Genomic DNA, 144,179 nt, shown 5'->3' with positions numbered 1-144,179 from the left:
CTTTATGAAGGTGACGTTCTTCCTCTGGTTTTCTTTTCCAGAAAAAGGTGTAACCTCCATCTTGTTCCTTGAGCTGGCCTTCCCCTGCCTGCTGGATCTCGCTTAGGGTGACCATGTCGATGTCAAAGCTTCTAAGTTCACGGCCAACTATGGTGGTGCGGCATTCTGGCCTGTTGCTGTTTGAGTTGCCCAATGGGAGTCCTGACGTTTCAGGTCCCGAACTTCATGTTAACGGAGTGGAAGATGGCTGTGTGTGAGTTCTTTTAACGTGGGGCTGCATAGCTGAGCAAGGTCTTAGTCCAGTGGCAAGGGATCCAAGACGACTGGAGACCAGTCACTTCTGTATGAGCCTTATTGCCTAAGGCGAAATGTTGGCTGCAAGCTCGGTGCTGAGTCGCACCCTTGTTGGTAAGTGGTCCGAGGCTTGGTTGGGGGCAGGCATTAGGAAGTCAGTTGTCTGCTGGAGTTCCAAGTGGGAGGTCAGCAAGGAGTAGGAGGGTGAAAGAATCATAGCCAGGCCACCAGTGGGGAAGGGGAGGTCCAGCCATCGACGAGGAGAGACATATAGGCCCGCTGCTGGAGGGACGAAAACCCGCCGCTCGAGGGATGTAGGCCCGCTGCAGGAGGGGCCGGGTGATGTCGCGCTCGCCAGGTCAGAGGCACACCTGCTTGCTGGGCATCGTCGTGAGTAACCTGGTTTCAAATGGCTGAAAATGATGCTAATAAAACACACCAAACTATTTTCTATTTAGATTGGGGTACAGTATTCAATTGCTTAGTAAAACATTTTTAAAAGAAAATTATTCTTAAAGGTTCCTCCACGTTGTTTAAAAGTTTCTTCAGAACTTTTAAAAGTTTCTCCAGGAGTTTTAAAAAAGGTTTCCCAAGTTATTTAAAATTTTCTCCAGAGTTTTTAAAAGTTTCCCCAAGTTGTTTAAAAGTTTCTCTTGAAGTTTTAAAAGTTTTCCCAAGTTGATTAAACATTTAAAATGAAAGTCAGTAGTAAGCTACCTGCTTTCGTACTGTTCCATGGGTGCTGCCATCCCACTGCAGCAGCACAAAGGCCTGGCTAGACCACACCTGGAGCACTGCGGGGAAGTAGAGGCTCAGTCATTTCTGAAGGGGGCCCGAATGCCTGGAGGCCAAGTACAGTCCCAGGGTCAGAATCCCCATGTACAATCCCAGGGTTAGAATCCCTCTGTACATTCGCAGTGTTAGAATCCCCAGGTACAATGCCAGCGTTAGAATCCCCATGTACAGTCCCAGGGTTAGATTCCCCATGTACTCTCCCAGGGTTAGAATGCCCACATACTCGCCCAGGGATAAAATCCCCATGTACAGTCCCAGGGTTAGAATCCCCATTTACAGTGCCGAGGTTAGAATACCCATGTATGGTTCCGGGGTTAGAATCCCCATTTACTCTCCCAGTGTTCGAATGTCCAAGTACTCTCCCAGGGTTAGAATCCCCATGTGCAGTCCCAGGATTGGAATTCCAATGTACAGTCTCAGGTTTTGAGATTGAGGCCTTGAGTCTGAGTTGGGGAAAAATCATAGAAATATGATTCAATTTCTTTCCTAAACTATTTGAAATCAAATCAAATGAATTTTTGCAATTAACACATTACTTTCATGCCAAATGGGAAACAAGTGATGTGTGGGCTGTGCAGGAGTGTTTGCGCCCGGTTACACAGCATGTCCTGGCTCTCCACTCTAAATGCACTTCTTTAGGTTCACAGTCTCATTGACACATCCAACTGACTAGATGGACCTCGCCCTTTAAACCCCATCAGACAAATATCAGCAATTGATGTTTAATTTGCTAAACCTTTATAAAACACTGGTTAAGCCTCAGCTGGAGAATTGTGTTCAAGTTTGGGCTCCAAAGTTTCGTAATGATGGCAAGCTTTTAGAGAAGGTGCAGAAGGAATGGTGCCAGGGAGATGAGACTTCCGTGATGTAGAGAGCCTGGTGAAGTTTTCTCCAGAGAGCAGGAAATGGTAAAAGGAGATTTGATGGAGGTGTACAAAATTATGAACGATTTAGATAGAGTAAATATGGAGAAAGTGTTTCCAGTGGCATTAGGGTAGGTAACCAAAGGAGTCAGACTTCCGATGATTGGCAAAATAACGAGAGATGAGATGTGCGGTCATTTGTTACTCAGCGAATTGTTATGATCCAGATTGCACTGTCTGAAATGGTGGTGGAAGCAGATTGAATTGTAACTTTTAACAGGGAATTGGATAAATACTTGCTGGGAAAAATATATCTAGTAATGGGTAAAGAGCAGAGGAGTGAGACTCATTGAACAGCTCCACCAAAGAGCCGCTGCATGCCCTCCTGTGCCGTCCGCTCGGTGACAATGGCGGATGATCTCCGCCCTATCTCCATCAGCAGGGGGGCAACTTGGGTAGAGCTGGTCCCTGGAGAGCACGCCCCTGTGCGGAGAGGCTCCCGGGAACTGATTGGAGCGAGCACGGCAATAACATCACCAAGTGTGGCTCTCAGGCGCCAGGCAACACCGAGTGTGACTCTCAGTCCCGGGCAGCACCGAGTGTGGCTTCCAGGCCCCATGCACCAGGCCTCATGCATCACTGAGTGCGACTTTCAGACCCAGGTCAACACCGAGAGTGGCTCTCACGCCCCGGGCAACACCGATTGCGGCTCTCAGGTCCCGGGCAACACCGAGTCTGGCTCTCAGGTCCCGGGCAACACCGAATGCGGCTCTCAGCCAGCGTGTCAAAGCCTCCGGGCCCGGCACCAGCAAACCCCGGGGGCAGTGCCTCCCCCACACCACGAAAACAAATACTTGCGTTTATAGAGCATGTCCAGCAATTCCCAGCTGCTCCGTATCAGGGTGGGCACTGAATGCGGAAGTCACTCCCTGGCCTCCTGTACAGTATAGAATTAGGCAGTCCCTTGAATCGATGATGACCCACTTCCCCACCAAAACGTATGAGTTCACAGATGTTTTACGATGACACCTGATATTCCAGGTCCCGAACTACATATTAAAGTGTGGAAGAAGCTTGTGGGTGGATTATTTTAACGTGGGGAACCGTTGCACACCAGCCACCACACGGGCTAAACAGAGTGAGGTCTTGGTCCAGTGGCAAAGGTTAACCAAGACGACTGGAGACCAATCTCTGCTGCACAGACCTGGTGCACATATTTGTAATGCCCATAGATCGCATTGCGGTCTGGCCCATGCTGTCCCTGGACCCTTGCCGATTCCGGGCCCCGAACTCACACCTCTTGTGGCCCCAATCTCTCCGCCCCAAACTCTCATCTCTCGTGGGGCCCAATCTCTCCGCCCCGAACTCTCGCCTTTCGTGGGCCCCAATCTCTCCGCCCGAAGTCTCGCCTCTCATGGGGCCCAATGTCGCCACCCAGAACTCTCGCCGCTTGTGGGCGCCAATCTCTATGCCCTGAACTCTAGCCTCTCCTTGGCCCCAATCTCTCCTCCCCGAACTGTCGCCTCTCCTTGGCTCCAATCTCTCCTCCCCAAATTCTCGCCTCTCCTTGGCCCCAATCTCTCCATTCCGAACTCTTGTCTCTCCTTGGCCCCAATCTCTCAGCCCCGAACTCTCGCCTCTTGTAGGCCGCAATCTCTCAGGCCCGATCTCCCGGCGCTACTCCACCCCGACTTCACCACTCCTCTGCTGCTTGCCGCATCGCCTGCTGTACCTGGGCCGTTCCGATGGTCCTGCGCATGCTCCAATCGCTGACCTGGATTCCAGTACAAAGCAAAATCATTAAGGAAGAAATAAGCGGGATATCTAGACAGGAATAGTGCAATCAAGCAGACGCAGCATGTATTCATGAAGGGGAAATCATGTTTAACTAATTTACTGGAATTCTTTGAGGATATAACGAGCATGGTGGATAGAGGTGTACCGATGGATGTGGTGTATTTAGATTTCCAAAAGGCATTCGATAAGGTGCCACACAAAAGGTTACTGCACAAAATAGAGGTACGTGGCGTCAAAGGAAATGTATTAGAATGAATAGAGAATTGGCTGGCGAACAGAACGCAGAGAGTCGGGATAAATGGGTCCTTTGCGGGTTGGAAATCGGTGGTTAGTGGTGTGCCACAGGGATCGGTGCTGGGACCACAACTGTTTACAATATACATAGATGACCTGGAAGAGGGGACAGAGTGTAGTGTAACAATATTTGCAGATGACACTAAGATTAGTGGGAAAGCGGGTTGTGTAGAGAACTCAGAGAGGTTGCAAAGAGATTTGGATAGGTTAAGCGAATGGGCTAAGGTTTGGCAGATGGAATACAATGTCGGAAAGTGTGAGGTCATCCACCTTGGGAAAAAAAACAGCAAAGGGGAATATTATTTGAATGGGGAGAAATTACAACATGCTGAGGTGCAGAGGGTCCTGGGGGTCCTTGTGCATGAAACCTTGGTATGAATCCCAAAAAGTTAGTTTGCAGGTGCAGCAGGTAATCAGGAAGGCGAATGGAATGTTGGCCTTCATTGCGAGAGGGATGGAGTACAAAAGCAGGGAGGTCCTGTTGCAACTGTATAATGTATTGGTAAGGCTGCACCTGGAGTACTGCGTGCAGTTTGGTCACCTTACTTAAGGAAGGATATACTGGCTTTGAAGGGGGTACAGAAACGATTCACTAGGCTGATTCCGGAGATGAGGGTGTTACCTCAGGATGATAGATTGAGTAGACTGGGTCTTTACTCGTTGGAGTTCAGAATGATGAGGGGTGATCTTATAGAAACATTTAAAATCATGAAAGGGATAGACAAGATAGAGGCAGAGGGGTTGTTTCCACTGGTAGGGGAGACTAGAACTCGGGGGCAAGGCCTCAAAATACGGGGGAGCCAATTTAAAAACGAGTTGAGAAGGAATTTCTTCTCCCAGAGGGTTGTGAATCTATGGAATTCTCTGCCCAAGGAAGCAGTTGAGGCTAGCTCATTGAATGTATTCAAGTCACAGATTGATAGATTTTTAACCAATTATGGAATTAAGGGTTATGGGGAGAGGGTGGGTAAGTGGAGATGAGTCCACGGCCGGATCAGCCATGATCTTATTTAATGGCGGAGCAGGCTCGAGGGGCTAGATGGCCTACTCCTGTTCCTGATTCTTCTGTTCTTCTGTTCTTATGTTCTTATGTAAAATCTAGAATCTGAAGTCTACAAATCTCGGACAATTTAGAATAAATCGCCTCTCAACTATGCTGCAAATGTTAGAAAGACGCTTTGGATACCTGGCCTCCTGTGTGGGAATGTTTGTTGCATCTGTTTGAGCTGGAGTGGAGATGGAGGAGAAGCTGCTGGGTTTCACCCCCAGTATTTCTGGGCCCAGTGGGACCAACAATTCCCCATGTGGTGCTGTCAATGGAGGTGGGTTCCCTTTCCTGAAGGACATTGATAAACCAGTTGGGTTTTACCACAAACTGGCAGTTTTCATGGTTACTATTTCGAGTGCTGGCCCCACAAATTACCAAGTTCATTAAGCTGAATTTCTCAAAGAGCCTTTGTGTTTTTGTGGATTCTCTCTCATCCACCCTTTTTCATGACTGAAATTCACTTTTCAGGGTATTAAAATGGGAGGATTTATCGACCGGAGGCTCAAACCAAACATCACATTGACATCTGACGAAGTCACTCGATTCATCGGGAATGGATTATCATCCAGCAACTATGGATACAAAAATAACTGTTCATAGCGGGGAGAAAGTGTACACGTGCTCTGTGTGTGGACAAGGCTTCAGCCGATCATCCAACCTGGAGAGACACAAGCGCAGTCACACTGGGGAGAAACTGTGTAAATGTGGGGACTGTGGGAAACGTTTCAACTACCCGTCCCAGCTGGAAACACACCAGCGAGTTCACAGTGGGGAGAGGCCGTTCACGCGCTCCGAGTGTCAAGAGGGATTCACTCAGTCATCCAACCTGCTGATACATCAGTGAATTCACAGTGGGGAGAGGCCGTTCACCTGTTCCGATTGTGTGAGAAGGGATTCACTCAGTCATCCACCCTGCTGACACACCAGCGATTCACACTGGGGAGAGGCCGTTCAGCTGCTCTGAGTGTGGGAAAGGATTCAATGAGTCATCCAATCTGCTGGCACACGAGCGAATTCACACAGGGGAGAGGCCGTTCACCTGCTCTGAGTGCGGGAAGGGATTCATTCAGTCATCGCACCTGTTGAGGCACGAGCGAGCTCACACTGGGGAGAGGCCATTCACCTGCTCTGAGTGTGGGAAGGGATTCACTCGGTCATCCCACCTGTTGAGGCACCAGCGAGTTCACAAATGATTGTCGGGGTTGGATTATGCTGTTATTGCTGCTGTTAATCACAACCCGACTGAACCATGTTCATTCTGACAGTTGGGGTTTGTTTCCGCTGATGAAAACTCCTGTAACTGGACTGGAGTTTAATATTTGGGATGGAGACAGATAAATTAGTGTTGCTTTCAACACATTGCTGTATATTTTTCTCTTTCCCACGCGAGTGTTTAGCATCACCTGGCTGGAGCTCAGAGAGGACAAGCTGGGGGGAGGATCATATGGGGGAAGAACTTCAGCATGGACACAGCCCTTCAGGGTCATACTGAGAGGGGCAAATGGCACTTTGGTCTTTCTCATCTCTCTTCACTGACAGCAACCCGTGCTGGTTAATCTTGACAGTGTAAGGTGTGGATGTTATCCACCCAAGGGTGTTTAAAGAGATGGGACGGGTGCTCTGCCAGCCCCTTGCCCAGATCTCCAACAGCTCAGTAGAGTCATGGGTTGTTCCCTGAGATTGGAAGGTAGCACATGTAGTTCCCATTTTCCAAATTGGGCACAAGCCAGAGCTCGGGAACTGAAGGCCCATCAACGTGACCTCGATCACTGGGAAGGTACTTGAAGGGATCCTGAGAGATGCTGTTTTCCATCATGGGGAAAGTGAAGGGACCATTAGAGATACTGAACATGTATTCCGGAAAACAAGGTCATGTCTTACAAACTAGCTTGAGTTTGTAAAGAAGTTGTCAGGATGTGGATGGGGGAATCCGGTTGACATTGTCTACCTCAGGGTGTCAAACTCATTTTCTCGGGTGGGCCTGATCCAATATCCTGGCACTTGGCATGGGACACATTCAGCAAAAGCCATTAAAATAGGAATAAATGAAGATAAACGACATCGGAATTTGCATTTAGATTGTATTTACTGCCGCTGCTCCCAATGACTGGCACCTCTTAGCTTGAGCATTCATGAACTAACCCTGCTCAAACCATAAGCAGAAGGATATCGGTGCATGGTTCTGCCTCTGACCACAAGGCTGTGTCACTGCCACACACAGATACCGTTTCCTTGTTTCACATCTCAATACAAAGACCATCTGTTCACACATCCCCTTTCTGCACAATTGCAGCAGACATGAGCAAGGACGTGAGGCTTATTAAAATACACATTTCATTACAGCAATGGTTGCACTGGGAGAAATGTTCAGTTATTTTCCATTACAGGCAAAATGCCGGGCAAACCAGCAGCACACTGGCACCTGAACAGTGTCTCATCAGCCTACAGGCTTTTCTTAAATAGATTTGCTGCGTGGAAATAAACTTAAACTAGCTTTGCGGGCTTGATGCTCTATTCACACTTTGAAGGTGAGAGAGATGCTTTGGGTCACACAATAAATCAAGTAGCTGAAAGTGATTAACAGACTGGATTTTGTGTTTAGTGATCCCGGGCATGTTACCAATACCGGCAAAGATGAAGCCCATGGAATAAAAGGGACAGCGGATACTGTCTCACTGTGAGTGAGTCAGAATGAGAAGCTTTAACAACAACCCATGTTTCACAAAGGGAGACCTCACCAGACCAAAGGACATTGGGCGTTTAATGAGCTGTTTGTGTCACTGGGCTGCAGGAGGCTATTTTTGACAGAAGGAAAGCTGGTCACAGCAAACAAACAGTTTACCGGCCTGTCCAGGGCCCACTCTGACCCCCACCTTCTCTCTCTCACTGCTGCAGTAATTGCTCCTCTAACCTTTCCTCACTTGTCCCTCCCACACCCCTAATACACGGCCCGACACAATCTCTCTCGCCCTGCATCCTCACTCTGCTGGAATCCACCCCAGTCTCCCCATCTGTTCCTTGTTCTCTCCCTGGATCCTGAAACTACAGAACTCGCTGATCCCTCCTGAAGTCTACAGGCTCTAAAACTGAAGCTTGGTGGCCCTCAGTCCCCACTCCTTGATTTACCTCACCTTCTCTCCTCCTCTTTCCCCCTTGGTTGTGTTCCACACTCTGGGCCTTGGGTCTTCGCCGGGGATTCTCAGTATGAACAGGGGGATGTGTGTTGAGACAGGATATCTCAGCTCTCCTCCTCTTTCCCCCTTGGTTGTGTTCCACACTATGGGCCTTGTGCCTTTCCCGGGGATTCTCAGTATGAACAGGGGGATGTGTTTTGAGACAGGATGTCCCAGTTCTCCTCCTTTAGAGGCCCTGCTTTATGACATCATTGCAGTGCCTAACAACCAACCTCCCTGTGCTCTGATCATTTTGGTCTGCATTGAGCTCAGTGTTGTTACAGGAAGGGAAGCAGGAGCAGGATTTGACCCGTGTGAAGCCCATGATTAATAGGGAGAGGTACAGGATCAATTTATACCTTACTGAGTGCGAAATCTCATTGTCCCAGACACTCTTTGTCCCTCAGTATCTGTATCGGGGAGCGACCGATGGGTTCACTCTGTATCTAACCCACGCTGTGCCCGACTGGAGAGTGTTTGATGCTAGCACGAGGTGCTCAGCTCAATGATCACAATATTTAATCCAAAGACGATCAGATAAACCCATGAGCTTCACCCCTGGACACTGGTCCTGAAGGACAGGGAGTGTCTCTAATAATTTGGCTGGTATCCTTGATCAATTTTAAACACCTCACATCTCTTTTTAAAAATTCGTTCATGGGATGTGGGCGTCGCCTCTCATCTCTCATTCTTCTGTACGAGAGCGAATATAGGCCTAGTCTACTCAATCTCTCATAGGACAATCCCCCCATCCCAAAAATCAGTCTGGCGAGCATTCATTGCACTCCCTCTATAGCAAGTTTATCTTTCCTTACGTAAGGAGACCAAAACTGCACACAATACTCCAGGCGTGGTCTCACCAGTGCCCTTTATAATTGCAGTAAAATGTCTTTACTCTTATACTCAAATCTTTTTGTAATAAAGGCCAATATACGATTTGCTTTCTTAATTGATTGCGTGTAATCTTTTAGCAATTTGTGTACAAGAACACCCAGGTCCCTCTGAACACCAACATTTCCTAATCACTCACCATTTAAAATAAATACTCTGTCTTTCTATTTTTACTATCAGTGTCTAACTTAACATTCCTTCACATTATATTCCATTTACCATGTTCTTGCCCACTCACTGAGCCTGAGCCTGTTTCTATCCCTTTGAAACCTTTTTTCATCCTCCTCACACTTACATTCCCAACTAGCTTTGTAGCCTCAGCAAACTTCGATATATTACATTTGGTCCCCTCATCCAAATTATTGATATAGATTGTGAATAGCTGGGGCCCAAGCACCGATCCTTGCAGCACCCCACCAGTTACAGCCTGCCAACCCGAAAATGGCCCGTTTATTCCTACTCTGTTTTCTGACCGTTAACCAATCCTTGTTCATATATTACCCCTAATCTCACGAGCGATAATTTTGTTTAATAATCGCTTATGTGGCACCTCATTGAATGCCTTTTGTAAATCTAAATAAACCACATCACGTGGGTCGCCCTTGTCTATCCTGCGAGCGACAAACTCAAGAAATGCTAACAGATTTGTCATGTACAATTTCCCTCTCATAAATCCGTGTTCATTCTGCCCAATCCTGTTATTACTTACTACGTGCTTAATAAGAGATTTTAGCATTTTCACTGCTACTGATATCAGAACTACCAGTATTGCACGGGCTAGATACAGAGTAAATCTCACTCCATCCTGTCCCAAACACTATCAGGGTTGATACAGAATAAATCTCAGACTACAATATCGCAAATACTCCCAAGGCAGGTACAATATGGTTTAGATACAGCGTAAAGCTCCCTCTACACTTTGCCATTTACCAGTCCCAGGGCAGGTGCAGTACAGGTCAGACATGGAGTATATCTTCCTCAACCCTGCCACAAAAGATTCTCAGGGTAGGTACAGCACGGGTTAGATACAGAGAAAAGCTCACTCTGCCCTGTCCCATCAAACACTCCCAGGGCAGGTACAGCACGTCGTTAGATTCAGAGTAAAGCTCACTCTGCACTGTCCCATCAAACACTGCCAGTGGAGGTACAGCACATGTTTAGATACAGAGTAAAGCTCCCTCTACACTGTCCCATCAAACACTAGCAGGACAGGAACAGCAGCGTCAAATACGGAGTAGAACTCACTCTACACTGTACCCATCAAACACTCCCAGGACAGGTACAGCACAGGTTACACGGAGTACATCTCCTTCTACCCTGACCCAGCCATTCCGTTGCAGATACAGCATTTGTTACATATAAAGTAAATCTTCCTCTACACTGTTCGATCAAACACTCCCAGAGCAGGTACTGCATTGGTTATACACTAAGTAAAGCTCCCTCTACACTGTCGAAATAAACACTCCTAGGACAGCTACATCACAATGTAGATACAGTGTAATTCTCTCTCTAATCTCTCTGGAATTGTGCACAGTTTTGGTCGCCTTATCGAAGGAAGGATATATTTGCCTTGCTTAGAAAGAGAGTAAAGCTCCCTCAAACACTCTCCCAACAGACATTGCTAGGGCAGGTACAAAGCAGGTTAGATACAGAGTATATCTTCCTCAACCCTGCCCCAAGCATTCCAGAGCAGATACTGCATTGGTTAGATACATATTAGAGCTTCTTCTACACTGTCCCATCAAACACACCCAGGGCAGGTACAGCACGGGTTAGATACAGAGTAAAGCTCCCTCTATACTGTCGCGTCAAATACTCCCACAGCAAGTACAGCACGGGTTAGATATGGAGTAAAGTCCCCCCTAGACTCTCCCGTCCAATGTTATTGAATAGGGAGCAGGCTCCGGGGGCCGGGTGGCCCCCTCTTGCTCTTATTTCTCATGGTCTTATGTTCCCAGCATGCCCCGCAGGGGAGAATGTGCCGCACTCAGACTCCAGGAGCTCAGTGTGCCGGTGCTGGTCATGGCTTTGTTTGGAGTATGCGCGGTGCGTGGAATAGTGGAGGAGACACATTTCGGGCAGGCTCCACAGAAGTATCCTTTTCAGTGGGACGAAGGGGAATAATGGACCACCGGGGAGTAAGGGAGGCTTCATTAACAACCGGTACCCGCCGCAAGCCCGGAATAGTAACCAGAATATCGGCGATTGCTGCTTCGGGGCTTTTTGCAAATCACAGGCCCAGGCTAACAGCGGGCATCTTGGTGCAGGAAAGCAGATTCAGCGTTCCGCCATCTTGATTCAGTTAGTAGCACAGTGCAATGTGCGGCCATCTTGGTGCAGGTACAAAGTGAATGATATCAGTGTCTGGAACTGAACCCAGCCAGAGCAAGCAACTTCAGGGGAGGGGAACCAGTGATTGGAGAACTGAACCCAGCCACAGTCAACACATTCAGGGGAGGGGAACCAGTGAGTGTAGAACTGAACCCAGCCAGAGTCAGCACCTTTAGGGGAGGGGAAACAGTGAGTGTAGAACTGAACCCAGCCAGAGTCAGCACCTTTAGGAGAAGGAAGTGTACTTGTGAGTGTAGAACTGAACCCAGTCAGTGTCAGCACATTCTGGGAAGGAGAAGGAGGGGACCAGTGAGTGGAAACCTGAACCCAACCAAAATTGGTAGTGAAATCTGGGAGCGGATTAGAAACTGTCTCCAAACTTGTGTTGATTTGGATTTAAGCACAGCAGGTGGGCCAACGTGTGGACAGGGATTTATAGCTTTGGAAGGACAAGGGAGATAAGCAAGTTCCATGGAAACTAGATGAGTCTATCCTGAATTTCTGTCCTGTACTGACAGCGATGAGTTTTGTTATCCCCTTTTACAGCCTATTAGAAGGGGAGATTTTCAGACAGGAAACACAAACCAAACATCATGTCAAGATCTGACAGAGTCACTCGATGCATCAGGACCTGAATATCATCGGCCTTTCAAAGTGGAAGGAGAAATGTTTGTCTGTCTTGCCTGTGGGAAAAGATTTCAAACATCAGTTTGACTGGAAAGGCACCGAGACACACACTCCCTAGTGAGTGTTCCAGTGCACGGATTGTGGAAAGAGCTTTAACCAGTTACACAGCCTGAAGAAAACATCGCAGCATACAAAGCACCGAGAAACTGTAACCGTTTTGTGCACATGGGTTATGCTTCAACTGATCGAACAACCGTGGAGATTCACAAGGACACCCGCACCACGGAGAAACCGTGGAAATGTGCTGACTGTGGGCAGGGACTCAGATCGCCGTCAGAACTGGAAATTCATCGACGTAGTAACATTGGGAAGAGGCCATTCACTTGCTCTCTGTGTGCAAAGGGATTCACTGCATCATCCCACCAGTTGAAATACCAGCGAGTTCACACATGGGAGAACACTTTCACCTGCTCTGAGTGTGGGAAGCGATTCACTCGGTCATCCCACCTGCTGACACACCAGTGAGTTCACACTGGGGGGAGGCCATTCACCTGCTCTGAGTGTGGGAAGGGATTCACTCAGTCATCCGACTTGCTGACACACCAGCGAGGTCACACTGGGGAGAGGCTGTTTACCTGCTCAGAGTGTGGGAAGGGATTCAATCAGTCATCCACCCTGCTGACATACCAGCGAGTTCACAAGTGACTCAAGGGGTTAGAATCTGCTGTTATTGCTGCTGTTAATCACATCCCGACTGAACCATGTTCATTCTCACAGTTGGGGTTTGTTTCTGCTGATAATAACCCTGAAACTGGGCTGGACCTTAATATTCTGGATATATTGCTGATTGTGTTCTCGGGGCTGCAGTGTCCATTTAAAAACTCTGTGTGTTATCTTTCCCCTTAATTCACCAACTCTCAACAATAAAATTATGAACTTTTACTTTAATCCTACCTTGATCTTTAATACACAATCTACAATAATGTAAACGTTTGTACTGAATATAATCTCCAATTAGAAAGAGCTTGCTGACAATGCTTACTGACTTGCACATTACACACAGCGGCCCCTCCATTATCCACCAGAAAGAAGGGGAATGGGAATTGGTGGGGAATCAGTGTCCCCAAATGGTATCCCCCATCTGGTGCAGCAAAACCCCTGGCATGGGAATGGAGTCAAGTCCAAACCAAAACTGTGTGCAGTACTCCAGGTGTGGTCTTACCAACGCCCTGTACAGTTGTAGCAGGACTTCCCTACTTTTATACTCCATCCCCCTTGCAATAAAGGCGAGCATACCATTTGCTTTCCTGATTATTGCTCTACCTGCATGCTAACTTTTTGCATTTCATGTACAAGAACCCCCAGATCCCTCCGTACGACAAAATTTTTTAATCTTCCCCATTTAAATAATAATTAGCTTTTTTATTTGTACTACCAAAGGGGATAAACTGACATTTTAACATATTACAGTCCATCTGCCAGATTTTGCCCACTCACTGAGCCTGGCTATATCCTTTAGTAGATTATTTGCGTCCTACTCACAGCTTGCTTTCGCAACCCTCTTTGTATCATCAGCAAATTTGATTATGTTAAACTCGGTCCCTTCATCCAAATCATTAATATAAATTGTAAATAGTTGAGGCCCCAGCACTGATCCCTGTGGCACTTCACTAGTTACAGTTTGCCAACCTGAAAATGATCCATTTATCCCGAATCTCTGTTTTCTGTTAGTTTGCCAATCCTCCATCCACGGTGAAACATTACCCCCAACCCCATGAGCTCTTAGCTTGTGCAATAGCCTTTTGTGTAGCACCATATATAATGCTTTCTGGAAATCCAAATATACAACATCAACTGGTCTCCTTTATTCAATCCGCTCGTTACATCCTCAAACAACTCCAGGAAATTTGTCAACATGATTTCTCTTTCATAAAACCATGCTGACTCTGCTTGACTGCAATATGATTTTCTAAATGTCCTGCTACTTTTCCTTAATGATAGACTCCAATATTGTCCCACTGACAGATGGTAGGCTAACTGGTCTATAGGTTCCTGCTCTCTGTCTCACTCCTTTCTTAATTAGGGGTGTTACATTTGCGGTATTCCTGTCCACTGCGACCTCGCCAGAATTTAGGGAATTTTGTTAGATTACAACCGATGCACCCACTATCTCTGCAGCCACTTTTTTCAGACCCTAGAATGCATGTCATCAAGTCCAGGGGACTTGTCCGTCTTTAGTCCCATTAGTTTGATCAGTACTTGATCTCTAGTGACAGTGATTGCTCCCCCGCTCCCCTGCCCCCCGCAATAGCTCCTTGGTTATCAACTATTGGGAAGTTTTTTGTTGCCCTCTAACATGAAGACCGATTCAAAATTATTTTTTAAAGTCTCTGCCATTTCCGTGTTTCCCATTATTAATTCTCCAGTTTCATCTTCTAAGGGACCAACGTTGACTTCAGCTGCTCGATTCCGTTTTATATCCCTGTGGAAGCTCTTATTTTCTGTTTCCATATTCCTTGCTAATTTGCTCTCATCTGCTATCTTCACTGTCTTTATCATTTTTTTCGTCGTCCTTTGCTGTTTCTAAAAATTTCCCAATCCTCAGGCCTTCCACTGTCGCTCGCAACATTGTATGCCTTTTTTCAATTTGATACCATCCTTTACTTCCTTAGTTAGGCAGGGATGGTTCATCCTTCTCTTAGCATCTTTATTTCTCACTTGAATAAATCTTTGCTGAGAGTTATGAAATATCTCCTTAAATGTTTGCCATTGCATTTCTACAGTCTTACCATCTATCATATTTTCCCAGTCCACTTGTTGTCAGTGACAAGGGTTGGTTTATATCACATGGGAGGAACTTGGTGTCAGTGACTGAGGGTTTGGTTCAACATTCTTTGACATGAGCAAGGCCTTTGACAAGGTCAACCATGAGGCTTTATGGAGTGTACTCTGCTGTCCATATTCCCAATACAAGCCTCCTAAAGCAAGTGCTCCACTCGGAGTTTCGACACGGCAGGGACAGTGGGTGGGCGGGCCTTTAGGGTGTCTGTCAGTTTGATTGGACCACATGTTTGTGCCCAGGTCAGTGGCCCCTGAAAGGGAACCTTGTTGTTCTGGTGATTGTTGTCTGGTGAGTCTGGGCCATCCCAGGCTCACCTCATTGGGCCAGCCCGGCTCACACTATTGGGCCAGACCAGGCTCACCTATTGGGCCAGCCTGGGCACGCCCTATTAGGCCAGCCCGGCTCACACCATTGGGCCCGCCCAGCTCACCGTATTGGGCCACCAAGTCTCACACTATTGGGCCAGCCCGTCTCACCCTATTTGGCCAGCCCGGCTCACCTATTGGGCCAGCCTGGACTCACCTCTTGGGCCAGCCTGAGCACGCCCTATTAGGCCAGCCTGGCTCACACTATTGCGTCCGCCCGGCTCACACTATTGGACCAGCCCGGACTCACCTTTTGTGCCAGCCTGGGCTCACCCTATTGTGCCATCCCATCTCACCCTATTGTGCCAGCCCGGCTCACCTATTGGGCCAGCCTGGACTCACCTATTGGGCCAGCCTGGGCTCACCCTATTGGGCCAGCCCAGCTCACACAATTGGGCCAGGCCGGGCTCACCTATTGGGCCAGCCTGGGCACGCCCTATTAGGCCAGCCCGTCTCACCCTATTGGGCCAGCTCGGCTCACCTTTTGGGCCAGCCCGGGTCACACTATTGGGCCAGCATTAAAGACCCATTGTCCAGCGGAGAGAATCAGCAGCTCATTGATTTTATTCTCACTCTGCGCATAGTGGATGCAGAACTGAACCCAATCTTGTAAGCTGGAAATGCATAGTCACAGTCACACCGGGGAGAGGCCGTTCAGCTGCTCTGAGAGTGGGAATGGATTCACTCAGTCATCCCACCTGCTGACACACCAGCGACTTCACACCGGGGAAAGGCCGTTTTCCTGTTCTAAGTATGGGAAGGGATTCATACAGTCATCCCACCTGCTGAGATACCAGCGAGTTCACAAATGACTGCAGGGGTTGGATTCTATTATTTTTGCTGCTGGTAATCGCATCCTGATTGAATCATGTTTGTTGTATCAGTTGGGGTTTGTTTCTGTTGATATGAATAACCTATAACTGGGCTAGAGTTTAATATTTTCATGTTTCAAATAACACATTGTGTCGATATTTGACATCTCCAAGACAAGAGGGGACTAATTGATGTCCTTTTACTGACTGCACCATTTTAGGCCTTTTCTCCTTTCTAACTCTGGATTATTACAGTTCTCATACCATCGGTTACTCTCCGGGACAAGTTACCAGTCTGTTAATCACTTTCAGATACTGGAATTAGCGTGTGCCCCGCAGCATCTGTCTAACCTTCGATGTGTGAATGGAACACCCCGCCTGCAAACCTGGTTTCAATTTAAATTTGAATCCACTCAGCAAATGTATTTTTAAAAATATGTACATGTAAACTGATCAAATGAAATAATTGGCAAAGGTTTAGAGTCACCAAGATGAATAAGTAAACACATCACGGCCCAATAACCCAGCTCTATATTCACAGGAGAAAGTCTATTATCTATCTCCTCGAATGTCAGTTGGTGAGATGAGCGATTGAATCACTTTCCACGCACAACAGCATCCATTCCCACTGTCCCCACATTTAGTGTTGAGTCAGGTGGGTACACGAGTCTCACAGGCTGAACGATTGGTTGGAGGAGCATCCACACACAGAACATGTATCCTGTTTCTCCCCGCTGTGATTGGTGTTTTTACAAAGGCTAATGATAAGATGATCCTGATCAATCCGGCGAATCTGTCAAATCTTAACGCGATGTCTGGATTGCGTTTCCCAGTTGCAGATCCTAATACCCTGCAAATAAATGGTGGTTACAAACGTTGTTACTTTAAGTACAGGATATAAATTCAGAACAGACAATTCTAGAATCTATAGATCTTTCTGTCCCCTTCTGTCCCTCCTAAACTGTAAATTCCTTATTCTAGACATTTACTGTCTAAAATCAACTTTCATTTAATCGCTTGAGCTTTATTATCTCCAGGAAGTGCTGAATCTGGCTCGGTGCAATGCCACAGACATTAGTTAACCTCTAGTGCCTCAAGGTCAGTCGATTCAGTGAGTGCCAGCAGGATTTCCACTGTGAATGCCACAGCATGGTAACCTGTGAACTGCTGCCTTGGCTGAGCTCAACTAACAGCCCAGATCAAGGATCGAACTTGGGACCTTCCCAGTCAGTACTGCAGTGTTCTAACATTTGCGGGGGTGCGGGGGGGCGGGGGGGGGGGGGGTTGTTGAAGAAGGGTTGGAACAGAATATTTTGAAACAAATTTGACTCTACCTGTAAATGAAAGCTTCATCACAATGCACAATTCTGAATTCTTTCCAAAGTAGACAAGCAAGTGAAATGGATCATCAAAAACAGTGAGACATTTTTGAATGGCTCAAGTCACTGATATAGCTTTACAATCATTGCACAGTATAGAAGGGAATGACTGGTAATGGTAGCTCGGTTCGTAAAGTCCTCCGACACAATATAAACTGGACTGTCCCTTTAACTATAAAGAGGTAGCGAAAGGGGAATCCCTGTCCCTTTATGTATATATATCTATATATGTATATGTGCATGTATATATGCATGTATGTATATATGTGTGTGTGTCTACAAAGCACATCATTCTTAATATTTGCTAATCAATTGCACAGAGATAAATTATTACACGCACAGGCATCTTTCACCCTTCAACATGTAGTTCAGGATCCGGAATATTAGGTCCTTCATTGAAACACCTGTGAACTCATTCCTTTTTGGCGTGGAAGCAAATCATCCTCGTTTCGAGGGACTGGCTATGAAGATGACGATAATGGTGCAAGATTACCAAGAGGGTTGTTTTAAATGGAAGTAACTTGAAGGTGTTACCGACCTTGAACTTTGCTGGAACAAAAGAGAAGAACTCCAGTAATGTTCAGATCTTATATGCAGTAATGAATCTTGAATGCCACAGCATGGTAACAAAATTGAACTTAAGACTTTAAAAACAAATGCTTGGAATGAATGATTTGGCGTCATGTGTTATCTTCTACGACAGATCTCGAGGGGGAAGATAACAGACTTGCTGTAAACGCATTGCAGATAGCTTTTGTATTGTTAAATCACAAAGGCTGGACACAGGTTTTTGTGAAAATAAAATTGATGAGCTAAATAGATAGGAGTTTCTGCTCAAGCATTCGGGATGGGAAATCTAATTCAGATAAGCTAAGTTTGACCTCTGGAGGGAAGACCTCTCACAGAGCATTGATGTTTTTCCTTTTGTTTTTTTTTCTTGCAGAAGCAAGTGGAAGCGAGGGCGCAGGATGCAATATCGCAGCCAGCAAGGGCCAGATGAACGAGGGAAGGTGTGTGTGTCTCGAATGCTGGGGAAGCATCGCTGACTTACATAATTCCCGTTTAAGCAATGTCTCGATTTCAAAATGTTCATGCTTGTTATCAGATTCCTGCATGGCCTCGCTGCTCCCTATCTCTGTAATCTCCTCCACAGCCCCACAACCCCTGAGATATCTGCTCTCCTCTAATTCTGCCGTCTTGAGCATCCCTGATGATCATCGCCCAACCTTCTGTTGCCTTGGCCCCAAGCTCTAAAACTCGTTCCCTAAACCTCTCCGCCTCACATTCCTCCTTTAAGATGCTCCTTAAAACTCATGTCTTTGACCAAGCTTTAGGTCACCTGTCCTAATATCTGCTTATGTGGCTTGGTGTCAAGTTTTTTCACTTATAATACTCTGTAAAATTCTTGGGACGTTTTACACATTAAAGGCGTTATATAAATACAAGTTTAGTTTTTGTTTTTGCTGATACCCTTGATTTGACCTTTCACGGTATTTTATAGAACATGCAGCTCAGAAACAAGCCATTTGGCCGAACTGGTCCACGTCGGGGTTTAAATGCCACACGAACCTCCTCCCACCCTATTAACATACCCTCCTATTCCCCTACAGTGAGCAGTTCCACAGTCACTGGTTGCCTACCAGTGCCCATCCAAAGGGCCAATGTGTGAGGGTAGGCAGCGATTGTTGGCAGCCTATTCAACCTTGGGGGCATCATAGTCCCTTTGCAGACTTGGCCTTTGCTGCTGTGGTGAGTGGACAGTGACCAGTGGAAGGAGCCCAGGACAGTGAGGTTAACTGCAGTCTGCCCACCAGCAGCCCAGCCTGGGTCAGCTGACACCCCAACAGTGAGCAGCTGGAATGTGCACCCTCTCCTGGTCTGCACTGGGGAGCAAGGGAGGTCAAGGGTCAGCACAGAATGTCATCAACCTTGACCTCCAGCCTCTCTCCCTCAGGAGAATCAAGTTGCATTGACGTCATGATGTCATCACGTTCCAGCGCGCGTAACACTCGGCCCCCACTGTTCCGGCGATCTCAGTCACCATTGGGTGGAAGCTACTGTCAATCAGGTCGTGGGCTCTGGTCACATGCCCCTGGACCATGGGCTGCCCAACGGCTGGAGGCGGAGAGAAGATTCCGGAACGGGGAGGCGGCGGGCAGCTCAGGAGAGCCTGGACCTGGCGGGGGGGCTTTCTAAACACCCGGGTTAGGCCTCAGGCCACAAGCAAGAACCTGCAGCTCCGGCGTTTGCCCAGAGTTCGAGTGTGTCAGATGCTTCACGGAGGCGGTCGGAGATTGTAGGGGCGGGAAGGATGTGGATCTGCGTGTGGGCCGGGGAGCCGAACATACATTTGTTGTAGGCCTCAGGCTCCAATCACAGCCCACAGGCCCCGGCTATGTCCGGCGGTGGCAGGCCCGGCTTAGCGGGGTCACTGGCCACCGTCTAGCACAGGGCGGGGTCACAGCACATGCGCGACCACCTTGCCCAGGAACAATAAGTTGGCGGGCCTTCAAGATCCCAGTGCCCGCGAGATGGAGTAACCTGGGCATCACGCTTTTCATCACCTCACAACAATAACCTAGGCAACAGGCTCTTCATCCACTCACAAAAATAACCTAGGCAACAGGCTCTTCATCTCCTCACAACAGTAACCTGGGCAACAGGCTCTTCATCACCCTACAAAAGTAACGTGGGCAATAAGCGAGTCATCACCTCACAACACCATCCTGGGCAACAGTTACAACATTAGCCTCGATTTATATAGTGCCTTCAACGTAGTAAATCGTCCAAGGGCACTTCATAGGAACGTTATTGGAGAATAATTTGACACCGAAGCGTAGAAACATAGAAAGTAGGTGCAGGAGTAGGCCATTCGCCTCTTTGAGCCTGCAGCTCCATTTAATATGATCATGGCTGATCATGCAACTTCAGTACCCCATTCCTGCATTCTCTCCATATCCCTTGATCCCTTTAGCCACATCTCACTCCATTTTCAATATGTCCAACGAATATGATTCAAAACTTTCTGTGGTAGATAATTCCACAGGTTCACAACTCACTGGGAAAAAGGTTCTTCTCATCTCAGAAGAACATAAGAACATAAGAATTAGGAACAGAAGTAGGCCATCTAGCCCCTCGAGCCTGCTCCACCATTCAACAAGATCATGGCTGATCTGGCCATGGACTCAGCTCCACTTACCCGCTCGCTCCCCGTAACCCTTAATTCCCTTATTGGTTAAAGATCTATCTATCTGTGATTTGACTACATTCAATGAGCTAGCCTCAACTGCTTCCTTGGGCAGGGAATTTCACAGATTCACAACCCTCTGGGAGAAGAAATTCCCTCTCAACTCAGTTTTAAATTGTCTCCCCCGTATTTTGATGCTGTGCCCCCTAGTTTGAGTCTCCCCGACCAGTGGATACAACCTCTCTGCCTCGATCTTGTCTATCCGTTTCATTGTCTTAAATGTTTCTATAAGATCACACCTCATCCTTCTGAACTCCAACGAGTACAGACCCAGTCTACTCAATCTATCATCATAGGTTAACCCCCTCATCTCTGGAATCAGCCTAGTGAATCGTCTCTGTACCCCCTTCAAAGCTAGTATATCCTTCCTTAATTAAGGTGACCAAACCTGCTCGCAGTACTCCTGGTGCGGCCTCACCAATACCCTATACAGTGTGAGCAGGACCTCCCTGCTTTTGTACTCCATCCCTCTCGCAATGAAGGCCAACATTACATTCGCCTTCCTGATTACCTGCAGCACCTGCAAACTAACTTTTTGGGATTCATGCACGAGGACCCACAGGTCTCTCTGCACCGCAGCATGTTGTACTTTCTCCCCATTCAAATAATATTCCCTTTTATTGTTTTTTTTTCCAAGGTGGATGACCTCACACTTTCCGGCTTACCCCTTATCCTTATACTGTGTCCCCTGGTTATGGAATTCCCCAACATCGGGAACATTCTTCCTGCATCTAACCTGTCCAGTCCAGTCAGATTTTTATGTTTCTATGAGATCCCCTCATTCTTCTAAATTCCAGTGAGTATAAGCTGAGCCGATCCAATCTTTTCTCTTATGTCAGTCCTGCCATCCCGGGAATCCGTCTGGTGGACCTTCGCTGCACTCCGTCAATAGCAAAAACGTTTTTCCTCAGATTAGGAGACCAACGCTGCACACAATAGTCAAGATATGGTCTCACCAAGTCCCTGTACAACTGCAGTAAGACCTCACTGCTCCTATACTCAAATCCCCTCGCTATGAAGGCCAGCATACCATTTGCTTTCTTTACTGCCTACTTTGCCTGCATGCCTATCTTCAATGACTGATGAACCATGACACCCAGGTCTTTTTACACCTCCCCTTTTACTGATCTGTCACCATTCAGATAATAATCTGCCTTCCTGTTTTTGCTACCAAAGTGGATAGCCTTAAATTTATCCCCATTATACTTCATCTGACATGCATTTGTCCATTCACCGAACCTGCCACTGTCCCCCTGCAGCCTCTTAGCTTCCTTCTCGCAGCTCCAACTGCCACTCAGCTTAGTGTCATCTGCAAACTTGGAGATATTACATTCAATTACTTCGTCTAAACCATTAATGTATATTGTAAATAGCTGGGATACCCGCACTGAACCCTGTGACACCCCACTAGTCACTGCTTGCCATTTTAAAAAGGACTCGTTTATTCTGACTCTTTGCTTCCTGTCTGCCAACCAGTTCTCTATCCACGTCAATGCATTACCCCCAATACCATGTGCCTTAATTTTGGACACTAACCCCTTGTGTGGGACGTTGTCAAAAGCCTCTTGAAAGTCCAAATACATCACATCCACTGGTTCTCCCTTGTCCACTCGACGAGTTACATCTTCAAAAAACTCTCGAAGATTTGTCAAGCATGATTTTCCTTTCATAAATCCATACTGAATTGGATTCATCCTGTCACTGCTTTCCAAATGCGCTGCTATTACATCTTTAATAATTGATTCCAGCATTGTCTCCACCAACGATGTCAGGCTAACCATTCTATAATTCCCTGTTTTCTCGCTCCTTCCTTTTTTAAAAAGTGAGGTTACATTAACTCCCCTCCAATCATTAGGAACTGAACCAGAGTCAATGGAATATTGGAAAATGGCCACCAATGCATCAACATTTTCTAGGGCCACTTCCTTCAGTACTCTGGGATGCAGACTATCAGGCCGTGGGGACTTATCGGCCTTCAGTCCCTTCAATTCCCTAACACCATTTCCTGACTATTAAGGATTTCCCTCAGTTCCCCCTTCTCGCTAGACCCTCGGTTCCCTAGTATTTTCGTGAGGTTTTTCGTGTCTTCCTTCGTACAGACAGAACCATAGTATTTGTTCAGTTCGTCTGCCATTTCCTTGTTCCACTTTATGAAGTCACCTGATTCTGACTGCAAGGGATCTACATTAGTCTTCACTAATCTTTTTCTCTTCACGAATCTACAGAAGCTTTTACAGTCAGTTTGTATGTTCTCTGCAAGCTTACTCTCATACACTATTTCACCCCTCCTAATTAAACCCTTGATCCTCCTCTGCTGAATTCTAAATTTATCCCAGTCATGAGGTTTGCTGTTTTTTCTGGCCAATTTAGATGCATCTTCTTTGGATTTAACCCTATCCTTAATTTCCCTATCTAGCCACGGTAGAGCCACCTTCCCTGTTTTATTTTTACTCCAGACAGGGATGTACAATTGTTTAAGTTCATCTATGTGATATTTAAATGTCTGCCATTGCCTATCCACCGTCAACCCTTTAAGTATCATTTTCCAGTCGATCCCAGCACGTTCACGTCTCATACCGTCGAAGTTTCCTTTCATTAAGTTCAGGATCCTAGCCTCTAAATTAACTGTGTCACTCTCCATCTTAATAAAGAATTCTACCATATTATGGTCACTCTTCCCCAAGGGGCCCGGCACGACCAGATTGCTAATTAATCCTCTCTCGCTACACATCACCCAATCTAGGATGGCCTGCTCTCCAGTTGGTTCCTCGACATCTTGGTCTAGAAAGCCATCCCTTTTTCACTCTAGAGGATTTACTGTGATTGAAAGGCTGCATTAGAGGGAGCAGGTTGCGGCAGCGCGGTCCCGGCCTGCAAGACCATCAGCAGGCCGGGGCCATCAGAGGTAACGGCGTGGGGCGGTGGCATACCACTGCAGGTGGTCGACGGCTGTGAAGCCAGGTCGCTCATTGCAGTGCGAGCAGGCACAGCAGGAGGGGCCAAGGAGCTGAAAGAGATTGTAGAGGAAAGTGACCCGGGCCCAGGAGAGGCGTGAGTCTGGGGCCCAGAAGAGGCGAGTGCCCAGAGGCAGCATGGACCTGCTCACACTGCTATATGCGTGCACGCTAGGTCCGTGCAGCAGAGCAGGTCTCAAGTCGTCTGAGGTAATCATTGCCATTGGACCAAGACCTAGCTCTATCAAGCCTTTTGGTGGCTGGTGTGCAACGGCCATCACACATTAAAAACATCCAAGCACAGGCATCGTCCACCCTCCAAAGCGTAGTTCGGGATCTGGAATATTAGGTCCTTCATTGAAACACCTGTGAACTCAACACTTTTTGGCGCAGAAGCAAGTCATCCTCGCTTCGAGGGACTGCCTATGGTGATGATACACTCCAGGAAATCCTCCTCCACAGTATTGCTACCAGTTTGGTTAGCCCAATCAAATGATGGCTTAATGTCACCCATGATAACTTCTGTACCCTTATTGCACGTGTCCCTAATTTCCTGTTTGGTGCCATCACCAAACTCCCTACTACTGTTTGATTGTCTGCACACTACTCCCACTAATGTTTTCTGCCCTTTGGTGTTTCGCAGCTGTATCCATATAGATAAAACATCATCCACGCTAATATCCTTCCTTACTATTGCGTTAATCTCCTATTTAACCAGTAACGCTACCCCACCTCCTTTTCCTTCCTGTCTGTGCTTCCTGAATATTGATTACCCCTGGATGTTGAGTTCCCAGCCTAGGTTACCCTGGAGCCATGTCACCGTAATCCCAATTATCATATCCGTTAACAGCTACCTGCGCAGTCAATTCATCCACCTTATTACGAATGCTTCTCGCACTGAGAATCCGAGCATTCAGGCTTGTTTTTTTAACAGTCTTTGTCCTTTTAGAATCATGTTGTAGTGTGCCCTTTTGTAGGCCCTTTTTAATTTTTGCCCTTGATTTCTTTGCCCTCCATTCTTACATTTCTCCTTCCTACCTTTTGCTTCTGCCCCCTTTTTATTTCCCTCTGCCTCCCTGCACAGATTCCCATTACCCTGCATTTTAGTTTAAACCCTGCCCATTTAGAATCATAGATTTAAATCATAGAATCATAGAAATTTACAGCACGGAAGGAGGCCATTTCAGCCCACCATGTCCGTGCCAGCCGACACAGAGCTATGCAGCCTAATCCCACTCTCCAGCTCTTGGTCCATTGCCTTGTAGCTTATGGCACTTCAAGTGCACATCCAAGTACTTTTTAAATGTGCTGAGTGTTTCTGCTTCGACCATCCTTTCAGGCAGTGAGTTCCAGACCCCCACCAGCCTCTGGATGAAGACATTTCCCCTCAAATCCCCTCTAAACCTCCTACTTCCTAAAGGAGTTCTAGAGCTTTGGGCCTCGGCAGCAGAAGGCAGGACCACCGATGGTTACGTGATTATAATTACGGATCCTAAAGAGGGCAGAATTTGAGAAGCACAGATATATGGGGAGGGGATTGGGCTTTTGAGACTGAAGGATATTCCTGTGATAGGGAGGGACGAGGCCACGGAGAGATTTGTAAATAAGATGAGAATTTTGAAATTGATACGTTGCATACCAGGGAGCCAATGTAGGTCACATGGATGATGGGTGAACAGGACTTGGTGCGAGTTAGGACACGGGCTGCCGATTTTTGGATGAGCTCGGGTTTACTTAGTGTAGAACATGGGAGGCCAGCCAGGAGTGTGTTGGAATAGTCAAGTCGAGAGGTAATAAAGGCATTGTTGAGGGCTTCGGCAGCAGAGGAGCTGTGGCAGGGGTGGAGACGGACAATGTTATTGGGGTGGAAATAGGTGGATTTGTTTAAGGTGCGGATATGTGCTCGGAAGCTCATTTCAGGGTGAAAGTTTGCGAACAGTCTCGTTCAGCCTCGGCCAGATGCTAGAGACAGGGATGTAGTCAGTGACGAGTGAATGGAGTTTGTGATGGGGACAAAAGACAATGGCTTCAGTCTTCCCAATATTTAATTGGGGAAAATTTCTGCTCACCTGGTACTGGATGTTGTACAAGCAGTCTGACAATTTAGAGACTTGTGGAGGGGTCGAGAGAAGTGGTGGTGAGATACAGCTGGGCCTCGTTAGAATCATAGAATGGTTACAGCACAGAAGGAGGCCATTCGGCCTGTCGAACCCATGTCGGCTCTCTGCAAGAGCATTTCAGCTAGTCCCACTCACCTGCCTTTTCCCTGTAGCCCGAAAAATTTCTCTCCTTCAGATACATATCTAACTCCCTTTTGAAACCAGTGACTGAGTGAACCTCCACCATCCCTTCAGGCAGTGCATTCCAGATCCTAACCACTCGCTGTGTAAAAATGTTTTTTCTGATGTTGCCTGTGGTTGTTTTGCCAATCACCTTAAATCTGTGTCCTCTGATTCTCTAACCTTCCACCAATGGGAACAGTTTCCCTCTAACTACTCTGTCCAGACCCCTCATGATTTTCAACACCACGATCAAATCTTCTCTGCTCTAAGGAGAAAGCCCCAGCTTCTCCAGTTTATCCACGTTACTGAAGGCCCTCATCCCTGGAATCATTATCGTACATCTTTTCTACACTCTCTCTAAGCCCTTCACATCCTTCCTAAAGTGCGGTGCCCAGAATTGGACACACTACTCCAGTTGAGGCCGAATCAATGTTTTATACATGTTCATCTTAATTTCCACACTTTTGTAATCTATACCTCTATTCATGAAGCCCAAGCTCCCGTAAGTTTTTTTTAACTGCTTTCATAACCTGTCCTGCCACATTCAACGATCTGTGCACATAAACCGTTAGATCTCTCAGATGTATTCTCGACCTGACATCTGTCATGCGCGCTCTTTTTCGGCTTCACCTTACTCCCAGGCCGCATGTGATGTTCGCGGCCTAGAGAAGTCCATGGGCCATGTATATATTCAGTGTGAGAGGTTGCAGCCCCTGAATAGTTACCTGAAGGGGCTGCTCACCGACTCTTGGTCACACTTAAGCCCCGTGCTCCTAATCTTTGGCCGCCTGGTGCTGAGGGGGGTTGGTAAGACGGAGGATCTTCTCCTGGACCTGCTCTTGGGCCTGGCTCAAACAGCAACTTGTAGGTCCGGCGTGGGCGAGGCCCAGAGGAGGATCACTTTAGCTGCCTGCCTCTCTTCCACGGTCAAGAAAGGAGGGAGAGAGAAAACGGGTACTACAGAACAGTTAACCTGACATCAGTCCTTGGGAAAATGCTGGAATCCATTACTACAGAAGTGGTAACAGAGCTTTTAGAAAATCATGGTATGATTAGGCAGAGTCAACGTGAATTTATGAAAGGTAATCGTGTTTAATACAGTTATTAATTTTTTTGAGGATGTAACTAGCAGGGTGCATGAAGGAGAACCAGTGGATGTAATATTTTAGAATTTCCAAAAAGCATTTGATGTGCCACATGAAATGCAACTTAAGAGCTCATGGAGTTGTGGGTAATATATTAATATGGTTAGAGGATTGGTTAACGGATGGAAAACAGAGAGTAGCGATACACGGGTCATTTTCCAGTTGGGAGGCGGTGACTAGTGGGGTGCCAGCACTTTACCTGAACTATTTACAGTCTATATTAATGACCAAGTGCATTGTATACAGGATTGCTGACGATTCAAAGCCAGAAGGGAAAGTACGTTGTGAGGAGGACGCAAAGAGCTGCAGAGGGATATGGACAGGTTAAGTGAGTGGGCAGTAAGGTGGCAGATGGAGTATAATGTGGGGAAATGTGAGGTTATTCACTTTGTTAGCAAGAATAGAAAAACAGAATATTTTGTTAATGGTGAAAAACAAATAAATGTTAGTGTTCAAAGAGGTTTAGGTGTCCTTGCACAGGAAACTCAGAGAGCTGGCATGCAGGTCCAGCAAGCAATTAGGAAGGCATGTTGGCCTTGATTGCCATGTGGTTGGAGTACAAGAATTACAATGTTTTGCTACAATTGCAAAAGGCCTTGGTGAGACCACACCTGCAGTATAATGCACAGTTCTGGTCTCCTTAATCTGAGGGAGTGCAACAAAGGTTTGTCAGACTGATTAACGGGATGGGGGATTCTCCTAAGAGGAGAGATTGAGCAGAATGGGTCTATACTCTCAGGTGTTAATAAAATCAGGTGATTTCATTGAAACATATACAATTCTGAGGGGGATGAAAGGGTGGATGCTGAGAGGTTGTTTCCTCCGATTGGAAAGGCTGGAACTAGGAGGCATAGTCTCAGGATAAGGGGTAGGCCATATAAGACTGAGATGAGGAGGAATGTCCTCACTCAGAGATTTGCAAATATTTGGAATTCTCTACCCCAAAGGATTGTGAGTGCTGAGGTGTTAAATATAGTAAAGAATGAGACAGGTATAATTTTGGAATCTCGGGAAATCAAAAGATATAGAGAGAGGGCAAGAAAGTGGAGTTATGGTCAATGATCAACCATGATCTTATTAAATGACGGAACAGGCTCGAGGTGCTGTATGGCCTATTCCTGTGCCAAATTCTTGTGGTCTTTTGTGTTGTCGGTGCCCGGATGGCCCTGGAGCGAGAGCATGCATTGTGCACTGGTTCCTTAATGCCTTCCGCGACCAGTGGTACCTCAGGGTATGGAGGGTCTCATACACACTGGGAATTACATTCAGGTTTCATTGGGAAGGTTCCCTTTGCTTTTGTTGCTTATGTTGCCTTATTCTAGTTTGATTGGAACACATGTTTGTGGGAACGAGAGAGGAAAGAATATTCCATAGGAACTAGAATTGTCTGTTTTGATTTTCTATCCTGGACTTTTGTAAACTTCTTTTTCGCGTGTTAGAAGGGGAGGATTTACAGACAAGAAATTTAAACCAATCAAGATCTGACAGTCACTCGATTCATCAAGACCTGAATATCATCAGCCTTTGAATGTGGAAGAAGAAATGTTTGCCTGTTCTGTTCGTGGGAAAATATTTCAAACATCAGTGTGACTGGAAAATCACCGAGACATGCACACACACCTGAGTGAGAATGTTCCAGTGAAATGACTGTAGAAAAAGCTTTAATCTTTTATAGTGCCTGAAAAATATTCCACCATTCGCAGCGGGGAGTTCTACACTCACTGGTTCCCCTCCCCTGAAGGTACTGATTCTGGCTGGGTTCAGTTCTACACTCACTGGTACCCCTCCCCTGAAGATACTGGCTCTGACTGGGTTCAGCTGTACACTCACTGGTTCCCCTCCCCTGAAGGTACTGACTCTGGCTGGGTTCAGTTCTGCACTCGCTGGTTCCCCTTCCATAAAGCTGCTGAATCTGCCTGGATTAAGTTCTACACTCACTGATTTCCCTCCCCTGAAGTTACTGACTCTGCCTGGGTTCAGTTCAACACTCACTGGTTCCCCTCCCTCTTTGACCCTGAAGGTGCCGATACACTGTCTTTCACTATAAGCTTTTGCTCTGTAATTTTGGTGAGGTGCTCTCCTCAAATAATCACCAAAGTGCGGTTATTTACAGACTTTCCATGATTTACTTCCTGTCCTGGAGTTTGCTATGGGGCCGCTTTTTTGAGCTTCGGGCTGGAACGATGCAGGAGAAACCTGGAACTGGCGGCTGAGGGGAGAATAATGTTAGATACAGAGTAAAGCTCCATCTTCACTGCCCCAGCAAACACACCCAGGGTACGTACAGCACGGAGTTGCGTGCAGAGTAAAGCTCCCTCTACACTGTCCCATCAAACACTCCCAGGGCAGGTACAGCACGGGGTTAGATACGGAATAAAACTCCCTCTACAGTGTCCCATCAAACACTCCCAGGACACAAAAAGCACGGGCTTAGATACAGAGTAAAAATCAATCTGCACTGTCCCATCGGACATCCCAGGGCTGGTACAGCACGGGTTAGATACAGAGCAAAACTCCATATACACTGGCCCATGAAACACTAACCAGGGCAGGTACAGCACGCGTTAGATACAAAGCAAAGCTCCATCTACACTGCCCCAACAAACATTCCCTGGGTAGGTACAGCACGGGGTTAGATACAGAGTAAAGTTCCCTCTGCACTGTCCCATTAAACACTCACAGGAAAGGTACTGCGCGGGTTAGATACTGACACCAATCCCCACCTGTCTGATATAAACCAACCCCACAGTCACTGACACCAATTTCCTCCTGTCTGATATAAACCAACCTCACAGTCACTGACACCAACCCCCTCCTATTCGATATAAACTAACCCTATAGTCACTGACACCAATTTCCTCCTGTCTGATATAAATCAACCCCAGTCACTGACACCAATCTCCTCCTGTCTGATATAAACCCACCCCACTGTCACTGACACCAATCCCCTTCTATCTGATATAAACCTACCCCACAGTCACTGACACCAATCCCCTCCCGTCTGAAATAAACCAACCCCACATTCAGTGACACCAATACCCTCCTCTCTGATATAAATCAACCCCTCAGTCACTGACACCAATCCCCTCCTGTCTGATATATATACCAACCCCACAATCACTGACACCAATCCTCTCCTGTCTGATATAAACCAACTGCACAGTCACTGACACCAATCCCCTCCTGTCTGATACAAACCAACCCCACAGTCATTGACACCAATCCCCTCCTGTCTGATATAAACCAACCCCACAGTCACTGACACCAATCCCCTCCTGTCTGATATAAACCAACCCCATAGTCACTGACACCAATCTCCTCCTGTCTGATATAAACCAACCCCACAGTCACTGACACCAATCCCCTCCTGTCTGATATAAACTAGCCCCACGGTCACTGACATCAATCCCCTCCTGTCTGATATAAACGAGCCCCACACTCACTGACACCAATCGCCTCCTATCTCATATAAACCAACCCCACAGGCCCAGAAGGATTAAACTCAGCCCGTTACCTGGATTGGACTTGTCTCCAGAGCAGGAGTGCAGCAGCATAGAATGGCATTTGTGAGTTTAGTAAGTGGGTGAGTTTTAAGGGTTATTCTCTTTAAATCATTTGGAGGCTGGAGTAAATTGTTAGTGGCAATTGCCAGTAGCTTCTAAGTAAGTAGCAGTTTAATTTAAAAGGCAAACGTTAAATAGTTGGGAATCTTTCAGATTTAGACAGAGAAAAACAAGGTAACTGTCTAGTAGGAGGCAATTAGCAGTTAGTTAAAATCAGTTCTGTAAACGACTGACCAGTAGTGAGTCAACTGACCTAGATACAGTTTAAAAAGAGGCAGCTCGTACAGAGCACGGAGTGCAGTAGCATAGAGTGGCATTTATGAGTTTGGTAAGTGGGTGAGTTCGGGCAAGTTGGGGTGGCTGGTGCTGTTTTGTCTTATTTTTCCTACCAGTGCTGACACTAGAGCAGCTGACAAGCAGTGCGAGAGTAGCAGACGGAGGCCCAGAGTCAAGCCCAACCAGCTGCAGATATAGATAGAGGGGTGTGAAATCGAAAGGTGACGTCACAGCCTAGCTGGTAAGTGGTTGGCTGTTCGACTGGTAAGTATAACTCTCTTTTACACTAACTTTTAGATTGGTTTAATTGGCAGCGAACTACTAAGCAGCTGTTTAGTGTTTAAGTAAATTTTAGTAAGTAAATTAATTTAAGGGTTAAGTCATGGCAGGAGAGCTCGGACCCATGTCATGCTCCTCCTGTGCTATCTGGGAAATCAGGGACGCTTCCAGTGTCCCTGACTACTATGTGTGCAGGAAGTGTGTCCAGCTGCAGCTCCTGACAGACCACATGACGGCATTGGAGCTGCGGATGGACTCACTCTGGAGCATGCGCGATGCTGAGAATGTTGTGGATAGCACATTTAGTGAGTTGGTCACACCGCAGGTAAGGTTTAGGACAGATAGTGAATGGGTGACCAAGAGACAAGGCAACAGCAGGAAGGTAGTGCAGGAGTCCCCTGCGGTCATCTCCTCCAAAAAAAATATACCATGTTGGATAATGTTGGGGGAGATGACTTACCAGGGGAAGGCACCAGCAGCCAGGTTAATGGCAGCATGTGTGGCTCTGCTGCACAGAACGGCGGGAAAAAGAGTGGGAGAGCTAAAGTGATAGGGAACTCTATTGTAATGGGAATAGATAGGAGTTTCTGCGGCTGCAATCGAGACTCCAGGATGGTATGTTGCCTCCCTGGTGCAAGGGTCAAGGATGTCTCGGAGCGGCTGCAGAGCTTTCTGGAGAGGGAGGGTGAACACCAGTTGTCGTGGTTCATGTAGGTAGCAGCGCTATAGGTAAGAAGCAGGAAGAGCTCCTACAAGCTGAATTTAGGGAGCTAGGAGTTAAATTAAAAAGTAGGACCTCAAAGGTAGGAATCTCTGGATTGCTACCAGTGCCACGTGCTAATCAGAGTAGAGGGAGCAGGATAGTTATAATAAATACGTGTCTTGAGCAGTGGTGGAAGAGGGAGGGTTTCAAAATCCTGGGACATTGGAACCAGTTCTGGGGGAGGTGGGACCTGTACAAAAGGGACAGTCTGCACTTGGGCAGGACTGGAACTGATGTCCTAGGGGTAGCATTTGCTAATGCAATTCGGGAGTGTTTAAAATAATATGGAAGGCGAATGGGAATTTATGCAGTTAGACAGGGCGAAGTAATATGGAGCCAGAAACAGACGGTAGAAAGGTAAAAAGAAATAGTGGAAGGCCGAGTAAACAAAGGCAAGAAACAAAAAGGGCCACACGACATAATAATTCTAAAAGGACAAAGGGTGTTAAAAAAAACAAGCGTGAAGGCTTTGTGTTTTAATGCAAGGAGTATCCATAATAAGGTGAATGAATTAACTGTGCAAATAGACGTTAACGGATATTATGTGATTGGGATTACAGAGACGTGACTCCAGGATGATCAGGGCTGGGAACTCAACATCCAAGAGTATTCAACATTCAGGAAGGATAGAATAAAAGGAAAAGGAGGTGGGGTAGAATTGCTGGTAAAAGAGGAGATTAAAGCAATAGTTAGGAAGGACATTAGCTTGGATGATGTGGAATCTATATGGTTAGAGCTGCAGAACATCAAAGAGCAAAACATATTAGTGGGAGTTGTGTACAGACCTCCAAACAGTAGCAGTGATGTTGGGGATGGATTCAAACAGGAAATTAGGGGTGCATGCAATAAAGGTGCAGCAGTTATCAATGGTAACTTTAATATGCATATAGATTGGGCTAACCAAACTGGAAGCAATACGGTGGAGGAGGATTTCCGGGAGTGCATAAGGGATGGTTTTCTAGACCGGAATGTCGAGGAACCAACTATGGGGGAGGCCATCTTAGACTGGGTGTTGTGTAATGAGAGACGATTAATTAGCAATCTCGTTGTGCGAGGCCCTTTGAGAAAGAGTGACCAAAATATGGTGTAATTCTACATTAGGATGGAGAATGAAAGAGTTAATTCAGATACCATTGTCCAGAACTTAAAGAAGGGTAACTTTGAAGGTATGAGGGGTTAATTGGCGAGGCTAGATTGGCGAATGATACTTAAGGGGTTGACTGTGGATGGGCAATGGCAGACATTTCGAGACCGCATGGATGAACTGCAACAAATGTACATCCCTGTCTGGCGTAAGAATAAAAAAGGGAAGGTGGCTCAACCGTGGCTATCAAGGGAAATCAGGGATTGTATTAAAGCCAAACAAGTAGCACACAAATTGGCCAGAAATAGCAGTGAACCCGGGACTGGGAGAAATATAGAACTCAGCAGAGGAGGACAAAGGGTTTGCTTAGGGCAGGTAAAATAGAGTACGAGAGGAAGCTTGCAAGGAACATGAAGGCGGACTGCAAAAACGTCTTTAGATATGTAAAGAGAAAAAGGTTAGTAAAGACAAGCGTAGGTACCCTGCAGTCAGAATCAGGGGAAGTCATAACGGGGAACAAAGAAATGGCAGATCAATTGAACAAGTACTTTGGTTCACTAAGGAGAACACAAACAACCTTCCAGATATAAAAGGAGTCAGAGGGTCTATTAAGAAGGAGGGACTGAGGGAAATCTTTATTAGTCGAGAAATTGAGTTGGGGAAATTGATGGGATTGAAGGACGATAAATCCCCAGGACCTGATTGACTGCATCCCAGAGTATTTAAGGAGGTGGCCTTGGAAATAGCGGATGCATTGACAGTCATTTTCCAACATTCCATAGATTCTGGATCAGTTCCTATGGAATGGAGGGTAGCCAATGTAACCACACTTTTTAAAAAAGGAGAAAGAGAGAAAACAGGGAATTGTAGACCAGTCAGCCAGACATCGGTAGTGGGTAAAATGATGGACTCAATTGTTATGGATGTCATAGCAGCGCATTTGGAAAGAGGTGACATGATAGGTCCAAGTCAGCATGGATTTGTGAAAGGGAAATCCTGCTTGACAAATATTCTGGACATTTTTGAGGATGTTTCCAGTAGAGTGGACAAGGGAGAACGAGTTGATGTGGTGTATTTGGACTTTCAGAAGGCTTTCGACAAGGTCCCACGCAAGAGCAAAGTTAAAGCACACGGGATTGGGGGTAGTGTGCTGACGTGGATTGAGAACTGGTTGGCAGACAGGAAGCAAAGAGTAGGAGTAAATGGGTACTTTTCAGAATGGCAGTCAGTGACTTGTGGGATACCGCAAGGTTCTGTGCTGGGGCCCATCTGTTTACATTGTACATTAATGATTTAGACGAGGGGATTAAATGTAGTATCTCCAAATTTGCGGGTGATACTAAGTTGGGTGGCAATGTGAGCTGTGAGGAGGATGCTATGAGGCTGCAGAGCGACTTGGATAGGTTAGGTGTGTGGGCAAATGCATGGCAGATGAAGTATAATGTGCATAAATGTGAGATTATCCACTTTGGTGGTAAAAACAGAGAGACAAAATATTATCGGAATGGTGACAGATTAGGAATAGGGGCGGTGCAACGAGACCTGGGTGTCATGGTACATCAGTCATTGAAGGTTGGCATGCAGATACAGCAGGTGGTTAAGAAAGCAAATGGCATGTTGGCCTTCATAGCGAGGGGATTTGAGTACAGGGGCAGGAATGTGTTACTATAGTTGTACAGGGCCTTGGTGAGGCCACACCTGGAGTATTGTGTACAGTTTTGGTCTCCAAACGTGAGGAAGGACATTCTTGCTATTGAGGGAGTACAGCGAAGATTCACCAGACTGATTCCCGGGATGGCGGGACTGACATATCAAGAAAGACTGGATCAACTGGGCTTGTATTCACTGGAGTTCAGAAGAATGAGAGGGGATCTCATAGAAATGTTTAAAATTTTGACGGGTTTAAACAGGTTGGATGCAGGAAGAATGTTCAAAAATGTTGGGGAAGTCCAGAACCACGGGTCACAGTCTAAGGATAAGGGGTAAGCCATTTAGGACAGAGATGAGAAGAAAATTCTTCACCCAAAGAGTGGTGAACCTGTGCAATTCTCTACCACAGAAAGTTGTTGAGGCCAATTCACTAAATATAGTCAAAAATGAGTTAGATGTAGTCCTTACTACTTTGGGGATAAAGGTGTAAAGCGAGAAAACAGGAATGGGGTACTGAAGTTGCATGTTCAGCCATGAACTCATTGAATGGCGGTGCAGGCTCGAAGGTCCGAATGGCCTACTCCTGCACCTATTTTCTATGTTTCTATGTTTCTATTCCCCTGCCGAGGAGATTGCTGCACCAGACGGAGGGTCAACATTTGGGACATTGATTCTCCACCAATTCCCATTTCCCTTCTTTCTGGTGGATAATGGAGGGGCCGCTGTGTGTAATGTACAAGTCAGTAAGCATTGTCAGCAAGGACTCATCAGCACTTTCTAATTGGAGTTGTGCATCAGTGAAATCTTTCAGACACAATTATAGATTTTGGACCAAAGATCAATTTAGGATTGAAGGAAAAGTTTATAAATTTTATTGTAAACACATTTCTGAAGAGCATTCTGAGGAACAGTCATCAAACTGAAGCGTTAACACTGTTTCTCTCCAAAGATGCTGCCTGACCTGCTGAGATTATCAGCATTTTCTGTTTTTATTTCAGTTTCCAGGACAGAATAGTTCAGGACGTGACGTTCCAGGATTCTCACAGACAGAACACACAAAAACTTTTCCTTCCACATTCACAGGCCGACTATATTCAGGTCCTGATTAATCGAGTGACTCTTGACGCGATGTTGGTTCGAGTTCCCTGTCTCCAAATCCTCTCCTTCTAATGCCCTGTAAAAGGAGTTTTCAAAATACATCACTGTAAGGACAGGATAGAAATTCAGACCAGACAATTCTCGTTTCTATGGAACATTGATTCCTCTCTTATTCCCCCAAACCTGTAAATCCCCTCCCACACACTCTCCTTCCTCCCTGTGCTGAAATCCAAACCCATTGCACCATCTCCGACGTTTCTTTCCTGCACTCCCAGTTTTCTCCTTCTCTCTGCTTTGGATAGGTTCAGTTCTTCACCCGCTGTGTGCAGAGTGAGAATAAAATCAATGAGTCAATGATTTTATCTCCTGGTCACTGGTACCCGAAATCCCTGCCCACTCTTCGTTCCAGTTCCAAGATGGCCGCACTGCGAGGGGAACCAGTTGCTCTTTCCTGCACCAAGATGGCTGTCCGTAACGGGCCTGTCACCAATAAAAAGCCTCACGGGCGCCGTCGGATGGAACAGAGACCGGGCCGCTGGTTCACTTTCAGGCCTTGAGGCTGTTCTCCAACTTTATAAATCATGCGGTGCGGCCTACCCGCAGTTTATTAATCACCCGCTCCCGCCCACCCACACTATTATGCTTGTGTTTTATTGCCCGTGTTGCTCAAGATCCAAATCTGGAAACACAGAATGAGCAATTCAGATCTCATTGAAAGCTAAATGATTCTGAGGGGGGTTGACATGTTGGATGCTGAGAGGTTCTATCCCCTGGCTGGAGAGTCTACATCTAGAGCGCATAGTTTCTTGAAAAGATGTGGGCCATTTAAGACAGAGAAGAGGATGAATTTCATCACTCAGAGCGTTGTGAATCTTTGAAATTCTCAATCCAAAGGCCTGTGGATGTTGAGTTGTTGAGTATATTCAAGGCTGAGATAGATAGATGTTTGGACTGTAGGATAATCAAGGGATATGGGGATATTGCAGCAAAGTGGATTTGAGGTAGATGATCAACCATGATCTTATTGAATGGCAGAGCAGGCTCGAGGGGCCGTATGGCCTACTCCTATTCCTAATTCTCATGTTCTTATATAACTTCCCATTAAAACCTCCTCAGAATTGAGAATGCTAATTGTGTTCTTTGTCGCTTAACTCCGCCTGATCTCTTGGCTCTCTTATGGTTTGCTCTGAGAAACTCCTCTGGCTGACCGTCACTGGGAGAATGCAAGTTGTTGTGTGTGGAATTATATAATCATGTTTAAAAAAATGCTGGCGCCTGCAGTATAGGAATAGTGCAATCAAGCATACGCAACACGGATTCATGAAGGAGAAATCATGTTTAACTAATTTACTGGAATTCCTTGAGGATATAACGGGCATGGTGGATAGAGGTGTACCGATGGATGTGTTGTATTTAGATTTCCAAAAGGCATTCGATAAGTTGCCACACAAAAGGTTACTGCAGAAGATAGAGGCACGTGGAGTCAGAGGAAATGTATTAGCATGGATCGAGAAAGCAGAGAGTCGGGATAATTGGGTCCTTTTCGAGTTGGAAATCGATGGTTAGTGGTGTGCCACAGGGATCGGTGCTGGGACCACAGCTGTTTACAATATACATAGATGACCTGGAAGAGGGGACAGAGTGTAGTGTAACAAAATGTGCAGAAGACACAAAGATTAGTGGGAAAGCGAGTTGGGTAGAGGACACAGAGAGGCTGCAAAGAGACTTAGATAGGTTAAGCGAATGGGCTAAGGTTTTGCAGATGGAATATAATGTCGGAAAATGTGAGGTCATCCACCTTGGAAAAAAAACAGTAAAAACAGTAAAGGGAATATTATTTGAATGGGGAGAAATTACAACATGCTGCGGTGCAGAGGGACCTGGGCGTCCTTGTGCATGAAACTCTTTTTGGTTTTTTAAAAGTACACTAGCTCCTTCGAGCCAGAATTGAACAAGCGACCCAAGGATGACTTTGCTGAGTATTCCACTACAGTCCTCCGCTCTACCAACTGAGCTATTGAAGGGAAGCGGCTGGAGCGTGAACGCAGTCCCCCACTACCACAATTTTTGCAGTCGAGTATCCCGCATTTGGGGACATCGCAGGCGTCAGCACACCCGAAGTGCAATGGGCTAGCCTCATCCTGGGAAAACCACCTTCTTGATCATGGTTACTCCCCTGTGCATGAATCCCAAAAAGTTAGTTTGCAGGTGCAGCAGGTAATCAGGAAGGCAAATGGAATGTTCGCCTTCATTGCGAGAGGGATGAGTACAAAAGCAGCGATGTCCTGCTGCAACTGTATAGGGTATTAGTGAGGCCTGGAGCACTGCGTGCAGTTTTGGTCATCTTACTTAAGGAAGGATATACCAGCTTTGGAGGGGGTACAGAGACGATTCACTAGGCTGATTCTGGAGATGAGAGGGTTACCTTACGATGATATATTGAGTAGACTGGCTCTTTACTCGTTGGAGTTCAGAAGGATGAGGGCTGATCGTTTTGAAACATTTAAAATAATGAAAGGGATAGACAAGATAGAGGCAGAGAGGTTGTTTCCACTGGTCGGGGTGACTAGAACTAGGGGGCACAGCCTCAAAATACAGGGGAGCCAATTTAAAACCGAGCTGAGAAGGAATTTCTTCTCCCAGAGGGTTATGAAGCTGTGGAATTCTCTGCCCATGGAAGCAGTTGAGGCTAGCTCATTGAATGTATTCAAATCTCAGATTGATAGATTTTTAACCAATAAGGTAATTAAGGATTACGGGGAGCGGGCGGGTAAGTGGAGCTGAGTCCACGGCCAGATCAGCCATGATCTTGTTGAATGGTAGAGCAGGCTCGAGGGACTAGCTGGCCTACTACTGTTCCTAATTCTTATGTTCTTATGTTCTTATGTTCAGTCGATGTTTATGATCAGCAGGTGGCGACAGTGAGCTTATTGAAACAGGAATCATGCAGAGGCTGCTGTTGCTAAGCAGATGCGTCACCGTCTGCATGGTCAGAACAAGTTATATAATTGTTATCAATCAATAATTACAAATACTCAGAATACTGCTCAGTCTAATTTTAAGAGAGCATGCATCCTTATCATTAATCTTATAGAACAATAGAAATTGAATGAATTTCAAACAAGACTTTGGGATGTATATCAAGTCCGTGAAGATGGTGCAGAAAAGATTTACTAGAATTCTGCCAGGAATGTGGTACTTCAGTCATGCAGAGACGAGGGAAACTGTAATTGAGCAGAGAAGGTTAAAGGATGATTTAATAAAGGTGATTAAAATGATGAAAAGTTGTGACAGAATCATCGAGGTTTATGACACAGAGCGAGGTCTTTGTGCCCATCATGTCCGGGTCGGCCGAAATACAGCGATCCGGCAGAATCACACTTTCCATTGGTCCATAGCTCTGTATGTTATGGCACCTCAAGTGCATATGCAGGTACTTTTTCAATGAGATGAGGATTTCTGCCTATACCTCCATTTTAGGCAGTGAGTTCCAGACCCCCACCACCCTCTGGATTAAAAGGAATTCTCCTCCATCCGCTCTAATCCTTCCACCAATTACTTTACATCTATTTTCCCAGGTTATTGACCACTCTGCTCAGGGAAATAGTTCCTTCTGAGCAACTCTATCTCGGCCCCTTATTCTAGAAACATAGAAACGTAGAAATTTACAGCGCAGATGGAGGCATTTCGGCCCATCGTGTCCACGCCGATCGACAAAGAGCCGCACAGGCCTTGGTCAGCAGTCCTAAAGTTTACATATAAACCTATGAAGAATGATCGAAAGGCAAAGAGCACCCAGCCCAACCAGTCCGCCCCACACAACTGTGACACCTCTTATACTGAAACATTCTGCACTCCACCTCAACAGGAGCCATGTGATCTCTAAACCAGAGGCAAAAACCAGATAAAATCCTGGGCCAAATTAGGGAGAAAAAATCTGGGAAAATTACTCTCTGACCCATCCAGGTGATCGAAATTATTCGGACAGGTCACCCTGGCCGTATTCTGTTCCCCACAGTACTTACCATTATATCTGCTCCGTCCAACAAAAGGTCGGCCAGTTTACTCCCAACTATCAGCTCTCGGTCTGTAACCCTGCAACTTACGGCACTTTAAGTGCCCATCCAACCATCTCTTAAAAGTGGAGAGGTTCTCTGCATTCACCACTCTTCCAGGCATAGATTTCCCGATCCCCAGAACCCTCTACGTAAAGAAACCCCCCTTTCAAATACCCTCTAAACTTTCCACCAACCATCTTAAAGGTATGCCTCCTCTTAATATGCCACCAATGGAAATAGGCCCTTACTATCCACTATATCCAGGCCCCTCAATATTTTGTACACTTCAATGAGGTTTCCACTCAACATCCTCTGTTCCAATGAGAACAAATCCAGCCTATCCAATCTGTCCTCATAACTAAGTTTCTCCATTCCAGGCAGCAACCTAGTAAATCTCACCTGCACCCTCTCAGAAATCACGTCCTTCCTATAACATAGCTAACAGAACTGCACATAGTACTCCAGCTGTGGCCTAACCAAAGTAGTATACACTTTAAGCATAACCTCCCTGCTCTTATATTCTATGCCTTGGCCAATAAAGGCAAGCATTCCGTATGCCTTATTGACCACCTTATCAACCTGGCCTGCTACTTTCAGGGATCTGTAGACAAGCACTCCATAGTCCCTTTGTTCATCTACACTATTAAGTGGCCTACCGCTTAATGTGTATACCCTTTCCTTATTAGCACTCCCAAAGTGCATCACCTCACACTTCTCTGAAATAAATTCCATTTGCCACTGCTCTGCCCAGCTGACCAGCAGATTGATATCCTCCTGCAGCACACGACTTTCCTGTTCCTAATTAACCACAATTTTAGTGTCGTCTGCAAAATTCTTAATCATACTCCCTATTTTCAAATCTAAATCGTTGATAGTGTAGTGTATGGAGAAAGAGTCAGACTGAACACTGTGAGCTCAAAGTAAAGTGTGAGCTTAATCTTTTATTGCAGGTCTCCAGAGTGCTTCTCCAACCTGTGAAGCTTTCTTAAATACCTGTGCTCCCAAGGGATTATGGGTGGTTGTACAGTGTAAATACAAGTCCACAAATATAACAACACTCCTGCCCAAAGTCAATAGGGTAACTATTTATAATGTGAGTCGATCTGGGTCCCTTTTTGCACTGGTTGATCATCTCGGTGAGAAAGTTGGTGTTGTTGAATCATTTGTTGGGCCCTCGCTGGGCTCTGTGCAGCTGGCCTTGCTGGGCTGCTGGTGTGTTGGGCTCTGCAGGGCTGGTGTGGATGATGGGTTCTGCTTCGTGGTCAACCGTGGTGTCAGTCGTCACTGGTTATGGATCTAAAAAAATAGGGTCCAAGGTGGTTGCTCAGGGTAGTCCGTGAATGTGAGTTTGATTTGGTCCAAGTGTTTCTGGTGAATGAGTCCATTTGAAAGTTTTACCCGAAACACACTGCTCCCCTCTTTGGCCACGACAGTTCCGGAAAGCCACTTGGGACCTTGTCCATAATGTAATACAAATACAGGATCATTGACTTCAATCTCGCGTGACACATTTCCGCTATCATGGTTTGCACTTTGTTGAAGACGCCTGCTCTCTACCTCTTCATGTAGATCAGGGTGAACAAACGAGAGCCTTGTCTTAAGTGCTCTTTTCATGAGCAGTTCAGCAGGTGGGATCCCAGTGAGTGAGTGGGGACGTGTGCAGTCGCTAAGCAGGACTCGGGATAGGCGAGTCTGCAGTGAGCCTTCAGTTACCCTCTTCAAGCCTTGCTTGATGGTTTGCACTGCTCTCTCTCTGCCTGACAATTGGACGCTGGTTTAAACGGGGCAGATGTGACATGTTTGATCCTGTTACGGGTCTTTAAATCTTTGAACTCAGCACTGGTAAAACATGGCCCGTTGTCGCTCACCAGAACATCGGGTAAGCCGTGAGTGGCAAACATGGCCTGCAGGCTTTCAGTGGTGGCAGCGGACGTGCTAGCCGATATTATCTCACATTCAATCCACTTGGAGTACACATCTACAACCACACGGAACATTTTAACCAAGAACAGGCCTGCGTAGTCGACGTGTACCCTAGACCACGGTTTGGAGGGCCAAGACCATAAACTTAGCGGCGCGTCCCTGGGTACATTGCTCAACTGCGAGCATGTACTACATCTGTGAACTCAGGATTCTAAATCCGCATCGATACCGGGCCACCACACGTGAGATCTGGCTATCGCTTTCATCATTATGATGCCTGGGTGGGCACTGTGAAGGTCATTGATGAAGGTGTCTCTGTCCTTCTTAGAGACCACTACTCGATTGCCCCACAGAAGGCAGTCTGCCTGTATAGACATTTCATCTTCGCGCTGCTGGAACGGCTTTATCTCTTCCTGCATTTCCACTGGGACACTGGACCAGCTCCCGTGAAGCACACAGCTTTTGACTAGAGATAATAAGGGGTCCTGGCTTGTCCAGGTTTTGATCTGCCGGGCAGTGACGGGTGATTGCTCATTCTCAAATGCTTCAGTTACCATGGCTGGATCTGCAGGCTGCATTATATCCACCCCCGTCGTGGGCAACGACAGCCTAATGAGATCATCGGCACAGATGTCTGTGCCTGGTCTGTGGCGAATGGCATAATTGTATGCGGACAACGTGAGCGCCCATCTCTGGATGCGGGCCGATGCGTTGGTATTTATGCCATTACTCTCGGAAACCAGGGATATAAGTGGCTTATGGGAAGTTTCCAATTCGAATTTTAGCCCAGACATGTTTTGATGCTTTTTTTTTACCATTGACACACGCTAACGCTTTCTTTTTAATCATCCTGTAGCCTCTCTCGGCCTTAGACAGACTTGTGGATGCTTAAGCAACCGTTTGCAGTTTCCCGAAATCATTAGCTTGTTGCAATACACACCCGACGCCATATGACGACGCATCACATGCTAGTACCAAATGCTTACATGGATCATACAACACAAGCAATATGTTTGAGCACAATAATTTTCTCGCTTTTACGAAGGCATTTTCTTGGCTTTTGCCCCAAACACATTCGCCCCCTTTTCGTAGGAAGAACTGTAGTGGTTTTAGCAGTGTGATGAGACCCGGTAGGAAGTTATCAAAGTCGTTCAAGAGTCTCAAAAACGACCGCAGTTCGGTCACGTTCTGTGGGCTCGGTGCATTCTCGATTGCGCTCACTTCGAGCGTTTTAACCTGAGCCCCACACGGTTGAGTCGACGAAGAACCTCCTCCAGGTTCTGCAGGTGCTCAACTGTGTTCCGACCTGTGACCAACATTTCGTCCTGGAACACCATGGTTTGTGGGACCGACTTCAGTAAACTTTCCATGTTTCTCTGGAATATTGCCGCCGCTGATCGAATTCCAAACGGACATCTGTTATAAACAAAAAGACCTTTGTGCGTGTTGATGCAGGTGAGGGCCTTCGATGATTCCTCCAGTTCCTGCATCATGTAGGCTGAAGTCAGATCCAGCTTCGTGAACGTATTTCCTGCCGCCAGCATTGCAAAGAGGTCGTCGGCTTTTGGTAGTGGTATTGGTCCTGCAGGGAGAAACGATTGATAGTTACTTTGTAATCACCATAGATTCTGACGGTGCCATCCCCCTTGAGGACTGGGACAATAGGACTGGCCCACGCACTGAACTCGATCGATGAAATGATGCCCTCTCTTTGTGGCCTGTGTAGTTCGATCTCTCCCCTTTCTCTCATCATGTACGGTACTTCTCTCGGCTTGTGATGGATGGGTTGCGCCCCTGGAATTAGATGGATCTGCATTTTTACTCCTTGGAATTTCCCGATGCCTGGTTCGAACAACGAAGGAAATTTGTTTAAGACCTGGGCACAGGAAGTGACGTCAGCGGGTGATAGCGCTCGGATGTCGTCCCAGTTCCAGCCTATCTTTCCCAGCCAGCTCCTGCTGAGCAGCGTGGTACCATCGCCAGAGTCGTAGCTTGTGCACCGCTCAATCGTAAGAGACCTTTACGGTAGCACTGCCGATTACAGGAATCTGTTCTTTTGTGTAAGTTCTTAGTTTCCTGCGAATTAGAGTTAAGAATGGCCTTGAGGCCTTGTTGCTCCACAACCTTTCAAAAGTATTTTTGCCCATAATGGACTGGCTTGCACCCGCGTCCAGCTCCCTTGACACCGCGAGTCCATTTAATTTAACATTCAGCGTTATCAGGGGACAATTCGTGGTGAATGTGTATACCTCATGTACCTCTGCCTCCTCTATCTGAAGCTCTGTTTCGTCATGATCCTCCTCTTTAACCTGGTGGTTTGCAGGTTTAACAGGCTGAGCAGCTCACCTGCACACTCGTCGGAGGTGTCCCATTGTTCCACAGCCCCTGCAAGCTTATCATTTGAATCGGCATGAATGGAAACGATGATCACCCCCGCAGTGCCACAAGGTGTTAATGGCCTTGATGTTAGACTCTGAGACATCTGCCGACGTGTAGCTGCAGGTATGTGTGCCCTGTCCTGTACGTTCCATTTCGAAAACAACGTGACTTTGTTCATCATACTTGTAGCAGCACTAACTTTATCTCGTCGCCAGTTTAGTGTATGGAGTAAGAGTCAGACTGAATACTGTGAGCTCAAAATGAAGTGTGACCTTAGTCTTTTATTGCAGAGTGACTTCTTAAATACCTGTGTTTTCAAAGGATTATGGGATCCCTTGGGACTCCGGGGAATGAGCCCTCTGGTGGCTGTACAGAGTAAATACAAGTCCACATATATAACAGATATATACCACAAAAAGCAAGGGACCAAGTACTGAGCCCAGCGGAAACCCACTGGAAACAGCTTTCCAGTCAAAAATAATCCATCAATCATTACACTTTGCTTCCTACCTCCAAGCCAATTTTGCATACAACTTGCCACTTTGCCCTGAATTGTCATGCTCTTTATACTTCATGACCAGTCTACCATGTGGAATCTGATTGCATTTTTTGAGGAGGTAACCAAAAGGGTCGATCTTCCCTTAAGAAATCCGTGCTGACTGTCCCTTATTAATCCTTGCCTTCCAAATGTAGATTCATTCTGTCTTTTAGGACCTTTTTCCACTAATTATCCCACCACAATAATCTTGTACACGTCAATTAAATCTCCTCTCAGACTCTTCTGTTCCAAACTATACAACTCCAACCTGTCCAATCTTTCCTCATGGCTAAAATTCTCCAGTCCTGGCAACATCCTCTTCAATCTCCTCTGTACCCTCTATAGTACAATCACATATTTCCTGTAATGTGGTGACCAGAACTGCACACTGTGGCCGAACTAGTGTTTTATAGTGTTAATGCCTAACCACGCTGCTCTTATATTCTATGCCATGACCACTAAAGGCACGTATTCTGTATTCCTTTTTAAAACACCTTATCTGTCTGGCCTGCTACTCTCAGGAATCTGTGAACCTGTACTCAAAGGTCCTGGAATAATGGGGCAGTTTGGGTCTCCTTATCTAAGGAAGGATATACTTGCCTTGGTGGTGGTGCAACTGAGGGTCACTAGATTAAATCCAGGGATGAGAGAGCTGTCTTATGATCAGAGATTGTATAGAATGGGCCTCTGCTCTCTGCAGTTTAAAGGAATGAGTGGTGCTCTCATTGAAAGATGCAGGATTCCGAAGGGGATTGAAAGGTTAGATGCTGAGAGGTTGTTTCCCCTGGCTGGAGAGTCTACATCTAGAGGGCATAGTTTCAGGATAAGGGGTCGTTCATTTAAGACAGAGAATAGGATGAATGTCATCACTCAGAGCGTTGTGAATCTTTGAAATTCTCAATCCAAAGGACTGTGGATGCTGAGTCGTTGAGTATATTCAAGGCTGAGATAGATAGATTTTTGGACTGTAGGAGAATCATGGGATATGGGGATAATGCAGCAAGGTGAAGTTGAGGTTGATGATCAGACATGATCTTATTGAATGGTGCAGCAGGCTCGTGGGGCCGTATGGCCTAATCCTGCTCCTAAATCTTATGTTCCATATAACTTCACACCCTCCCATGAAAACCCCCTCAGAATTGACTACACGAATTGTGTCCTTTCTCCCTTACCTCCCCCTGATCTCTTGGCTCTCTTGTGGTTTGCTCTGAGAAACTCATCTGGGCGAACGTCACTGGGAAAATGCAAGTTGTTGTGTGTGGAATTAAATAATTATGTTTAAAAACAACTGTGGCGCCTGCAGTAGATGTTTATCACCAGCAGATGGGGACAGTGAGTTTATTGTAACATTATTCATGCAGAGGCTGCTGTTGCTGAGCAGATAAGTCACAATCTGCATTCTTAGAACAAGTTATATAATTGTTATCAATCAATAATTCTAATACTGAGATTATTGCCCAGTCCAATATTAAGAGAACATGAATACTTAGAATGAATCTGGCGGAACAATAGAGATTGAATTAATTTCAATCCAGACTTTGGGAAGTATGTCAAGGCCTTAAGATGGTGCAGAAGAGATGAACTAGAATTCTGACATGAATGAGGTATTTCAGTTATGCAGAGACTAGGGAAACTGGGATTGATCAGAGAAGGTTGAAGGATGATGTAATAAAGGTGATTAAAATGACGAAAGGTTGTGACAGAATCGTAGATGTTTACAACACAGATGACGGGAATTGCACCCATCGTGTCTCTGCCTCCCGAGAAACAGCCATCCAGCCTAATTGCACTTTCCAGCTGTTGATCCATAGCCCTGTAGGTTACGGCACCTCACGTGCATATCCAGATATTTTTCAGTGAGATGAGGGTTTCTGCCTGCACCTCCCTTTCAGGCACTGAGCTCCATTCTCCTACCACCTTCTGGATGAAAAGTATTTCTCCCCGATCCCTTATAAGCCTTCTACTAATTACTTTACATCTATTCTCTCTGGTTATTGACTACTCTGCTGAGCGAAATAGCTCCTTCCTATCCACTCTATCTAGGCCCTATATAATCTGGAACATGTCAATTAAATCTCCCCTCAGCCTGCTCTGTTCCAAAGAAAACACTCCAGCCGATCCAATCTCTCCCCATAGGTAACATTCTCCAGTCCAGGCGACATCCTCGTTCATCTCCTCTATACCCTCTGTAGTGCAATCACACCTTTCCTGTAATTTGGTGACCAGAACTGAATGCCTTACTAGTAGCCTTACTAGTGTTTTATGGATTTAATGCATAACCTCTCTGCTCTTATATTCTATGCCACGACTAATAAAGGCACGTATTCCATCAACCTTTTTAACCACCTTATCGACCTGTCCTGCTGCCTTCAGGGATCTTTGGACCTGCACTCCAGAGTCCTGGAGCAGTGGGCCGTTTCTGTCTCATTATCTAAGGAAAGATATAATTGCCTTACTGGTCGTGCAAAGTAAGTTCACTCGATTGAATCCTGGGATGAGAGATATGTTTTGTGATGAGAGATTGTAAAGAATGGGCCTATGCTCTCTGCAGTGTAGAAGAATGAGAGATGCTCTCATTGAAAGGTACAATATTCTGAAGAGTATTGACAGGGTAGATGCGGAGAGGTTGTTTCCTCTGGCCGGAGAGTCTAGAACGAGAGGGCATTGTTTCAGGATAAGGAGTCGGCCATTTAAGACAGAGATGAGGATGAATTTCTTCACTCAGAGAGTTGTGAGTCTTTGAAATTCTCAATCCAAAGGACTGTGGATGCTGAGTCGTTGGGTATATTCAAGGCTGAGATAGATAGATTTTTGGACTGTAGGAGAATCAAATGATATGGGGATAATGCAGCAAAGTGGAGTTGAGGTCGATAATGAACCATGATCTTATTGAATGGCGGAGCAGGCTCGAGGGCCCATATGGCCAACTCCTGCTCCTAATTCTTATGTTCTTATATAACTTCACACCTTCCCATGAAAACCTCCTCAGAATTGATAACACGAATTGTGTCCTTTCTCCCTTAACTCCCCTTCATCTCTTGGCCCTCTTGAGGTTTGCTCTGAGAAACTCCTCTGGGCGAACGTCACTGGGAAAATGCAAGTTGTTGTATGTGGAAATGAATAAACATGTTTAAAAAACTCTGGCGCCTGCAGTAGTTGTACATGATCAGCAGGTGGCGAGAGTGAGCTTATTGAAACAGGAAACATGCAGAGGCTGCTGTTGCTGAGCAGACAAGTCACCATCTGCATTGTCAGAACAAGTTATATCGTCTTTATCAATTAATAATTACTAATACTCAGTTTACTTCTCAGTCCGATTTTAAAAGATCAAGAATCCTTATAATTAATCTAACGGAACAATAGAGATTGAATTAATTTCAGTCCAGATTTTAGTAAATATGTCACGGCCTTGAAAACGGTGCAGCACAGATTAAACATAGAAACATAGAAAATAGGTGCAGGTGTCGGCCTTTCGGCCTTAGAGCCTGCACCACCATTCAATAAGATCATGGCTGATCGTTCACCTCAGTACCCCTTTCCTGCTTTCTCTCCATATCTCTTGATCCCCTTAGCCGTAAGGGCCATATCTAACCCCCTCTTGAATATATCCAATGAACTGGCATCAACAACTCTCTGCGGCAGGGAATTCCACAGGTTAACAACTCTCTGAGTGAAGAAATTTCTCCTCATCTCAGTCCTAAATGTCCTACTCCTAATCCTAAGACTTTGTCCCCTGGTTCTGGACTTCCCCAACATCGGGAACATTCTACCCGCATCTAACCTGTCCCATCCCTTCAGAATTGGGGCAACTTCATGCCCTAACATTTCTTCACAGGAGCATTATCAAACAAATTGTGGCACCGAGCCACAAAATGAGATATTGGGACAAGTGATCAAAAGCTTGGTCAAATAGGTCGGTTTTACGGAGCGTCTTAAAGAAGGGAAGACAGGTGGAGAGTGTTCGGGAGGGAATTCCAAAGGTTAGGGCCTTGGCAGCTGAAGGCACGGCGATGGTGGGGTGATTAAAATCACGGATGCTCAAGAGTCAAATATTGGAGGAGCGCGGAGCTCTCGAGAGGGTTGTTGGACATAACACAGCGGTTCCTACATGGAGCTTCGACACGGCAAGCGAGCAGAGGAAACATTTCAAGGACACCCAAAAGGCCTCCTTGATAAAGTGCAACATCCCCACCAGCACCTGGAACTCTCTGGCCAAAGGCCACTCTAAGTGGAGGAAGAGCATTCGGGAGGGCGCTGAGCACCTCGAGTCTCATCGCTGAGAGCATGTAGAAACCAAGCGGAAAGAGCATGCGGCAAACCAGACTCCTTACCCACTCTTTCCTTCAACCACTGTCTGACCACCTGCGACAGAGACTGTAGGTCCCTTATCGGACTCTCCAGTCACCCGAGACCTCACTTTTAGAGTGGAAACAAGTCATCCTCGAATGTAATTCTACCAGGAATGAGGTATTTCAGTTATGCAGAGACTAGAGAAATTGCGATTGAGCAGGGAAGGTTAAAGGTTGATTTAATAGAGGTGATTAAAAGGCTGAAACGTGGTGATAGAATCATAGACGTTTACATCACATTAGACCCTGTCTCTGTTTCTATTCCACTAGACCCTGTCTCTGGTTTAATAATCTAGACCTTGACTCTGTTTATATTCCACTAGACCCTGTCTCTGTTTATAATACACTAGACCCTGTCTCTGTTTGTTTTACACTAGAAACATAGAAACATAGAAAATAGGTGCAGGAGTGGGCCATTCGGCCCTTCTAGCCTGCACCGCCATTCAATGAGTTCATGGCTGAACATTCAACTTCAGTACCCCATTCCTGCTTTCTCGCCATACCCCTTGATCGCCCTAGTAGTAAGGACCTCATCTAACTCCTTTTTGAATATATTTAGTGAATTGGCCTCAACAACTTTCTGTGGTAGAGAATTCCACAGGTTCACCACTGTCTGGGTGAAGAAGTTCCTCCGCATCTCGGTCCTAAATGGCTTACCCCTTATTCTTAGACTGTGAGCTCTGGTTCTGGACTTCCCCAACATTGGGAACATTCTTCCTGCATCTAACCTGTCTAACCCCGTCAGAATTTTAAATGTTTCTATGAGGTCCCCTCTCATTCTTCTGAACTCCAGTGAATACAAGCCCAGTTGATCTAGTCTTTCTGTCTCGGTTTATTTTACACTCGGCCCTGACACTATTTATATTACACTAGGCCCTGACACTGTTTATATTACACTAGACCCTATCTCGGTTTATTTTACACTCGCCCCTGACACTGTTTACATTACACTAGACCCTGTCTCTGTTTATATGACACTAGACCCTATCACTGTTTATATTACACAACACCTTGTCTCTGTTTATATTACAGTAGACTCTGTCTCTGTTTCAATTACACTGGGCCCTGTCTCAGTTATTACTGCCCTTGACCACGTGTGAAATAATTTGCAGTACAACCTGCCCCTGTTCATATTGCACTCGACCTTGTCCTAGTTATTACTGCACTAGACCATGCATCTTTGTATAATATGCAAGGCTGCGTCTTAGTTACATTTACTGAGGTGATTAAAATGATGAGAGGTGGTGATAGAATCATAGACGTTTACATTGCACTAGACCCTGTCTCTGTTTATATTACACTAAAAACTCTCTCTCTCTGTTTATCTTACAAGAAAACCTGTCTCAGTTATTACTGCACTATAACATGACTCTGTTTATAGAGTGTGCGGTAGCATAGTGGTTATGATACTGGACTAATCCACAGATCAAGAAGAATAATCCACAGACGTGATTTCAAATCCAGCCACAACAGCTGGGTGAATTTAAATTCAGTTAACTGAATATAAAATTGGAATCATAAGCTAATATGAGTAATGCTGACCATGAAACTACCGGATTGTCCTTTAGGGAATGAAATCCGCCATCCTTACCCGGGCTGACCTATATGTGACCCACAGTAAAGGTCTCTTAACTGCCCTCTGGAATGACCCAGCAAGCCACTCAGTTGCATCAAACCGCTAGAACAAAGTCAGCACTGAGTACTTTCACCACACGCACTGCAGCGTTTCAAGAAGGCTGCTCACCACCACCTTCTCAAGGGCAAGTCGGGATGGGCAATAAATTCTAGCCTTGCCAGTGAAATCCAGACCCCATGACGAAGAAATAAAAAAGATTACATTAGGCAGTACCTCAGTGATTACAGCAAAATGATATTTATTATATAGAAATACCTGTCTCAGTTATTACTACACTATATCGTATCTCTGGTTATATTACACAAGGCCCTGTCTTTGTTTATATTACACTAGGCCCTGTCTCTTTATATTATTCTAGACACTGTCTCTTTATATTATTCTAGACCCTGTCTCTGTTTATATTACACTAGACCCCGTCTCAGTTATTACTGCACTAGAAGATGTCTCTGTTTATATTACACTAGACCCTGTCTCTGTAAGATGGAGAGACAGATGATAGATAGATACTGATAATCGTCATGATATATATTTGCGTGTGTGAGAGAATGCAATTATTTTTTTTTTTACTTAGGACCGCATTTATTCTTGGTAACAGCTATCAACAGCAGTGGGCAGTATCCTAGTGATCTGGTATTGTGACGTTAATATTTGTGTTGAGAGGATGGGGTGAATCTTGTAACAAAATCCCAGAGATGGACCGGGATTGAGGGACAGGACTGAAGGTGAGCAGTTCACTGCACTTTGCATTACTTAGTGGCACTCTGTGTGTTAAATGTTACTAATTCACACTTGTGTTGCCCTGTGCCAATTGCTCACAGTTTTTAATGTTAAGGATTGTTTTTCCTGCGGTATTTTCCATTCAGCTTTCACATGGCCCACTGATTGTGTCAGACAGAGCCTGGAACCGTGACCTCACAGCACCGCCGGATGGGTAGCCGCTGGGTCCTAATGTCCACTCAGTTTAATAGCTCTCAGTTTGTTAAGAGGAAACAAAAAAAACACACACAAGGTGTTTGCTATATAAGAACATAAGAACTAGGAGCAGGAGTGGGCCATTCGGCCCCTCAAGCCTGCGCCACCATTCAATCAGCTTATGGCTCATCTGATATTGGCCTCAACACTACTTTCCTGCCTGTACCCCTAACCCTTGACTCCTCTGTAGTTCAAGAATCCCTCTGTCTCAGCCTTGAATGTATTCAATGACCCAGCTTCTACAGCTTTCTGAGGTAGAGAATTCCTCAGATCCACGACCCTCTGATAGAAGAAATTCCTCCTCATCTCCGTGATAAATGGGTGACCCCTTATTCTGAAACTGTGCCCCCTAGTTCTTGATTCCCCAACGAGGGGAAATATCCTCTCAGCATCTGCCCTGTCAAGCCCCCTCAGTATCGTATATCCACCAATAAGATCACCTCATGTTCTTCTAAACACCAATGAGTACAGGCCCAACTGCTCAAAATTTCCTCATAAGGCAACACTTTCATTTCAGGAATTAACCTCATGAACCTTCTCTGAACTGCCTCCAATGCAAGTATGTACTTTCTTAAATAAGGAGACGACAACTGTAAGCAGTACTCCAGGTGTGGTTGGAGCAGGACTACCCTACTTTTATACTCCATCCCCCTTGCAATAAAGCTCAACATTCCATTTGCCTTCCTGATTACTTGCTGTACCTACATGTTTGTGTTTCATGTACAAGGACACTAAAATCCCTCTGTTGCGCAGCATTCTGCAGTCGCTCTCCATTTAAACAGTATTTTCCTTTTCTATTCTTCCTACCTAAGTTGATATCCTCACATTTTCCCACATTATCCGCTTGCTGCCATTTTTTTTGTCCACTCACTGAGCTTGTCTACATTCCTTTGCATACTCTTTGTGTCCTCTTCACAACTTGCATTCCCACCCATCTTTGTATAATCAGCAAAGTTGGCAACATTACACTGTCATTTAATCCAAGTCATTAATATAGATTGCAAATATTTGCGGCCCCAGCATTGGTCCCTGTGGGACCTCACTAATTACAGTTGCCAATCTGAAAATACCCATTTTATCCCAAACCTGTTTTCTGTTAGTTAGCAAATCCTCCATCATTATTACCCCCAAAACCATGACCTCTTATCTTGCGTAGTAACATTTATGTGGCACCTTATCGAATGCCTTTTGGAAATCCAAATACACTCCATCTACCAGCTCCCCTTCATCCACCCTGCTCGTTATATCTCAAATAACTCTAATAAATTTATCAAACACGATTTCCCTTTCATAAAACCATGCTTATGCTGCTTGATTGCAATTATGATTTTCTAAATATCCTGCTGCGACTTAATATATTTAAGGTGGAGTTAGATAGATTTTTGAATGATAAGGGTGTGAAGGGTTCTGGGGAGCGGGCTGGGAAGTGGAGCTGAGCCCAGCAGCAGATCAGCCATGATCTTATTAAATGGCGGAGCGGGCTCGCGGGGCCAAATAGACTGGTCCTGCTTCTATTTCTTATGTTCTTACGGCCCCTCGAGCCTGCTCCACCATTCAATAAGATCATGGCTGATCCGATCATGGACTGAGGTCCACTTCCCTGTCCACTCCCCATAACCCCTTATCCCCTTATCGTTTAAGAAACTGTGTATTTCTGTCTTAAAGTTATTCAATGTCCCGGCTTCCACAGCTCTCTGAGGCAGCGAATTCCTCGGATTTACAGCCATCTGAGGGAAGAAATTCCTCCTCATCTCAGTTTTAAATGGGCTGCCCCTTATTATAAGATTTTGCCCTTTAGTTCTAGTTTGGCAGAAAAAAAATCAAAGATCAAGTTATTATTTCAATGAAGAAAAATTGTAAAGTGCTGCAGTACAGCGGGACCTGGGGGCACTTGTGCAAGAAACGCAAAAGATTAGTAAGCAGGTAGAGCAAGTGATCAGGAAGGCAATCGAATCTTGGTCTTTGTCGCAAAGGGAATTGAGTATAAAAGTAGGGAAGTCTTGCTGCAGTTGTACAGGGTATTGGTGAGGCCACACCTGGAATGTTGTGTGCAGTTTTGGTTTCCATATTTACGACCGGATGAACTTGCTTTGGAGGCAGTTCAGATAAGGTTCACAAGGTTGATTCCGGAGATGAGGGGTTGATTATCAGGAAAGGTTGAGTAGTTTGGGCCTCTACTCATTGGAGTTCAGAAGAATAAGAGGTGATCTTATCGAAACGTATAAGATTATGGGGGGCTTGACAAAGTGGATGCAGAGAGGATGTTTCCACTGATAGGGGAGACTAGAATTAGAACTAGGGGTTTTCAGTCAGAACTGAAAACTGACTGCAAAAGCTTCTATCGATAGGTGAAGAGAAAAAAAATTGTTAATGCAAACGTAGATCCCTTGCAGTCAGATTCAGGTGAATTTATAATGGGGAACAAAGAACAGTTGAACAATTGCTTTCGTTCTGTCTTCAAGAAGGAAGACACAAATAACCTTCATGAAATACTGGGGGTACGAGGGTCTAGTGATAAGTTTATTAGGCGGGAAATTGTGTTGGGGAAATTGATGGTGTTGAAGGCCGATAAGTTCCCGGGGCCTGATAGTCTGCATCCTGGAGTACTTAAGGAAGTGGCCCTCGATATAGTGGGTGCATTGGTGATCATTTTCCAACGGTCTATCGACTTTGGATCAATTCCTATGGACTGGAGGGTAGCTAATGTAATAACACTTTTTAACAAAGTAGGGGAGAGAAAACGGGTAATTATGGACCGGTTAGCATGCCATCAGTAGTGGAGAAAATGTTGGAATGAATCATTAAAGATGAAATAGCAGCGCATTTGGAAAACAGTGTCAGGATCGGTACAAGTCAGCATGGATTTAGGAAAGGGAAGTCATGCTTGACAAATTTTCTAGAATTTTTTGAGGATGTAATAATAGAGTAGACAAGGAAGAACCAGTGTATGTGGTGTATTTGGAATTTCAAAAGGCTTTTGACTAGGTCCCACACAAAAGATTGAGGCGCAAAATTAAAGCGCATGGTATTGGGGATAATGTACTGACGTGGATTGAGAACTATTTGGCAGACAGGAAGCAGAGATTCGGAATAAATGGTCTTTTTCAGAATAGCAGGCAGTGACTAGTGGGGTGCTGCAGGGCTCAGTGGTGGGACCCCAACAATTTACAATATACATCAATGATTTAGATGAAGGAATTGAGTGTAATATCTCCAAGTTTGCAGATGACACTAAGGTGGGTGGCGGTTTGAACTGTGAGGAGGATGCTAAAAGACGACAGGGTGACTTGGACAGTTTAGGTAAGTGGGCAAGTGCATGGCAGATGCAGTATAATGTGGATAAATGTGAGGTTATCCACTTTGGTGTCAATAACACGAAGGCAGAATATCATCTGAATGGCGGGGGATTAGGAAAAGGGGAGTTGCAACGAGTCCTGCGTGTCATTGTACGTCTGTCATTGAAAGTTTGCATGCAGGTACAGCAGGTGGTGAAGAAGGCAAATGGTACGTTGGCCTTCATAGCGAGGGGATTGGTGAATAGGAGCAGGGAGGTCTTACCGCAGTTTTACAGGGCCTTGGTGAGGCCTCACCTGGAATATTGTGTTCAGTTTTGTTCTCCTAATCTGAGGAAGGACGTTTTTGCTATTGAGGGAGTGCAACTGCTCCTATTTCTTCTGTTCTTATGTTTTTATTACAGGTGATGGATCCTGCGACATGGGTTTCCGCCCGAGCGTGACGATGAACATGACTCCCAGGGCCCTTAGTTTAAGCACAGAAGGAAGCCATTTGGACCACTGTGAATCTGTGGCTGAAAAACAGCTATCCAGCCTAATCCCACTTTCCAGCTCTTGGTTCATAGCCCTGTAGGTCATGGCACTTGCAGTGCATATCCAAATACTTTGGCAAATGCGATGAGGGTTCCTGCCTCTACTATTGTTTCAGGCAGTAAGTTCCAGACTCTGGAGGTTATGCTAGGACCGTGTAAAACACTAGTTAGACCACAGCTAGAGTATTCGCACAGATCTGGTCAGCACAGTCCAGAAATATTTGATTGCACTGAAGAGGGTACAGAAGAGATTTACCTGGACTGGACTGAAGAATTTTAGCTGAAGAATGTTTCGATGTGCTGGTGTTATTTTCTTTGGAATAGAGGAGGCTGAGGATAGAATTGGGTAAAAAAAATATGAGGGTCCCAGATGGAGTGGATAGGAACGATATTAGAACATAAGGAAAAATAAGTAGGAGTAGGCCATCGGACCCCTCGAACCCACTCCGCCATTCAATAATATCATGGCTGATCTGATCTTGGTCCCAACTCCACTTCCCTGCCCTTTCGCATAAACTGCCGACTCCCTTATCGATCAGAAATATGTCTATCTCCACCTTAAATATGTTCAATGACCCAGTCTCCACAACTCTCTCGGGTATAGAATTCCAAAGGTTCACGACCCTCTGGGAGAAGAAATTCTTCCTCATTTCCATTTTAAATGGACAACCCCTTATTTTGAAACTATGCACTCTAGTTCTAGTTACCCTCAGGAGAGGAAACATCCTCTCTGCATCGACCATGTCAAGCCCCCTCAGCATATTATACATTTCAATAAGATCACCTCTCAGTCTTCTAAACTTCAATGAGTATAGGCCCAACCTTATCAATCTATCTTCATAAGACAACCCCTTCACCGCAGGAATCAACCTTATGAACCTTCTCTGAACTGCCTTGCGAACCTTCTCTGAACTGACCTATTTCCCTTCGCAGAGATGTCAATAACCAGCGAGCACAGAATTAAAGTAATTGGTAGAAGGATTAGAAGGGAGTTGAGCAGAAACTTTTCACCCAGAGGGTGATGGGGGTCTGGAACTCACTGCCTGAAAGGATGATAGAGGCAGAAACCCTCACCACATTTGAAACATACTTGGGTATGCACTGGAAGTGTCATAACCCACAAGGCTGTGGAGCAAGAACTGGAAAGTGGGATTCGGCTGGATAGCTCTTTTTCGACCGATACAGACACAGTGGGCCGAATTGCCTCCTTCTGTGCTGTAAATGTCTATGATTCTGTGGTCGTTGAAATCCTCGACTATTGCTGCCCTATTGGTTTTGGACTTCTCAGAAACCTTCCTCCATATTTGCTTTTCTATCTCCCTCTGACTGTTTATAGTACACTCCCAACATTGTGATTGCCCCACTTTTGTTCATCAGTTCAACACATATGGCCTCATTTGATGATCCTTCCAACATCTCATCCCTCCTCACTGCTGTAACAGCACCTCAGCTTATCTGCCTTATCCGCTAGACTTCTTGCATTGAAGTATATACCATTAAGCACGGCCTAACTCCTTTGTTGTCGAATTTCTAGCCTTTGTTTCCTCTGCCTTCCAAACTCATTTACGAATTTTCTGCTCCCATTTCCAAGCTTTGCTTCTCTCCCTCCTGAATCCACGCTCAGGTTCCCATCCCCCTGCCAAGCAAATTGAAGCCCTCCCCAACAGCATTAGCAAACCCCCGGGAGGATAATGGTTGGGGCCCTGTTGAGGTGTGACCTTATCCGGCTTGTACAGTCCCCAGCCCCTCAGGAATCTGTCTGTTCACGCTCGCCCCTCAGAATGTCCTGCAGCCTCTCAATGATATCCTTGACCCTGGCACCAGGAAAACAACCTACCATCCTGGAGTTATGTCGGTGGCCGCAGAAAGGCCTGTCTGTTCCTGTAACTATTGAAACCCCTTTTATTATTGCCTACCTGACCTTGCACTCCCCCGCGTTCCATACAGTTGAGCCACCCATGATGCCTTGGACTTGGCTCTGACTGTAATCCCTGAGGAACCACCAGTACAGAGAGTGAGATGCAGAGAGGTGTCCTGCACTACCTGCCTGGTCCTCCATGTCTGTCTGGGCAGTCACCCATTCCCTCTCTGCCTGCACATTCTTATGCTGCGAGGTGACGACCGCCAGAAAGGTGCTATCCACGTAGCTCTCAGCCTCGCGGATGCAGTGACACTCGCTGCTGCTCAAGCTCCGAAAGCCGGAGATCGAGCTCCTCCAGATGACGACACTTATTGCAGATGTACTTGACCCACGACACGAGAAGCGTGGTTGTTCCACAATGACAGGGTATCATCTGTTTGAACAAAAACAACTCCACTGTTATTCCCTGAAATAATCCCCGCTGCCCGGCCTCAATGAATCCATGTCATTCCCAAACGCTGCAATGTTTGCTCCACCTCACAGGGTTCCATCTCTTTAAATGCACTCCCCCAGCCAAAGTGCCTTGCCCAGTCCCAATATATGCCTCCCCCAGCAAAAGTGCTTTGCCCAGTCCCAATATGTGCCTCCCCCAACCAAAGTGCCTTGTCCAGCCCCAATATATGCCTCCCCCCGCCAAAGTGCCTTGCCCAGTCCCAATATATGCCTCCCCCAACCAAAGTGCCTTACCCAGTCCCAATATATGCCTCCCCCAGCCGAAGTCCCTTACGCCAGTCCCAGTGCATATATCCCCCAGCTGAAGTGCCTTACTCCAGTCTCAGTACATGCCTCCCCCAGTCCTGTTTCGCAGCACCACCTGCATGTAATGATTCGGGGGGTGGAGGGGGGGCTAAAAAGTGGGCGGGGCTTATCGCCTGTCGGTCACAAAGTGCAGAACTAATAGTTCCCTTGGGTTAATAAACCCCGCGGGGGGGTGTTTACACAGCCCGAGTGACAACACTCGGGCACTATCCGCTTCACATACACCCGGGCTCGGGCCCAGGCCACGAATCATAGCCCGCAGGTCCCCTGTTCACTCCCCGGTTCCAGGCCCGGCAGACCCTATTGGGCCAGCACAAAAGACCCAGTATAAAGAGACAGGATCTAGTGTAATATAAACCGAGCCAGGGTCTAGTGTAATATAAAGAGCGAGAGGATCTAGTGTAATATAAACCGAGACAGGGTCCAAGTTAATATAAAGAGAGACAGGGTCCAGTGTAATATAAACAGAGACAGGGTACAGTGTAATATAAAGAGAGAGAGGGTCTAGTGTAATGTAAACAGAGACAGGGTCTAGTGTAATATAAACAGAGACAGGGTCCAGTGTAATATAAACATATACAGGATCCAGTGTAATATAAACAGAGACAGGATGCAGTGTAATATAAAGAAAGAGAGGGTCTAGTGTAATGTAAACAGAGACAGGGTCTAGTGTAATATAAACAGAGACAGGGTCCAGCATCTGTGGAGAGAGAAACAGAGTTAACGGTTCAGAGAGAGGAGAGTGGTTGTGTGAGTTAGGTGATGTCTGAGAGAGAAAGACAGAGAGGAGATTTGTTAAGTCTCAGACAGAGAGCAGAGAGATTATGCGCGTGAGGCACTCTTTGAGACAAAGGCCGCTATATGTTTTAAGGATTAAAACAAAAACAGAAAATACTGGAAATCTCAGTGGGTCAGGCAGGAGAGAGAAACAGAGTTAACGTTTCAGGTCGATGACCCTTCATCAGAACATCTTTCAAGGGGACGGTGGAACAATTGTCTGAAGCAAGTATGATACCAAGCTATGCAGAAAGAGCGGACCAGCATAATTAGATTTGGGTTATTCCAGTACAGGTCCAGTACGGATGCGCTGGGCCAAATGGCCTATTTCTGCGCAGTGAGCTACTAAGATTTTATGGTAAAATATGAAGAAGGAAAAGGGCTTATTTGGACATCCCGATTAAGACCTCTCACTCACCCAGCGCAAAATAATTTATCTTACTGCCCCGTGAATAACTGGACTTTCGCTTTTGTTAATTACCAACATTTTAACACCATTTCTGTATGTGGAGCACATTGATGTGTTTGTGGAGCACACTGATGTGTGTGTGTGGAACACGTTGATGTGTGTGGAGCACGTTGATATGTGTGTGGAGCACATTGATATGTGTATGTGGGGCACATTGATGTGTGTGTGGAGTACATTGATGTGTGTGTGTGTGGAAAATATGATGTGTGTGTGGAGCACATTGATGTGTGTGTGTGGAGCACATTGATGTTTGTGTATGGAACACATTGATGTTTGTGTGGAACACATTGATGTGTGCAGGGAACATTGATGTGTGTGTGGATCATGCTGATGTGTGTGGAACACATTGATGTGTGTGTTGCTGTCCATGAGCTGATAATTCTCCTTCTTCGGCGTGGAAATGCATCATCTAAACATCATTCAAAAGAAAATGCATCAATAAGAAAGAATGACTTGCATTTTCACAGCTACTTTCACCACCTGAGCACGTCCCAAAGCGCTTTACCGCCAATGACATTCCTTGAAGTGTAGTCACTGTTGTAATGTAGGAAACATGGCAGCAAAATTGAGTGCAGCAAGCTCCCACAAACTGCAAGTGATCAATGAGCAGATAATCGATTTTCTCTGTGTAGTTCGTTGAGTGGAAGTTATTGAACCGGACACGGGGGAGAAATCACCTGCTCTTCTGCACAATCATGTCATGGGACCTTTTAAGTAGATCTGAGGGGGCAGATGGGGCCTCGGGTTAACTTCTCAACCCAAAGACGGCAACTGCGACAGTGCTGCACTCCCTCAATACTGGCGCCAGGAGTGATGTGCCTCGACTTTGCGCTCAAGTCTCTGGATTGTGAGTTTATCTCAAAACTATCTTAGACCGAGGGGAAAGTGAGATACACTGAGCGTTGGCTGACACAAACAGACGTTGTCTTGTGCAGTGCAATGAATACATGCCCCCGGGTAATTCTAACAGAGACAGGGTCTAGTGAAATAAAAACAGAGACAGGTACAGTTTTGGTCTCCTAACCTGAGGAAGGACATTCTTGCTTATTGAGGGCGTGCAGCGAAGGTTAACCAGACTGATTCCCGAGATGGCGGGACTGACCTATCAAGAAAGACTGGATCAACTGCGCTTGTATTCACTGGAGTTCAGAAGAATGAGAGGGGACCTCATAGAAACGTTTAAAATTCTGACGGGGTTAGACAGGTTAGATGCAGGAAGAATGTTCCCAATGTTGGGGAAGTCCAGAACCAGGGGACACAGTCTAAGGATAAGGGGTAAGCCATTTAGGACCGAGATGAGGAGGAATTTCTTCACCCTGAGAGTGGTGAACCTGTGGAATTCTCTACCACAGAAAGTTGTTGAGGCCAATTCACTAAATATATTCAAAAAGGAGTTAGATGACGCCCTTACTACTCGGGGAATCAAGGGGTATGGTGAGAAAGTAGGAATGGGGTACTGAAGTTGCATGTTAAGCCATGAACTCATTGAATGGCGGTGCAGGCTAGAAGGGCCGAATGGCCTACTCCTGCACCTATTTTCTATGTTTCTATGTTTCTATGTTTCTATGTTTCTATGTAATATAAACAGAGATAATGTCTAGTTTCATCTAAACAGTGACAGGGTCTAGTGTAATATAAACAGAGACAGGGTCTACTGTAATATAAATAGGAACAAGGTCCAGTGTAATATAAACAGGGACAATGTCTAGTGTAACATAAACAGTGACAGGGTCCAGTATAATATAAACAGAGACAGGTTGTAGTGTAAAATAAACAGAGACAGGTTGTAGTGTAATATAAATATTGACAGGGTCTAGTGTAATATAAACAGAGACATGGTCTAGTGTAATATAAAAAGAGACAGGGACTTGTGGATTATAAACAGAGACAGGGTCTCGTTTAATATAAACAGAGGCAGGGTCTAGTGTAATATACACAGAGCCAGAGACTAGTATAATATAAACAGAGATAAAGTCTAGTGTAATATAAACAGAGGCAGGATCTCGTGTAATATTATCAGATACAGTGTCTAGAGTAATCTCAACAGAGACAGGGCCCAGGGTAATATAAACAGAGACAGGGTCTAGTGTAATTTAAACAGAGACAGTGTCCAATGTAATATAAACAGAGACAGCGTCTAGTGTAATATAGCAGAGATAGGGCCCTGTGTAATATAAACAGTGAAAAGGGTCTCGTGTAATATAAACAGAGAAAGGACCCCGTCTAATATAAACAGTGACAGGGTCGAGTGTAATTTAAACAGAGACAGGGCTTAATACAATATAAACCGAGACACTGCCTAGAATAGCAGAAACTGAGACATGGTCTTGCGCACGAATAGCTGTGCCCTCTGTTTAATGGCCCTGCTGCACGTGGAAACATTTTCACAGAATCACAGGGCCCGAACTTGTTGGATTATTGCCAGCAGCCACCGCGTTTTCTCCACGCTCTCCCTGTATTTTGGGTGCTCTCTTCTCCGAGCGATTTTGATGAGGTCGCAACACCGACAAAAGACTTCCTGCCCGCTCCCTCCCGAGATTGGTCCAGCCAGTCCTCCGCTGCGGCAGCAGAAGAGACTGCCGCATGTAGGCAGTTCTTACTTGAATGGTAAGTATGGAGACTTGCAAGAAAAGGTTAGTGCACTTGTTTTCTTCATTTCTTTCGTAGCCATTTTGTTGGTCCTCTGAAGAATTTGTAATAGTTTCCATTTCAATTGTTGAAATGTTTTTTTCCCGTTACCCCCTCCGTGGGCTGGATTCTATCCTCGGTGTTGCTTTGCCAAGGATCGCATTTACCAGCCAGGATCCGAACCACGGTCCGCTGCTGCCTAGAATCGGCGTGTAATGCCAATTTTTATCCACTGGGCATTATTTTTCCCATTTTTCCACCAAACTTCCACCCTGCACCGTGAGGATCTTAGCAGTCCTTTCAACGGTACATGGGCGGAATTTAGGTTTGACCAAACTCGGGCCCACAGCACGGACAGTGGCAATTCAGCCCATAGAGTCTGAGCTGGCTCTTCCCAAGAGCAATTAGATTCGTCTCACTCCCCCACTTTTTCCCTATATCCCTGCATTTTTCTCCTTCAGGTATTTATACAATTTCATTTCGAAAGTTAGTCTTGAATTTGTATCTACCGCCCAATCAGGCAGTACACTCCAAATCCTAATCAGTGGTTGCATAAATAAGTTTGTCCACATATCGCCTCTCGTTCTTTTGACAATCACCTTACATCTGAAACTGTTTCTATTTATTTACTCTATCTAAACCCTTGATGATTTTAAACACGTCTATCAAATGTCCTCTTACTTCTCTCCTCTAAGGAGTAGAATCACATCTTCTCCTGTCTCTCCACAATGACTGAACTTCTTCATGCCTGGTACTCAATTCGTGAATCACCTCTTAACCTTCTCTGCTCCTAGGAGAACAACCACAGCTTATCCAGTTTCAGAATATATGAACGCCCGGTGAAGGAATTGGGTGCAGAACATTCCAGCTGAGGAATCCTCATCGATGGAAGCAGAAAAACTACAAAGGGAAAAATAGGAATCACTTGAGCTGAGAGAATGATGGAGGGAGGGAGGAATGGAGCAAGGGAGGGGTGGAGTGATGGAGGGAGGGAGAGATGGGTGCAGGTAAGGAGCGATTGATGGAGGGAGTGATGGAGGTATGGAGGGTGGGAGCGAGGAAGGGAGGGAGGGAGGGAAAGATGGGTGGAGTGTGGGAGGGATGGTGGGAGCGACTGATGGACTATCTCCCAATTTACCTGATCAAAACTCTCCATGATTTTGACCACTTCTATTAAGTGGCCCAAACCTGCTCGGCTCTAAGGAGAACAGTCCCAGCTTCCAACTGCTCTGATGGTGTAGCTCACAGAGGGTAAAACTCAGGTTCCGTGAGTCCTTCTGCCTGGAGCACTTCCAGATGTTCCTTGGGGAATTGCCGACACTTTTATATAGACCAGGTGTAAATCCCAGTGTGGGAATGACATCCCAGGCAAGAAAAGAGAACTGGCCCCTGATAATAAATGGATCAGTGTAATTCTGGTCTCAGGCCCTCAACTTCCGACACGATGAGCTGAATGGAATTTTTTTTAAATACAAGCTGTGATATTTTGAAACCTCGGCACAGTGTGATCGCTCTCGGCTCTGACTCAGAAGGTCACAGATACTAATCCCACTCCAGAGACCTGAGCACAAAATCTCTGCCGACATGCGCAGTGCAAGTACTGAGGTCGTGCTGCACGGTCATATGTGCCATCTTTCGGGGCAGACTTTAAACTGAGGCCCATATTCCAACTCATTTGGATTTAACCCATATTCCAACTCAGTTGGATTTAAAGGACTCATGGCACTCTGTTAAAGAGCAGAGGAGTTCTCCATGGTTTCTAGGTCAAATATGTAACCCTCAACCAACTTCTGAAAAATTCATTATCTGATCATTATTTCTTTGCTTCTTCTGGTCTCTTGCTGTGCACAAATTGACTGCCCCATTTCCTACATTGCAACAGTTACCACACTTCCAAAGTAATTAATTGGCTGTAAAGCACTTTGTGACAACATGAAGTCATGATAGGCGATATATAAATGCAAGCTGTTGCTCAATTTCAACATTTGAAAATATAATTTGCATTATGTGAAAAGTTCAGTATTAAAGTGATTGTAGGACACTCCTCTGGTCACTGGTTTAACTTGTTTAGTTTCAAAAGATTAAATCTTCCACTAAATGGAGAGCTAGTGGAATAGCAGCCTGTTCATAGATGATCCCAGCAGCAGAATGTTCGAACTGAATTATTCATTTTAATATTTATTCCCTTTGATAAAAATCTCATCTGTTTTAATTGAACAAAACTGAAGCCAACTGTTCGACATATTTCTTTTAATGTTGTATCAACTGTCAATATTCTTAAAATAATTGCTTGTTGTGAGTTATGTAAATAATCACAGAAATAGTAGTCCCAGATTAGAGTATTGTGTGACGGAAACACAACAAATGTGTCCCCACCAACACAACACAGAAATAAAGACAGAGAGAAATGCAAATCTCTCAACAGATTCCAGCAACAATTGTTTTTGTTACATTTCACTAACTTATAGGAGAATAAAGTAAAGATGATACCCACGGACAAAATGGTAAAGGTATTAACGACCTGCAATTGCATTTTGAATACAATAAAATGCTGAAAAATAATGGCTGAAGCTTATCATTTATCTTTGTGGAATGCATACATAATGAATGATGTGTTTTGTAGACATACACATACACACACACAGAGACACACATATTCTTTGCAGTTGTTCATCTTAACCAGATGAGATTTTTTACGGTGCATATTAGGACCACGCGGCCGCCCATGCGACAGTGCTGTGACGTCACGGTTCCTAGCTCTGTCTGACACAATTAATGGGTCACGTGACTGCTAAATCGCAACTACTGGAGGAAAAACAATCGTTTACATTAAAGAACAGGGAGGAATTGGCACAGGACAACACAAGTGTGAATTAGTAACCTTTAACACACAGAGTGTCATTAAGTAATGCAAAGTCCAGTGAACTGCTGACCTTCAATCATATCCCTCAATCCCAGTCCATCTCTGGGAGATTGTTACAAAATTCACCCCATCCTCTCAGCACCAATATAACCGACACAATATCAGATAAATTAGAACAAAGCTGTTGATAGGTGTTAACAAAACTAAACATATACTTCAAACCAAAAAAGTGTTATATCCTCACACCCACACACATCAACATCTTTATTTATATTAATATCTATCAATCCCTCTTTAAATCTTCTGCCTATGTTACAGACGCATGGTCAAGTACAGAAATAACTGAGGCAGGGCCTGTTGTATAACAAATAGAGACTATGTCCAGTGCACTAATATTTTAGACATGGCCGAGTGTAATAAGAAGAGGGACGGGGTATATTTTAATATATTTCAGACATGGTCTATTTCAAGAATAACGGATACAGGGTGTAATGTAATATAAACAGAGATAGGTGCTAGTGTGATATAAACATAGACAAGGCCTAGTGTAATATAAATAGAGACAGGGTCTACTGTACTATAAACAGATACAGGGCCTTATGCATATTAAACTGAGAAAGGATCCAATGTAATATGAAGAGATACAGGGTCGAGTGTAATATGAACAGAAACAGGGTCTAATATGATATAAACAGAGACACGGTGCAGAGTGATATAAACAAAGACATAGTCTAGTGTAATATAAACTGAAACATGTTCGAGTGTAATATAAACAAAAACAGGGTCTAATATAAGATAAAGAGAGACAGGGTGTAGAGTGATATAAACAGAAACAGGGTCGAGTGTAATATAAACAGAGACTGAGTCTATGCAGTAATAACTGACAGGGTCCAGGGCATCAATTACCAAGAAAGGGACTGCAGGGTGGATGAGTAAACTGACCACAGAACCGAGGTAAGGGGGCCATTCAAGTGGGGGGAGTAAAACGAAATGTTGGGTGGAAAAGCAAATTGTGAGGAAGACACTACAAATATGCAAGATGATATAGACAGGCTAAGTGAGTGGGCAAATATTTGGAAGACGATGTATAATGTGGGAAAATGTGAGGTTATCCACTTTGGCAGAAAAAATAAAAAAGTAAATTATAATTTAAATGGAGAAAAATTGCTGCGGTAAAGTAGGACCTGGGGTCCTTGTGCATGAAAAACAAAACGTTAGTATGCAGGTACAGCAAGTAATCAAGAAGGCAAATGGAATGTTGACCTTTATTGCAAGGGGGATAGAGTTTAAAAGCAGAGATGTCCTGCTATAACTGTACACTGTATTGATCAGGTCAAACCTGGAGTACTGCTTACAGTTTGGGTCTCCGTATTTAAGAGGGATATACCTGCATTGGAGGCTGTTCAGAGATGGTTCACTAGGTTGATTCCGAAGATGAGGTGGTTGTCTTATGAAGAAAGGTTGAGTATGTTGGGCCTATGTTGGAATTCAGAAGAATGAGAGGTGTTTTTATCGAAACATATAAGATAATGAGGGAATTCGACAAGATGGATGCAGATAGGATATTTCCACTCATAGGGGAAACTAAACCTAGGGGGCTTATTCTCAGAATAAGGGGCTACCCAGTTCAAATTGAGATGAGGAGGAATTTCTTCTCTTAGAGGATTGTAAAGCTGTGGAATTCAGTGCCAGAAAGAGCTGTGGATGCCGGGTCATTGAATATATGTGAGAAGGAGATGGACAGATCTTAGAGCGATAAGGGAGTAAAGGGTTATGGGGAACGGGCAGGGTAGTGTAGCTGGGTCCATGATTAGATCAGCCATGATTAAATAGCAAAGCAGGCTCTAGGAGCCAAATGGCCTACTCCTGCTCCTATTTCTTATGTTCTAATATTCTTAGGTCCTAGCGTGATTTTAAAAGTTCCTTGTCTATTGCAATAATAACTGTGGCAGGAACTAGCATTTTTTAAATAGAGAGGGTTCTTAGTGTAATATGAACCTAGACATGATGTTGTTATCGAATCACAGAATCCAAGAATGATACAGCAGATAACGTGCACATTCAACCCACTTGTGCCTGTGCCATCACTAAGCTGAAACAGCTAAGCAATTAGTCCCACTCCCCCTGCTCTTTCCCAATTTCCCTGCATTTTTTCAAATACAATTATTTACCCAATTCCCCTTTGAAACTTATTACCGGAACTGATCCAGCACACTATCAGGTAGTGTATTCCAGATCATATCGTTGTGTATTTCTTTTTCCTCATTTCGCCTCTGGCTCTTTTGCCAAGTTCCTTCAATCTGTATCCTCTGGTTACAGACCGGTCAGCCAATAAAAAATTATCTTCTTATTTATCGTGACTGAACCATTCCTGATCTTGAACATGTTTGTCAAGGTCATTTTAGCCTTCTCTGCGCTAATGACAGAAATCCCAATGCCCCGAGTGTCTTCACTTAACTGAAGTCTTTCTTCCAAGGTATTATTCTGGTAAATTTCCGCTGCAACCTTTCCCAGGCAGTTCAATCGTTCCTACAATGTGGCGCTCACAATAAACAATGTTTTACAGATGCTTAGCAATAGGTTCCTTGCATTTATACCCTACATCTCTATTTATAAAAACGGAAGAGAGTGTATACCTTCTGCATTTCAGATCAGAACAACTTGCTATATTAAAACATCTCCTCATCTTCCTTCTGGTTTTATTTTTGCAAATGATCTTAAATCTGTGCCCTCTGGTTACCGACACTCCTGTCAGTGTAAACAGTGTTTCATTATTAACCCTATCAAATCCCTTCATAAAGCGAAGGCTATAATAGGCAGAGGCATTATTTTCTGATTGCTGCCAGAGATTGATTGGTAGATTTTGGTTCGGTTGTGAGATTAAGGGTGAGGGAACCAATGCTGGTCGATGGAGTTAAGATGCCGATCATCCGTCATCTAATTGAGTAGAAGAATGGTATAGTTCAGTACTAACTTAGAAAGCGTATCGTGAAATTTAAACAGAGGATTGGTCTAATCCATTAATAACAGAGACCACACCGAGAGCAATATAAAGAGGAGACATCGTCCAGTGTAGTCAAAACTGTGACAGTGCCAAGAGTAATATATATAGAGACATGCTATAGATTGTAATAACTGAGGGTGCCCAGTGTACTATAAACATAGACATTGCCTAGTGCATTATTACTGAGGCAAGGTTTCGTGAATTATGAGAGATACATAGCCGAGTGCAACAATAAATGAGACAGTTTTTAATCTAAGACTATATGAACAGCGGCACGGTCCATTTCAATAATAACTGAGACAGGGCATCGTGTAATGTAAACTGAGACAAGGCTGAGTGAAATTTAATCACATGCATGGTCTAGTGCAGCGATAACTTAGACAGAGCCGAGTGTAATATAAAGAGACACGTGTTCTCTTGCAGTACTAACATAGAGAGCCTTGTGTAATATAAACAGAGACATGGCTTAGTGCAGTAATAACTGAGGCATGGCCCAGTGTAATATGAACAGATGCAGAACATAGTGTAATATAACTAGTGACCTGGTTTAATGCAATGATGAATGAGGCTGGACATTGTGCAATATTAACAGAATCAGAGTCTAGTACAGTACTAACGGAGACAGGACCTAGTGTAATATACCAGCGATATGGTCTGGTGCAGTAATAACTGAGACATTGCCTCGTGTAATATAAACAGGGACATTGTCTTGTGTAATATAAACAGAAACATTGTCCAGGGCAATTTAAACATGCACATTGTCTAGCGTAATATAAACAGAGAAATTGTCTACTGTAATATAAACGGTGACATTGTGTAGTGTAATATAAACTGAGACATTGTGTAGTGCAATATAAACTGAGAAATTGTCCAGTGTAATATAAACTGAGACATTGTCTGCTGTAATATAAACTGAGGCATTGTCTACTGTGATATAAACTGAGACATTGTCTAGTGTAATATAAACTGATACATTATCTACTGTAATATAAACTGAGACATTGTCCAGAGTAAAATAAACAGAGACATTGTCTACTGTAATATAAACAGAGACTGGACCTACTGTAATATAAACAGAGACACGTTCTATTGCAAAAAAAACTAAGACATGTCCTACTGTACTTTTAACAGAGGCGTTCTCTAGATCAGTATAACTGAGGCAGGGCTTAACTGTCTAAGTTATTAGTGTACTTAACCTGGTCTCTGTTTATTTTATACTTGGCCATGTCCCTGTTTATATTACACATGGCCCAGTGCCAATTATTCCTTCACCAGAACATATTTAATTTAAATTATATCTGACAATATCTCTGTTTATATTACATAAGTCTCTTTATCAATTATTACTGAAACAGATATTTCTCCGTTTATAAAAGTCATGACCTGGTTTATATTACGCTAGGTCCTGTCTGAGTTATATTGCACTACACACTGTCTCAGTTTAAGAACATAAGAACATAACAATTAGGAGCAAGAGTAGGTCATTCGGCCCCTCAAGCTTGCTCCGCCTTTCAGGAAGAGCATGGCTGGTCTTCGACCTCAACACAACATTAACTGAAGTCTCTCATGCCTGATACTAATCTACTACATCTCCTCTTAACCATTTCTGGTCTAAGGAGAACAATCACGTCTTCTCCGGTCTCTCCACATTAAATGAAATTACTCATGCAGGTACCAATCTACTAAATCTCCTCTTAACCATTTCTGCTCTAAGGAGAACTTCACTGGCTTCTCCAGTCTCTCCATATATTTCTAATCTCCCATTCCTGATGCGTGTCCACTAAATGTCTTCTGCATCCTCTCGAAAGACTTCACGCCCTTCCTATAGTGTGGTGCCCAGAATTGGAAACAATACTCCAGCTGGGGCTGAACTAGTGTTTCTAGTCATCCATCCCTGGTACCAATCTGATAAATCTGCCCTCACCCTTCTCTGCTGTAAGGAGAACAGCCCCAGCTTCTCAAAGTCTGTCTGCATAGTGAGAGCTTGTTTCCTACCGTCCCACATGCACAATGGCAGCGAGATCGAGGCGGGACCTGGTCCGTCCTCAACAGCGAGAAGGGGGCGGAAAAAAGAGCAGCTGATATTCGACGATATCTTGCAACAATTTATTTTTTTAACTTAAAGAAAGTAAAAATATCCTGACTGCGCCAATTAGAATTTCTACCCAGCGCCAGTTCCCAACCAACTCACTCTCCGGAAAGGTCAACATGTTATTTCACGTCAGTTTTTTAAGGGAGCGTGGACGGGTTAAATGTATAGATTTAGCATCGTTCGCTCTCTCTTATTTGTTAATATATATGAAATCCCGTTGAAGGGATTGGGTGCAGAAAATTCCAGCTGAGGAATCACCATCGATGGAAGCAGAAACATTACAAAGGGAAAAATAAGAATCGTTTGGGCTGACGAGGGATCGAGGGTGGAAGGAGTGGAGCAAGGGAGTGGAGTGAAGCAGATTTGGAGCGAGGGACAACGGGATGGAGGGATGGTCATGGGGAGGGTGCAATTGATGGAGGGAGGGATGAAGGGAGGGAGAGAAGGAGATACTGATGGAGGGTGGGAGGGATGGTGGGAGTGAGTGATGGAGTATCTCCCCATATAACCGAACAAAACACTTAATGATTTTGAACACCGCAATAAGTGGCCCATAACCTGCTCGGATCTAAATAGAACAGTCCCAGCGACCAGCTGCTCTGATGTTGCAGCTCACACAGTGGAAAACTCAGGTTCAGTTTGTCCTCCTGCCTCGTGTGCTTGCAGATGTTCCCCGCAGAATCGTTGACACTTTTATATGGACTCAGTGTAAATCCCACTGTGGGAATGACGTCCCAGGCAAGATACGATAACTGGCCCCTGATAATAAATGGAGCGGTGTAAGGCTGGGCTCAGGCCCTGAACTTCAGACACGATGAGTTGAATGGCAGCATGTTACAATACATGTTGCGATCTGTTCAAGCCTCGGCTCAGTGGGATTGCTCTCGCCTCTGACTCAGAACTTCACAGATACTAAATGCTACTCCAGAAACCTGATACATAATCTACGCCGACTGGCCCGGTGCCAGTACTGAGGGAGCGCTGCACGGTCAGAGGTGCCGTCTTTCAGGGCAGACGTTAAACTGAGGCCCATCTTCCCACTCAGTTGGCTTTAAAGGACTCATGGCACTATATTAAAGAGCAGAGGAGTTCTCCAGGGTTTCCAGCGCAAATACGTGTCCCTCAACCAACATTTGAAAAATAGATTATCTAATCATTATTTCATTGCTGTTTGCGGGATCTTGCTGTGCACCAATTGACAGACACGTTTCCTGCATTACAACAGTGACCGCACTTCCAAATTAATTCATTGGCTGTAAATCATTTTGGGAGATCATGAGGTCATGAAAGGCGCTATATAATGCAAGGTATTTCTAAATGTCAACATTTAAAATACAATTTGCGATATGTGAACAGTTTAGATGTTACTGTGATTGTCGAACACTCCTCCGGTCACTGGTTCAAATTGTTTAATTTCAGTTTGTTAAATCTTCCATTGAATGGAAATCCAGTGGAATACCAACCTGTTCAGAGATGTTCCACTGATTAAGCAGCAGAACTTTCAGAACTGAATTATTCATTTTAATATTTATTCCCTTGGCTATAATTCACGTCTGTTGTAATTGAACAAAACTGAAGCCAACGTCACTGTTCGACATATTTCTACTTATGTGTACCCACTGTGAATATGCTTAAAATGAGCCATTGTTATCAGTTAAGGCTAATCAGTAAGCGACTCTGTTGTTCTGATTTTGCTGCCATGAACACTTCATGGCCAGCAGTGAGTCGTTTATGTAAACAAACACAGAAATAGAAGTCCCAAATTAGAGTATTGAGCGACAGAGACACTACCAACACAGCATCGAAATAAAGGTAGAGAGAAATGGAAATGTCTCATCAGATTTCAGTAACAATTTTGTTTTTTGGTACGTTTTACTAAATTATATTAGAATAAAGTAAAGATGAAACCCAAGGACAGAATGGGGAAATATTCCTTCTCGTCAGCATATAGAGCAACAGCACATGTATCGTCTCCCTCTCCTATTTCCATTTTCTGTTCCATCTCTCAAGAATTGTTCATTGACATTTCCCCACAAATAAATATCAACAGGTAACAAAAGATTCCCCTCAGCCATAAGGATATGCCTCGGACCAAATTGATTGGAGTGCACAGAGGGAGCTTTAATCCAAAATGTGACCTGTGCATTAAATGACATGCGAATATTTGATGGGACAGTGTAAGAGGGATCTTTACTCTGTATCTAACCCGTGCTGTACTTGCCCTGATATTGTTTAATGAGACTTTGTAGGGGGAGCTTTACTCTGTATCTAACCCGTGCTGTACCTGCCCTGGGATTGTTTGATGGGACTTTGTAGATGGAGCATTATTCTGTGCCTAAACCGTGCTGTACCTGCCCGGGTAGTGTGTGCTGGGACAGTATAAAGGGAGTTTTCTCTGTATCTGACCCATGCTGTACCTGCCCTGCGAGTTAAAAGGTCTCGAGCAGCAATAACTGAGACAGCGACTAGCTTAATATAAACAAGGACATAATCTAATGCAGTGATAACGGTGACAAAGTCTAGTCTAATATAAACAGAGACATGGTCTAGTGCAGTAATGTGAAAAGGTGGAGCTAATGTAACATAAACAATGTCCTTGTCTAGTTTAATATAAACAGATACAGGGTATTTTGTAATAGGAACAAAGGCATGGCATATTCCAGTAATATCCGAGGCAGTGCCGAGTACAATATTAGAAGTTCAATACAGGGACATTGTTTTATTGGACCCTGACATGTGGGTGTCGCTGGCAAGGCCATCATTGATGGTCTATCCATAATTGGCCTTGAGAAGCAGGTGATGAGCTGCCAACTTGATCCGCTGCAGACCGTGTGGTGAAGGTACTTGCACAGTGTTAGGGAGGGGTTCCACGAATTTGACCCAGCGACGATGAAGGAATGGTAATACTTTTCCAAGTCAGGATGGTGTGTGATTTGTATGGGTACGTGGAGATGATGGTGTTCCCATGAGTCTGCTGTCCTTGCCCTTCTAGTTGGAAGAGGTCATAGGTTTGGAAAGAGCTGTCGAAGATGTCTTGGCGAGTTACTGTAATACATCTTGTGAATAGTAATCACTGCAGACATGGTGCGCTGGTGGTGGAGCGAATGAAAATTTAACGTGGTGTGTGGGGTTATATAAACTGGAACAGTATCTAGTTAAATAACAACTGAGACATGCTCTGGTGTATTATACAATCATAGAATGGTCACAGCACAGAAGAGGGTCTTTCAGTCCATATAGCCCGTTCCGCTCTCTGCAAGAGCATTTCAGAGAGTCCACTCCACGCCCTTTCGCGTAGCCCTGCGAATTTTCTTCCTCCATGTACTTATCCAATTCCCTTTGCAATGCCATGATTGAATCTTTGCCTACCATATTTCAGATTCTAAACACTTGCTGCATAACAATATTTCCGTTCTGTCGCCTTTGGTTCTTCTGTCAATCACCTTAAATCTGTGTCCGATTTTCTCAACCCTTCTGCCAATGGGAAAAGTTTTTCTCCAGCTACTCTGCATAGACCACTTATGATTCTGAACACCTCGATTAAATCTCTTCTCACCCTTCTCTGCTCTAAGGAGAAGAACCCCAGCTTCTCCAGTCTATCCACATAACCGAAGTACCTATCCCTGGAACCACACGTAAATCTTTTCTGAACCCTCTCTAAAGCCTTCATATCCTGACTAAAGCACGGTGCCCAGAATTGGACACAATACTCCAATAGAGGCCTAATCAGTGTTTTATACAGGTTCATCATAATTTCCTTGCTTTTGTATTCTATGGCTCTATTTATGAAGCACAGGATGACGTATGCTTTTAAAAACACTTTCTCAACCTGTCCTGCGAATTCAATGATTTGTGCACATCTACCCCCAGATCTCTGTGTTCATCACATCCTTTAGAATTGTATCCTTTAGTTTATTTTGCCTCTCCTCATTCTTCCTACCAAAATGTATCACTTCACAATTTTCTGTTTTTTATTTGCCACGTGTCCGTCTATTCCACCAGCATGTCTATATCCTCTTGAAGTCTGCACTATCCTCCTCACTGTTCACTATACTTCCAAGCTTGAGTCATCTGCAACTTTTGAAATTGTGCCATTTCACCTAAATCTAAGTCATGAATATCAATCAAGAAAAGCAGTGTTCCTAGCACCAACTGCTGCAGAACACCACTGTATACCTTCCTCCAGTACAAAAAAAACACTGGTCTCTGATTCCTGTCACTCATTCAATTTCATATCCAAGCTGCCACTCTCCCTTTTTTCTATGGGCTTCAACTTTGCTGGCAAAGATATTGTCAGGGCACTTTTTCAAACAACTTTTGGAAGTCAACCACATCAACGATATAAACTGAGACTGGGTCTACTGCAGTAAAAACTGCGACTGGGTCTGAAGTAATGAGAGAAACAATGAGTCAGCTATTGACATATTTATTAACATCAAGCCAGGTACAGGTGCAGTTTCATGTTCACCATCATTTGCAGTAATCATCACACACTGCAGGTGTATATCAGGGGATTCTGTGCGATGGTGAGGTGATCACTGGACAATAAATTGCAGAGACTGGTGGCTGGCTGCTCATTTTCCTCGGTGTGATGTAATCCCCTTTCCCAAGTGAATACTGTGGACAGACATGGTCAACTTGGTAACAGAAAGGTCAGCGTGACATCACTTTCTACAGCAGAGTATGCAAGACAATGTGGTATCAATAAATGTTAAAGGTATTAAACGATCTGGAATTAGCTGTTCATTAAAATAAAATGCTGAAACATAATGGTTGTAGATAATCATTTATCTTTGTGGAATGCAATTGCATATATTATGATTTGTACACACACATATACATTTGCACATACATACACACGTACACACACACACACACACACACAGACACACACATACACACATACACACATACACACACACAAACACACACGCACACATAAACACATACATACATATATAACAAATACTTTGTTTGTGCTCTTGTCAGTTGATCGTCTTAACCAGATGAGACTTTTATTCTGTGGATATTAGGACCCTGCAGTCGCCCATCCGGCGGTGCTGTGAGGTCACGGTTCCAGGCTCTGTCTGACACAATCAGCGGGCCACGTGAAAGCTCAATAGAAAATACTGCAGGAAAAAATAATGCTGAACATTAAATAATTGGGGGAAATGAATACAGTGCAACACAAGTGTGAATTAGTAAGCTTTAACACACAGAGTGCCGCTAAGTAGTGCAAAGTGCAGTGAATTGCTCACCTTCAGTCCTGTCCCTCAATCCCAGTCCATCTCTGGGAGATTGTTACAAGATTCACCCCATCCTCTCAACACAAATATTACCGACACAATACCAGATCTAAAGTACTTTGCACACAACTCTTGATAGCTAGTAACGAAATTAAACGTATTTTCCAATGAAAAAAGTATTGCATCCTCCCACCCACGCACATATATATCTTTATTTATATTAATATCAAAACATCGGCGATATAGCTTCTGTCCATCTAACAGACGCATGGTCGAGTGCAGAAGTAACTGACAACAGTGTATGTTGTACAATAAATAGAGATATAGTCCTTGGAGTGGGAGTTTATGCCAAAACTATCTGAGACTGAGGCAAAAGTGCGAAACACTGAGCCCCGGTTGACACAAACAGACATTGTCTTGTGAAGTCAATGGATACATGGCCCAGTTTAACATAAAGGCAGACAGGGCCTAGAGTAACATAAAGGGAGACAGGGTCTAGTGTAACCTAAACAGAGACAGGGCCGAGTGTAATATAAAGAGAGACAGGGTCCAGTATAATATAATAAGAGAAGAGTTTATTGTAATATAAAGAGAAACAGAGTCCAGTGTAATAAAAAGAGAGAAATGGTCGAGTGTAATATAAACAGAGACAGGGTCTAGTGCAATTTCAACAGAGACAGATGTAGTGTAATATAAAGTGAAACAGGGTCTAGTGTAATATAAACAGGGACAGGGTCTAGTGTAACATATGCAGAGAGAGGGCCTAGTGCAATATAAAGAGAGACAGGGCCTAGAGTAATATAAAGAGAGACAGGGCCCAGTGTAATTTAATAACAGACAGGGTCTAGTGCAATATAAACAGAGACAGGGTCGAGTGTAACATAAAGGGTGACAGGACCTAGTATAACATAAACAGAGTCAGGGCCTAGTGCAATATAAAGAGAGACAGGGTCCAGTGTAATATAAAGAGAAACAGGGCTTGTTGTAATATAATAAGAGACAGGGTCTAATGTAATATAAAGAGAAACAGGGTCTAGTGTAACATAAAGATAGAAAGGGTCTAGTGTAATATAAAGTTAGACAGGGCCCATTGTAATATAAAGAGAGACAGGGTCTAGTGTAACATCAACAAAGACAGAGCCTAATGTAATTAAACAACGACAAGGGTTAGTGTAATTTCAACAAAGATAGTGCCTAGTGTAATATAAACAAAAGAACATAAGCAATAGGAACAAGAGTAGGCCATCTGGTCCCTCTATCCTGCTATGCAACTTACTCTTATGGATGATCTGCTCATGGACTCAGCTCCACCTCTCTGCGCGATCCCCATAACCATTTATTCTCTTATTGTTCAAAGATCTTTCTATTTCCACCTTAAATATATTTAATTACCGAGACTCCACAACACTCTGGGGCTGCGAATTCCACGTATTTACAACCCTCTGAGCGAAGAAATTCCCCATCATCTCAGTTTTAAATGGGCGGCTCCTTATTCTGAGACTATGTCCCCTAGTTTTATTTGCCCCTATGAGTGGAAATATCCTCTCTGCATCCACCTTGTCGCGCACCCTTATAATCTTATAAGTTTCAATAAGATCACCTCTCATTCTTCTGAATTCCAATGTGTATAGGCACAACCTACTCGACCTATTTTCATTAGTCAACCCCCTCATCTCCGGAATCAATCTTCGCTGAAATACCTCCAATGCAGGTATATCCTTTCTTAAATATGGGGACCAAAACTGGACGCAGTACTCTCGATGTGGCGTCATCAATATCGTGTACAGTTTTGCCCACTCACTTCGTCTGTCCATATCCCTTTGCAGATTTTTTGTGTCCTCCTCACAATTTTCTTTCGCACCTATCTTTGTATCATCTGCAAATTGGCTATATTACACTGCAGCCCTTCATCCAAGTCATTACTATCGATTGTAAATAGTTGAGGTTCCAACCCCGAACCTTGCGGCACACCACGAGTTACTGCTTGCCAAACGCAAATTGACCAATTTATCCCGACTCTCCGATCTGTTAGTTAGCCAATCCTCTATCCATATATTAACCCCAACCCCGTGAACGTTTACCGTGCAGTAACCTTTTATGTGGCACCTTATCGAATGCCTTCAGCAAATCCAAATACACTACATCCAATGGATCACCCTAATCTACCCTGCTCGTTACATCCTCAAAGATCTTCACCAAATTTGTCAAACATGATTTCCTGTTCATGAAACCATGCTGATTCTGCTTGATTGAATTATGCTTTTCCAAATGTCCCGCTACTGCTTTCTTAATGGACTCCAGCATTTTCCCAATGACAGATGTTCGGCTCACTAGTCTATAGTTTCTTGCTTTTTGACTGCCTATTTTTTTAAAATAGGGGCACTACATTTGCAGTTTTCCAATCCGCTGGGACCGTGCCAGAAACGAAGAAATTTTGGTCGATTACAACCAATGCATCCAGCATCTCTGCAGCCACTTCTTTCAGGACCTTTGGATGTAAGCCATCAGGTTCGAGGGAATTGTCCGCCTTAAATCCCATTATTTTACCGAGTACTACTTCATTAGTGATAGTGATTGTAATCATTTCCTCCCTCCATGTAGTACCTTGATTTTCCACTATTAAGATGTTTTTAGTGTCTGCTACCGTGAAGACCGATACAAAATATGTGTTCAACGTGTCTGTCATTTCCCGTTCTCCATTATTAATTCTCCAGTCTGATCCTCTTGGTGACCAACATTTAGTTTAGCATCTCTTTTGCTTGTTATGTACCTGTAGAAAGTCTTACTATCTGTGTATATATTTCGTGCTGGTTTATTTTCATAATCTACCTTCCCTCTCTTTATAATTTGTTTAGTTGTTCTTTCCTGGCTTTATAAAGTTTCCCAATCCTGTCGCCTCCCACTAGTCTTGGCCACATTGTATGCATTTGTTTCCAATTTTATACCATCCCTTATTTCCTTAGTTAGCCACGGATGGTTATCCCTACACTTATAGTCTTGCCTTCTCATTGCGAGATATTTTTGTTGCGATTTATGAAATATCTCCTTAAATGTCTGCCACTGCTCATCAACCATCCCATACTTTTATCTATTTTCCCAGTCCGCTTTAACCACCACTGCCCTCAGACCTTTGTCGTCTCCTTTATTTAAGCTTTGGACACTGCTTTGAGAACCAACTCTCTCACCCTCCAACTGAATTTGAAATTCAACCATGTTATGGTCATTTATAGATTAGTATGGCACAGAAGGTGACCTTTCAGCCCATAGAGTCTGTGCCAGCTCTTTCGAAGAGCAATCCAGTTAGTCCCACTCCCACGCACTTACCCTATATCCGTGCATTTTTTTCCTCCTTCAAGTATTTGTACGATTTCCTTTTAAGGGCAACTATTGAATCTATATCTACCACCCTATCAGGCAGTACAACCCAAATCCTAATCAGTGTTTACATAGAACGTTTCGTCCAGATATCGCCTCTGGTTCTTTTGTCAATCACCTTACATCTGAATCAATTTCTATTTATTTACTCTATCTAAACCAGTGGTTCTCAACCTTTTTGTGTTCGCGACACACTTTTGTTTACTAGAATTTTTGGTGGCACACTTGAAGGGATTAAAAGGTGAACACAGGTTAAAATAAGCAAGTTTCAGAAAATTTTAAAAACATTTTATGAATCACAGTATATGAAGATATACAACATTGTACGCATGTATGTTATTAATTACTTTTTATTCTGAATGTAACAATAAAATAATAAACTATAATAATAATTCCTCACGTTAATTATAGATTAATTAGTATTTTAATGTGATACTTGTGCCTGACGTTTTTTAGATATTTCACTAATATTAGCGCGTATAACCGATGAGGCCTCTCTCATTTCGTGTTCAAGTTCGCCAAGTTTTTCCCTTTTTTGCATTCGATGTTCGTAAGAGTTGAGAATCCTAATTCGCAGAGATGTTGAAAACTGCATCAGAATTATCAAAGCTTTTTTTGATATTGCAGGATATTCTTCTTTAATAGAAATCCAGAACGCATCAAGAGACATATCTGAATGTTTCATTTTAAGACTGTGGTCTGTAGAAAGAGTAATCAATTATTCTTCTTCTTGCAATGTCAAATCAAAATCTGACGTGCTAGTTGAAGAAAATGGATTTCTTACCCAATCATATTCTCCACATCCAAAGATGGAAAATATTTTTTGATGTTGGCTTCCAGTGATGTCAAATACTCTATCACAATAGCAGCAACCTTTTTAATACTGTGATTTGGTATCAAAGTGAACATTTCAAGATTTTTTTTCTGGTGCTCTCTTTTTCCAGGTAGAATTGTTTTTTCTGAAAAGCTAACAGCTTGTCTGTGGAGGTGAGAATGTTTTTATTTCGCCCTTGCATAATGGTATTAACGCTGTTAAGACAATTAAATATAGATGCCAAATATGCCAACTTAGCACACCACATTTCACTCTTAAGGTATTTGCAAAAGGTATAATTTCCTTCTTTTTCAAAAAATACTGACAATTCTTCTTTAAGTTCAAATACACGACATCAGACTTTTCCCCTTGAAAGCCATCTTACCTCTGTATGCAAAAGTAAACATTCGTGCTGTGCATCCATAGCTTTCCAGAGCTGTTTAAATAAACAAGTTTTTAAAGGTCTTGATTTTATATAATTTGCAATATTAACAACTTGATCTAACAGATTTTAATTCTAGCAGTAATGTCTTTGTAACAAGTGCTTCTCTATGCAAAAAGCATTGGGTGAATAATATATTTGGATTATGTTTTTTTGCGAGAGTAATGAATCCTTTGAGAAATCCCACCATAGACTGAGCACCGTCCGTGCAGATTCCAACACATGAGTCCTGTGAAATTTTCAAGTCTTCTAAATATGAATTAACAGAATCAAATATGTCTTGACCTCTAGTATTTTCGGGAAGTTCTATTCAGCACAGAAATTGGTTAAAAATCTCATTTTCATGAATGAAGCGAACAAATGCTCACATTTATCACTCATGTCTGTGGACACGTCGATTTGCACGAATTTGTAAGTTTCTTGGCTACATTTGCTTCAATGTTAGATGACATTTCATTCATGCTTCTCCAAATTGTATCGTCTCACAGCGGAAATTTTGCAATTTCTTGTTCCGCTGCATCACCAAGCATTATTTTGGCAATCTTACGATATGCAGGCAAAATAAGTGACTCAGCTTGGGTATGAGACTTCATTCTCTGCACTATTAATTCAGCAATTTCATAAGAAGCAATTTGAACGTTACCTGACACCTTAACATTTTTTTCAAAATATTTCACTTGTTTTGATTGCATCGCCATCAACCTCCTAAAATAACTCTGATCTTTTGTTGAAAGATGTGCATGTTTCGTAGTAAAATGACATTTCAATTTGCTGGGAACCATTGCACTGTTCTACAGTTTTTTGCCGCACAAACACATAATGGAATGGGGCATTCTTCTTCTCTGTCCATGAAAAACCGAACCTCAAATAATCTCGATATATTAACGATAAATTTTAGATTTTTTTAAGATTCGGTTCAGCGCCGCTTGTCCTGGCGTTCGTTGTAGGCCTACTAGCGCCACTTGTAGTGGCATTGTCATTGATATCTCCTTGATCATTTTTACGTTTTCTTATGATGAATTTGTCCGTTGGGGGGACAAACTTTTTTCTTCTGAATGATCCAAACTTCAGACAGATACGAACTGAGTCTTCCAATTTCCAACTCCAGAGAGTCCAGACACAAACGAACCTAGAGTTGAATAGAAAGTTTTGATTTTGACTGTAGTCAAAATATGCTTAAAGCGAATGCTCAGAAATCAAAGTACCCGCTAGGGTGGCGAGGCCAGTTCAATTGGATGTCGTCTACATCAAAGGAGCCGCTAATTGGCGCTATATCAGGTCAAAGCATCAAAGATGCCGCCAGTCCCGGCCACACATCAAGCTGCAGATCAATAAACAAAAATAACAAAATATAAATAAGAATGTGGTTAAATGTAATTAAATAGGTTTTGATATTTTATTATAAAAACTACACGTTTTATTGCATATGTGTCAGAGTCGTCTTTCATTTCTTTCATCCAATATAATAATGACATTTTAAGCTTTTCAAATGAACAATTTAATACTATTATTTTGGATTGGGCGTGGTCATGGTCCAACTGCCCTCCTGGCTAGGCCTTGGTACAGACGCACATACACATACAAGCACACGCTTATACATACACACAGTCTCAGTCGATGGTCGGCACTCGCACTTCTCTATCAGTAATGGGAGGGAGTAAGGGGATGAGAGAGGTGGGGTGGGGGGAGCGGGGGGGGGTTGGGGGTGTGCGGTGTCGAGTACTCAAAGGAAGCAAATTTTGCCAGAGGACTTTGTTCTGAGTATGGACATTTAAATTGTTTGTTTCTGCTATCTCTTGTCATCATTACTTGTACAACTCTAGAACATATTTTCTTTGATAATAATAGAGATAAATAGATAGTTATTTGTCAATATTGGCAATGTTTACTACAGCAGTGGCGTCATAAATATAGATAGATGATATATGTTTCTCTCTGTTTCTCTCTTTCCCCCTCCCCTTCTGTTTCAGAGTGAAACGGTTTGTGTTTCATTGAGAAATCAGCTAAAGTCCACCATACTTTTACACAATTTGCCGGCACACCTGTGAAGGGTTCATGGCACACCAATGTGCTGCGGAACACCGGTTGAGAACCACTGATCTAAACCCTTGATGATTTTAAACACGTCGATCAAATCTCCACTTTAACTTCTCTCCTTCAAGTAGAACAATCCCATCTTCTCCAGTCTCTCCACATGTACTGAAGTCCCTAATGGCTCGTACTAATCTTGGTTGGAAAAATGTTCGATTCCATTATGAACGAAGCAGTAGCAGGACATTTGGAAAAGCAAAATTCTGTCAGGCAGATGCAGCATGGATTTATGACTGTGAAGTCATGTTTGACAAATTTGCTGGAGTTCGTTGAGGATGTAGCGAACAGGGTGGATAAAAGGGTACCAGTGGATGTGGTGTATTTGGTCTTCCAGAAGGCATTTTATAAGCTACCACATAAAAGTTTACTGCACAAGATAAAAGTTGGGGGTAATATATTAGCATGGTTGAGGATTGGCTAACTAACTGAGAACAGACAGTCGGGATAAATGGTTCATTCCCTGGTTGGCAACGAGAAACTATGGGGTGCTGCAGGGATCAGTGCAGGGACCCCAACTATTTACTATCTACATTAACTGTTTGACAGAAGGGACTGAGTGTAACGTAGCCAAGTTTGCTGACGATAAAAAGATTGGAGGAAAAGCAATGTGTGATGAGTACACACACTATCCGCTAAAGGACATAGACAGGTTAAGTGAATGGGAAAAAATTTGGTAGATTGAATATAATGTTGGAAAGTGTGAGGTCATGCACTTTGCAGAAAAAAAATCAAACAGCAAGTTATTATTTAAATGCAGAAAGATTGCAACGTGCCACCGTACAGCGGGACGTGGGGGTACTTGTGCATGAAACACAAAAGGATAGTATGCAGGTACAGCAAGTGATCACGATGGCCAATGGCATCTTGGCTTTTATTGCAAAGGGGATGGAGTATAAAAGCGGGGAGGTCTTGCTCGAGCTATATAAGGTATTGGTGAGGCCACACCTTGAATACTGCGTGCAGTTTTGGTTTCCATATTTACGAAAGGATAAACTTGCTTTGGAGGCAATTCATATAAGATTCACTCAGTTGATTCCGTGGATGAGGGGGTTGACTTATGAGGAAAGGTTGAGTCGGTTGGCCCTCTACTCATTGGAATTCAGAAGAATGACAGGTGATCTTATCTAAACGTATAAGATTATGAGGAGGCTTTTCTCGGTGGATGCAGAGAGGATGTTTCCACCGATGGGGGAGACTAGAACTAGAAGGCATGAACTTAGAATAGGGACCGCCTATGAAAAAATGAGATGAGGAGAAATTTCTTCTCTCAGAGGGTGGTAAATCTGTGGAATTCCCTACGTCAGAGAGCTGTGGAAGCTGGGACGTTGAATACATTTAAGACAGAAATAGACAGTTTCTTAAACAATAAGGGGATATGGGTTTATGGGGAGCGGGCGCGGAAGTGGACCTGAGCCCATGATCAGATCAGCCATGATCTTATTGAACAGTGCAGCAGGCTCGAGGGACCGTATGGCCTACTCTTGCTCCTCTTTCTTATGTTCTTATGTTCTTATAATTTACTAAATCTCCTCTCAGCCTTCTCTGTCCACATAATTTTAATCCCCATCCCTGATACATTTCCAGTAAATCTCTTCTGCACCCTCTCGAAAGTCTTCATGTCCTTCCAAAGTGTGGTGGCCAGAATTGAACACAATACTCCAGCTGAGGCCGAACTCGTGTTTATAGTCATTCATCCCTGGTACCAATCTGGTAAATCTCCCCTCACACTTCTCTGCTGCAAGGAGAACAGCCCCAGCATCTCCAAATCTGTCCTTGTAGCGAGAGATTGAATGCTACCGTCCGGTACACACAATGGAAGCGAGCTCCAGCGGGCACTGACCCGTTTTCAACAGCGAGAAAGGAGAGGGAAAAAAAGCAGCTGAAGTCGACGATGTGTTAAAACAATTTCGAAAATTATGATCTTTATTTTTTTATTTACATAACGGAAAAATATCCTGACTGTCCTGTCTAAAATTTCTACACAGTGCCAGTTCCCCAGCCAAGTCCCTCTCTGGATAGGTTGACATTTTATTTCTTGTCAGATTTTTTTTTGATGGGTGGTATTAAATATATATATTAGCCATCGCTCTCCCTCTTATTTGTTAATATATATTAAAGTTCGGTGAAGGAATTGGGTGCAGAAAATTCCACCTGAGGAATACGCATCGATGGGAGCAGAAATACTGCAAAGGAAAAAAATAATAATCGGTTGGGCTGAGTGAGGGATGGAGTGGGGGAGAAGTGGAGCAAGGGAGGGGTGGCATGATGGAGGGGTGAGGAATGGATGTAGGGAGGGAGCGAATGGGTGCAGGGAGGGAGAGTTTGATGGAGGGAGGAAGCGATGAAGGGAGGGAGTGAAGTAGACCTCTCTCCCCAACTCTGCCTCTCCCCCTCCCCCTCCCCCTCAACTCGGGCTCTCCCCCTCACCTTCAACTCGGGCTCTCCCCCTCCCCCTCTCCCCCAACACGGGCTCTCCCCATCCCCCCTCCCCCAACTCGGGCTCTCGCCCTCCGCGGGCTCTCCCTCTCTACTCCTCTCCCCTCCACCAACTCGGTCTTTCTCCCTCCCCCTCTCCCCCAACTCGGGCTGCCCCAACTTGGGCTCTCCCTCTCCCACAACACGGGGTCTCCCCCTCCCCCTCTCTCCAAACGACGTCTCTCCCCCTCCTCAACCCCAGGCTCTCCCTTCCCCCTCTTTCTCTCCCAACTCGGGCTCACCCCCTCCGCCCTGAAGGTACTGCCTGTGGCTGGGTTCAGTTCTACACTCACTGGTTTCCCTCCCCTGAAGTTCTGTCTCTGGCTGGGTTCAGTTCTGCACTCACTGGTTCCCCACCCCTGAAGGTACTGATTCTGGCTGGGTTCAGATCTTCACTCGCGGGTCCCCTCCCCTGAAGTACTGATTCTGGCTGGGTTCAGTTGTACACTTACTGGTTCGCCATTTTTTGTGAAGTGCTCCTGGCACTTTATTAAACGCATATTAACGTGATCGGAGATCACTGACTGATGAGCAGTCAGCGGCGTGGAGCCTCCTGAGAATACCGTTCCTTTACAGCCAGTACTTACAGCAGCTGGGACACGGGAAGTATCACATTAATTCATTGATACATTTGTTCACTAAAAATAGTAATTTCTACTTAATTTACAGAATGTCCCATACCAGTCCCGATTTCTCCTCCATTTACAGACGCTTCCTGACCAATCCCCATTTCACCTCCATTTACAGACGCTCCCTGACTGGTCCCCATTTCTCCTCCATTTACCGATACTCCCTGACCAGTCCCCATTCTCCATTTACAGACGCTCCCTGACCAGTCCCCATTTCTCCTCCATTTACAGACGCTCCCTGACCACTCCCCATTTCTCCTCCATTTACAGACACTCCCTGACCAGTCCCCATTTCTCCTCCATTTACCGACACTCCCTGACCAGTCCCCATTTGTCCATTTACAGACGCTCACTGACCACTCCGCATTTCTCCTCCATTTACAGACACTCCCTGACAAGCCCCCATTGCTCCATTTGCAGACAATCCCTGACCCGTCCCCATTTCTCCATTTACAGACACTCTCTGACCAGCCCCCATTTCTCCTCCATTTACAGACACTCCCTCACCACTACCCATTTCTCCTCCATTTACAGACGCTCCCTGACCAGTCCCCATTCCTCCTCCATTTACAGACATTCCCTGACAAGTCCCCATTTCTCCTCCATTTACAGACACTCCCTGACCAGTCCCCATTTCTCCATTTACAGGCGCTCCCTGACGAGTCCCCATTACTCTCCCATTTTCAGACGCTCCCTGAATGGTCCCCATTTCTCCTCCATTTTCAGACGCTCCCTGACCAGTCCCCATTCCTCCTCCACTTACAGACGCTCGCTGACCAGTCTCCATTTCTCCATTTACAGACACTCCCTGACCGGTCCCCATTTCTCCCCCATTTGCAGACACTCCCTGACCAGTCCCCATTTCTCCATTTACAGACGCTCCCTGACCAGTCCCTATTTCTCTTCCATTTATAGATGCTCCCTAACCACTCCCCAATTCTCCTCCATTTACAGACACTCCCTGACCACTCCCCATTTCTCCTCCAGTTACAGACACTTCCTGACTCGCTGGGGATTGCCCAGCACTTCCTGGTGGTCCCAGAGTCTGTGTCTGAAACTGGCGGGTGGTTGTGGGGCGGCGGATAATGCGGAGTGTTGTCTCTCAAACTCCAAGAGGAAACGGGACCTTTGTGTTTTGGCTTTAAACAGATGGAACCTTGTGGGGTGGAGCAAACATTGCATCATCTGTTAGTGAAATGGATTCATTCAGGACAGGCAGCAGGGTTTCAAGAAATCACACAGTGCAGTGAGAAAGGAAATGGATGTTGTGTAGATGGATTGTCAAAAGGTGTTCGATAAGGTGCCGGACAGGAGGCGTGTTGATCAAATTAAGGCTCACAGTATTAAAGGGAGTGGGGTAGTGTGGAGAGGAAGTTGGGTCAAGGGCAGAAAACAGAGAGTGGCGGTTAATGGAGGTTTTTCTGACTGGAGGGATGTAAACAGTGGTGTCCCCACGGTCAATGTTGGGACCATTGCTCTGCTCAATATAGAGAAATGATCTGGGCTTGGGTATATGGGGCATACGATCAAAATCTCCAGGGAACGCCAAAAAGGGCCCATGGCCAACTGTGAAGAGGACTTTAAGTGCCTTCATTGTCAATACACAGTTTAGTAATTGGGCAGGTAGATGTGAAATGAAATTTAATGCAGAGAAATGTGCTGCGATAGATTTTGGGAGGAAGAAAAAGGGAGGAAATGTACATTAAATGGTCAAACTTTCAATGGAGGAGAGGAGCAGAGAGATTTAGGGCTGTAAGATTCTAGCTAATTCCTTGTCTTATTGAGGATCGAGAGACGAGTGTTAGAACACAAGAAAATAAGAAATAGGAGCAGGAGTAGGAGCCTGCTTCATCATTCAATAAGATCTTGGCTGATCTGATCCTGGCCTCAACTCCACTTCCCTGCCCGCTCCCCATAATCCTTCACGCCCTAAACGCTTAAAAATATGTCTATCTCCAAATTAAATATATTCAATGATTATTATTAGAAACATTAATATTTTAAGAAATATAATTTGAGCAGATCCTCTGTGCTCTACCACATCAGAGTAAAGATCCAAGTCCCACGTGTCCACAGTAACTGACACCAGGTCAGCCCGCTGGATGGAACCTCGGGTGCCCTGAGCTTGATCTCCGGTGTCTCCAGTCCCCACTGCCCTCTTACATCAGTCGCCCCTCACTTTTATACCCTGCACTGATCCACCTCTGACACTGGACTCTTCTTTGTCTTCTCTGCTGGGTTTTGGCTTGATATGAGGAAAAGACAACTGGAACTTCTCTAACCCATGATTTCCCTGTTTCCAGCAGTTACTTTTCTTCAGTAATTATTTCATTATCCTAAACTCCCCTGCCTGCTGTTAGTTGTTATTTCTTATAGTTTCACAATTATAGGTATAAGCATCTCGCGTTATAATCTAATCTATTGTGTTACTCACTCTGGTTTAAGCTTACATTGTGGTTACTTACAGACAAACCCTGTTTTTTCCCCGATCTGATTACAGATTGCAACAGTGGGTTCAGTGAATGGAATGTCGGATCAGTGTTGCCATGGTGACCTGTCTGCAGCGAATCGATTGTTTGAGTTTCTAACTCAGACTTAACTTATCTTTCCCAAGATGCACATTTAAGTCGACGTCAATAATTTTAGCCAATTTATGTTGATAAAGTGGTTAAAGAAGCACATGGGCTCCTAGGGTTTATAAGTAGGGGTGTGGAGTACAAAAGGGCAGAGGGTATGTAAACTTGCACAAATCATTGGTTAGGCTGCAGTTCGAGTATTGTGTCAGATTTTGGGGATCTTACACCAGGAAGGATATCGAGCCCATGGAGAGGGTGCAGAGAGATTCACTGAGATGATACCAGGGAAGAGAGGCTTTATTTATCAGGGGAGATTGGCGAAACTGGGAATATTTTCATTAGAACAAAGGGTCATTGGAGATCTGAGGGAGGTGTTCAAAGTTTGATCGGTAAATGAGGAAACACTATTTCCACCAGTCGGTGAGTCAGTAACTCGAGGGAATCAAATTCAAATCATCACCAAAAGGCTCAGACCCAGGGATGAGCTAAAGAACACACTGTGCAACAATGTTTGGGACACTCACTGTTTTCCTGATCTGTGTCCAGGGGAGGAACTGATGGATTTTCCTTATCTGTGGGTTAAATGATGTTCTCATCGAGGTGAATGGATGTCAGTGTTTGGGAATGGGTCATTCTGAGCACCTTGTATCTGCCTAAAGCACTTCCAGGGCAGGTAAAACACCGGGTTAGATACAGAGTAAAGCTCTCTCTACACGGTCCCATCAAAACTCCCAGGGCAGGTACAGTACTGGTTAGATACAGTGTAAAGCTCCCTCTACACTGTCCCATCAAACACTCCCAGGTCAAGTACAGAACGGGTTAGATATAGAGTAAAGCTCCGTCTACATTGTCCCATCAAACAAACCCAGGGCACGTACCGCACAGGATTGCTGCACTGTCAGTGTTGCCATCTTTCAGATGAGTCGTTCAACCGAAGCCCCATCAGCTCTCAACCAATATCACTCAAACAGATTATCTGGCCATTGCTGTTCATGGCAGCTTGCTGTGTGCAAATTATCTGCTGCATTTCCTATACTACAACAGTGAATGCACTTCAAATGTACTTTGATGTTGTTGCACTTCATTGGCTGTAAAGTACTTTGAGGTCCTGTGAGGTGCTGAATAAGGACAGGTCTTTGTTAAATGAAGGAGAAAAGTTACAGAAAAGGAACAGTTAGTAACAGGACAACAATTAGTCGCCACTTATATTGGAGAAGTCAAGGAATCGACACACTGTGTGTTGGAACCAAAGCTGATTTATTTGTCAGATATCCAGGACATTAAATCCAGCCCAGTTACAGGGGAAACACAGCCCAACTGTCAGAATGAACATTATTCAGTCCTGATGTGATTCACAGCAGAATCCAACCCTGAAGTCACTTGTGAACTCGCAGGTGTCTCAGCAGCTTGTATGGGGCAGTGAGTCGCTTCCCACAGACGGAGCAGGTGAACGGCCTCTCCCCAGTGTGAGTGCGTTGGTGTTTCCTCAGATCATTTCTGCTTTTAAAGCTCTTCTCACAGTCAGAACATTTAAACGGTTTCTTATTGGTGTGAACAGGTTGGTGTGCCAGCAGGTTGGATGAACAAGTGAATTCCTTCCCACACATGGAGCAGGTGAACAGCCTCTCCCCGGTATGTATTCGCTGGTCTCTCAGCAGGTGGGATGGCCGAGTGAATCCTTTCCCATACTCTGAACAGCTGAACAGCCTCTTGCCAATGAGATTGCGCTTGTGAATTTCCAGCTCAGACGCGTAACTGAATCCCTTCCCACAGTCTCCACATTCCCAAGGTTTCTCCACTGTGCTGATATCCTTGTGTCTCTCCAGATTGGATGCTCAGTTGAAGCCTCGCCCACACATAGCACGTTTACAGATTCTCTGCACTGTGAATGGTGCGATGTTTTGTCAGGTTTTGTAACTGGTTAAAGCTCTTTCCAAAGGCCTTGCACTGGAACGCTCTCACTCGGCTGTGTGTGTCTCGCTGCTTTTGCAGTCACACTGATGTTTGAAATATTTGCCCACAGGTAGAACAGACAAACATTTCTCCTTCCACAGTCAAAGGCCGATGATATTCATGTTGCGGTGGATCAAGTGACTCTGTGAGATCTTGGTGATGTTTGGTTCCAGTTTCCCATCTGCAAATCCTCCCCTTCTCATCCCCTGCAACAGGAGTTTACAAAAGTCATCACTGTAAGGACAGGATAGAAACTCAGAACAGTCAATTTTGGTTACTGTGGTACACATATTCCTCTCTAGTTTCCCCACAGGTGTAAATCCCTATCCCACACACTATCTCTACTCCACATGCTGAAATCCAAACCCATTACATCATCGCCAACATTTATTCCTTCTTGCTGAAGGTGCTGACTCTGGCTGGGTCCAGTTCTACACTCACTGGTTCCTCTCCGTCTCCTCTACTGAAGGTGCTGACTCTGGCTGGGTTCAGTTCTACACTCACTGGTTGCCCTCGCTCTCCTCCCCTGAAGGTGCTGACTCTGGCTGGGTTCAGTTCTACACTCACTGGGTCCCCTCCCTCTCCTCCCCTGAAGGTGCTGACTCTGGCTGGGTTCTGTTCTGCATTCACTGGTTCCCCTCCCTCTCTTCCCCTGAAGGTGCTGACTCTGGCTGGGTTCTAATTTGGCCACAGATAGAGTACTGTGTGCAGTTCTGGTCACCGCATTGCAAGAAAGATATGATTGCACCACTCAGGGTACAAATATTTCCGAGGATGTGGCCTGGACTTGAGAATTTTAGCTATGAGGACAGATTGGATAGGCTGGGGTTGTTTCTTTAGGAAAAGAGGACGCTGAGGGGAGACCTCATTGAGGTGTGTAAAATTATGAGGGGCCTAGATAGAGTGGATAGGAAGGACCTATTTCCCTTAGCAGAGGGTCAATAGCTGGGGGTGCATAGATTTAAAGTAATTGGTGAAAGGTTTAGGTGGGATTTGAGAGGTTTTTTCACTGAGAGGATGGTGGGAGTCTGGAACTCACTGCCTGAAAGGGTGGTAGAGGCAGAAACCCTCATAACATTTAAAAGTACTTGGATATGCACTTGATGGGCCTAGATAGAGTGGATAGGAAGGACCTATTTCCCTTAGCAGACATGTCAGCTGTGGCTCAGTGTGTCAGAAAATTGTGGGTTAAAGTCCCACTCCAGAGACTTGAGCACAAAAATTCTAGGCTGACACGCCAGTGTCACTGCACTGTCGGAGGAGCCATCTTTCGGATGAGGCTTTAAACCAAAGCCTGGTCAACTCTCTCTCTGGTGGACGTAAAAGATCTCATGGCACTATTTCGAAGAAGAGCAAGGAAGCTATCCCCGGCGTCGTGGCCAATATTTATCCTTTAATCAAAATAACAACAACAGTTTATCTGGTCATTATCACATTTCTGTCTGTGGGAGATTGCTGGGCGCAAATTAGCTGCCGCGTTTCCCACAGTACAACAGTGACTACGCTCCAAAAGTACTTCATTCTCTGTGAAGAGCTTTGAGACGTCCAGTGGTCGTGAAAGGCGCTATATAACTGCAAGGCTTTCTTTATTGTGCCTTAACCTACAGGGCTACAGACCAAGAGCTGTACAGTGGGATTAGGCTGCAGAGCTCTGTGCCGGCCGGCAGGGACACGATGGGCCGAATGGCCTCCTTCTGTGCTGTCAATGTCTGGGATTCGATGATGTCTCAGGTCTCACTAGCAGCTGTGCTGCCTGATGGGTGATTGACAGCCGAGAGTCTGCGCATGCGCCCTGGGAAACACGTCCGGCGCAGTGCCCCCTCTCGGTCGACATCGGTAATAACAGCGCATGATCAGAGGACACCAACCGCCTCCTCCCCCCACATTCGGAGCTGCGCCTGCGAACTCGGATCCTGTGGTGTGGAGTCGGCACGGCACCTTCCGTGGAAAGGCGTTTGTGTCCGTTAAGAGCCGTGAGCGGTGACGCAAAGTGAGTTTTCTCTGCTCCGATTGGGTAGAGAATTGCGCGGGGGGATCGGGAGAGAATAAAGGGAGATGCAAACCCGAGAGTCCGCCCATCCGGGTCCCCAGTTTCCACCAGTTTGGCGGAGCGCGCCCGAGGGACAAGTGACCCTGGCCTCATTGACAGGAGCTTCCGACCAATGCAGAGCAAGCGGGGCGGGGCTGGAGAAGTGAGGCAGCGGAGTGTTCTCCAACCAATCCGGGAGCCTGAGGGGCGGGATTTGTGCCGCTGATTGTCTGAGCCGCAGGGCACGACCTTGTGCAGTCCCTTCTTCAGGGCCTGGTGCCAGGGGAAGGTGTGGGCCTTTATTGTGGGCCCTTTTGAACATCATTATCATCATCATCATAGGCAGTCCTTCGGAATCAAGGCAAACTTGCTTCCACTCCTGAAGTGAGTTATTTGGTGGCTACGCAGTCCAATACAAGAACCACAGACTGTGTCACTGGTGGGTGTGACAGGTTTGCCGCGCACTCCTTCCGCTGCCTGCGCTTGACGTCTTCAAGCTCTCGGCATTGAAACTCGAGGCGCTCAGTGCCCTCCCTGATGCACTTTCTCCATTCAGGGCAGTCTTTGTCCAGGGACTCCCAGGTGTCAGTGGTGATGTCGCACTTTATCAGGAAAGCTTTGAGGGTGTCCTTGTAATATTTGTGCTGCCAACCTTTGGCTCGTTTACCATGGACACAAGGCTCTGGGGCTCACAACCCACTGGCTCACATTTTAATGAAGATTTTTTAAATTTAGCATTTTAACATAGACTTGTTAAATTCATGAATAAAAGCAGACAAACTCCGTGCTTCTGCGGAACAGTCGGGAGCAGGCCAGCATCGCAAGACTTGAGCGAGCACAGGAGTACAAAGGATGTCGGCAGCTTGGAGCAGCGGCAGTTGGGAGGAGGCCAGCATCGCGAGACCTGAGCGGATGCGTGAGTACAAATGGCAGCAGTCAGGAGGAGGCCAGCATCGCGAGACCTGTGCGGACGCGGGATTACAAAGGGCGGCAGTCAGGAGGAGGCCAGCTGCAGCAAAAACATAAAGTAAAAAAAAAAAAATCGAAATCGAAGTGTGACGTCACAGCCACGCAGGTAAGTGATTGGCTGGTGGATTGGTGAGTATTTTTTAAATCTTTGGCATTGCTGTAGGTTAGGAACTGCAATTAAATATTTGTGATCTTTGTTATCTAAGGAGAACCAGTTAATTATATCGGCTCTGTGATGAAACAGTTTGGGTGGCAATAAGGAATAATAACGGGAAACCCCACAGATTAAAAGGGTACAGGAGGATAGGGAATGGGTGACCGTCGCACACAAGAGTATGGCGAGGCAGGTAGTACAGGAGTCCCCTGAGGCTATCCTGCTCTCCAGCTGGTATTCTATTCTGACTACTCGCGAGGGCGGTGATGCCTCTGGTGAGTGCAGCCAGGGCCAATTCCACAGCACCGTGGGTGGCTCAGCTGCACGGGGGTGGGGGGGAGGAAGAAGACAGGAAGGGCTATAGTGATAGGAGATTCAATAGTTACGGGAGCAGATAGGCGCTTCTGCGGCAGCAAAAGTGACATCAGGATTGTGTGTTGCCTCCCTAGTGCAAGGGTCAATTATGTCACTGAGCGACTGCAGTGCATTCTGGGGAGGGAAGGGGAACTGCCAGTGGTTGTGGTCCACATTGGTACCAACGACATAGGTAGAAAGAGGGGTGACGTCCTGAAAGCTGAGTTTAGGGAGCTAGGAGTAAGATTGAAAGCCAGGACCTCAAAGTTGGTAATCTCGGGATTACTGCCAGTGCCACGTACTAGTGAGGGTAGAAATAGGAAGGCTAGTCAGATAAATACGTGGCTGGGGCATTGGTGTAGGAGGGAGGGTTTTAGTTTCGTGAACAATTTGGACCGCTTCTGGGGTAGGTGAGATCTGTTCAAGTCGGACAGGTTACACTCAACAGAGACGGGACCAATGTTCTCGTGGGTGGTTTTGATAGTGCGGTTGGGAGGGCTTTAAACTAGCTTGGCAGGGGTAAGGAAACCCAGGAGAGGGCTCGGAGCTAGTTAGAGTGGGTGAGAGCTCAGATGAACAGAACCCGAAGAAAGGATGCAAAAGGCAAGAGTAGCACTGCGTAAGTGTAAACTACAAGGTGATAGGAAGGGACAATATGTATGAATATAAAGGGGCTGCAGGAGGGGTCAAAACTAAAAATCAGGGTTTAAAAACTGGTATTAAAACACTTTGCCAAAACGCACGCAGCATTCGAAACAAAGTAAATGAGTTGAAAGCACAAATCATTACAAATGGATATGATTTGGTGAACATTAAAGAAACGTGATTGCAGGGTGGCCAAGACTAGGAATTAAACATACAGGGGTATCTGATAATTCGGAATGATAGACAAGAAGGGAAAGGAGATGTGGTAGCTCTGTTAATAAAGGATGATATCAGGGCAGTTGTGAGAGAAAATATTGGCCTCCAATGAACAAAATGTTGAATCATTGTGGGTGGAGATTAGAGATAGTAAGGAGAAAAAGTCACTGGTGGGCGTATTTATAGGCCCCCAAATAATAACTTCACGGTGGGGCGGACAATAATCAAGGGAATAATGGAGGCATGTGAAAAAGGAACGGCATTAATCATGGGGGATTTTAACCCACATATCGATTGGTCAAATCAATTCGCATGGGGTAGCCTTGAGGAGGAATTCATAGGCTGCATATGGGATTGTTTCTTCGTACAGTTTGTTACAGAACCAACAAGGGAGCAAGCTATCTTAGATCTGGTCCTGTGTAATGAGACAAGATTAATAAACGATCTCCTAGTAAAAGATCCTCTCGGAATGAGTGATCACAGTATGGTCCAATTTGTAATACAGATTGAGGGTGAGGAAGTAGTGTCTCAAACGAGCAGACCATGCTTAAACAAAGGGGACTATAGTGGGATGTGGGCAGAGTTGGCGAAAGTAGACTGAGAACACAGACTAAACGGTGGCACAATTGAGGAACAGTGGAGGACTTTTAAGGAGCTCTTTTAAAATGCTCAACAAAAATATATTCTAGTGAAAAAGAAGGGAGGTAAGAGAAGTGATAACCAGTCGTGGATAACCAAGGAAATAAAGGAGAGTATCAAATTAAAAACCAATGCGTATAAGGTGGCCAAGGTTAGTGGGAAACTAGAAGATTGGGAAAATTTTAAACGACAGCAAAGAATGACGAAGAAAGCAATAAAGAAAGGAAAGATCGATTACGAAAGTAAACTTGCGCAAAACATAAAAACAGATAGTTATAGCTTTTATCAATATATAAAACGGAAAAGAGTGACTAAAGTAAATGTTGGTCCCTTAGAAGATGAGAACGGGGATATAATAATGGTAAATGTGGAAATGGCTGAGACCGTAAACAATTATTTTGCTTCGGTCTTCACAGTGGAAGACACAAAAACCATGCCAAAAATTGCTGGTCACGGGAATGTGGGAAGGGAGGACCTTGAAACAATCACTATCACTAGGAGGGTAGTGCTGGACAGGCTAATGGGACTCAAGGTAGACAAGTCCCCTGGTCCTGATGAAATGCATCCCAGGGTATTAAAAGAGATGGCGGAAGTTATCACAGATGCATTCGTTATAATCTACCAAAATTCTCTGGACTCTGGGGAGGTACCAGCGGATTGGAAAGAAGCTAATGTAACGCCTCTGTTTAAAAAAGGGAGCAGACAAAAGCCAGGTAACTATAGGCTGGTTAGTTTACCATCTGTCTTGGGGAAAATGCTTGAAGCTATCATTAACGAAGAAATAGTGGGACATTTAGATAGGAATCGTGCAATCAAGCAGACACAACATGGATTCATGAAGGGGAAATCATGTTTAACTAATTTACTGGAATTCTTTGAGGATATAACGAGGATGATGGATAGAGGTATACCGATGGATGTGGTGTATTTAGATTTCCAAAAGTCATTCGATAAGGTGCCACACAAAATGTTACTGCAGAAGATAAAGGTATGCGGAGTCAGAGGAAATGTATTAGCATGGATCGAGAATTGGCTGGCTAATAGAAAGCAGAGAGTCGGGATAAATGGGCCCTTTTCGGGTTGGAAATCGGTGGTTAGTGGTATGCCACAGGGATCGGTGCTGGGACCACAACTGTGTACAATATGCATAGATGACCTGGCAAAGGGGACAGAGTGTAGTGTAACAAAATTTGCAGATGACACAAAGATTAGTGGGAAAGCGGGTTGTGTAGAGGACACCGAGAGGCTGCAAAGAGATTTGGATAGGTTAAGCGAATGGGCTAAGGTTTGGCAGATGGAATACAATGTCGGAAAATGTGAGGTCATCCACCTTGGAAAAAAACAGTAAAAGGGAATATTATTTGAATGGGGAGAAATTACAACATGCTGCGGTGCAGAGGGACCTGGGGGTTCTTGTGCATGAATCCCAAAAAGTTAGTTTACAGGTGCAGCAGGTAGTCAGGAAGGCGAATGGAATGTTCACATTCATTGCGAGAGGGATGGAGTACAAAAGCAGGGAGGTCCTGCTGCAACTGTATAGGGTATTGGTGAGGCCGCACCTGGACTACTGCGTGCAGTTTTGGTCACCTTACTTAAGGAAGGATATACTAGCTTTGGAGAGGGTACAGAGACGATTCACTAAGCTGATTCCGGAGATGAGGGGCTTACCTTATGATGATAGATTGAGTAGACTGGGTCTTTACTCGTTGGAGTTCAGAAGGATGAGGGGTGATCTTATAGAAACATTTAAAATAATGAAAGGGATAGACAAGATAGAGGCAGAGAGGTTGTTTCCACTCGTTGGGAAGATTAGAACTAGGGGGGCAAAGCCTCAAAATATGGGGGAGCCAATTTAAAACTGAGTTTAGAAGGAATTTCTTCTCCCACAGGGTTGTGAATCTGTGGAATTCTCTGCCCAGGGAAGCAGTTGAGGCGAGTTCATTGAATGTATTCAAATCACAGATGGATAGATGTTTAACCAATAAGGGAATTAAGAGTTATGGGGAGCGGGCGGGTAAGTGGAGCTGAGTCCACGGCCAGATCAGCCATGATCTTGTTGAGTGGTTGAGCAGGCTCGAGGGGCTAGATGGCCTACTTCTGTTCCTAATTCTTGAACAGTCACTTGGTGGGTGTAGTCTATAAGACCCCTAACAGTAGCAACTTGTTGGTCGAAGTATAAACGAGGAAATAGTGGGGGCTTGTAAAAATGGAACAGCAATAATCATAGGTGATTTTAACCTTCATATTGATTGGATAAATCAAATTGGTCATGTAGCCTTGAGGAAGAGTTCATAGAATGCATAATGGATGGGTTCCTTGAACAGTATGCAACGGAACCAACAAGGGGGCAGGCTATCTTAGATCTGGTCCTGTGTAATGAGACAGGATTAATAAACAATCTCCTGGAAAAGGATCCCCTTGGAATGAGTAGCATGATTCAATTTCAAATTCAGGTGGAGGATCTTGAACCAGCGTACTAAGCTTAAATAAAGGAGACTATGAAGGGATGAGGGCTGAGTTGGCTAAAGTGGACTGGGAAAATAGATTAAAGTGTAGGATGGTTGGTGTACATTTAAGGAGATATTTCACAACTCTCAAGAAAAATATATCCCAGTGAGGAGGAAAGGGCGTAAGAGAAAAGATGGCCATCCATTGGTAACTAAAACTGTTTCAACATCCTGATCATTTCAGCCAATATCGTTTCTCACTATGGCAGTGATTCCATCTTTTATCATCAGAGCTACCCCACCTCCTTTTCTTTTATGTCTGTCCTTCCGGATTGTCAAGTACCCTGAAATGTTAAGTTCCCAGTCTTGGTCACCTTGCAACCCACTCTCTGTTATGGCGATCAGTTCATACCCATTTGTAACTGGTGCTGGTCGTAAACCCTGAATAAGAAGCTGGAGCTCTCACGTTTGCAGCTCCAGGACATTTTCACGGGAATAGGCCCAGGTTGGCGGCCTTTGTAAAGGAATGCCGCAGGTTTGTGCATCGCTATCGCTGTTCGTCAAGCCGTAGAACGCATGTGTGGCCATCTTTGTAAACGAACACAGAGTGCTTGAGTCTTCAGGGTCGCAGTGAGTGTAGAATTGAACCCAGCCAGAATCAGCACCATCTGGGGAGGAGAGGGAGGGGAAGCAGTGAGTGTGAAAGTGAACCCAGCCAGAGTTAGCACCATCAGGGGAGGAGAGGGAGGGTAGGCAGTGAGTGTAGAAGTGAACCCAGCCAGAGTCAGCACTATCAGGGGAGGAGAGGGAGGGGAGGCAGTGAGTGTAGAAGTGAACCCAGCCAGAGTCAGCACCATCAGTGGTTGAGAGGGAGGGGAACCAGTGAGTGTAGAATTGAACCCAGCCAGAGTCAGCACCATCAGGGGAGGAGAGGGAGGGGAACCAGTGAGTGTAGAAGTGAACCCTGCCAGAGTTGGTGGGGAAAACTGGGAATGGAGGATATAATGTCTTGAGACGTGCGATGTGTTTGGATTTCAGCACAGGGAGGAGGCAGCGATTTACAGCTTTGGAGGAACAATGGAGGAAAAAATGTTCCATAGAAACTAGAATTTATTGTTCTGAATTTGTTTTCTGTACTTATGGTGATGATAATCTGTAAACTCCTTTTACAGTGTATTCGAAGGATTTGGAGACGGAAAACTCAAACCAAACATCACACCAAGATCTAACGGAGTCACTTGATTCCTGAATATCATCGGCCTTTCAATATCGAAGGAGAATTGTTTGTCTGTTCTGATTGTGGGAAAATTTTCAAACATCAGTGTGACTGGAGAAGCATCGAGACACACACACCCGAGTGAGTGTTCCAGCGCACAGACTGTGGAAAGAGCTTTAACCAGTTACACAGCCTGAAAAAACATCGCACCATTCACAGCGGGGAGAACCGTACACGTGTTGTGTGTGTGGACCAGGCTTCAACTGATCATCCAACCTGGAGAGACACAAGGATACTCACACCATGGAGAAACCGTGGAAATGTGGGAGGGGATTTAGTTCCCCGTCTAACCTGGATATTCATCGGCGCAGTCACACAAGGGGAAGGGATTCACTCAGCCATCCAGCCTGCAAACACACCAGTGAGTTCACATCAGGAACAGGCCGTTCACCTGCGCCCAGTGTGGGAGGGGATTCACTTGGTCATCCCACCTGCTGACACACCAGCGATTTCACACTGGGGAGAGGCTTTCCGCTGCTGAACTTAGCGTGTGCCCCATAGCATCTCTCTCACCTTCGATGTGTGAATAGAGCATCATACCTGCAAACCTGGTTTTAATTTAAATTTGAATCCACTCAGGAAATGTATTTAACAAAAGACGAACAAGGAAACCGATCACATCAATTAACAGGCAAAGCTTTCGAGTCACCAAGATGAACAAGTAAACACATCACAGCCCAATAATCCAGCTCAGTATTCACAGGAGAATGTCTGTTATCTAACTGATCGTGTGGACAGAATATAGAAAGACCATAAGTCTAAGAATCTGTTGTAAATATCTTTCAAATCTTGACTGGTCCAATCTCTTGGTTTCCTTCCAATTGAAATGAATGGAAGATGAGAGGGGTTTAAGAGGAGGGGTAAGTGAGGGTGAAGAATAAGTGTGAAAGGAGTTGGGATGAAGATGGTTGTAGAGCAGAGGTGCAAGAGGAGCTGGGATGGGGGTTTGGTGAATTGTAGTGCTTCAATTTCACTGAATAAAATATAATTACAGTCACCAATACGAGTTAAGTCAAAGCTTTCTGAACTTAGGTGTGAAAGGGCTAATTGGCACAGACCCAAAAAGTCAACAAATTGACTTGACGGATAGTAATTAATCAAAATTTTGTTCAGTGGAACTGGGATCCGGAGGTCTGTGGCCAATTAGTTTTACTCGGCCAGGCTATCAATCCAGGATGGAGAATTTCTGGGAGATGGACGACTAATCTCCTACCAGTAGTTGAGCGATGGGTTTGCTAAGCATGGCTAACCTGACAGAGCGTGCCAGGGACAATGAACATGGGAAGCTGCTCCCTACCACTCACTTGCCATCATTCCTCGCGAGTCCACAAGGTGACTCGTACCGAAAGCGGTCGATTAGGTCCAGAGTCAAATTGACGAGGGCAAGTCTCAATTTGACAAAGGGAAGCATATATTGGCTTATGCAATCCACCTCTGCGCACAGACTTGAGAATTTAACAGGTGAGAGAGGAGACGCATAAGGAACAGGCGAGATAGAGAGGGAAAAAGATCTAAGGTGCAAGTTAACCCAGCTGAGAACTCAGCAAAGGAAAGAAAAAACAGAATTAGGGAATAAGTTGCTGAGATGACAATTTAAAAGGCGAATAAAGGAAACTTAAAGTTGAAACCAACACAGAAGCTGTCAGTTTCTGTGCCGAGAAAAATAAAGCACAAGATTACTGAGTGAAAGGAACCTTAAAGGATGCTAGAATTTCAGTTTGTGTGAATTGTGTTAGAGTGGAAGTTTTCCTGACCATGAATGTTTAAGAATTTACAGTATTTCTTTTGTCTGAAAGTCTGTCTTTGAAAAAAGCGACTGTTATGTTTGTTTTAGCTTCACCCACTTTTCTCTGCATGGAGCTAAAAGCCGTTTAACCCTTTGTTGTCTTGGATGTTGGGAGTTTTAAGAAAGTGTGGATATGTTGAGTATGTTCATTTCAATTCAGATTGTGGAACTAGTAGCAGGGGATCTTTGTGATTTACATTTTGAAGTTAAAGACGCTGCTGTGGATATATTTTGACTGGGGCAAGCTGTGCAACTCTGAAAGCCAGACGAGTTTGTTTTACAAAAGATAAGCTTCAGCCTTGAAGTTACGGTTGCCATGTGCCGGATACTTGGTTTGAAATTTCCAAAGCACTTTGTTTTTTCACACTTAAACAAATTAAATCAATGTTTGTCTACTCATATTCAGTATTTTTAGTCATTTGTAAAAGCACCTGAATGTAACAATGAAATAATTTACTGTGTTCTGTAAGCATGTGCTATTTTATGTTATCTGTTCTGTGCTGTTTAGTTAATAAAATATTGGTCCGAATTAAACAGGAGCTATTGAAATTAACTAAGCTATGTTTTATTCAAGGTTAATAATGATAGCTTTACTTATGATGTCTGCTGATTTGACGGATTTTTAAATCCTAAGGAAGTTTTGAAGTTCCAAACTTAAAAAAAAGAACCACGTGTTGATTTAAAACGAACTTCTGTTTGTTCACTTGAGTCGTAACGAATTCAGTCTTCTGTTTATAATCAATTTATTCTTTACCTTCAGCATGAAAAGCAATTTACAAGTAGATTATAGTCACAGATGGAGCACGTGTAACCAGGCACGGGTATCTCCACGCTCATGAACAAAGGAAAAAGCTTACATTTATAGACTGTTATCTTATCAAACTGGAGCCGGCTTTGCCAAATATGGTAGTCTCTGGCTACTGCATAGTCCAGAGACACAAGTTTACATCAGCAACACATTTAGAAACATTGCGGCCTGGCTACGGTGATCATAAACCACTACTTCTGGACTTTTCTTATCCGATCAATATTTCTAATCCATTCTATTATGAATATCGAAGCCTGGTTGGTCGCAAAACACCAGCTGTTGCGAAGTGAAATCTGTCTCTCTCTCTCTCCCTAATAATACGAACCCCATTTTTCACTCTATCTAATTAATTAAACATAAATCCCTTTCAGAAGCTGAATTAACCAGGGTTCACAGGTCAACCAGTCCCGCAGGTTTTTTTATGGGTTACATTACCTGTTGACAAAGTGTTTTATACCCTTCTTTGTCTTTACTAATCCTGGTTTCCTCTCAGCGTCCTTCCCTTTCCTTATTTTTAAAATTTCCCTTATTGACTTTCTTGCAGCATAATGCAATAACCAGAATCCCTGAAGCTATTATCCGTGCTATCACCAATCCCAGCTGGAACAATCTAACTAGATTCGCAAGTCTCGGGATTGCACGTTCTTTCTCTCTCTTCCTCTATATGATTTGCACTGTGTGTTTCTGGGATGTCCTAATTCGCTGAATTATGAACTTTAAAGCCAGAAACAGGGAGAATATAGTGTCCTATATGTGGAATGACTCGAATGGCTTTATCCTCCAGAGGCAGTCTCATCTGCAGATAAGTTGCATTATGATGATGTACCAGAACCATCGTTTAGCACTGATACATGTGTTCCTCGGTGGAATCAAGCAAAAGTGATGTTCTAGTGTGGGGCAGCGGGTTGACCCCACAGGCGTATACGTGACACTAGTAGTCACACAATACTGTCCTTTTCCTTTATACACGGAATTAGTTTGGCCTTCGTCCCATTTACTTATTTCAATCTGGCATTCTGGAGATTCTTTGTTGAGGGTGAACCCACAAGCTGGAACATCTACAAACCCATGTTGTCCCTTTCAGAGTACAACACTGCATATCTGGTGCTATCCAAGTTCCTCCCTTCTTAATCAGATATCTTGGATATTCCTCATACTGTTTATAGATCGGACCTAACTCAGTTTTCCACCCTTGCAAACGATTCTACCCTGTACACCGTCCAAGGTTCCGTTTCGTTTCCATTTTTCCTTGGCAAAGGCAAGACCAATCCCATTGGTCTAGGATCTTCACTTCTTTCTCCATCCCTCAGGACCAAAATCCCCATTCCTATTGGCTGCATCACATCAAAGCCTATGACTTGGTTCCCCTAAACCATGTTCTCAGTTGTTCTTCATGAATAAACAAAGGGATTTGATTACTCTCTCTCTTGTCCAGTCCCTTCTGTACCACATTCATCATAAATGTCACAGAGGCTACACACAATACCACCTGTAAGCCACATCGTGTTCCCATTCACTTTCCATATCTATTCTGTTTATTCCTGCTAACCTTGCTGTGGCTCCTATTCTGAGCTATCCTGTCAGCTCTCACTTTCCTTGCGATTTAAACTGATTCTCCTTGTGTTCCCCATCTTCCTCATCCCTTGGTTCCTGTTTTTTATTACTTACTAACACATCCTTTACTAATTCTCTTCCCATTTTGTCTATTAATTGTGAATATCTTCCTTCACATAATCTATTTGATAGATTCAAGCTCATGTTTAAAACTTTTGATTTCAATTAACAATTTAAAAACACACGTTGTTATATAATACATTTCGTGATTCCGTTACTTCTAGTCCATTAGTAATTTTACTGGATGGGACAGGTAGAGCTCTTTTTGTGAGCTGGAATGTCATTTTATTTAAGTCCCACATATGATGATCACTATCAGCGTTTGTACTTGGCAAACCAAACATTACTGATCAACATACGACATTTCTTACTTTAAAATAACCTGTCGTTATTACCTTTTAAGTTTGTATTAAAGTATTTTATACTTATTACTTATTGTCTTGGTGTGCTACTAACTCTTTAAGGGAACACTATTAATTTAGTGTTTGGGGTCAGGATGTGTCCCAACCCACCTGGTTCAGGAAAGTCTTCCTGGTCTCCCAATCTTCCCAAGCAGCAGGCTTTAGGGTTCTTTCTCTATTACCACCAAAATTATGCTTTTGAGGATCTATACCTCGGTTTATCACGGATTCCAAAACTAACCCTTTTGAGGTCCTCTGCTTCCTTCTGGAGATCGCCTCTCTCTTTGATCCATGTTTTGTTATAGAGCCTGTAAGATCTGGCCTCCTTATCTCCCACCTTCAGCTTGTAGCTGATCTGTACACAGCCATGGCCACCTTGTCCAGACAGAGAAATGCTGAATTTTTTTGTTTTTAGCCGCTCTCCAAGCTTTCTTTGTTCAGTACTTAGTGGAGGCCTTGAAACTGATGACCATTCTAGCTGCAACGAAATCCTAATTTTATCAGCATTCTCACTACTATTAATTCTAATGCATCTGACAGGTAGCAGTGTGTTTAACTCTATCCTGATTATTTCAAAGTCGGTTTCTCTATGGAGAATGTGTCATGGCTTTGATGGTTTAAAAAATTATCTCACCCTCCTGAGCCACATTCGACATTTCATGTTGTGCTGTTGTCGATAACTGAGCATGCCTGAGACTCGTTCACACACACGCAGCGGTATCCCAGTATCATGCCACATGTGACATCTGATCCAAGCCATTTGAGGTGATCTTCTCAAAAGATCGTGGGGTGTCTGAAGATCTTTGCTCATCTCCCTCTGCATGGTTTCGATGTCTCAGGTAGTAGCCAGGCGATCAAGTTCAGTTTTTTTATTGTTCAGTATAGGCAATGACACAAACATCTCAGAGAAATATGAGCTATTTCCTACACTTCCCTGACTTTAACAAGAATTTACATTAACACCAGATTGTGCGCAGGTGAATTATGACAATTTGCCCAGGAACAATGAGTGAAGAAACATTTCTATTTGGAGATGTAACTATCCTGTTTTCCTCTTATATCCTCACTCAATTCATCTCATTACATTTTATACAGTGTTCACCATTTCATTTATGATCCAGGAGGAACTTTACTTTCAAATACAATATTATCATACTGTCTTTAAACATCGAACAAACATTCCCACTTTGTCCAAGTTTTGACCCAGTTTCTTTGTTTAATTTTATTTAACCGAACCTCTTCTTGGGCCTTTTATTCTCCAAAATATGCCAGAGAGCAATTCAGTCTACAAGAGGAAGGATGTTAGTTACCTTTATCATAACAGTCGCCCCCAAAAACTTATTTCTGAATACATAGTTTGGACAGAACCACAGAGACGGGACTTTTTCAAAAATAAAATTTAATTATCTCAATTTTCAGCTACATTTACCTTCCCATGTGTTTGACCAGCGACGCTTAGCAATATATATATAAATAAAATCAATTTTAATTTCACAAACAAATTATGCCCAGATTTTGTCATTTTACAAAGAAGACAAAGTAACAATTGCGTTTGGATGCAAGTCATTTATCTTTCCCTTCGAGCAGTGTGTCCTGGACAATAGGATTACATTGGATATACGACACAGAAACAGGCCGTTAGGCCCAACCAGTCCATGCCGGCGTTTATGCTCCACTCGAGCCTCCTCCCTTCTTTCCTCATCTAACTATATCCACATAACCCTCTGTTCCCTTCTCCCTCATATGCTTGTCTAGCCTCCATTTAATACATTGATACTATTCGCTTCAACCACTCCCTGTGGCAGCGAGTTCCACATTCTCACCACTCTCCGGGTAGAGGTTTCTTCTGAATTCTCTATTTGATTTCTTGGTGACTATCTTATGTTGGTGACCTCTAAATATTCTGGTCCCCACAAGTGGAAACACTGTGTCTACTCTATTAAAATCGTTCATCATTTTAAAGACACTAGGTCACCCCTTATACTCCTTTTTTCAAGAGAAGAGCGACCCGGCCTGTCCATCCTTACCTGATAGGTATACGCTTGCCTTTCTGGTGTCATCCTTGTAAATCTTCTCTGCACCCTCTCCAGTGCCTCCATATACTTTTTATAATATGGTGACCAGAATTGCACACAGAAAGTCTAACCAAGGTTCGATACAAGTTTAGCATAACTTCAACACTTTTCCATTCTACAACAATTCAATTCTATAACAATCGATCCCAATAATTTAACTCAATACTTTAAATTCTTAAGTCCAACTTTGTCAGCATGCTGCAACATTCGATGTCTGCAGATAACTGGAGATAATTTTGTTTTAACTGCTGGATCTTTTGCTATGCCATCAACCTATTATCCAACTGGAATTGGCATTGCCTAATATGGTAGTCTTTGGCTATGGCATAGTCCAGAGACACAAGTCTGCATTTTCTTCAATATACATCAACAACGTTAGAAGCAGGTAAAACACTGGTCTTCCTGTGGCAAGCACAAACCAATCGTCTCTGAACTCTTCATATTCTAACATAATATTTCTAATCTAAATATTCGATGATGAAAATATCCACGGCCAGTTGGTTGCAAACACTAACTGTTGCTCAGTGAAATCTCTCTCTAATGATAACAACCACATTTTCCCAGATATGGAATGAACTAAACATGGACACCTTTCAGAAGCTGAATTAACTGAGTTCCCTATGCCAACACCCCTATCATCTTCCATTCACTTCAACTGAAACGAAAACGCCAGATTGCATCAGTCGGGATTTGAAAGATATTTACAACAGATGCTAGATATTCTTAGAGTTAGCATTGTTCTCTATTCAGTCTACTCGAGGAGTTTGATAACAGACTTTCTCCTGTGAATGTAGAGCTGGAATATTGGGCCGGGATGCAGTTACGTGTTCATCTAGTTGACTCAAAACATTTGCCAATTAATTCATGTGATCTGTATTTGCTTAAATACATTTCTTAAGTGGATTCAAATTTAAATTGAACCCAGGTTTGCAGGCGTGATACTCCATTCACAGATCGAAAGTGAGAGAGAAGCTGTGGGGCATACGCTGAGTCCAGTATCTGAAAGGGATTCACTGACAGGGTTTTGTGTTTAGTGATCCCAGGCATGTTATCGACACCTTCCCTCAATAGCAAGGCGAGGAGCGGCACTCTGGAAGGTATGGGGAACTGGCACTTGTCTACGAGAGTAACCGAAGGCATGAGAACTGAAATAATCCAGAGTTAGAAAGGAGAAAAGGCCCCAAAATGGTGCAGTCAATAACAGGACATCAATTAGTCTCCTCTTAACTTGGAACATTAAATGTCGACACACTGTGTTATTGAAACATCAAAATATTATATTCCAGCCCCGTTCTAGGGTTATTATCATCAGAAACACACTTCAACTGTCGGAATGGACACGATTCAGTCGGGATGTGATTAACAGCAGCAATGATAGCAGAATCCAACCACTGCAGTCACTTGTGAGCTCGCTGGTGCCTCAGCAGGCTGGATGACCGAGTGAATCGCTTCCCACACTCAGAGCAGGTGAATGGCCTCTCCCCAGTGTGAACTCGCTGGTGTGTCAGCAGGCTGGATGACACAGTGAATCCCTTCCCACATTCAGAGCAGGTGAACGGTCTCGCCCCAGTGTGAACAAGCTGGTATTTCACCAGGCTGGATGACACAGTGAATCCCTTCCCACATTCAGAGCAGGTGAATGGCCTCTCCCCAGTGTGAACTCGCTGATGTGCCAGCAGGTCGGATGACTGAGTGAATCCTTTCCCACATTCAGAGAAGGTGAATGGCCTCTCCCCAGTGTGAACACGATGGTGTCGCAGCAGGCTGGATGACACAGTAAATACCTTCCCACATTCAGAGCAGGTGAATGGCCTCTCCCCAGTGTGAACACGCTGGTGTCTCAGCAGTTCGGATGATCGAGTGAATCGCTTCCCACACATGAGGCAGGTGAACGGCTTCTGCCCAGTGTGACTGCGTTGATGAATTTCCAGCGCAGACGGGTAGCTGAATCCCTTCCCACAGTCCCCACATTTCCATGTTTTCTCTGTGGTGCGGGTGTGCTTCCGTCTCTCCAGGTTGGACGATCAGTTGGAGCCTCCTCCACACACAACACGTTTACTGTTTCTCCCCGCTGTGAATGGTGCGATGGTTTTTCAGGCTGTGTGACTGGTTAAAGCTCTTTCCACAATCAGTGCACTGATACACTCTCACTCGGGTGTGTGTGTCTCAGTGCTTTTTAGTCAAACTGATGTTTGTAATCTTTCCCCACAGACAGAACAAAAAAACATTTCTCCTTCCACTTTCAAAGGACGATGATATTCAAGTCCTGATGAATCGAGTGACTCTATCTGATCTTGACGTGATGTTTAGTTTGAGTTTCCCTCCTTCAAATCCTCCCCTTCTAACACCCTGCAAAAGGAGTTTACAAAAGTCATCACTGTAAGTGCAGGATCGAAATTCAGAAGAGACAATTCTAGCTCCTATGGAACATTCTTTCCTTCTGCTGTGTAGTTTTAAGTACTGATTTAATAAAAATAATAAAGAGGGAGAAGATAGATTGAGAATAAACTGGCAAGAAAGATAAATACTGTCAGAGTTTCTACAGCTGTATAAAAAGGAAGAGATTGCTAAAATAAATGTTGGTCCCTTAGAGGATGAGACGGGGAATTAATAATGGGAAACGGGGAAATGGCAGAGACTTTAAACAAATATTTTGTGTGGTCTTCATGGTGGAAGACACTAAAAACATCCCAATAATAATAGATAATCAAGGGGTCACAGGGAGCGAGGATCTTGAAACAATCATTATCACTAGAGAAAAAGTACGAGACAAACTATTGGGACTAAAGGTGGACGTCCCTTGGACCTGATGGCCTGCATCCTAGAGTCTTAAAAGAAGTGGCTGCAGAGAAAGTGGATAGATTGGTTGTAATCTACCAAAATTCCCGGGATTCTGGCAAGGTCCCAGTGGATTGTAAAACCTCAAATGCAACACCCCTATTCAACAAGGGAGGGAGAGAGAGAGAAAGCAGGAAACTATAGAGCAGTTAGCCTAACATCTATCATTGGGAAAATGCTGGAGTCCAGTATGAAGGAAATAGTAGCAGGACATTGAGAAAATCATAATAGTCAAGCAGATACGGCATGATTTTATGAAAGGGAAATCACGTTTGACAAATTTGCTAGAGTTCTTTAAGGATGTAACGAGCAGGGTGGAAGAAGAGGAACCATCAGCAGTTGTGTATTTGGATTTCCAGAAGGCATTCGATAAGGTGCCAGATAAAAGGTTACTGCACAATATAAGAGCTCGCAGGGTTGGGGGTAAACTATTTTGCATAGATGTGGGATTGGCTAACTAACAGAAAACAGAGAGTCGGGATTAAATGGGTCATTTTCAGGTTGGCAAACTGTAACTAGTGGCGTGCCACAGGGATCAGTGCTGGGGCCTCAACTATTTACAATCTATATTAATGACTTGGATGAAGGGACGGTGTGCACTGCGGCCAAATATGCTGCTGATACAAAGATAGGTGGGAAAGCAAGTTGTGAGGAGGACACAAACAATCTGCAAAGGATTATAGACAGACTCAGTGAGTGGGAAAAAAATTGGCAGATGGAATATAAAGTGGGAAAATGTGAGGTTATGCACTTTGGTAGGAAGAATAAAAAAGCAAATTATTTAAATGGCAACTACAAAATGTTGCGGTACAGAGGGATCTGGGTGTCCTTGCGCATGAAACACAAAAAGTTACCATGCAGGTACAGCAAGTAATCAGGAACGCAAATGGAATATTGGCCTTTATTGCAAGGGGAATGGAGTATAAAAGTAGAGAAGTCCTGCTACAATTGTATAGGGAATTCGTGAGACCACACCTGGAGTACTGTGTACAGTTTTTGTTTGCGTATTTAAGGAGGGATATACTTGCATTGGATACAGTTCAGCGAAGGATCACGAGGTTGATTCCTGAGATGAAGGAGTTGTCTTATGAAGTAAGCTTGAGAAGGTTGGGCATGTACTCATTGGAGTTTCGAAGAATGAGAGGTGATTTAATTGAAACGTGTAAGATTCTGAGGGGGCTTGACAGGGTAGATGCAGAGAGGATGTTTTCCCTCATGGGGGAATCTAGAAGTAGGGTGCATAGTTTCAGAATAAGAGGTCGCCCATTGAAAACGGAGATGTGGAGGAATTTCTTCTCTGAGGGTCGTGAATCTTTGTAATTCTCTACCCCAGAGAGCTGTGAAGGCTGAGTTATTCAATATATTTAAAGGGGAAATAGACAGAAATTTGAATTATAAGGGAGTCAAGAGTTATGGGGAGCAGGCTGGAAAGTGGAGTTGAGGTCAAGATCAGATCAGCCATGATTTTATTGAATGACAGAGCAGGCTCGAGGGATCAAATGGCCTACTCCTGCTCCTATTTCTTATTGTTAATCTGTGAACCTTGACCTGAACGTTCCAAAATGTTACTGATTTTGAGGAATAGACAAATTATCTGAGCATTGATAAATGAATCATCTAACATCACCAACTGAGCTAACCTGCTCTAACTATGTCAGTATTTGTGTCAACTGTGACTCAGTGGGTAACACACTTGCCTCTGGGTCACAAGATTGTGGGTTGACGTCGCAATCCAGAGACATGAACTTAAAAATTTCGGCTGATGCTCCAGTGGAGTGCTGAGAGACTACTGCACTGTCGGAGGTGCTGTCTTTCGGATAAGATGTTAAACCGAGGCCCCGTCTGCTCCCTCAGGTGGATGTAAAATGTCCCATTGCACTATTTCAAGCAGAACAGGGGAGTTATCCCCGATGTCCTGGCCAATATTTTCCCTTAACATCAGTAAAGCAGATTATCTGGTCATTATCACATTGTAAATTGGTTGCTGTGTTTCCTACATGATGATGGCGACTACACTTCAAAAATAACTTAATTGACTGTTAAGCTATTTGGGGCATCTGGTGGTCGTCAAAGATGCGAAATAAATGCAAGTCTTTTTATTTTCTATATGTCTTTTATTACTCTACCTTCTCCCATTGTGCCTCATTTTGTCTGCTGTCAGTTCCCCCCTTCTCTTCCCCACCCAACTTTACAGTTAATTTCTTGTGTACCTGGTCTCTCACTCTCGCTCCTTTCCCTCACTCTATCGCTCCCTATAAGCTGTCCATCTGCCATATCTCCCAGTTCTGATCAAATGCTCTCCCTGACCCATCACCATTTCTCCTTCCTTTACAGACAACAACAACTTTCATTTACGTAGCGCCATTAACATAAGATTTCAGAGCAGGAGTATGCCATTCGGTCCCTCGAGCCTGCTCTGCCATTAAATGAGATCCCCACTGATCTTCTACCTCAACTCCACTTTCCTGCACTATTCCATATCCCTTGATTCCCTTAATATACAGAAATGTATTGATCTCTGTCTTAAATATACTCAAAGACAGGGCCTCCAATGTCCTCTGGGGTAGAGAATTACAAAGATTAATGAGTGAATTAGTTTCTGCTCATCTCAGTCCTAAATGGACAACCCCTTATTTTGAGACTGTGACCCCGGTTCTAGACTCTTCAGCCATGGGAAACATTCTCCCTGCATCTATGCTGTCAAACCCGATAAGCATTTTGTATGTTTCAATGATATCATCTCTCATTCTTCTAAACTCTAGAGAATACATGCCTAGTCTACGCAATCTCTCCTCACAAAACAATCCTCCCATCCCAGGAATTTAGTTTGGTGAAACTTATTTGTCATCTTCAATGGCAAGTACATCCTTCCTTAGGTAAGCAGCCAAAACTGTACACAATACTCAAGGTGTAGTCTCACAAGGGCCCTATATATTTGCAGTAAGACGTCTTTACTCTTGTACTCAAATCCTCTTGTAAAAAAGGCCAACATACCATTTGCTTTCTTCATTGCTTGCTGTACCTGCATATTAACTTTCAGTGATTCGTGGACAAGGACACCAAGGTCCCTCTGAACACCAACGTTTCCCAATCTCTCACCATTTGCAGTAGCTGTTTACAGTCCAATTTGGATAAATCACATCTCAGCTTAGTAAATTGGCTTTTCCCCAATTGAGAACTTTTATTCCTGGTCTATCTTTGTCCTTTTCCATAACTACCCTAAATCTAACTGAATTATGATCACTAGCACCAAAATGCTGTCCCATCGATACCACTTCAACCTGCCCAGCTTCAGTCACGATTACTCAGTCCAGAACTTCCCCCTCTCTTGTTGGGCTTGCTACGTACTGGATAAAATGTTTAGCTGGTTGCTGACCCCTCTGCGAAGGGAAATAGGTCCTTCCTATCCACTCTATCTCGGCCCCTCATAATTTTATACACCTCATTAAGTTCTCCCCTCAGCCTCCTCTGTTCCAAAGAAACAAACTATTAAGAGGGTTGGTGGGCTGGAGGAGGTTACAGAGATAGGGAAGGGTGGGACCCTGGAGAGATCTGAACAAGAGGATGTGTATTTTAAAGGCTGATGCCACCAACCATGTCACCCAGCACAGAATGTGATGCTCTACCAACAGGAAGGATGTTACTTTAACTACTACTAATGCATAATGTGGGGAAATCAATCTCTGTCCCTATAACAAACAGCAACAAGGAAAGAGGGAAATGAATGACTTTTATACACCTGGTCCACTTGGCACTGAAGTGTCTGAAACTCATAATAGGAAATTTAGGAAAACAAAATACTGACAAATGTTAAATTGTTTTGTTAACAAAATAAATCTCGATTTAACTTTTAAAAGATAAATTGCTTAACAGGGGTTAACACAGACTCACTTGACAGTCCGACTCAGGATCCACCCCTCAAGCAACACGATTGGTTGCAGAGCACGCTGCTCACTTGGCCCTACGACCTCTCTTCCTGTTAGTTCACAGGGCAATCAATCACCACTCGAGAATATTATGCTGACAGATTAAGTTGCGGGGCTCGGGGGAAGAAATAAAATGAGGCCGTGAATCTGAGTTAAGAAATAAAATTAGAAAAGCGTGATTAATTAAATGAGGAGAGGCAATATAAACTAAAGGCTACATTCCTAAAGAGGGTGCATGAACAGTGAGACCTGCGGGCATTTGTGCACAAATCGCTGAAGGTGGCAGGACAGGTTGAGAAAGCAGTTAAAAAAACTTACAGGATCCTGGACATCACAGAGTACAAAAGCTAGGAGGTTATGATGAACCTTTATAAAACACTGGTTTGGCCTCAACTGGAGCATTGTGTCCAAGTCTGGGCACCGCACATTAGGATTTGAAGGCCTTAGAGAGGGTGCAGAAAAGATTGACAAGAATGATTCACGAGATGAGGGACTTCAGTTCCGTGGATTGATTGGAGAAGCTGGGGTTGTTCTCCTTGGAGCAGAGAAGGTTGAGAGGAGAATTGATAGAGGTGTTCAAAATCATGACGGGTCCGGACAGAGTAGATAGAGAGAAACTGTTCCCATTGGTGGAGGGGAAGAATTTAAGGTGATTGGCAGAAGAATCAAAGGCAACGTAAGAAAAATCTACTTTGTGCAGCGAGTGGTTAGGATTTGGAATGCACGGCCTGAAAGGGTGCTGGAGGCAAAATAAATCACAGCTTTCAAAAGAGAATTGGATAGTATCTGAAAGAAAACATTTGCAGGACTGGGGAAAAGGGCAGGGCAGTGGGACTAGCTGGGAGCAGGCAAGGGCTCGACTGGCCGAATGGCCTTCCGTGCTGTAACTTTTGTCTGATTGTGTGAGGAGAACCACTCTGTTCCCTGACTCAATCTAAAGCCTTCCCGATTGTGAGCACCTCTGTTAAACCTGCCCTGCACCTTCACTGCTCCAAGGAGAACCACCCCAGATGCTGCAGCAATCATCTTATTGAATGGCGGCAGGCTCGAGGGGCCAAAGGGCCGACTCATCTCCTATTTCTGATGTTCTCATGTGTTCATGTCACTGGTGCCTATCCTGCCCCTGCTCCCTGCAGTAAGATGGCCGCCGTGCATGCTCCCTGACCTGCAGCGGGACAATGGAAAGCATCGTAACGTCCAGGAAGCCCCGCCCCTGTGGCTCCCTGCTCCCCGAGGCGGGCGGACCTCGGCCAAACTCCCCACAACCCCCGACAGTAACCAAGGCCTACTCCCCCCGAAGGTACCCCGTAACCAACACCCGCCGACTTGGCGGCCAAATCTCCCCGCCCGCGCGTGTCCGTGAGTATGTGAGTCTGCAGGGAGGCTGCACGTGCTGCTCATCCATCCTCTGCGGCCGCGGCAAAACGTCGTCTGTTCGTCTGTCTGCAGCCAATCTCCTACAATAGGCTGGCCCCGCGCCTGTGCACAACACTGCCCCGCCTCAGCCGGCCCGCCAAGCTCAAAAGCTGCGAGCGGAGACCGCCAACCACCCTCCCGCTGAACTCAGCCCGCAGCCAATGGCGAGGCGGCGCGGGGCACTAACCCAACCAGCGCATGCTGCTCCGCACCAACCAGTCAGTCAGTGGTTCCCCTCCCCTGAAGGTAGTGACTCTGGCTGGGTTCAGTTCTCCACTCACTGGTTCCACTCCCCTGAAGGTACTGACTCTGGCTGGGTTCAGTTCTCCACTCACTGGTTCCCCTCCCCTGAAGGTACTGACTCTGGCTGGGTTCAGTTCTACACTCACTGGTTCCCCTCCCCTGAAGGTACTGACTCTGGCTGGGTTCAGTTCTCCACTCACTGGTTCCCCTCCCCTGAAGGTACTGACTCTGGCTGGGTTCAGTTCTACACTCACTGGTTCCCCTCCTCTGGAGGTACTGACTCTGGCTGGGTTCAGTTCTCCACTCACTGGTTCCACTCCCCTGAAGGTACTGACTCTGGCTGGGTTCAGTTCTCCACTCACTGGTTCCCCTCCCCTGAAGGTACTGACTCTGGCTGGGTTCAGTTCTACACTCACTGGTTCCCCTCCCCTGAAGGTACTGACTCTGGCTGGGTTCAATTCCAGACACTGACATCATTCACTTTGTTTCTGCACCAAGATAGCCGCGCATGCGCTGTGCTACTCACTGAATCAAGATGGCGGAACGCTAAACATGTCCTCCTGCACCAAGATGGCCACCTTTAGCCTGTGCCTGTGACCCGGAGAAAGCCTCGAAGTTGCAACCGCCGATATTCCGGTTATTATTCCGGGCTTGCGGCGGGCACGGGTTGTTTATGAAGTCTCCCCGGCTCCCCGCTGGTCCATTACTCCGCTCCGTCCCGCTGAAGAGGACACTTCTGAGGTGCCTATCCAAAACATGTCGCTTCTGCCATTATACGCACCGCGCATGCTCCAAACACAGCCAGGGCCCGCGCCTGCGCACCGAGCTCCTGTAGTCTGGGTGCGGCATTTCCCCCCGCGGGGCATGCTGGGTACATAAGACCATGAGAAATTGGAGCAGGAGTGTTCACACGGACTCCCGAGCCTCTTCCCCATTTAATAACATTTGATGGGACAACGTACAGGGAGATTAACTCTGTATCGAACCCGTACTATACGAGTTCTGCAGTGTTTGATGGGACAGCGTACAGGGTGATTAACTCTGTATCTAACCAATGCAGTACCAAGCCTGGGAGTGTTTGGAGAGGCGAGAGGGAGATTTAATCTTTATGTAACCCGTGCTGTACCTTCCCAGGGATTGTTTGTTGGGACAGTGTAGAGTGAGAAATTACTCTCTATTTATCACGTTCTGTTCTTGCCATGGAGTGTTTTGGGAAGATATACTCCGTGTCTATCCTGTGCTGTACTGGCCCTGGCAGTGTTTGATGGGACAATGCTGAGGGGGCTTTACTCTCTATCTAACCTGTGCTGTGCATGCGCTGGGAATGTCTGGGGGGACAGTGTAGAGGGATCCTTACTGTGTATTTAACCTGTGCTGTCCTGCCCTGGGAGCGTTTAATGGGTCAGCCTACATGGAGCTTTAAATTGAGACGAACCCTTGCTGTACCTGCCCTGGGATTCTTCAGGACAATGCAGAAGGAGCTTTACTCTGTATATAACCTGTACTGTACCTGCCTTGGAACTGGGTAGGGAGAGATTTACTCTGTGTTTAAACCGTGCTGTACTTCACCTCACTGTTTGATGCAGCAGAGTAGAGGGAACGTTACTTGGTAACTACCCTGTGAGTGTTTGATATGTCACGTAGAGGGAGCTTTAGTCTGTGTTTAACCCATGTTGTAATTGCCCTGGGAGTGTTTGTTGCAGCATTGTAGAGGGAGAAATTACTTTGTATTTATCCCGTTCTGTTGCTGCCATGGAGTTTTTTGGGGAAGATATGCTCCATGTCTAACCTGTGCTGTACTGGCTCTGGCAGTATTTGTTGGGACAATGTTGAGGGGGCTTTACTCTTTTTCTAACCCATGCTGTACCGGCCCTGGCAGTGTTTGATGGGACAGTGTAGAGGGAGCTTTACTCTATCTCACCAATGCATTATCTACTCTGGAATGCTTGGGACAGTGTCGAAGGAGCATTGCTCTGCATCTAAGCAAGGCGAGCATATTCTTCCTTAGATTAGGAGATCAAAACTGTGCACAATACTCCAGGTATGATCTCACCAAGGCCCTTTATAATTGTACAGCAAGGTTTGAGAGTGGATTACCTTGTAACTAAATTATACTGTACCGGCCCTCGGAGTGTTTATTTGGAAAGTATAGAGGGATCTTTACTTAGTATCCCACCAAAGCAGTACCTGCCCTGGGCGTGTTTGATTGGACAGTGTAGAATGAGCTTTACTCTGTATCTAACCTGTGCTGTGCCTGCCCTGGGATTGTTTTATGGGACAGTGTAGAGGAAGCTTTACTCTGCATCTAACCCGTGACGTACCTGCACTGGGAGTGTTTGTGATGGGACAGTGTAGAGAAAGCTTTACTCTGTATTTAACCCATGATGTACCTGCCCTAGGGGTGTTTGATGGGGCAATGTAGACGGAGCTTTACTTTGTATTTGAGTCGGGATAAATGGCCCATTTTCCGGTTGGCAAACAGTGACGACTGGGGTGCTGCAGTGATCAGTGCTCAGTCCTCAACTATTTACAATCTTGGATAAAGGGACCAAGTGTAATGTAGCAAAGATTGCTGATGATATAAAGATGGATGGGAAAGCATATTGTGAAGAGGATATAAAAAATATGCAAAGGGATGTGGACAGGCTAATTGATTAGGCATAAAATTGGCAGATGGAGTATAACCGGGAAAATGTGGGGTTACTTACTTTGGCAGAAATAATAGAAAAGCAAATTATAATTTAAGTGGAGAAAAATTGTAAAGTGCTGCATTACAGTGGAACCTGGGGGTCATTGTGTATGAAACAGAAAAAGTTAGTGTGCAGGTACAGCAAGTGATCAAGAAGGCAAATGGAATGTTGGCCTTTATTGCAAGGGGGATAAAGTATAAAAGCAGAGAAGTCCTGCTACAACTGTACAGGTGATTGGTGAGGCCACACCTAGAGTACTACGTACAGTTTTGGTCTCTGAATTTAAGGAAGGATATACTTGCATTGGAGGTTGTACAGAGAAGGTTCACTAGGTTCATTCCGGAGATGAGGGGATTGACTTATGAAGATAGGTTGAGTAGGTTGGGCGTATATCATTGGAGTTCAGTAGAATGAGAGGTGATCTTATCAAAACATATAACATAATGAGGGGGCTCAGCAAGTTGAATGCAGTGAGGATATTAGCACTCACAGGGGATACTAAAACTCGGGGACATCGTCTCAGAATAAGAAGCCGCCCAATTAAAACTGAGATGAGGAGAAATTTCTTCTCTCAAGGGTTGTAAATCTATTCACTTTTTGCCCCAGAGAGCTGTGCAGACTGGGTCATTGAATATATTAAAGGCGGAGATAGACAGATCCTTGAGCGATAAGGGAATAAAGGCTTATGGGGAACGGGCAGGAAAGTGATCGTGTGCTCTGCTCCAATCAGCCATGATCTTACTAAATGGCAGAGCAGGCTCGAGGGGCTAAGTGGCCTATTCCTGCTCCTATTTCTTCTATTATAATCTACCCTATGTTGTACCTGCCCTGGGAGTGTTTGATGGGACAATGTAGACGGAGCTTTACTCTGTATCTAACCCGTGCTGTACCTGCCCTGGTATTGTTTGTTGGGACAGTGTCGATGGAGCTATATTCTGTATCTATCCCATGCTGTACTTGCCCTGGGAGTGTTTTATGGGACAGTGTAGAGGGAGCTTTATTCTGTATCTATCCTGTGCTGTAGTTGCCCTAGAATGGTTGGGATAGGGTAGAGGGAGATATACTCCATATCTATTCTGTGTTGTACCTGCCCTTGAAATATCTGGTGGGATAGTGTTGAGGGAGCTTTACTCTGTATCTAAGCAAGGCAAATATATCCTTCCTTAGATAAGGAGACCAAAACTATGCAACTGTCCAGGTGCGGTCTCATCAAGGCCCTGTACAATTGTAGTGAGAGAATAGAGTGAGAATTACACTATCTAAATTATGCGGTACCTGCCCTTGGAATGTTTATTTGGACAGTGCAGAGGGAACTTTACTTAATATCTAACCAATGCAGTACCTGCCCTGGGAATGTCCTGTGCAATAGTATATAGGGAGATTTAGTCTGTATCTAACTCATGCTGTTCCTGCCCTGGAATGGTTGGGACAGGGTAGAGGGAGATGTGCCCTGTGTCTAACCTGTGCTGTACCTGCCCTGGAAGTGTTTGATGCGACATTGTAAAGTGAGCTTTGCTTTGTATATATTCCGTGCTGTATCTGCCCTGTGATTTGATGCAACAGTGTAGAGGAAGTTTTATTCTATATCTAACCAATGCAGGATCTACTCTGGAATATTGGAACAGGGTAGCGGGAGATATACTCCGCATTTAACCTGTGTTGTACCTGTCCTTGGAATGTCTGGTGGGACAGTTTCGAGGAAGCTTTACTCTGTATCTAAGCAAGGCAAGTATATCCTTCCATACATAAGGTGACCAAAAACTGTGCACAATTGTAAAGAGAGATTAGAAAGAGAATGACACTCTATCTGAATTGTGCTGTAGCTGTTCTAGGAGTGTTTATTTGGACAGTATAGAGGGAGCTTTACTTAGTGTCTAACGAATGCAGTACCTGCCCTGGGAGTGTTTGATAGAAAAGTGTAAAGGGAGATTTACTTTTATATCTAACAAATGCTGTACCTGCAAAGGAATGGCTGAATCAGGGTCGAAGGAGATGTACTCTATGTTTAACCTGTGCTGTACCTGCTCTGGGAGTGTTTGGTGGGATGGGGTAGAGGGAGCTTTACTCAGTATCTGACCTGTGTTGTACCTGCCCTGGGAGTGTTTGGGATATTGTAGACTGAGATTTACTCTGCACCAACTCAGGTAGTGTTGGGGACAGAATTGAGTGAGATTTACACTGTATCTAACCCGTGCATTACTGGTAGTCCTGACTTGCGAAAAAGTTAAAATCTATTATTAACCACGTAGTAATTAATAACAGGATTGGGCAGAATCGACACGGATTTATGAAAGGGAAATTGTACTTGACAAATCTGTTAATGTTTTTTGAGGTTGTAACCAGCAGGATAGATAAGGGGGAACCACTGGATGTGGTGTATTTAGATTTACAGAAGGCATTCAATGAGGTGCCTCACAAGAGATTATTAAACAAAATTAGGGCTCATGGGATTGGGCGCAATATACGAGCAAGGATTAAGGATTGGTTAATGGACAGAAAACAGAGAGTAGGAATAAATGGGTGATTTTCGGGTTGGCAGGCTGTAACTGGTGGGGTGCTGCAAGAATCGATGCTTGGGCCCCAGTTATTCACAATCTATATCAATAATTTCGATGAGGGGACCAAATGTAATATATCGAAGTCTGCTGAGGCTACAAAGCTAGTTGGGGATGTTAGTGTGAGGAGGATGAAAATAGGTTTCAAACTGATATGTACAGGCTCAGTGAGTGGGCAAGAACATGGCAAATGAAATATAATGTGAAGAAATGTTAAGTTAGACACTTATAGTAAAAATAGAAAGGCAGATATTTTTTAAATGGTGAGAGATTGGGAAACATTCTGTTCAGAGGGACGTGGGTGTTCTTGCACACAAATCGTAAAAAAATAATATGCAGGTGCAGCAAGCAATTAAGAAAGCAATAGGTTTATTGGCCTTTATTACAAGAGGATTTGAGTATTTACGTCTTACTGCAATTATACAGGGCCCTGGTGAGACCACACCTGGAGTACTGTGTGCAGTTTTGGTCTCCTTACGGAAGGAAAGATAAACTTGCTATAGAGGGAGTGCAATGAAAATTCAGCAGACTGATTGCTGGGATGGGGGGATTGTCCTATGAGAGATTGAGTAGACCAGGCCTATATTCTCCAGCGTTTAGAAGAATGAGAGGTGAGAGACGAGACACACATCCCATGAACACATTTTTAAAAAGAGATGTGAGGTGCTTAAATGTAATCAAGGGCACCAGCTAAATTATTAGAGACACTCCCGGTCCTTCAGGGCCTGTGTCCAGGTGAGAGGCTGATGGGTTTATCTGATCATCTTTGGATAAAATGTTGTGTTCATTGAGCTGAGCACCTCGTGCCAGCATCAAACACTCTCCAGTCGGGCACAGCACGGGTCATATGCAGAGTGAACCCATCGGTCGCTCCCCGACACAGATACTGAGGGACAGGGAGTGTCTGGGACACTGACATTTCTCACTCAATAAGGTATAAATTGATGCTGTACATCTCCCCATTAATACTGGGCTCCACACGGCTCTAATCCTGCTCCTGTTGCCCTTCCTGTGACAGCACTGAGCTCAACCCAGCCCATAATGAGCAGGGCTCAGGGAGAGTGGTTGCTAGGCGCTGCAGTGATGTCACTAAGCAGGGCCATTTAACCAATCTGGTCCTCTCCTTGTCCCTTTAAAGGTGGAGAGCTGGGACATCCTGTCTCAACACACACACCCTGTTCATGCTGAGAATCCCCAGGAAGGCCCAAGGCCCAGAGTTTGGAACACAACCAAGGGGGAAAGAGGAGGATAGAAGGGGAGGTAAATCAAGGAGTAGGGACTGAGGGTCACCAAGCTTCAGTTTTAGAGCCTGTAGACTTCAGGAGGGGGAAGAGTTAGTTAGAAATATAGAAGCATAGAAAATAGGTGCAGGAATAGGCCATTCGGCCCTTCGAGCCTGCACCACCATTCAATAAGATCATGGCTGATCATTCACCTCAGTACCTCTTTCCTGCTTTCTCTCCATACCACTGATCCCTTCAGAGGTAAGGGCCATATCTAACCCACTCTTGAATATATGTAACGAACTGGCATCAACAACTCTCTGCGGCAGAGAATTCCACAGGTTAACAACTTTGAGTGAAGAAGTTTCTCCTAATCTCGGTCCTAAATGGCTTAACTCTTATCCTTAGACTATGTCCCCTGGTTCTGGACTTTCTCAACATCGGGAACGTTCTTCCTGCATCGAACCTGTCCTGTCCCGTCCGAATCTTATATGTTTCTATGAGATCCCCTCTCATTCTTCTAAACTCCAGTGAATACAGGCCCAGTCGATCCAGTCAATCATCATAGGTCAGTCCTGCCGTCCCGGGAATCAGTCACGTGAACCTTTGCTGCACTCCCTCAATAGCAAGAATGTCCTTCTTCAGAATAAGATACCAAAACTGAGCACAATATTCCAGGTGAGGCCTCACGAAGGCCCTGCACAACTGCAGTAAGACCTCCCTGCACCTATACTCAAATCCGCTTGCAATGAAGGCCAACATACCATTTGCCTTTTTCACCACCTGCTGTACCTGCAAGCCAACTTTCAATGACTGATGTACCATGACACCCTTGTCCCATTACAACTCCCCTTTTCTTAATCTGTCGCCATTCAGATAATATTCTGTCTTCATGTTTTAGCCATCAAGTGGATAACCTCACATTTATCCACATTATACTTCATCTGCCATGCATTTGCCTGTCCAATTCACCCTGCAGCCTCTTAGCATCCTCCTCACAGCTCACACCGCGATCCAGCTTAGTATCATCTGCAAACTTGGAGATATTACACTCCATTCCTTCATCTAAATCATTGATGTATATTGTAAATAGCTGGGGTCCCAGCACTGAGCCATGCGGCACCTCACTAGTAACGGCCTGCCATTCTGAAAAGTACCCGTTTATCCAGACTTTATGCTTCCTGTCTGCCAAACAGTTCTCTATCCACATCCATACATTAACCCTAATACCATGTGCTTTAATTTTGCACACCAATCTCTTGTGTGGGATCTTGTCAAAAAACTTTTGAAAGTCCAAATACACCACATCCACTGGTTCTCCCTTGTCCACTCGACTAGTTACATCATCAAAAAATTCTCGAAGATTTGTCAAGCATGATTTCCCTTTCATAAATCCATGCTGACTTGGAAAGTTCCTGTCACTGCTTTCCAAATGCGCTGCTATTTCATCTTTAATAATTGATTCCAACATTTTCCCCACGACCCTTATCAGGCTAACCAGTCTATAATTACCCGTTTTCTCTCTCCCCCCTTTTTTAAAAAGTGGTGTTACATTAGCTACCCTCCAGTCCATAGGAACTGATCCCGAGTCGATAGACTGTTGGAAAATGATGAGCAATGCATCCACTATTTCTCGGGCCACTTCCTTAAGTACAGTGGGATGCAGACTGTAGTTTCAGCATCCAGGAAGAGAACAAGGAGCACATGGGGAGATGGGCGTGGACTCCAGCACAGTGAGGATGTCGGGGGAGGGAGATTGTGTCGGGTCGTGTATGAAGGGTGTAGGAGGGAGAAGAGAGGAAAAGTCAGAGGAGCAATTACTGCAGCAGTGTCCATCAACAGTGAGAGAGAGAAGGGGGGGTCAGAGTGGGCCTGGACTGGCAGGTAAACTGTTTGTTTGCTGTGAACAGCTTTCCTTCTGTCACAAATAGCCTCCTGTAGCCCAGTGACACAAACAGCCCATTAAACACCTCCAATGTCCTTTGGTCTGGTGAGGTCTCCCTTTGTGAAACATCAGCTGTTGTTAAAGCTTCTCATTCTGACTCGCTTACAGTGAGACAGTATCCACTGTCCCTTTTATTCCATGGGCTTTATCTTTGCTGGTATTGGTAACACGCCCGGGATCACTAAACACAAAACCCAGTCTGTTAATCACTTTCAGCTACTGGATTAGTATGTTCCCCACAGCACCTCTCTCACCTTCTATGTGTGAATAGAGCATCACGTCTGCAAAGCTGGTTTAAGTTTATATCCAGGCAGAAAATCTATTTAAGAAAAGCCTGTAGGCCGATGAGACACTGCTCAGGTGCCAGTGTGCTGCTGGTTTGCCCGGCATTTTGCCTGTAATGGAAGATAACTGAACATGTCTCCCAGTGTAACCTTTGCTGTAATGAAATGTGTCTTTTAATAAGCCTCATGTCCTTGCTCATGTCTGCTGCAATTGTGTAGAAAGGGGATGTGTGGGGTGATGGTGTTTGTATGAAGATGTGAAACAAGAAAACGGTATGTGTGTGTGGCAGTGACACAGCCTTGTGGTTACAGGCAGAACCATGCACCGATATCCTTGTGGTTATGGTGTGAGCAGGATCAGTTCATGAATGCTCAAGCTAAGAGGTGCCAGGGATCGAGAGCAGAGGCAGTAAATCAAATCTAAATGTAAATTCCGATGTAGTTTATTTCATTTATTCCTATTTTAATAGCTTTTTCTGAATGTGGCCCATGCCAAGTGCCAGGATATTGGATCAGGCCCAACATAGAAAATGAGTTTGACACCTTGAGGTAGACAATGTCAACCAGATCCCCCCATCCACAAACCTAACAACTTCTTTACAAACTCAAGATAGTTTGTAAGACGTGACCATGTTTACTGGAATTCATGTTCAGTATCTCTAATGGCCCCTTCCCTTTCCCCATGATGGAAAACAGCATCTCTCAGGATCAAGCACCTTCCCGGTGATCGAGGTCACGTTGATGGGCCTTCAATTCCCGAGCTCTGACTTGTGCCCAATTTGAAAAATGGGAACTACGTGTGCTACCTTCCAATCTCAGGGAACAACCCATGATTTTACTGAGCTGTTGGAGATATGGGCAAGGGGCTAACAGAGCACCCATCCCATCTCTTTAAACATACTTGGGTGGATATCATCTGCACCTTACACCGTCAAGATTACCCCACACGGTGACTTTGCTGACAGTGAAGTGTGATGAGATAGACCAAAGTGCCGTTTGCCCCTCTCAGTGTGACCCTGAAGGATTGTGTCCATGCTGAAGGTCTCCCACATACGATCCTCCCCACAGATTGTCCTCACTGAGCTCCAGTCAGGTGATGCTAAACACTCGGGTGGTAAAGACAAAAATCCACAGCAATATGTTGAAAGCAACACTAATTTATTTGTCTATATCGCAAATATTAAACTCCAGTCCAGTTACATGAGTTATTAGCATCAGCAGAAACAAACCTCAACTGTCAGAATGAACATGGTTCAGTCCGGATGTGATTAACAGCAGCAATAACAGCAGAATCCCACCCCTGCAGTCACTTGTGAACACACTGGTGTTTCATCAGGGTGGATGACTGAGTGAATCCCCTCCCACACTCAGAGCAGGTGAATGGCCTCTCCCCAGCTTGAATTTGCTGGTGCCTCAGCAGGTGGGAGGACCGAGCGAATCCCTTCCCACAATCGAAGCAAGTGAACGGCCTCTCTCCAGTGTGAGCTCGCTGGTGCCTCAGCAGGTCGGCTGACCAAGTGAATCCCTTCCCACAATCGGACCAGCTGAATGGCCTCTCCCCAGTGTGAACTCGCCAATGTGTTTCCAGTTTGAAACATTTCCCACAGTCCCCATATTTACACAGTTTCTCCCCAGTATGACTGCACTTGTGTCTCTCCAGGTTGGCTGATCGGCTGAAGCCTTGTCCACACGCAGAGCACGTGTACCATTTCTCCCCACTGTGAACAGTGCTTTTTGCTTCCATGGTCAAAGGCCGATGATATTCCATTCCCGATGAATCGAGTGACTCGGTCATATCTTAATGTGATGTTTGGTTTGAGCCTCTGGTCGACAAATCTTCCCCTTTTAATAACCTGTAAAGTGAGTTTCAAACAGAAAAAAGGGTGGGTGAGATAGAACCCATAAAAACACAAAGGCAGGTTGTGAAATTGAGCTGAATGAACCTGGCTATTTGTGCGGCCGCCAACAGAAAAAAAGTGACCACGAAGGCTGCCGGATTGTCATAATAACCCAACTGATCACCAATGTCCTTCAGGGAAGGGAACCCACCACCCGGTCTGGGCCTACACAAGACTCTGGCCTCTATGGGAGGAGGGAGAGGTGGTCAGGGCGAAGAGGAGGGAATTTAAACATCTGTAACTCGACCAGAACTTTGACAGAACCTCCCAAACCCACAACCTCTCCCACTTCGATGGACCAGGGCAGCAGGTGTATGGGAAATCCATCACCTCCAAGTTTCACACCATCCTGACTTGGGCATATATCACCGTTCCTACATCGTCACTGGGTGAAAATCCTGGAACTCCTCACCTAACAGCATTGTGGGAGGGCCTTCACCACACGGACTGCAGCGGTTCGAGAAGGCCCACCATCACCTTGTCAAGGGGCAAATGGAAATTGGAAATATATTCTGGCCCTACGAGCGACACCCACATCCTAAGAATGGATTAAAACAAATCTGTATATTGAAAGCCTCTATAGAAATACTTGTTCCTAAAACAATACTCTTCTACATTGTGCGGGCAGTGTCTGTTTCACAACCTAATCTCCCCTAGAATCCACCGCCGTTGATAGTCTCTCATCGGAAATTGTTGGTCCCGACTGGGCCCAGAGGTACTGGGGGTTAAACCCAGCAGCTTCTCCCCCCTCTCCAATCCAGCTCAAACTGATGCAACAAACCGACCCACACAGGAGGCCAGGGAGCGACTTCCGCATCCAGCGCCCACCCTGATACAGAGCGGCTCTGGATTGGTCGCTCTGTGTTTCCAGTATCGAAGCACTGAAGATCAGCATATGAGGGAGAAGGGAATGGAGGCTTATGATGAGAGAGTTAGAACCATAGAATCAGAGAATGGTTACAGCACGGAACAAGATCGTTCGGCCCGTCGAGCCCGTGCCAGCTCTCTGCAAGAGCACCTCAGCTAGTCCCATTCCCCCACCCTTACCCCACAGCCCTGCAAATGGTTTTCTTTCAGGTACTTATCCAACTCCCTTTTGAAAGCCGTGATTGAGACTGCCTCCACCACACTTTCAGGCCGTGCAATCCAGATATTAAACACTCGCTACGCAAAAAGGTTTTTTCTTGTGTCGCCTTTGGTTCTTTTGCCAATCACCTCAAATTTGTGTCCTCTGGTTCTCGACCCTTCTGCCAATGGGAACAGTATCTCATGATCTACTCTGGCAAGACTACTCATGATTTTGAACACCTCTATCAAATCTCCGCTCAATCTTCCCTGCTCCAAGGGGAACATAAGAAATAAAATGGGAGTCGGCCATTTGCCCCTCGAGCCTGCTCCGTCATTCAATAAAATCATGGCTGATCTAATCATAGACTCAGCTCCACTTCCCCGCCCGCTCCCCATAAACCTTTTACTCCCATAATCGCTAAAAAATCTATCTATCTTCGCCTTAAATATATTCAATGATCCGGTCTCCACAGCTCTCTGGGGCAAAGAATGCCACAGAATTAGAACCCTGAGAGAAGAAATTCCCCCTCATCTCAGTTTTAAATGGGCAATCCCTTATTCTGAAACTATGCCCCCTCAGCTCTAGATTCCCGTATGAGTGGAAATATCCTCTCTGAATGCACCTTGTCAAGCCCCCTCAATATCTTATATGTTTCAATTATATCACCTCTCAGTCTCCTGAACTCGAATGAGTATAGGCGCAAGCTACTCAATCTTTCTCCATAAGTCAACCCCCTCATGTCAGGAATCAACCTAGTGAACCTTCTCTGAGTTGCCTCCAATGAAAGTATATCCTTCCTTAAATACAGAGATCAAAACTGTACGCAGTACTCGAGGTGCGGCCTCATCAAAACCCTGTACCGGTGTAGCAGGACTTCTCTGCTTTTATACTCTATCCCCTTGCAACCTCAGCTGCTCCAGTTGTTCAGGTAACTGAAGTCCCTCATCCCTGGAATCATTCTCGTAATTTTTTTCTGCAACCTCTCCAAGGCCTTCACATTATTCCCAAAGTGTGTTGCACACAATTGGGCATCATACTCCAGTTGAGGCCGAACCAGTGTTTTGTACAGGTTCATCATAATATCCACGCGTTTGTACTCTATACTTCTATTTATAAGCAGTGATACTATCTAGTGTAATAAAAACAGGGACAGGGTCTAGTGTAATATAAACAGAGGCAGGGTCGAATGTAATATAAACCGAGACAGGGTCATGTGTAATTATAAACAGTGACATGGTCTAAGGTAATATTTAAAATTACTCCTGGTGCCATGAGCTAGTGAGTACAGAAATAGGAGGATAGAGCAGATGAATGCGTGGCTGGAGAGATGGTACAGGAGGGAGGGCTTTAGATTCCTGATGCATTGGGACCGCTTCTGGAGGGAGGTGGGACCAGTACAAGCCGGACGGGTTGCACCTCAACAGAGCCGGGACCAATATCCTCGCCGGGGGTGGGGGGGTTTGCCAGTGCTGTTGGGGAGAGTTTAAACTAGCTTGGCAGGGGAATGGGAACCTGAGAATAGATTCAGTAGGTAGGGAAGTAAAGCTGGAATTAGAAAGCAAAAATATAGAAAGTGAGTTTGAAGGACAGAAGAAAAAAGCAGGAAAAACAGGTAAAAAAACAAATTTAAAAGTTCTTTGTCTAAATGCACATAACATTCGTAACAAAATAGATGAGTTGACGGCACAAATAGATACACATGGGTATGATCTGATAGCCATTACAGAGACGTGGTTGCAAGGTGACCAGGACTGGGAACTAAATATTCAAGGATATTTGACAATTCGGAAGGACAGACAGAAAAAAAAGGAGGTGGGATAGCTCTGTTAATAAAGGATGAGATCAGTGCGTTAGTGAGAAACGATATTTGCTCAGAGGATCAAGATATTGAATCAGTTTGGGTGGAGATGAGGAATAATAAAGGGAAAGTCACTGGTGGGCAGAGTCTATAGGCCCCTAACAGTAGCTACACTGTTGGACGGAGTATAAATCAAGAAATAATGGAGGCTTGTAATAAAGGAACGGCAATATTTATGGGTGATTTTAAACTTCATATTGATTGGACAAAGCAAATTTGCCAGGGTAGCCTTGAGGAGGAGTCCATAGAGTATATCCGGGATAGTTTCCTTGAACAGTACTTTGTGGAACCAACCAGGGAGCAGGCTATCTTAGATCTAGTACTGTGTAATGAGGCAGGATTAATAAATGATCTCGTACTAAAAGATCCTCTTGGAATAAGTGACCATAATATGGTTGAATTTCAAATTCAGCTGGAGGGTGAGAAAGTTGGTTCTCAAACTAGGGTCCTAAGCTTAAATAAAGGAGACTGCAGAGGTATGAGGGCAGAGTTGGCTAAAGTGGACTGGGAAAATAGATTAAAGAATGGGACGGTTGATGAGCAGTGGCAGACATTTAAGGAGATATTTCATTACCTGCAACAAAAATATATCCCAATGAGAAGGAGAGACTAAGAGAAGGGATAACCATCCGTGGCTAACTAAGGAAATAAGGGAGGAATCAAATTGAAAACAAAGGCATGCGGTGTGGCCAAGACTAGTGGGAGGCCAGAGGTTTATGACATTTTTAAAAGCCAGCAGAGAACGACTAAAAAAATGATTGAGAGGGAAGATAGATTATGAAAGTAAGCTAGCACAGAATACAGAATACAGTAAGAGTCCTTCATGGTAGAAGACACTAAAAACATCCCAGCAGTGGATAAGCGAGGGGCTATAGGTAGGGAGTTACGTAATACAATCACTAATGATGTAGTATTAGGTAAAATAATGGGACTAAAGACAGAACAGTCCCCTGAACATGATGGCTTGCATCCTAGGGTCTTAAGAGAAGTGGCTGCAGAGATAGTGGAAGCATTGGTTGTAATCTACCAAAACTCCCTGGATTCTAGTGCGGTCCCAACAGATTGGAAAGCGCAAATGTAACTTGCCGATTTGAAAAAGGAGGCAGACAAAAAGCAGGAAACCATATACCAGGTAGCCTAACTTCTGTCGTTGGGAAAATGCTGGAGTCCATTATTAAGGAAGCAGTAGCAGGACATTTGGAAAAGCATCATTCATTCAAGCAGATTCAACATGGTTTTATGAAAGGGAAATCAAGTTTACAAATTCGCTGGAGTTCTTTGAGGATGTAACGAGCAGGGTGGATAACGGGGAAGCAGTGGATGTGATGTATTTGGATTTCCAGAAGGCATTCGATAAGGTGCCACCTAAGAGGTTACTGCACAATATAAAAGCACACTGGGTTGGGGGTAATATATTAACGTGAATAGGGGATTGGCTAACTAACAGAAAACAGAGGGTCGGGATAAATGGGTCATTTTCCAGTTGGCAAACATGACTAGTGGGGTGCCGCAGGGATTGGCGCTGGGTCCTCAACTATTTACAATCCATATTAATGATTTGGATGAAGGGACCGAGTTTGCAGTTGTTACAAAAATTGTGTGGAAGACACAAAAAATCTGCAAAGGGATACAGACAGGTTTAGTCAGAGGGCAAACATTTGGCAGATGAAGTATAATGTGGGAAAATGTGAGGTTATCCACTTTAGCAGAAATAATAGAAACGCAAATTATAATTTAAATGGAGAAAAATTGCAAAGAGCTGCATTACAGAGAGACTTGGGGGTCTTGTGCATGAAACACAAAAAGTTAGCATGCAGGTACAGCAAGTAATCAGGAAGGCAAATGGAATGTTGGCCTTTATTGCAAGGGGGATAGAGTATAAAAGCAGAGAAGTCCTGCTACAACTGTACAGAGTAATGGTGAGGCCACACCTGGAGTACTGTGTACAGTTTTGGTCTCCGTATGTAAGGAAGGATATACTTACATTGGAGGCTGTTCAGAGAATGTTCACTAGGTTGATTCCAGAGATGAGGGGGTTGATTTCTGAACATAGGTTGAGTAGGTTTAGCCTCTACACATTGGAGTTCAGAAGAATGAGAGGTGATCTTATTGAAACTTAATGATAATGAGGTGGCTCGCCAAGATGGATGCAGAGGGGATATTTCCATTCATAGGGGAAACTAAAATTAGCGGAAATAGTCTCAGAATAAAGAGCCGCCCATTTAAAACTGAGATTTCTTCTCTGAGGGTTGTAAATCCATGGAATTAGCTGCCCCAAAGAGCTGTGCAAGCTGGGTCTTTGAATATATTTACGGTGGAGAGAGACACATTTTCAGCGATAAGGGAGTAAAGGGTTATGGGGAGCGGACACGGATGTGGAGTCGAGTCCATGATCAGATCAGCCATGATCTTATTGAATGGGGAGCAGGCTCGAGGGGCCAAATGGCCTACTCCTGCTCCTATTTCTTATATTCTTATGTTATAGACTGCTTCATCTCCACTCCCAATTTTCCCCACCAATTCTAGCTGCGTACATTTCGACACTCACTGGCTCCCCTCCCCCCTTGATGGTGCTGACTCTGGCTGAGTCCAGTTCTACAATCACTGGTTTCCTCTCCCTCTACTCCAATAATGGTGCTAACTGTGGCTGGGTCTAGTTCTACACTCACTGGTTCCCCTCCCCTGAAGGTCCTGACTCTGGCTGGGTTCAGTTCTACACTCACTTGTTCCCCTCCCCTGAAGGTCCTGACTCTGCTTGGGTTCAGTTCTGCACTCACTGGTGCCCCTCCCCTGAAGGTCCTGACTCTAGTTGGGTTCAGTTCTGCACACACTGGTGCCCCTGCCCTGAAGGTGCTGACTCTGGCTGGGTTCAGTTCCAGACACGAACATTCCAGCACCAAGATGGCCGCGCATGCACTCTGCTACTAACTGCATCAAGATGGCGGAACGCCGAACATGCTTCCTGTACCAAGATGGCCGCTGTTACCTTGGGCCTGTGACCGGGAGAAAGCCTCGAAGCTGTAACCGCCGATATTCCGGTTATTATAGAAACATAGAAACATAGAAAATAGGGCAGGAGTAGGTCATTCGGCCCTTCGAGCCTGCACCGCCATTCAATGAGTTCATGGCTGAACATGCAACTTCAGTAACCCATTCCTGCTTTCTCGCCATACCCCTTGATCCCCCTAGTAGTAAGGACTACATCGAACTCCTTTTTGAATATATTTAGTGAATTGACCTCAACAACTTTCTATGGTAGCAAATTCCACAGGTCCACCACTCTTTGGGTGAAGAGGTTTCTCCTAATCTCGATCCTAAATGACTTACACCTTCTCCTTAAACTCTGACCCCTGGTTCTGGGAACATTCTTCCTGCATCTAACCTGTCGAAAACCATCAGAGCCCCTCTCATTCTTCTGAACTCCAGTGAATGCAAGCCCAGTTGATCCTGTCTTTCTTGATATGTCAGTCCCACCATCCCGGGAATCAGTCTGGTGAACCTTCGCTGCACTCCCTCTATAGCAAGAATGTCGTTCCTCAAGTTAGGAGACCAAAACTGTACACAATACTCCAGGTGTGGCCTCAACAAAGCTCTGTACAACTGTACTAACACCTCCCTGCCCCTGTACTCAAATCCCCACGCTATGAAGGCCAACATGCCGTTTGATTTCTTAACCGCCTCCTGTATCTGCATGCCAACCGTCAATGACTGATGTACCATGACACCCAGGTCTCGTTGCACCTCACCGTTTCCTAATCTGTCACCATTCAGATAATAGTCTGTCTCTCTGTTTTTACCACCAAAGTGGATAACCTCACATTAATCCACATTATACTTCATCTGCCATGCATTTGCCCACTCACCTAACCTATCCAAGTCTATCTGCAGCCTGATAGCATCCTCCTTGCAGCTCAGGTCCCACTTCCCTCAGAACTGGTTCCAATGTCCCAGGAATTTGAATCCCTCCCTCTTGCACCACTGCTCAAGCCACGTATTTATTCTAACTACCCTGCTCCCTCTACTCTGATTAGCACGTGGCACTGGTAGCAATCCAGAGATTACTACTTTTGAGGTTCTACTTTTTAATTTAACTCCTAGCTCCCTAAATTCAGCTTGTAGGACCTCTTCCCACTTCTTACCTATATCGTTGGTACCTACATGTACCACGACAACTGGCTGTTCACCCTCCCTCTCCAGAATGCTCTGCAGCTGCTCCGAGACATCCTTGACCCTTGCACCAGGGAGGCAACATACCATCCTGGAGTCTCGGTTGCGTCCGCAGAAACTCCTATCTATTCCCTTTACAGTAGAGTCCCCTATCACTATAGCTCTCCCACTCTTTTTCCCAGTGCCGTCATGCGGTCGGTCAGGAGCTGCAGTTGGACACACTTCCCACACACATAGTAGTCAGGGACAGTGGAAGCGTCCCTGACTTCCCACGTAACACAGGAGGAGCATGACACATGTCCGAGCTCTGCTGCCATGACTTAACCCTAAAATTAATTTACTTACTAAAATTTACTTAAACACCAAACAGCTACTTATTGGTTGGCTGCCAATTAAACCAATCTAAAAGTCAGTCTAAAAGAGAGTTATACTTACCAGTCGAACAGCCAACCACTTACCAGCTTGGCTGCGACGTCACCTCTCGATTTGAAACCCTCTATCTTTGTCTGCAACTGGTTGGGCTGGTCTCTGGGCCTCTGTCTCCTACTCTCGCATTCATAATCAGCTGCTCTAGTGTCAGCACAGATAGGAAAAACAAGACAAAGCCACCCCTACTTGCCCGAACTCACCCACTTCCGGGCTTGCAGCGGACACCGGTTGTTTATGAAGCCTCCCCGGCTCCCTGCTGGTCCATTACTCCGCTCCGTCCCGCTGAAAAGGTCACTTCTGAGAAGCCTGTCCAAAACATGTCTCCTCCACCATTACACACACCGCGCATGCTCCAAACACAGCCAGGCCCGCGCCTGCGCACTGAGCTCCTGTAGTCTGGATGCAGCACATTCTCCTCCGCGGAGCATGCTGGGTACATATGACCATGAGAAATAGGAACAGGAGTGGGCCACCCAGAACCCCGAGCCTGCTCCCCATTGAATAAGGTCATGGCTGATCTGATCATAGACTCAGCTCTACTTTTTAGGAAGCTCAGGTTTGAAGACTAGAAGTATCATCTGTTAGTTGGGAAGGGACTGTCGTTTCTCTCCGTTCTGTTCCTTGTGGAAATATATCCTGCAGTGTTCTGACTATTATGGGCTTCTGAACTCGCACAGATGTTCTGACCACTGGGCAGAATAATGCAACGCTCCAATCTATGGGTGTGGAATTGCTGCTGGCAGGTATCAATCAGTCACATGCTGATTGCCGATTTAGGTCTAAGAGCAAAGCAATTTGAGAGTTGTTCAACCATAATTGGACAGCAATTTCAGTCCAATTGTATGGGTCGACATTTAACAGACGGAACCTTCTCCAGGCCAAAGCCTGGACCCATGTAAACCATAAAGCCACACCAGACTTCTAAGCTGCTATTCTGAAGCGTGAGACAGAACAATCAATGAGTTACTCAAGCAAAATGTTGACATTTCTTTGAGCGCAGAAGGGTGCTCAAGAATAGACCTGGTGTCTCGCTGTACAGATTACAGAATCAGACATCAGTACCTCACTACTTCTTACAGTTGTCTTATTTGTTTCCATTGATGGTGTAGTTGGTATAGCTAGTGTGCAGCTGAGCCCAAGAGGCGAGATAGTCCCAGGTTCAATCATTGCTTTCTGCAGAGCTAGCTGGTCTCAGACAGCAGTTTGGAGATACAGTTGGTTTCGGTGCCCCTGGACTCAGGAAACTAGAATTTCGGCCAGATCCACTGATCCCTACTTGCAAGAAAGCTTGTCAAATTTGGACTCGGTTGTGATACCCCTGGTCAAGTTCCTTTCGGACATTTACTGAAGGATTGCCACTTGGGAAAGTAGCATACGGCATCCATGTGCTGCCAAACTGTCCCCAGCACGAGTTAGCACCTTGAGGGGACAGGGCAGGACAGTGAAGAAATTGCCTTGTACATTTAAGGAAAATAGGATCCAATGTCAGGATTGAGTCAGATGGCATTTTCTTTTCAGACTTGTTAGCCAAATGTTGGAACAAAGTCTCCACCAAGTGCAGCTCTCCAACAGCTGGAGTGGCGGCTGTCCTGCAGGAGCCGCTGCTCAGGAATCCGTACTTCCACGATCAAGGTTTTAGGTTGCAGTCGGACTAGAGGGCTGTGGCTGGCGAGGTGACCATGGTCAGGGACCTGCTGGATGGTGGAGGAGCAGGCTGGATGGCGCCAGACATGCTGGCATGGCGCCTAAATTCGGCCGACGTCCACTGCGTCGCCGATGCCATCAAGTCGCTAAAAGCAGCTCTGGGCCCTGACTCTGTTAGGTGTGTCGAGGAGGCTCAAGCACGTGGGGAGATCCCGTCCAAACTGACCCCCATCTGGACGGAATTCCTCATCGGTGCCAAACCCCGGACCCTCCCTCGGGAGCCGGTGCCTCACAACTTGAGTCGCCTCAAGGAAATCCCCTCCGTGCCTTTCAGTTCTGCGCGGTGGGGTTTCCTGTATGGGCTGCTCCTGCACACTCTCAACCTTGCCATCCTCATCTGCCATCCGGACACGCATGGCGTACCATCTTGCCATCCGGAGGAGGCGGGGGTCCCCGATGGAGTGCACTCTACGCAGGAGTCCTCCCGCTATTTATCTGGAACTTGGCCTGGAGGGTGGTGCACGGAGCAGGCCCGTGCAATAAATTTTTAAGTCGGTTCATGGGCTCCCAGGCCGCCTGCAATTTCTGCGGTCTGGAAGAGTCTGTGTTCCACGTTTTAAGTGAATATACGAGGTTGCAGCCCCTGTTCCATTATTTAAATGAGCTGCTCCTCAATTTCTGGCTGCACTTCAGTCCCACACTCCTGATCTTTGGGCACCCTGTGCGGAGGGGAGCGGGTAGGTCCGAAGGCCTACTTGTAGGACTGCTCCTGGGCACTGCCAAGGGTGCCATCAGCCGGTCCAGGCAGCGCGCGTTCGAGTGGGTCGTTCAGCCTGACTGCCTGCCTCTCTTCCGTGCTTACATCTGGGCCACGGTGTCCCTGGAGATGGAGCACATGGTGTCCACTGGTACGCTCACGGCCTTCCGCGAGAGGTGGGCACTGGAGGGACTGGAGTGCATTGTCACCGCCGGCAACCAAATTTTAATTTGATTTTATATGTTTTAAAGTTTAATTTGTTTTAATTGCTGGGTTTTAGTGTCCCCCTCCCCTTTTATAGGGGGCACTTGTAAATTATCGTTTTACTACCCAAAAAAAAACAACAAAAAAACCCCACAAAAATCACAAAAAAAAAGGGCACGTGAAAAGTGTTTGGAGTGTCCCCCAGATTGGGGGGCACTTGGATTAATTTATTATGTTTTCCCCAACAGAGTTGTTAGCCAAATGTTCCCACGTGGATATGTCGACTAGTTCAAAGAGTCAATAACGAAAAGGAAATCTAACAAAAAAAAATCGAGCTCTGATTATGACGATATTAGTCTACTGATGTACAACCAACCACTCAATGGCACCTCGATGCAGGTAGACAGCTGAGCAGTGTCCTGGAAAGGAATTGTCCAACTTAACCCTGTGTTTAAAAAAAAAGTATTATTCTTGTCTCCAGTGGCCAAAGGTTCATCAACACTCTTTGACCATTTGATGCTGCAGATCTCATCGAAATAATGTATTAATTTTTTCAGATAGGTTTCAGCCCTCAGCAAGAGGACCTAATTGCCCTGAAATGTGTAGGGATGCAAGGCTGAAGAAGTAACATGCACAATAAGCAAGCTCATACTATCCCAGCAGAATGTTTGTGATCTGTGTTTGTGTCGAGTTACAGGTACCGAAGTGTTGGTACAGGTGCCAAGCTGCTTGTGTTTAAAAGATCATTTCAGTGTCTCATTGCATTTTATTGCAAGGATAGTGTTACTGATCTGTAGGGAAAGCCAAGGACTTTAACATGCTACCATTAGGTCATCAACTTAAATTTCATTAAATTTTACAGCACAGAAGGAGGCCATTCAGCCAATCACGTGCCGGCTCTTTGAAAGAGCTGTCCAAATTAGTCCCACGACCCTCCCCTTTCCCCCCATAGCCTTGCAATTTTTTCCATTTCAAGTATATATCCAATTCCCTTTTGAAAGTTACTATTGAATCTGCACCAGACTGATTCCCGGGATGGCTGGACTGACATGTGAGGAGAGACTGGATCAACTGGGAATTTATACATTGGAGTTTAGAAAGATGAGAGGGGATCTCATAGAAACATATAAGATTCTGACGGGACTGGACAAGTTAGATGCGGGAAGAATGTTCCCGATGTTGGGGGAGTCCAGAACCAGGGGACACAGTCTTAGGATAAGGGGTAGATCATTTAGGACTGAGATGAGGAGAAACTTCTTCACTCAGAGAGTTGTTAACCTGTGGAATTCCCTGCCGCAGAGTGTTGTTGATGCCAGTTCATTGGATATATTCAAGAGGGAGTTAGATGTGTCCGTTACGGTAAGGTGATCAAGGGGTATGGAGAGAAAGCAGGAAAGGGGTACTGAGGGAATGATCAGCCATGATCTTCTTGAATGGTGGTGCAGGCTCTAAGGGCCGAATGGCCTACTCCTGCACCTATTTTCTATGTTTCTATGTTTCTATGATTCCCTGCCCACTCCCCGGAACACTTTACTCCCTTATCGCTCAAAAATCTGGCTATCTCTACCTTAAATATATTCAATGACCCAGCCTCCACTGCTCTCTGAGGCAGAGAATTCCACAGATTTACAACACTCTGAGAGAAGAAATTCCTCCTCATCTCAGTTTTAAATGAGCTGAGCAAAAAGGCTGCATTTGTGACTCGAACAGGATTTACTGTGATTGCTTTGGGCACTGAACCATGTTCATTCTGGCACCTCATGTTTGTTTCTGATGATCTTAATAACCCCTATACCTGAGCTGGAGATTAATATTGTGTATAAATGTTGAATACATTATCTTTGTTCAGACACATTGTGTCGAATATTTGATTCCTCCATGATCAGAGGAGACTAATTGATGTTCTGTTACTGACTCTTCCACTTTAGTGCTTTTTATTAATCTAACTTATATCACTTCTCACCTAGTTCGCCTTCTATCAAACCCCAAACTTGTTCCATTTGAGAACATGGGTTGTGGTTGTTGCAGACTTAACTGCAGTGTCTCACCTTAAACTCAGCTGAAATCCTTTGAACCACCCCTTTATTGAACCATCTTGCATAAGGTTTGAAATCTGTTACTTTCTGTAACCCATTTTTGGAACCGATTGGATTTTAAAAACTCATCCATGCATTTTGCACGTGATAGCCTGTGAAATATTCTGATATTTGTAATTGTCATTGCCACACACTCCGTTCCCGAGTGACAAACTCCATCCCTCTCCCCAACTTCTGTCTGAGCCTGAACCAGACTGTTCGCAACCTTGGTTTCATACTTAACCCTGAAATAGGTTATTTGATCAGATATCAACAACATAATTAAGACTGCCTATTTCCACCTCTGTAACATCATCCGTCCCCGCTCTTGCCTCAGCTCATCCACTTCTGAAGCCCTCATCCATGCCTGTGTGACTTCTGGACTTGACTATTCCAATGCATTTCTCCCACATTCTACTCTACATAAACTAGTGTTAATCCAAAATTCGGCTGCCCATGCCCTAACTCGCACCAAGTCCAGCTCACCCATTAACCCAGTGCTCACTGACCTACATTGGCTTCTAGTTGAGCAATGCCTTGAGTTCAATATTCTTATACTTATTTTCAAATCCCTCCGTGACCTTGCCCCTCCCTAGCTCTGTAAATTGCTCCAGCCCCACAACCACCGCTGATACCCGCTCACCCATGAGATATATGTCTTCCTGAGCATCCCTGATTATAATTGGTGGCTGTGCCTTCTGTTGCCCAGGCCCCAAGTTCTGGAAAACCCAGCCTAAACCTTGCTGTCTAACCTGTGCAGTACCTGCTCTGGCAGTTCTTGATGGGATAGTGCAGAGCAAGCTTTTCTCTCTTATCTAACCTGTGCTGTATCTTCCCTCTGAGTGCTTGATGGGACAGTGTAGAGTGAGCTTTACTCAGTATCTAACCCGTGTTGTTCCTGCCCTGGGAATGTTTAATGAGATTTGCGGGAGTTTTACTCTGTATCTAACCCGTGCTGTACCTGCAATGAGCGTGTTTGATGGAGCAATCTATGGGGAGCTTTACTCTCTGACTGACCCGTGCTGTGCCTGTTGTGTGAGTGTTTGATGGGACAGCATAGAGGGAGATTAACTCTGTATCTAACCTATGCTGTACCTACCCTGTGAGTGTTTGGGACAGGCTAGAAGGAGACTTAACCTTTAATAACCCCTGCTGTGCCTACCTGGGAATGTCTGGTGAGACTGTGTAGAGGGAGCTTTACTCTGCATCTAACCTGACTTGTCCTCCTCATCATCATCATCATCATCATAGGCCGTCCCTCGGAATCGAGGAAGACTTGCTTCCACTCCTGAAGTGAGTTATTTGATGTCTAAACAGTCCAATATGAGAGCCACAGACTCTGTCACAGGTGGGACAGATAATCATTGAGGGAAGGGGTGGGTGTGATTGGTTCGCCACATGCTCTTTCCACTGCCTGCGCTTGATTTCTGCATGCTCTCGGCATTGAGACTCGAAGTGCTCAGCAACTTCCCGGATGCACTTTCTTAAATTAAGGTGGTCTTTGGCCAGGGAATCCCAGTTGTCAGTGGGGATGTCGCACTTTATCAGGGAGGCTTTGAGGGTGTCCTTGTAACGTTTCCGCTGCCCACCTTTAGCTCATTTGCCATGAAGGAGCTCCACATAGAGCACTTGGTTTGGGAGTCTTGTGTCTGGCATGCGAACTATGTGGCCTGCCCAGTGGAGTTAATCGAGTGTGGTCAGTGCTTCAATGCTGGGGACGTTAGCCTGGACAAGGACGCTGATGTTGGTGTGCCAGTCCTCCCAGGGGATTTGTAGGTTCTTGCAGAGACATTTTTGGTGATATATCTCCAGTGACTTGAGCGTCTACTGTACATGGTCCATGCCTCTGAGCCATACAGGAGGGCGGGTATTACTACAATCCTGTAGACCATGAGCTTGGTGGTACCTGCCCTGCGAACGGTTGATGGGACAGTGTAGAGGGAGCTTTACTCTGTATTTAACCCATGCTGTACCTACCCTTGCAATGTCTGGCAGAACAGTGTAGAGGGAGATTTTCTCTATATCTATCCGATGCTATATCTGCCCTGGAATGACTGGACAAGTTAGATGGAGATGTAGTCTGTATCCAACTTGTGCTGTACTTGCCCTGGGAATGACTGATGGAACAGTATAGAGGGAGCTGTATCATCTTTGTTTAACCCATGTTGTACTTGCTCTGGGAATGTTTGATGGGACACTGTGGAGGGAGCTTTACTCTGTATCTAACCCAGGCTGTACCTTCCCTGCAAGTGTCTGATGGGACAGCGTATTGAGATCCTTACTGTGTACCTACTCATGTCCGTCATACACCGTAGTGGACGAAAACCACACTGTGACTCCGGGAGGAGTTCCTCAGCCACAGGGAGAAGACGGTTTGGGAGGATTCTAGTGATGGCTTTCCCAGTGGCTGATAACAGGGTGATCCATCTGTAATTGCCGCAATCGGACTTGTCCCCTTTGTTAAAGATTACTGCATCTCTGAGATCTCCAGGCATGCTCTCCTCCTTCCAGATGAGAGAGATGAGGTCATGCATTTTTGCCAATATTGCCCCTCTGCTATACTTTCGTGCCTCAGTGGGGATTTCATCCGCTCCCATTGCCTTGTTGTTCTTGAGCTGGTGGATGGCCTTTTCTATCTCGTGCAGGGCTGGGGTTTTGCGGAGATGTTGGCGGGTAGCATGCTGTGGGTTGGAATCGAGGACACTCGAGTCAAAGGCAGAGTCTCAGTTAAAGAGATCTTCGAAGTGCTCCTTCCAGCGGGTCCTGACTGCCTCAGTGTCCTTGATGAGTGTTTCCCCATTCTTGGCCAGCAGTGGGGTGGGGCCTTGGGTGCTTGGGCCATAGGTGGCCTTGACTGCGATGAAGACTCGTCACACATCATGGCTGTCGGCCAGCTGCTGAACCTCCTGTGATTTCTCGACCCACCATCTATGCTTTAGGTCACAGGTTTTTTCTTGGACCTCAGCCTTAAGCCGTCTGTAATGCTGCTTTGCTGCTCCCGAGTTGGGTTGTTGTTTTAGGTTCAGAAATGCCCTGTGCTTGCTAACAATTAGCTCTTGGATCTCCTCGTCATTCTCATTAAACCAGTCCTGGTGTTTCCTCGATCAGACCAACATCACCAGCATCAAAGCACTGACCACACTCGACCAGTTCCATTGGGTGGGCCACATTGTTCACAACTATTTTAAGTAAAACAATAATCAATTGTCCCCTGATTAAAGTGGAGAGGGGCGTCACACTCCAGAAACTTTCATTAAAGTGCCCCTTTATTATTTTTGAGGGCACCAAAAACAAAACTTAACAATTCAACATTAAGGGAAGCTTTGTCAAATCAAATCAAATTTATTAAAATTAAAATTCAGTTTCCTCTTGAAATGATGCACTCCAGTCTCTGCGGTGCCCATCTCTCGTGGCTGCCGCATGCTCCATCTCCAGGGACACACATAGAAACATAGAAACATAGAAAATAGGTGCAGAAGTAGCCCATTCGACCCTTCTAGCCTGCACCGCCATTCAATGAGTTCATGGCTGAACATGCAACTTCAGTACCCCATTCCTGCTTTCACGCCATACCTATTGATCCTCCTAGTAGCAAGGACTTCATCTAATTCCTTTTTGAATATATTTAGTGAATTGGCCTCAACAACTTTCTGTGGTAGAGAATTCCCAAGGTTCAGCACTCTCTGGGTGAAGAAGTTTCTCCTCATCTCGGTCCTAAATGGCTTACCCCTTATCCTTCGACTGTGACCCCTGGTTCTGGACTTCCCCAACATTGGAACATTCTTCCTGCATCTAACCTGTCTAAACCCATCAGAATGTTAAACGTTTCTATGAGATCCCCTCTCATTCTTCTGAACTCCAGTGAATACAAGCCCAGTTGATCCAGTCTTTCTTGATATGTCAGTGCCGCCATCCCGGGAATCAGTCTGGTGAACCTTCGATGCACTCCCTCAATAGCAAGAATGTCCTTCCTCAAGTTAGGATGCCAAAACTGTACACAATACTCCAGGTTTGGCCTCGCCAAGGCCCTGTACAACTGTAGCAACACCTCCCTGTCCCTGTACTCAAATCCCCTCACTATGAAGGCAAACATGCCATTTGCTTTCTGAACCGCCTGCTGTACCTGCATGCCAACCTTCAATGACTGATGTACCATGACACCCAGGTCTCGTTACACCTCCCATTTTCCTAATCTGGTTTGCCACATTGTTCACATGGTTCACACAAGACTCCCAAAGCAAGCGCTCTGCTCAGAACTTCTACATGGCAAGCGAGCTCAAGGTGGGCAGACGAACCATTTCAAGTGCACCGTCAAAGCTTCCTTGATAAAATGCAACATCCCCACTGATACCTGGGGGTCCCTGGCCAAAGTCCACTCTAAGTAGAGGAAATGCATCCGGGGAGGGCGCTGAGCACCTCAAGTCTCATCGCTGAGCGCATGCAGAAACCAAGCAGAGGAGCATGCGGCAAACCAGTCCCACCCACCCTTTCTTTCAACGACTGGCTGTCCTACCTGTGACCGAGACTGTAATTCCCGTATTCGACTATTTAGTCACCTAAGAACTCACCTTTCGAGTGTAAGCAACTCTTCCTCGATTTCGAAGGACTGCCTATAATGATGATGATGTGTACCTAACCTGTGTTGTGCCTGTCCTGTGCAATTTTGGATTGCCTGTTTAGAAAGACATTTACCCTGCATCTAAATTATGCTGTACTTGCCCTGTGAGTGTTTGATGGGACAGTGTAGAGGGAGATTCACTCTGTATCTAACCCATGCTGTGCTTGCACTGGGAGTGTTTGATGGGACAGTGCAGAGGGAGCTTCACTCTGTATCTAACCCCTGCTGTACCTGCCCTGGGAGTGTTGGATTGGTGAATGCAGAGGGAGCTTTACTCCGGATCTAACCCATGCTGTACCTGCCCTGGGAGTGTTTGATAGGTCACTGTAGAGGGAGCTTTACTCTCTATCTAACATGTGCTGTACCTGCCACCAGTACGCTTGCGGCCTTCTGTAAGAGATCAGCACCAGACGGACTGGAGTGCATCATCGCCTCCAGCAACCAACTGTTAATTTGATTTAAGTTTACCGTCCAAAGTTTAATTGGTTTATTTGTGTCTCCTCCCCCCTTTAATCAGGGGGCTTTTTATTTACAGATTAACAACAAAATACTTGTGCTGTACCTGCCCTGGGATTGTTTGTTGGGACAGTGTAGAGTGAGCTTTATTCTGTATCTAACCCTTGCTGTAAATGCCCTGGGAATACCTGGTGGGACAGTGTAGCTGGATCCTTACTGTGTATTTAATATGTACTGACCTGCCCTGGGAGTGTTTGATGAGTCAGCGTACAGCAAGCTTTAAATTGTAACTAACCCGTGCTGTACCTGCCCTGGGATTGTTTAGGACAGTACAGAGGGAGCTTTACTCTGTATATTACCGTGCAGTATCTGGCCCACTCCTGCACCGATTTAACATGGTCTTCTGTACCCAGCGTGCCCCGCGGAGAAGAAAGTGCCGCACCCAGACTACAGGAGCTCAGTGCGCAGGCGCGGGCCATGGCTGTGTTTGGAGCATGCGCGAGGCTTGTAATGGCGGAGAAGACATGTTTTGAGAAGGCTACTCAGAAGTGTACTTTTCAGCGGGACAGAGCGGAGTAAGCGACCAGCGGGGAGGTGGGGAGGCTTCACAAACAACCGGTGCCCGCCGCAAGCCCGGAATAATAACCGGAGTATCGGCGGTTGCAGCTTCGGGGCTTTCTCCTGTCACAGGCCCAGGATAACGGCGGCCATCTTCGTATAGGAAGGCAGGTTCCGCGTTCCTCCATTTTGATTCAGTGAGTAGCAGCGCGCATGCGCGGCCATCTTGGTGCAGGAACAAAGTGAATGATGTCAGTGTCTGGATTGAACCCAGCCACAGTCAGTACCTTCAGGGGAGGGGAACCAGTGAGTGTAGAACTGAACCCAGCCAGAGTCAGTACATTCAGGGGAGGGGAACCAGTGAGTGTAGAACTGAACCCAGCCAGAGTCAGTACCTTCAGGGGAGGGGAACCAGTGAGTGTAGAACTGAACCCAGCCAGAGTCAGTACCTTCAGGGGAGGGGAACCAGTGAGTGTAGAACTGAACCCAGCCAGAGTCAGTACCTTCAGGGGAGGGGAACCAGTGAGTGTAGAACTGAACCCAGCCAGAGTCAGTACCTTCAGGGGAGGGGAACCAGTGAGTGTAGAACTGAACCCAGCCAGAGTCAGTACATTCAGGGGAGGGGAACCAGTGAGTGTAGAACTGAACCCAGCCAGAGTCAGTACCTTCAGGGGAGGGGAACCAGTGAGTGTAGAACTGAACCCAGCCAGAGTCAGTACCTTCAGGGGAGGGGAACCAGTGAGTGTAGAACTGAACCCAGCCAGAGTCAGTACCTTCAGGGGAGGGGAACCAGTGAGTGTAGAACTGAACCCAGCCAGAGTCAGTACCTTCAGGGGAGGGGAACCAGTGAGTGTAGAACTAAACCCAGCCAGAGTCAGTACCTTCAGGGGAGGGGAACCAGTGAATGTAGAACTAAACCCAGCCAGAGTCAGTACCTTCAGGGACCAGTGATTGATTGGTGTCGCGGCCCCGCCCCCCCGCCACTGATTGGTGCGGAGCAACGCGCTGGGTGGGCTGGTGCCCCGCGCCGCCTCGCCATTGGCTGCGGGCTGAGTGTTGCGGGCGGTAGGGGGGGTTTGTTGGTGGGCTCCGCTCACAGCCTTTGAGCTCGGGGCCCAGGTGAGGCGGGGCGGAGTTGTGCGCAGGCGCGGGCCCAGCCTATTGTGGGAGGTTAGCTGCGGACGGACGATGTTTTGCCCCACGCGGAGGATGGATGAGCAGCCCGGGCAGTGCGCTCAGCCTCCCTGAGGACTGACCTTCTCACGGACACGTGCGGGCGGTGAGATTTGGCCGCCGAGTCGGCGGGTGGCGGCTGTGGGGCACCTTCGGGCGGGGACGGACCTTGGTTACTGTCGGGGTTTGCCGGGAGTTCGGCCGCCATCTTTGGGCAGCACGGGGCCGCCCACCACGGGGGGGCGGGGCTTCCTCGATGTCACAATACTTTCCATTGTCCCGCTGCAGGGCAGGGAGCATGCGCGGCGGCCATCTTACTGCAGGGAGCAGGTGCAGGTTGGGGACTAGTGACATGAACACATGACAACATCAGAAATAGGAGATGAGTCGGCCCTTTGGCCCCTCGAGCCTGCTACCATTCAATAAGATGATGGCTGCAGCATCTGGGGTGGTTCTCCTTGGAGCAGTGATGGTGCAGGGCAGGTTTAACAGAGATGCTCACAATCAGGAAGGCTTTAGATTGAGTCAGGGAACAGAGTGGTTCTGCTCACACAATCAGAGAATGGTTACAGCACGGAAGGCCGTTCGGCCCATCGAACCCTTGCCTGCTCCCAGCTAGTCCCACTGCCCCGCCCTTCCCCCAGCCCTGCAAATGTTTTCTTTCAGATACTTATCCAACTTTTTTTTTTGAAAGCTGTGATTGAGTCTTCCTCCACCACCCTTTCAGGCCGTGCTTTCCGGATCCTAACCACTCGCTGCGTAAAATAGATTTTCTGATGTCACCTTTGGTTCTTTTGCCATTCACCTTAAATCCATCTCCTCTGATTCTCTACCCTTCTGCCAGTGGGAACAGTATCTCTCTATCTACTCTGTCCACACCCCTCATGATTTTGAACACTTCTATCAATTCTCCTCTCAACCTTCTCTGCTCTAAGGAGAACAACCCCAGCTTCTCCAGTCAATCCACGGAACTGAAGTCCCTCATCTCGTGAATCATTCTTGTCAATCTTTTCTGCACCCTCTCTCAGGCCTTCACATCCTAATGTGCGATGCCCAGAATTGGACACAATGCTCCAGTTGAGGCCGAACCAGT

General features: G+C 45.2%; 1 protein-coding gene and 1 non-coding gene across 2 annotated transcripts; both read right to left on the bottom strand.

Moving 5' to 3' along the window:
* Positions 1-36,489: 36,489 nt before the first annotated feature.
* Positions 36,490-131,876, bottom strand: LOC139235418 (zinc finger protein 271-like). Its single transcript, XM_070866542.1, has 7 exons — positions 131,802-131,876; positions 123,501-124,033; positions 107,140-107,225; positions 106,470-107,057; positions 97,567-97,688; positions 89,263-89,512; positions 36,490-36,531 (listed from the first exon to the last, which is right to left on the bottom strand). Exons 2-7 carry the CDS (start codon positions 123,973-123,975, stop codon positions 36,490-36,492), a joined length of 1,563 nt encoding a protein of 520 aa, XP_070722643.1. The 5' UTR covers positions 123,976-124,033; positions 131,802-131,876.
* LOC139235739 (U1 spliceosomal RNA) lies at positions 37,872-38,040 on the bottom strand. Its single transcript, XR_011588499.1, has one exon. It is a non-coding gene; the product is annotated as a U1 spliceosomal RNA (small nuclear RNA).
* Positions 131,877-144,179: the final 12,303 nt, after the last annotated feature.

Source organism: Pristiophorus japonicus, chromosome 23 (genome assembly GCF_044704955.1).
Source record: "Pristiophorus japonicus isolate sPriJap1 chromosome 23, sPriJap1.hap1, whole genome shotgun sequence".
Classification (NCBI taxonomy): Eukaryota; Metazoa; Chordata; class Chondrichthyes; family Pristiophoridae; genus Pristiophorus; species Pristiophorus japonicus.
This window is presented reverse-complemented; position numbering and strand designations above follow the sequence as displayed.

Bases quoted from the DNA above. Each gene is read 5' to 3' on its own strand.
- LOC139235418 (XM_070866542.1), bottom strand. From the start codon at position 123,975: ATGACCGAGTCACTCGATTCATCGGGAATGGAATATCATCGGCCTTTG. The intron at 107,226-123,500 runs GTGTTCACAAGT...AAAAGCACTGAG, and splicing joins CACCCTGATGAAACACCAGT to ACACACACACCCGAGTGAGA. The intron at 97,689-106,469 runs GCTCACAAGTGA...TCGTTTACAAAG, and splicing joins GCCTGCTGAGGCACCAGCGA to ATGGCCACACATGCGTTCTA.